This window comes from Oncorhynchus gorbuscha, linkage group LG13 (assembly GCF_021184085.1).
Source record: "Oncorhynchus gorbuscha isolate QuinsamMale2020 ecotype Even-year linkage group LG13, OgorEven_v1.0, whole genome shotgun sequence".
Classification (NCBI taxonomy): Eukaryota; Metazoa; Chordata; class Actinopteri; order Salmoniformes; family Salmonidae; genus Oncorhynchus; species Oncorhynchus gorbuscha.
This window is the reverse complement of record NC_060185.1, coordinates 33,063,980-33,170,692: the sequence shown is the minus strand read 5'-3', so window position 1 is coordinate 33,170,692 and position 106,713 is coordinate 33,063,980. Positions and strand designations below refer to the sequence as shown.

At 42.7% G+C, this 106,713-nt stretch overlaps 7 protein-coding genes, 1 long non-coding RNA gene and 1 pseudogene across 17 annotated transcripts in view; 2 read left to right on the top strand and 7 right to left on the bottom strand.

Moving 5' to 3' along the window:
- Window positions 1-30,883: 30,883 nt before the first annotated feature.
- On the bottom strand, window positions 30,884-34,443 carry LOC123992742 (dynein light chain 2, cytoplasmic). Of its 4 annotated transcripts, XM_046294213.1 has the most exons (4): window positions 33,424-34,116; window positions 33,246-33,333; window positions 32,405-32,538; window positions 30,884-32,234 (listed from the first exon to the last, which is right to left on the bottom strand). In XM_046294213.1, exons 3-4 carry the CDS (start codon window positions 32,534-32,536, stop codon window positions 32,097-32,099), a joined length of 270 nt encoding a protein of 89 aa, XP_046150169.1. In that variant the 5' UTR covers window positions 32,537-32,538; window positions 33,246-33,333; window positions 33,424-34,116; the 3' UTR covers window positions 30,884-32,096. The 4 variants fall into 4 exon arrangements, with proteins under 4 accessions (XP_046150169.1, XP_046150170.1, XP_046150168.1 ...); XM_046294214.1 differs by lacking the exons at window positions 33,246-33,333; window positions 33,424-34,116 and adding an exon at window positions 34,138-34,443; XM_046294212.1 differs by lacking the exon at window positions 33,424-34,116 and having other exon boundaries at window positions 33,246-33,408.
- Window positions 34,444-34,957: 514 nt separating this feature from the next.
- On the bottom strand, window positions 34,958-40,981 carry LOC123992741 (serine/arginine-rich splicing factor 1B-like). The gene is made up of 4 exons (XM_046294210.1): window positions 40,562-40,981; window positions 40,038-40,240; window positions 35,822-35,994; window positions 34,958-35,573 (listed from the first exon to the last, which is right to left on the bottom strand). Exons 1-4 carry the CDS (start codon window positions 40,750-40,752, stop codon window positions 35,370-35,372), a joined length of 771 nt encoding a protein of 256 aa, XP_046150166.1. The 5' UTR covers window positions 40,753-40,981; the 3' UTR covers window positions 34,958-35,369.
- On the top strand, window positions 40,596-50,224 carry LOC123992743. 3 transcript variants are annotated; one of them, XR_006831304.1, is made up of 5 exons: window positions 40,596-41,158; window positions 43,561-43,726; window positions 45,582-45,716; window positions 46,398-46,532; window positions 50,166-50,224. It is a non-coding gene; the product is annotated as an uncharacterized LOC123992743 (long non-coding RNA). The 3 variants fall into 3 exon arrangements; XR_006831303.1 differs by lacking the exon at window positions 50,166-50,224 and having other exon boundaries at window positions 40,600-41,158; window positions 46,403-46,691; XR_006831302.1 differs by lacking the exon at window positions 50,166-50,224 and having other exon boundaries at window positions 40,600-41,158; window positions 46,398-46,691.
- On the bottom strand, window positions 42,832-48,905 carry LOC123992740 (fructose-bisphosphate aldolase C-like). The gene is made up of 9 exons (XM_046294209.1): window positions 48,815-48,905; window positions 45,614-45,750; window positions 45,136-45,347; window positions 44,673-44,727; window positions 44,374-44,534; window positions 44,169-44,252; window positions 43,898-44,072; window positions 43,500-43,699; window positions 42,832-43,272 (listed from the first exon to the last, which is right to left on the bottom strand). The coding sequence occupies exons 2-9, from the start codon at window positions 45,723-45,725 to the stop codon at window positions 43,186-43,188; spliced, it is 1,086 nt and encodes a 361-aa protein (XP_046150165.1). The 5' UTR covers window positions 45,726-45,750; window positions 48,815-48,905; the 3' UTR covers window positions 42,832-43,185.
- Window positions 50,225-51,028: 804 nt separating the features above from the next.
- On the bottom strand, window positions 51,029-57,108 carry LOC123993921 (ribosomal protein S6 kinase-related protein-like). 4 transcript variants are annotated; one of them, XM_046296402.1, is made up of 10 exons: window positions 56,987-57,108; window positions 55,924-56,202; window positions 55,531-55,782; window positions 55,324-55,393; window positions 54,570-54,668; window positions 53,749-53,776; window positions 53,106-53,195; window positions 52,928-53,016; window positions 52,680-52,790; window positions 51,029-52,561 (listed from the first exon to the last, which is right to left on the bottom strand). In XM_046296402.1, exons 6-10 carry the CDS (start codon window positions 53,774-53,776, stop codon window positions 52,292-52,294), a joined length of 588 nt encoding a protein of 195 aa, XP_046152358.1. In that variant the 5' UTR covers window positions 54,570-54,668; window positions 55,324-55,393; window positions 55,531-55,782; window positions 55,924-56,202; window positions 56,987-57,108; the 3' UTR covers window positions 51,029-52,291. The 4 variants fall into 4 exon arrangements, 3 of the variants coding, with proteins under 3 accessions (XP_046152358.1, XP_046152357.1, XP_046152359.1); XM_046296401.1 differs by having other exon boundaries at window positions 55,714-55,782; XR_006831531.1 differs by having other exon boundaries at window positions 52,746-52,790; window positions 55,324-55,782.
- A 1,841-nt stretch (window positions 57,109-58,949) lies between these two features.
- On the bottom strand, window positions 58,950-79,711 carry LOC123992281 (annotated as a pseudogene).
- A 9,255-nt stretch (window positions 79,712-88,966) lies between these two features.
- On the bottom strand, window positions 88,967-95,508 carry LOC123992738 (glyoxalase domain-containing protein 4-like). 2 transcript variants are annotated; one of them, XM_046294205.1, is made up of 9 exons: window positions 95,335-95,506; window positions 95,123-95,172; window positions 94,847-94,967; window positions 94,633-94,777; window positions 92,566-92,699; window positions 92,235-92,321; window positions 90,004-90,117; window positions 89,835-89,921; window positions 88,967-89,743 (listed from the first exon to the last, which is right to left on the bottom strand). In XM_046294205.1, the coding sequence occupies exons 1-9, from the start codon at window positions 95,422-95,424 to the stop codon at window positions 89,678-89,680; spliced, it is 894 nt and encodes a 297-aa protein (XP_046150161.1). In that variant the 5' UTR covers window positions 95,425-95,506; the 3' UTR covers window positions 88,967-89,677. The 2 variants fall into 2 exon arrangements, with proteins under 2 accessions (XP_046150161.1, XP_046150163.1); XM_046294207.1 differs by lacking the exon at window positions 92,235-92,321 and having other exon boundaries at window positions 95,335-95,508.
- A 233-nt stretch (window positions 95,509-95,741) lies between these two features.
- On the top strand, window positions 95,742-99,153 carry mrm3a (mitochondrial rRNA methyltransferase 3a). Its single transcript, XM_046294203.1, has 4 exons — window positions 95,742-96,181; window positions 96,372-96,616; window positions 96,719-96,886; window positions 97,040-99,153. Exons 1-4 carry the CDS (start codon window positions 95,775-95,777, stop codon window positions 97,630-97,632), a joined length of 1,413 nt encoding a protein of 470 aa, XP_046150159.1. The 5' UTR covers window positions 95,742-95,774; the 3' UTR covers window positions 97,633-99,153.
- LOC123992737 (nucleoredoxin) overlaps window positions 98,909-106,713 on the bottom strand; it is an 85,301-nt gene continuing 77,496 nt past the window's right edge. The window contains exons 7-8 of the mRNA XM_046294204.1: window positions 106,116-106,240; window positions 98,909-99,737 (exon numbers count right to left, since the gene is read on the bottom strand). Coding sequence (XP_046150160.1) covers window positions 99,555-99,737; window positions 106,116-106,240 — 308 coding nt within the window. The 3' untranslated portion in view covers window positions 98,909-99,554. The remainder of the gene's footprint in view (window positions 99,738-106,115; window positions 106,241-106,713) is intronic.

Sequence of the window (106,713 nt, the reverse complement as noted above, 5' to 3'; positions counted from 1 at the left end):
CACACTCTGTGACACACGCATGCACGCACACAAGCATGTACACACACACATACAGACAGACACACGCACAAGAATGGTCCACCACCCATAGGACATCCAACCAACTTGACACAATTGTGGGAAGCATTGGGGTCAACGTGGGCAATCATCCCTATGGAACACTTTCGACACCTTGTCGAGTCCATCCCCTAACGAATTGAGGCTGTTCTGAGGGCAAAGGGGTGTGGGGGGGTATACTCAGTGTATAAGGAAATATAGTGCATTTCAGATGCAGCCACATATTCAACATTCCCTGGAACAGCCAACATTGGCCTATATGTGGTAGGATATAGGTTAGGTACGGTTATACACTGAGTATAAAAAAATATTAAGATTCAGTCTGTCATGGAAAGAGCAGGTGTTCTTAATGTTTTGTATACTCTGTATATGTGTTGATGGAGCTCTTGGACATCGACACGAAGAAGCATGTTTTTCTGGTGCAATAAAGACACTATCTTTATGACATTGTTAACCATTTGAATATGTCATGAACGTAAATGACAAAATGATGGGCCTACTGTATAAGCCTCATGCCTTATCTGGTCTGTCCAAGGCTATAGCATGCCCTTGTTCACCTTCAAGATATTCATAAAAGACAACTGATCCATCCTTATACATAATACAAACTCTAAACTTGTCAATATAAGGAAAATGTACCCATTTTACTTGTGAATTGCCACCAAACAACATGCTCTAGATGATTTATAAGATACTTTTGGTCATGTGGTGTATGTGGACACCTGCTTGTCGAACATCTCATTCCAAAATCATGGGCATTAATATGGAGTTGCTCCCCCCTTTGCTACAACAGCCTCCACTCTTCTGGGAAGGCTTTCCACTAGATGTTGGAACATTGCTGCAGTGCCTTGCTTCCATTCAGCCACAAGAGCATCAGTGAGGTTGGGCACTGATGATGGGCGATTAGGCCTGGTTCACAGTCAGCATTCCAATTCATCCCAAAAGGTGTTCGATGGGGTCGAGGTCAGGGCTCTGTGCAGGAAGATCAAGTTATTCCACACCAATCTCGACAAATCATTTCTGTACGGACCTCGCTTTGTGCTTGAGGGCATTGTCATGCTGAAACAGGAAAAGGCCTTCCCCAAACTGTTGCCACAAAGTTGGAAGCAAGAATCATTTAGAATGTAATTGTATGCTGTAGTGTTAAGATTTCCCTCAGAGCCTAGCCCGAACCATGAAAAACAGCCCCAAATCATTATTTCTCCTCCACCAAATCTTAGTCAGCACTATACATTCTGGCAGGTATTGTTCTCCTGGCATCCGCCAAATCCAGATTAGTCTGTCGGACTGCCAGATGGTGAAGCGTGATTCATCACACCAGAGAACGCGTTTCCACGGCTCCAGAGTCCAATGGCGGCAAGCTATACACCACTCCAGCCGACGCTTGGTCTGGTTCTTGGTGATCTTAGGCTTGTGTGCAGCTGCTTGGCCATTGAAACACATTTCATGAATGCTCTGACGAATGGTTATTGTGCTGAAGCTGCTTCCATAGGCAGTTTGAAATGCGGTAGTGAGGGTTGCAACCGAGGACAGAGGGAGTTTTACGTGCTGTGCGCTTCAGCACACGGCGGTCCTGTTCTGTGAGCTTGTGTGGACTACCATTTCGCGGCTGAGCCGTTGTTGCTCCTAGACATTTCCAATTCACAATAATAGCACTTACAGTTGACTGGGGCAGTTCTAGCAGGGCCAAATCTGACAAACTGACTTGTTGGAAAGGTGGCATCCTATGATGGTGTCATGATGAAAGACAGCTCTTCAGTAAGGCCATTCTACTGCTAATGTTTGCATATGGAGATTGCATGGCTGTCTGCTCGATTTCATACACCTGTCAGCAATGGGTGTGGCTGAACTAGCCAAATAAAGGGGTATCCACATAACTTGAAAATATACTTTTGAATATATTTATAAATATATATTTGTAATTTTACCTTTTTTAACCAGGCAAGTCAGTTAAGAACACATTCTTATTTTCAATGACGGCCTGAGAACAGTGGGTTAACTGCCTGTTCAGGGGCAGAACGACAGATTTGTACCTTGTCAGCTCGGGGGTTTGAACTTGCAACCTTCCGGTTACTAGTCCAACGCTCCAACCACTAGGCTACACTGCCGCCCCGTAATGTATGTCACTGATTCGCTAAAATAAACCATGTTTGAATGCTACTTAGGACTGTTCCTATATTGCATGTAATTGTTTTATTTGATTTCAAAACCATCAGTCTCGACAGCAAGACCTCTTAGAACTCTACAGCTCTTAAAGGAGATTTTTACTTTGGCCATAAACCGGGACAATATAAGCTGAAAACGTGGCAGTAGCAAGAATGACCTTTATGTTCCTTTGTGTTAAGTTTTTTTTTTCTGTCAGCAATTTTTTTGCCTGGTCTGACAGCCACAGTAGCAGGTTATCTATCCCTGTCTATAAGCTGTTTTTATTTAGTTTTTCTGCTCAATGTTAATGAATCACTAAATGTGTGAGGAATCAGCACATTTACTTTTACCTCAGACACCAATCAATGCTGGCGTGGTCCCACAAAAAGAGGACTAAATGGGAGCATTGTTGAACTCACTTACTGTACTGGTACCTCATCCTCGTCCATACATAGTAGACCACAATCACCTTTGGTGCTATGAGGACTTAAGAAGTATTTTATACATGAGAAAATGAATGCAAAAGATGTATCTCACATGTAGAAGAACCAATTACATTTGTATGTAAATATATGTGCACAAACACAATATCTAACCATAAAACAGCTGGCAGTGTACTGTTTCCTGCCTACCATCCAAATGATAACTCCAGATGGAATAAGGACAGGTCTGATAAATGTGTTCCAATCAGAAGATAAACAGAGGACCACATGGAGCAGGTAAACATAGGTCTACTGTACACTACACCAGCAGCCGTCCGCTATGTAATCCTCTAAAGCCTGCAGTACATCGAGAATCCTAAATTCAATACAAATCCATGACCCCTCTTATGGAAATAAAGGAAATTAGAAGCTACTGTTCTCTAAAAATGTAGGATACTATAGACCTACTATTTACAAAGCTCTAATGTTGATCACAAGTAACAAATACTTCAAGAGCCCCCTTGGGTCTACTTTGCTTGTTTAAGTTGGTTAAGAACTTGAACAAATACCTATCTGGCCCTTTGCCACCTAATGTGAAACCCAAGTTATCTATTGTAACACGAGTAAATGGAAAAGCTCAATCAACCATGTTGTCTGTCGTGTCCTTCTCCGACAGCTTGAAGCACCTCCAGTTACCTTCCACTCTGAGTGTTGTCACCGGACATGACTCTTTGTTAAGATAAGGCTCAGTCTTTCCTGTACCTTGTGCCAAATGCCAATGATCTTGCACAAGAGGAAATAAAAGTTATTTCTTGATTTCAAATAAGACACAATATAATTAAATATTGACTCAAGAAAGACTTGTTTGAATAATAGCAATACTGAAGTATTTCAACAGCGTCACATATGAAAACCTTTTTGTCATAACTTACAGTTGACTATGACAAACACCTGATTAGGTCAACGACAGTCTCTATCAATGGGAAAGTATCTTAAAGGTCTTGACCAGTGGTCTTTTGGGTTAGCCTGGTGAAAACAGTTTACGATATTCTCCATCATGTGTCATGTGCAGAATTATGCCAGGATAATGTGTACCCATCTGACACATTTCTGTTGGTAACTGATTCATTTTAATGGGTCTGTTTTTTTGTGTTATTGTTGGCATCACTATCTTACCGAGCGAAGCGTGTAGTGCCATGATGATCGCTGGGGGTCAAGGAGCATGTAGGCAGGATGGGGATGGGTGCCAATGGAAGTGCCCAGATCAGCCCCCTCCCATAACCGCCCCTAACCCCCCTCTGCTCAACCCACCTCCATGGACTCTGCCCGCTCTGTCTCAACGCTTTTCTGCTCATCCCTTAAATGAATTCATCCACACATCCCTGTCCCTCTAACATCACATTAACCCCGGCCACGGGAGGCATCCTGGCGGAAAGAAATGTCCCTATGTGGCTCAACAGTGCCACCTCAGTTTGACCTTACCAACTCTACCCTCAGCCCCCCCACCCCTGGCTATAGGCTTGTTTCATCTGCATTTCAACACAGGGACAACACATAACATACCTAACCACCTTTTCATCACTCCCTGCACTCTAACATCTTACAGGGGTTTTGGGATGGGGGGCTTTGTGTCACTGTGCACCATTTCAACCCCCTCTAGCGCAAGAAAAGACATTCACAAAACCTTGCTGTTGTCTAATGACAAAATATCTCTGTCCATGCAGAGAGATGGAGTCATTGAGCTGGGTCATGCTACACTGGCTGCTATCTGGAGGACAGAGAGGGTGTAATTGGGGTGCCATTAACGATGACCCAGGACTAGTCATGCAGTATTGGCTCGTAGATTGAGACATGGTGACTGCACAGTCCCACCAGCTGCGTCAGTACCCCCAACCTGTGTGACTCCCTGGCTCTTCCAACCCCCCCCTCTTCCAACCGAAAGGTTACTGGATCTAATCCCTGAGCTGCCACGGTAAAAATGTCATTCTACCCATGAACTGTTCCCAGGTAGGCCGTCATTGTAAATAAGAATTTGTTCTTAACTGACTTGCCCAGCATGACCTATTTAAATGTTTTTAACCATTTCCCTCAAGGTATACAGTGTTAGATTCTTCCAACGCTATTGGAAAATGTACTGTGTATTTGAGGATGTGTCCTATTCAGGAATCATTTACATAAATCTTCAATCTTGGAAACTTTAACCAAGAAAGAAAGGGCAGCCAAAAGGGCTGAGGGTGAACAGCACTGATGACCTGGCTGGCGGACTGGTTCAGTGCCTCTGCCTCCACTTCAGAGCAGTGCAGTGTAGGCCCTGCAGCCTGGGAGGCAGAGGCACTGATGACCTGGCTGGCGGACTGCTTCAGTGCCTCTGCCTCCACTTCAGAGCAGTGCAGTGTAGGCCCTGCAGCCTGGGAGGCAGAGGCACTGATGACCTGGCTGGCGGACTGCTTCAGTGCCTCTGCCTCCACTTCAGAGCAGTGCAGTGTAGGCCCTGCAGCCTGGGAGGCAGAGGCACTGATGACCTGGCTGGCGGACTGCTTCAGTGCCTCTGCCTCCACTTCAGAGCAGTGCAGTGTAGGCCCTGCAGCCTGGGAGGCAGAGGCACTGATGACCTGGCTGGCGGACTGCTTCAGTGCCTCTGCCTCCACTTCAGAGCAGTGCAGTGTAGGCCCTGCAGCCTGGGAGGCAGAGGACATCGAGCGGAGCCACACTTTTACAGTCTGTCCCACTCATAAAGAGTTGCATGGTTTTATGACCCCGTTGCTCAACATCACATGCCTCCACTACCTGGATGTGGCCCGAGATAAGGCTGAGGAGAGAATGAGCCATGTTCTGAGCTCTCTGGCTTCTCACAGTCCCACTACTCACAGTCCCACAACTCGATTAGATCAGAGAAAGGAGAGACAAAAAAAAAGATGCAGCAACAGCCAAGTATTGATTTTGCTACTGGCAACTACACCAAAAACAGCCCACTGAATGAGGCTTGAATGATCCTGGCTCATAACAACAGCAGTCTATTTCATACCATGGCCTACTTACATTTCTTTATCAGAGGACAGGTCAACCAATAGCTCACTGTACTGACCCATTGGCGTTCAGAAAATGTCACTTCAATGTAAGGGGGAAGGTAAAACCACTGAAATGCCCACGTTGCTTGCAGATTCTATAAATGATGTCTTTATGATAAGCTAATTGCCTTATCCTTGACAGCAGCTTGCACTGAGGGCAGTAAAAGGGGCAGGATTACAAGACGATGGCCCATAAAGAGTTTGGCTCAGATTGTAAGTGGGTGTGTGGGAGGGAGAGGGAGGGAGAGGGAGAAACGGTGACTGGCTTTAGGTCAATAACAACTATGTTTTCTTATGGATAATCTGTAACCGGAAGATACTTACTGTATCACTGTGAACAATTCATAATTTTCAATGTCACCACATTGATAATCATAATTTAAGGAAATGTAAAAATATCAGTTTCTGTCTCTGTTAGTCTCCCTCTCTCTCCCGCTCCCTCTTTCTTTCTCTGCTTTTCTTTCTGTCTCTCTCTCCCCCGCTCTGTGTGTGGCCAAGATAATAAAAGTGCACATATCTATCAAATTCAAGTGTTGCGGCCCCATGAAAGACAGCCTCTTCAACCTTTAACCTGCTTTCCACCTCGTCATGCAACCCCATGTTGGCTAATCCCATCAAGACAGAAATCAGATTGGAGCTTCTTTTGTCAAGTGTTTTAAAGTTGTTTGCTTTCTCCTTTATAGATTCATTTTATGATCACCTTTGTACTATAAAAACCATATCAGTGGGAGAACTGTTCCATAGTGATGCACAACATGTCAGTGTTGTTCCTAAATTCCTCTCACCCTTCACACCATTAGCATGACCAAAAAGTCCCCACAAAAATGCAAAACGTTTTGTTTTTTCATTAGTCTAAATGGGTTTATTAATGAGTTCATAACACATGAGTGATACTGGACCAGAGAGAAACTGCATAGCGTGACTGCCTCAGACTACTTCCTGCATTGCTTTGCAAAGAGCCTCATGGCTGTTGGCTGCCCAATCCATTCAGAGGAAGCCATTAGAACAAATGACTCTCGGGGGCAGCAAAGCAGACCGGGCATGACATTTAGAAACCTAATCACCTCCCAGTCTCCTATGCAAGGACAAACCACAGACTGTCTTCATACAAACACAATGAAGGCAAGGAGAGGTGAGGGACTTCTACTGATATCTCCATGCAAGGTCCTTGTTTTATCCACAAGGCTGCTGGACATACAGTGCCTTCGGAAGGTATTCAGACCCCTTGACTTTTCGCACATTTTGTTATAGCCTTATTCTTAAATTAATTAAATCGTTTTTTCCCCTCATCAATCTACACGCAACACCCTATAATGACAAAGCAAAAACAGGTTCTTAGAAATGTTTGATAAAACTGAAATATTACATTTACATAAGTATTCAGACGCTTTACTCAGTACTTTGTTGAAGCACCTTCGGCTGCGATTACAGCCTCGAGTCTTCTTGGGTATGACGCTACAAGCTTGACACACCTGTATTTGGGGAGTTTCTCCCAATCTTCTCTGCACATCCTCTCAAGCTCTCAAGTTGGACGGGGAGCGTTGCTGCACAGCTATTTTCAGGTCTCTCCAAAGATATTAGATCGGGTTCAAGTCCGGGCTCTGGCTGGGCCACTCAAGGACATCCAGAGACTTGTCCCGAAGCCGCTCCTGCGTTGTCTTGGCTGTGTGCTTAGGGACGTTGTCCTGTTTCAAAGGTGAACCTTCGCCCCAGTATGAGGTCCTGAGCGCTCTGGAGTAGGGTTTCATCAGGATCTTGACTAGTCTCCCAGTCCCTGCAGCTGAAAAGCATTCCACAGCATGATGCTGCCACCACCATGCTTCACCGTTGGGATGGTGCCAGGTTTCCTCCAGATGTGACACTTGGCATTCAGGTCAAAGAGTTCAATCTTGGTTTCATCAGACCTCCCTGAATAAGGCCCTTCTTCCCCGATTGCTCAGTTTGGCCAGATGACCAGCTCTAGGAAGTGTCTTGATGGTTCCAAACTTATTCCCTTTAAGAATGATGGTGGCCACTGTGTTCTTGGGGACCTTCAATGATGCAGAAATGTTTTTTACCCTTACCCAGATCTGTGCCTCGACACAATCCTATCTCGGAGCTCTACGGACAATTTCTTCGACCTTGGTTTGACATGCACTGTCAACTGTGGGACCTTATATAGACAGGTGTGTGCCTTTCCAAATCATGTCAAATCAATTGAATTTACCACATGTGGATTCCAATAACGTTGTAGAAATATCTCAAGGATGATTAATGGAAACAGGATGCACCTGAGCTCAATTTCGAGTTTAATAGCAAAGGGTCTGAATACTTACGTAAATAAGGTATTTCTGTTTTTTGCAAACGTTTCTATAAACCAGTTTTGGCTTAGTCATTACTGTGTGTGTTACATGTTAGAATAAGGCTCTAATGTAACAAAATGTGGAAAACGTCAAGGGGTCTGAATACTTTCCGAAGGCATTGTTGGTCTAGAATGAGAGATGAGACAATGAGAAGAGACTTGAGGGAAAAAAGCCAATATTCACTTTGAAACAGAAACCTTCCCGGTTCCCTTTACATACACTATCTGTTGCTTCCTGTCTCTTGACCACACACATCAATTCTGTTCTCCCTCACACTCTCTCTCGCTCTCTTTCTCTTTCCCCCTGGTGGTATCAGACACTGTTAATGATTATTACCTTGTTCTGTTTCAGAGCCACCAAGCCGCCCGCTGACACCTGAAGGTGGGGAAAGGGGTTATTCCCCTCCATCCCCTCCATCCCAGGGTAACCCAGTGAGCACGGAGAAGAATGTCACATGGCTGCATCACGTACATTGCTCGTAGAGGACATAGAGGACTTGTTACCGGTAGCTCAATACCTGATGTCACAACTATGAGTTCTGTTCTGGCTATGAACTGTGTAATTGTCCAATAGAATAAACATGATCCTTGTGTTTTCCCCGCAGACATGGAGGATGATCTCCAGAAAAGGGCTTCTATGACCGTGGCTGTGCTTCTGCACAACATCCAGCTCTTCATGGACAGCAACGAAGCAGGACCGTCCTCCCCTGGGGCTTTGTTCCTTCAAGGTCTCTACACTTCTGTCACAGATGACTTGGTGCCTAGACTGCAGTGACAGCGGAAGTTCTCGATCAGAATATGGAGTACAACCCGGCTACCACGCCCTCAGAGGGAAGGGCCTCCACCCATTCGTCTTCGATAACCCAGCACACTCTCCAGGGGACCATTTCTGTGGCGGTCATGGACCATGCCCTCTTCACATCTGGATCGGAGATCCAAAGTGAGCTTCGCTCCACAGAGGAGAAATTGGAGCTGGTCAGGGGGGTCATTGGAATTTTCATTGACCAGCCTGGTTGTTTCCGCCTGTCTGTGACCAGCATCTCTGCAGAATCGTTGGTTGACAAAGTCATAGTGGCCTGTAACATTGTCATGGTTATGCTTAAAAATTATTATACCGCGCAGAAAAAATATTGAGGAGGAAGAGGTAGGCATGGAGGCTACCCCCTGCTGGTATGGTGCCTGAACCACACCTTGGTGGAGGATGTGGCCAGTGAGCTGGAGGTCATGAGAGTTCATCCTCAGGTAACCCCAATCCGGTCCACCATTAGTGAGGCAGTGTTGTTGGGGGGGGGGGGCTTCAGTGAGTGTTCCAACCCTGTCTTTGCACCGATGCCTTTGGAGGTGCAGCAGGCCAGCAGCCCTGATGGACTCCCATCAGTCCTATTTCAGCCAGGTCTGATCTTGACAGTAACAACAGTGGTGGGTGTACCAGTTGCTCCTGGACACCAAGATAGGCCGGGTGCCAAGAGCAAGTCGGAGCCTGTTCTCAAAAACATGGCGGCCAACTGCAGACTATCCAAAGAGTTCTTCATAGACCTGATCTATATCATCATAGAACAATGAAGAATCTTGTGGAAAACAACTTGGGCCTGCTACACACCACGCCAGGAGAAGCACCCTGGTTGAATGACAACTTGATTTTGAAAGACGATTGGGCATCCACCTCACCCATTAATGAGTCACTGCACAGGGACAACACCTGGGGTGTATTCATTATGACGATTCTACGTTTTGCAACAGACAAAACGTTTTGCAACAGGCTGTTGGCTTCTTAAACAGAAGTTGTAGTTTGTCTTAATTGTATGTTTTCAATGCTTTTCCATTCTACAGTGTTCCTTCCAACTTCTTCCAGCTGCTTATTATTATTATTATTATTATATTTTTTAAGAGCGACACGACTGAAACACAACTTGATTTTATTAAGGACAAAACATAACTCAACAGCTTTTGGAGTAAACAGTTTCTATTGTTTTTCAACGGGCTAAACCTTTTGCAACAGATCAGCATAATGAAACCCCCCCTGGTCGTGTGGGGTGACACCTTGTGTGGTGTGGGGCGTTCTGGTGAGGACAGTTCCCTGGACATCCCTAAACCAGGACCACCAGGAGGCGTTAAGGGCCATCTGCCAGGTCCTGAGCACCAGAGTGGAAGACATCTTCCAGAAGACCTGCAACAACCCTGAAAATGCCAGGGACATTGTCCATAAAGGTAGGCTACATTTAAAAGCTGTTTCACATACTGGACTGTAATACCATGTTGTAACATTAGAGATGTAGGGTGTTTTTGAGTCATAATAAATTTGCTGTCTGGTCAAATACTCCATAGAGCTAAGCAGTAAACAAGTTTTAGCTTCAAAACAGTTAAGGATCCGCCCCTTTTTTTCCAATTGTCGCCTAAAATGACATACCAAAATCTAACTACTTGTAGCTCAGGACCTGAAGCAAGGATATGCATATTCTTGGGACCATTTTAAAGGAAGTTTGTGGAAATGTGAAAGGAGAATATAACACAGTAGATCTGGTAAAAGATAATACAAATACAAAACCAACTGTTGTTTTGTATTATTTTAAATGCAAGAGAAAGGCCATAACCTATTATTCCAGCCCAGCGGCAATTTAGATTTTGGCCACTAGATGGCAGCAGTGTATGTGCAAAGTTATAGATTGATCAAATGAACCATTGCATTTCTGTCCAATGTTGTATCAAGACTTCCCAAATGTGCCTAATTTGTTTATTAATAACTTTTCATGTTCAAAACTGTGCACTCTCCTCAAACAATAGCATGGTATTATTTCACTGTATTAGCCACTGTAAATTGGACAGTGTAGTTAGATTACCAATCATTTAAGCTTTCTGACAATATCAGATTTGTCTATGTCCTGGGACATTTTCTTGTTATTTACAACCTCATGCTAATTGCATGAGTCTACGTTAGCTCAACCGTCCCGTGGACGGGACACAGTTAAGTGTGACTATGTTTTCTTGGGATTGGATTCTGGGACTTGGGCCAATGAGGAGGGCCATGTAGGGAGTCCCGCTCAGGTGGTGGACCAACCCTCACATAAGCTGGAGAGGATCTTCGGCCACTCCATACTGGCTGGGCCCTCTACCTCAGCCAAGGCAGCATTTGTATCCCCTGTCCAAAAGGTGGAGGAGGTGAGAGTTGCTTCTTCATATGGCCAAGAGGCCAGGCAGGACCTGCTGGAGATGGCTTCCTCCATCCTGCAGGGAGAGATCCTGGCTGAGGAAGACATCCAGCCTTGCAGCGCCAACAGGGTGACTGTCATCAACTTAGAGACCCTCAGAGACATCATCTAAGGGGTCATGGGTAGGGCTGTTGCAGTGACTGTATTACCGCCATACTGGTGGTCACGACCATTTAGTCACAGGAATTAGGCCTCCCCAAGCTCTAAAGCTGCTGATGGTCAGCACTCTATTGTCCCTCCAATCACTCTGACCTCAATTGAAATGTAATCGAAAATCTAATCAAACAGTTCATGAGCTCATGTTGCGCAACATTTCTGTAGGCAATGCAAATGCCTGAAAAAACAGTGGTGGCCTCTATTAAAAAGAGGAGGATCCCGTCGTCTTTCTATAGGCTAGGCCTACTATATTTATTTCTCAACTTCCTAATATTAAGCACATTGCTTACCTTTACAACAGGAGTATAGCCTACCTGGCTGGCATGAAAATGAACCACAGGAAAAGTGTCCTCCATTCGCTATTTAAGGGCGAATTCCCCCTGCCCCTGTTTCATGACAGGTGCATGACAATGGTCCATTCTAAATCAAAACAAATTTCAGACATATTATTTAGAATATGTAAAGACAAGACTAATTCAAGAAGTCTGATGTGTGACAATATTAGCCTATCACTTGTGAATGATATATTGTCACTTGTGAATGATGCCCAGCGTAAGGCAAGAAACATTGCCTTTTTTGCGACTTGTTTGAATGATAGTCACACACCTCATGTAGCCTAGCCCGTAGGCCTATATGTTTTGATAAGGTTTGTATCACAACTAAAGTGGCCAAATAACTTCTTAAAATTAAGCACATTCATCTGCTTTACAAGGGGTGTAAGAGCCTAACTGGCACACATAAGCATCGCGTGAGTTTCAAGTTTAGGGAAGATAATTTTCACCGTAAAAATGCATAATCACATTTGTGGTCACTTTTGATAATGATGTTTTCCCGTTAATGGAACATTCTCGCTTATAGCCTACTGCCATGTGCGCATTACTGCACTTATAATGTGAAGAAGTAACCTAATAGTTTATCACATTTTAAGTTAAATGTTCTGATCTGCTGATTTTGTTGATGCTAGTGGTTGTATTAAGTTGGGATCTATCGCATCCCACAACTGTCCCAGAGTATGTTTGGAATATTTCTTTCTTTCACAGAATAGGTCAACTTTTGTACTATGGGGGGAGAGTAGATTGACATAGGCTAGTGCCTTTGCTGTTTGTTAGGCCTACTCATCTTGTTGGCTGATGAAAAGAAAATGTGGACAGTTCTTCCAAAATCTTCAACACGCAGCTCTGAATTGGATAAGGACACAAGCAGTTGTGTCCCCAAAGCGTCTGTCTTCACTTGTAGCCTGTGAGAAAGACCAGATCACGTGATGGAGAGCCATTTGAGTGAGAGGTTATTCAGAGCACGAGAAGGGAGCAGCGGGCCAGTGGCCGCAAAAGGCATGGATTTGTTTAGAGTGTATTACAGCCACACAAAGGGGATACCACCGGGAAGTTCGAGGCATTCTCAAGTGCTTGTCAAGTTGTGAATGAGAGACTGAAGAAGTGTGTACAGCCTGCGCAAAAAAACTAAGCAGAGCTCATGCCTTTCAAGCTACTTTTTTCAAATCATCATTAGAGTCGTGTTATGCAGCCTTACAATGAATTAAAAATTCAAACTTATAGCTCAACGTTAGTAGAACAACTAAAGTTACATTAATAACTCTAAATTAATATAGAAGTACCTAATTTGTTAACTTCTCAACACGAAATAGCCGCATGTGAGCACTCCCTCAAATCGTTTGGAGAAAATACCCTTTCTATTTTATTCAGATTTGTTCAATAGTATTCTTCATACAATAAAATAATGCCACATAATTCTAAGCAAATATTGTCTGCTAAATGAACTACTGTAGCCCACAGCCATTTGGCATAGCCAGATCAGGACCTAACATAAGGAGAGCTCAGAGTATTATTTTCTGTTCTTCTGAAATTGTCACGACTTCCACCGAAGGTGGCTCCTCTCCCTGTTCGGGCGGTGCTCGGCGGTCATCGTCGCCGGCCTACCAGCTGCCACCAATCCATTTTCCCTTTTCGGTTGTTTCTGTTTTGTTTACACCTGTGTCCTATTAGTTGACTTCGGTGGGTTTATTAACCTCTGCTGCCTGCTAGTCTTTGTGCTGGATTGGTTGCTGTGGTTACTTTGTTAGGGGTGCGTGTCTGCACCACGGGGTTTCTTTTCTCACAGCAGTTGTGCCGTTTGGTATTGAGTTTAGGAGTAGAGGTTTCTCCTCCGTGTGTAGCGCTATAGTCCCTGTGTGTGTGGCAACCTCGTTTAGGCGTGTTTCAGTCCCATGTTGTAGTTGAGTTGGGACTGCTCAGTGAACTATTTTGCCACTGGGATTTCCTTGCTCTCCTGCTCCTGATTCCTGCACCTCCCTCCGCTAGGAGGCACGTATCATAAATACACTACATTTTCTTCATATCATGATTCTTTAGACCTAAATAATGGATTTATTGTGACGGTGTAGGCTATATTACATGGATTTATTAGACTTTTCAAAAATATTCCAAAGGTTTGCATCAGTGGCTTGTAGGCTGTGGAAGCCAGGAAATTCTAAACGTGTTTGTTAATTAACGTTCAATTACCGTGAGACCGACAGTTATTTGATTGCAGTTATTTGCTTGATAATCACCAGCTGACGAAATGTTGTGACCGCCACAGCCCTAGTCATGTGTCACCTGACATTCACTCCCAGCTGGAAGGGTGAAGGTAATCACCCCTTTCCAGCTCCAATCGATGCTCTTCAACATACAGAATGTTCTGAAGGATATGGCTGGTTTTGCCGTTGTATTCAGCCAACAGGAAAGCATTCAGTTCAGGGGTGATGACGCAGTGGCCCCCATTGTGGAGGTTTCTGCTGGTAGACGATCCCTAGGGTCAAAGGAAAAGCATTCCCCAACGGTCGCGATATTGCCATTCACTGCGTATCTGAGACCATCGCATGCAACACATTTTGTGCGACTCGAGCCGTTTCCCCTATCCAGCTGTTCCATTATCAGTGTAGCCTACTGCTACAGGTAACTCCCAAAATAGAAGAATCCCCAACATAACGTGTCTTAATAGGGCGTTGGGCCACCACGAGTCAGATCAGCTTCAATTCGCCTTGGCATAGATTCTACAAGTGTCTCGAACTTCTTGTGTGCAAGCACCTGCTTTATACTTAGTATCTCTCATTTACTCAAGTGTTTCCTGTATTTTAACAGTAACCTGTAGAATGGAAGGAGAGGCATCACACGAGTCGCTAAAAAATGGAATATAACGTAGCATTAAATTCGGAATGACAATTTCATGTGTATAACGTGTAAAGACCTGCATCACTATACTGGGAGATTTTCTGTTTTTAAAATGATGTATCTGGGTGTTTTTGGAGGCTTTGTTCATGTTTTTTCAGAGCCCCCATAGTGCACAACGAGGATGAGGAAATGAATCATTGGTTCGGGGGGTTGTAAAAAAATAAATATATATCCTTTATGGACAATATAGAAAAGACAATGGGCCCGAAAAAAATGTTTACTTACAAAATTTCAGAGAGCTTTTAAAAGCTCATGGCGAAAAGTCTCACAGGGTGTTTTTTGGTAGTCTAACATATCTTGATGGTATAAAAGTATACACTTCACACACATAGTTATTCAAATAGAAGAATACACCAACTATATATCATGTCATATTGAAATATATTTAAGTTTGTTTACATCCCAATATTACATTTATATACAAATCGGTCTGTATAGGCTTTCACCATAACATGGCCCAGGCGTAAGTAAATAGAGCTAGAACGGCCCATAGGGACGAGCCCATATTCTGTTTCTGTAGCGTGAAGCAGCTTGATGTGCAAGTACATCTCCTGGACAGGACACTAGTCTGTCAAAGGGCCTTACCCCCCAAATCAATCTTCTTAATGCGTCGTTTATGTGTTTTTTTTTAAATCTCTAAAATGTTTATTTCTATATGAAAGCATTTTTATGGCCTGAAGGACATTTTTTGATATAGACAAATGTTTTTATGAGTGTTTGAGTTTAGGTCCATTACTGGCCTCTGTCTTCTTTGACATTTTTCACAGTAAAGAAACATTGTTTCTTTCAGAATTTCTCAAACTCTTTTTGTGCTTGGGAGCAGCAAGCATGGCTTTCTTCCTCTGGGGACCATTTGGGTTAAAAAAATAATTACCCATCACTTTTTTATTCAAAACACCAATTTTTGTATGTTTTCTTTATCTACTACCTTAACATATAATTGTGTTAAGATAGTATTACATTTAAGCTATTTGATTCAGGGGGTATAAGAAACAAATATGTGAAAATAATTTGATGAAACCTTTGAATTTGGCATTACTGCCATTACGTCAATCAAACCACTAAATAACACACAAAGATACTGTATGTCAGGTAGCCCTGGTTTGATACCCATCTAAAGTATTTATGGTTTGTAGAGACTGAAATGTGTCTGGTAATCATATGGAAATAAGTGTGTGTGTGTGTGTGTGAAAAGAAGATCTGCATAACTTTCAATTTTGTTACAGTCCCTTCTAACACGTCCTGCATAGCTTGTCAGGCCCAGAGGGAAACGGGAGACGTGCATGTTACTGAGAGTCCTGTCTTTCAGGGATGGTGTCACACTAGCTGATAGCTCCAAGCAACCGTTTCAAAGTTAGAGACACATTTGTTGGAATTAAACTAATCTGTTTGATGCAACCACATTAAAGAAAGGAACCGTGCTGTTTTGTAAAAGAGCTGTTGTTTATGTTGGTAAAGGTGGTGGATCCTGAGGCCATGAGGATTTGTCTGACTCTGCTGTGGAGCCGCTGCATGGACTCATCATCCACACGCAGGAAACACTGGGCAGTACGCTCCTTGGTCACCTAAGCATACACGGAAACACACTAACACACACACACACACACACAAACAGCAAGCATAGTGTTCTCACCGCATTTATTATACAGTTAAAGGGATAGTTTCCTAAAAAATGTAAATGAATTACTTCTGTTGTTATCAAGCACCCAGTGATTCACAACAAGTTAGTACAACGGACAACAGTGTAGCAGCATATCAGTTCCAGTCAGCCACAGTGACGAAGGTCTGACTGTTTCTGGTGACGGCTGCTATGATTATTTAGCACATCACTGTCTAACTGTATTGCCATGGAGACGCAGGACAGGGCCAACTGAAAAACAAAGTTTTAACCATGTGACATCCCTCTTCCTCCAGCCCTTCTCTCTCCATCCCTCTGTTTCCCCTCTCACCTCGTTCTGCAGGTTCCAGACTCTGTCCTTGTGGGTGAACTCCTCGTAGCTGGTGTGACACTTGGGCAGGATGCAGCATTTGAAACCACACATGTTGAAGAGCAGGTTATGGTTGTCTTTGTTGCAGACGGACATAAAGCTGTTCTACCACAGGACCATGCATGGTCACAGAGCGAAGCACGCGGTTCTTAACCTTTTACTGCAGCTAAATCAGGGTCACACGGAGTGTTTTTTGGTAGTCTTAAACAAATATACTTTGAAACAAAAGTATACACCTCACACACATGGTTATGGGCTATAAAAGAAGACGCCAGATATAGAGTTGAAATGTATTAAATGTTGAGTTTGCATCCCAATATTACGTTTTATATACTGTACATCACAGTAGACTGTAATATTTAAAAAATAAATGTTTGACATAGAAACACTGGATTTTATGCAAAAAAAGAAAAAAGCATTACCACAATATTAATTATGAAAAACATTCCATCCATGAGGCCACTAGGTCATTTGACTGCAGGAAAGGGCTACTAGAACACAGCACGACCCCGGACGGTTACAGAGATGGAGGGTCAACTATATTTCACAAGATATGAATATCGCTGTTCCTCCCATTCAAGCTGGTAGAAACATAGTTAAGTTGAAAATGCAGGGATTCTGCTGAGCTCAACTGACACAATGCTGACTTCTGAGGTGTAAACATAGCTGCAATAACCAGAATCCCAACATCGGTGAAGCAGGGAAAATTACAAATGTGCAGATGTCATGAGTATATCTCACATAAGTATTTAATTATTTTCTCAACTATTTCATGACTTTTCCATATGAACACCATCTTAATGATCAAGCAACAGGGGGAAGGGAACTCACAGGTTGACTTTGTTCTTTATCAGTCTCATCCTGGCATCTCTGGGCCAATGTTCTCATTGTTGGTGACAGGGTGCTCCGTTAGGTACCTCTGGATCAGGTCCCTGGCCTCATCAGCTGAGAACCTGGAAGAAGGAGAAAAGAGGAGGACACGTCAATCACTGAGCTTCTACAGATCAGTTTGGACAGAATACATGGTGTTTACGGATGATGCACCAAATCAGGTGACTGTGAGGTGATTGTACATCAGATCTCTCCCCCTCTAAATAGAGCCCTAATGATGCAAACACACTCTGTCAGGAACACTATAGACCAGTGATCTACACTGACAGCTTTTAACACACACACACACACACACACACACACACACACACACACACACACACACACACACACACACACACACACACACACACACACACACACACACACACACACACACACACACACACACACACACACACACACACACACTCACACACACACACACACACACACAGGTAATAACAAATGAATGAATGTACATGCAGCATTTTTACAGGCAGCATTTTAGACCCAGTCGCCTGCTGTACAGTAAACATCCTGTATTTCCCATTTCACACCCAGAAATTAGGGGCATTTCACACATACTATCACTCTGAATTCAGAACTCTATCCAGCATTTCACACATATCCCTGCTATTACACGCAGTCCTTGCACTCTCTCCATGACAAAAATGACTGTGATTATTACATTTATAGACCATTTTAGATGCAGTGCCATTTCCTCTGATCATTTGTTTGAGGTAGTGGTATTATTTCCATGAATCTATTTCTGCTTGGCTGCCGTATATATCACACACACAAACACCACACCTCGTATTTCTCGTTAATAACTTACTGATGGCAATACTGAGGTTAGTGACCCATAGCAACACCATTAATCACACAATACACCCAGTGTATGATTATAATAAATATTCTATAGAATATACCTCAGTCATGTGCACATCATTTTGGGGGTTGTGCAAAAAAAGGACAAATCTGATACAGGAAGGATACATTCTCCATATTGTGTCCTCCCAAATCAGCATGGTGAACAGAGCTGGAGCAGAGGGTTTTCATTGTAAAATATAAGCTAAGCATCATACAGCACCCATGAGTGACAACTGAAACAGATCAGTCTCACTCCCACTCTCCCGGTCCATGATAAAGACTCATCTTTTCCTGCAGAACCTATGATTTATTTTATTCTACCACCATCTAGTGGCTATTTAGTGTATGACGTTTCTAGAGTCGAGACATAATTATTTGATGTAATATAATATAAGTTTATATAATATAAGTTTATTCAAATATAATATAATATAAGTTTCAAAAGGATCATGATCAACATAAATGTGTGGCTAACTGGTTAAGACAGGGAACGAGCACAGGACAGTTCAGCCTGGATGGACATTTGGTCCTTCGCTTATGAATAATTTAAGCTATTAAGCTAGCTAGTTGAGTTGAGTAAACTGAGCAGTGGCGACCAGTCATTAAGGGCAGGTGGGGCAGAGCCTGTTTTGCAAGTTGTCTTGGCATTAATACGTGTCACATATCAGTTTGCAAACATTGTAAAAAATAAATACAAATCTGCATACAAACATGTTATCTTTTTTGCTTTCTTGAATAAGACAGCTCCAAAACGCAAGTGTTTCGGCCCAGCTCAGTGCTTTCTGTGATGTTGGGGCAGCCAGCGGAAAATACAGAGCGTAGGGGTTGGTTAATGTTCTCTAGTTGCGCCGTGATTGGCTCAGTGTTCTGTCACTCATGGGGACACTACGTCAACGCAAATCTATGGGGAAAGCTCAAAAATACAAGTCTCTTGGGTGCTGCCATTGAGTTACATTAGAAGTGCCCATCCAAGAAGGCTCAAGGTCATTGGCCACAGATAAACGTTATAGTTACCGTAGCTTTGATTGGACTGATCGCATCAACATCATACTTTCAAAACCTTAGCAACCTCGACAAGCAGAAACCATCATGAATCACGTTGACAATCTCTTGGCAAATCTTTTTCAATATTAAAATGAATTATTGATAAATGTATCAATGCTCATCAGCCATTGGCCATAAACATTACACAACAAGTTGGAAATCGCAAATTCAACAATGAGTGGTTTGGAAGAAATCAGTGGCTAACTGCAAGCATTACAAATAAATCACTATCCTGCTATTCAGATGAGCGGGTGTGTGGTTCAAGTCTTGGTTTAAGGGTCTCTTTTCCAAGCTTAAAATGATAAACATTCAACACCATGGGCCAGAAAAGGTTGAATAGATTGGCCATGCTCTCAATCCAGCATGACTTCTGCCATGTTCAAAACAACTGAAAAGTAGGAACTGAGGAAATCTCAGACTTCAGTGAGTTCAAGACAACTGGGAACTCTGAAAAAAATAGCTCAGACTGGGAAAATATGTTTTGAACGGTCATCAAACTTGGAACTCTTTCTAGAGTTCAGAGCTGAAGATCGCAGACATCATGATTCTACCTTGTTTTTTTCAGAGTTCCCAGTTGTGTTGAAAGCACCATAAATCCAGAGGTGAATGACAAAGTTTCATGACAAAATTAGCCAAGCCTTAGTCTTGCGACCTTCCTGTTCAAGTGAGCACAGCACAACCAGATGAGTCCAAAGATTTATTGTAAGCTGCTGCATAAATTATGTTTTATGCCAGGAAGATTTGTATACTGTAGCTAAGAAAGTAATACTACATGTATGTTGTGTAGTAAGCTGTTAGCAGCCCATGTGCCTCACCCTGATAATTTGGTCCATTTTGCCCTCATAATTTAGTCTACTATTCTGACTTGGTGGTGCACATGTAGCCTATAGTCTGTTTTAGAGAAATGTAATCATTGAATATTGTAATAGATTTCATTATCTGCCATATGCCACCTTTATTTATCCTACGGTTCTAACTTGGTATATAGGGAGAATACTGTAAGAACAACCCATGTTCTGAATTCTGTCGTTGTACATTTCAAAAGTGCTGAACAAATAGTTATATTGACTACATCTGTCCTAGCTTGTTCGTTAATGTCTTAATCGGAATGATGGATTTCCTCTTATCCGCTCGTCAACCCCTTATGCCATAGTTTGTACATCTCAAATGTAGAAACCCCATTTGTTGAAACAGGTCAGCCATATCAGCGATGTGTTTTTTAAAGGCAGTAAATGAGGCTGAATCAACTTTTTGCCACCAGACAAGGCTCCGCTGATAGCCAGGTGTAGCAGTGGTAACAATTCACTGCATTGTGTTGAAAAGAAAGCTCTGTTGTTGGGACAGCTTTATGTAGGCCCTAACAGTTTGTGGGTACCATTTGTCACCATTAAAGTGCAATCCGTGTATTGTTTAGTGTTGTGTTGTGTAGTGGCTTTGCCCCACCAAGATTTACATGCTAACATCGCCACTGCTCTTATCCATAATCTCATTGTGTACTGTACTATCCTACCTGCACAGCATATACCTTCCTAATATTGATGGATGTCCATTGGGTGGTGGACACTTGTTGATACACACGGGAGACTGTTAAGAATGAAAAACCCAGCAGCGTTAGAGTTCTAGACACAAACCAGTGTGCCTGGCACCGTACCCCGTTCAAAGTCTCTTTAATATTTTGTCTTGCCCATTCACCCTCTGAATGGCAAGCATACACATTACACAACCCATATCTCAAGGTTCTTGAGACCTTCTTTAACCTGTCTCCTCCCCTTCATCTACACTGATTGCAGTGGATTTAACAAGTGACATCAATAAGGGACAGTGGTGGGAAAAGTACTCAATTGTCATACTTGAATAAAAGTAAAGATAACTTAATAGAAAATGACTGAAGTGAAAGGCACCCAGTAAAATACTACTTGAGTATAAGTCTAAAAGTATTTGGTTTTAAATATACTTAAGTATCAAAAGTAAATGCAATTGCTAAAATGTACTTAAGTATCAAAAGTAAAAGTTTAAATAATTTCAAATTCCTTACCAAAGTTTTTTATTTATTTACGGATAGACAAGGGTACGCTCCAACTCGTACAGTGCCTTGCGAAAGTATTCGGCCCCCTTGAACTTTGCAACCTTTTGCCACATTTCAGGCTTCAAACATAAAGATATAAAACTGTATTTTTTTGTGAAGAATCAACAACAAGTGGGACACAATCATGAAGTGGAACGACATGTAATGTAAATATTTCAAACTTTTTTAACAAATCAAAAACTGAAAAATTGGGCGTGCAAAATTATTCAGCCCCTTTACTTTCAGTGCAGCAAACTCTCTCCAGAAGTTCAGTGAGGAGCTCTGAATGATCCAATGTTGACCTAAATGACTAATGATGATAAATACAATCCACCTGTGTGTAATCAAGTCTCCGTATAAATGCACCTGCACTGTGATAGTCTCAGAGGTCCGTTAAAAGCGCAGAGAGCATCATGAAGAACAAGGAACACCGAGATACTGTTGTGAAGATGTTTAAAGCCGGATTTGGATACAAAAAGATTTCCCAAGCTTTAAACATCCCAAGGAGCCCTGTGCAAGTGATAATATTGAAATGGAAGGAGTATCAGACCACTGCAAATCTACCAAGACCTGGCCGTCCCTCTAAACTTTCAGCTTATACAAGGAGAAGACTGATCAGAGATGCAGCCAAGAGGCCCATGATCACTCTGGATGAACTGCAGAGATCTACAGCTGAGGTGGGAGACTCTGTCCATAGGACAACAATCAGTCGTATATTGCACAAATCTGGCCTTTATGGAAGAGTGGCAAGAAGAAAGCCCTTTCTTAAAGATATCCATAAAAAGTGTTGTTTAAAGTTTGCCACAAGCCACCTGGGAGACACACCAAACATGTGGAAGAAGGTGCTCTGGTCAGATGAAACCAAAATTGAACTTTTTGGCAACAATGCAAAACGTTATGTTTGGCGTAAAAGCAACACAGCTCATCACCCTGAAAACACCATCCCCACTGTCAAACATGGTGGTGGCAGCATCATGGTTTGGGTTTTCTTTTCTTCAGCAGGGACAGGGAAGATGGTTAAAATTGATGGGAAGATGGATGGAGCCAAATACAGAACCATTCTGGAAGAAAACCTGATGGAGTCTGCAAAAGACCTGAGACTGGGACGGAGATTTGTCTTCCAACAAGACAGTGATCCAAAACATAAAGCAAAATCTACAATGGAATGGTTAAAAAATAAACATATCCAGGTGTTAGAATGGCCAAGTCAAAGTCCAGACCTGAATCCAATCGAGAATCTGTGGAAAGAACTGAAAACTGCTGTTCACAAATGCTCTCCATCCAACCTCACTGAGCTCGAGCTGTTTTGCAAGGAGGAATGGGAAAAAATGTCAGTCTCTCGATGTGCAAAACTGATAGAGACATACCCCAAGCGACTTACAGCTGTAATCGCAGCAAAAGGTGGCGCTACAAAGTATTAACTTAAGGGGGCTGAATAATTTTGCACGCCCAATTTTTCAGTTTTTGATTTGTTAAAAAAGTTTGAAATATCCAATAAATGTCGTTCCACTTCATGATTGTGTCCCACTTGTTGTTGATTCTTCACAAAAAAATACAGTTTTATATCTTTATGTTTGAAGCCTGAAATGTGGCAAAAGGTCGCAAAGTTCAAGGGGGCCAAATACTTTTGCAAGGCACTGTACATAATTTACAAATAAGGCAGGTGTTTAGTGAGTCCACCAGATCAGAGGCAGTAGGGATGACCAGAAATTGTCTCTAGATATGTGTGGGAATTAGACCATTTTCATGTCCTGCTAAGCATTCAAAATGCAACTAGTACTTTTGGGTGTCAGGGAAAATGTATGGAGTAAAAAGTACATACTTTTTTTAGGAATGAAGTAAAAGTAAAAGTAGTCAAAAATATTAATAGTAAAGTACAGACACCCTCCCAAAAAAATGTCATTAGTACTTGAAAGTATTTTTTACAAGTACTTTACACCACTGATAAGGGATCATAGCTTTCACCTGGATTCACATGGTCTGTCTATTTCATAGAAAGAGCAGGTATTCTTTTTTAACCCCCTTTTCTCTCCAATTTCGTGGTATCCAATTGTTAGTTACAGTCTTGTCTCATCTCTACAACTCCCGTACGGACTCGGGAGAGGCGAAGGTCAAGAGCCGTGCATCCTCCAAAACACAACCCAACCAAGCCGCACTGTTTCTTGACACAATGCCCACTTAACCCGGAAGCCAGCCTCACCAAACACCGTACACCTGGCGACCGTGTCAGCATGCACTGCGCCCGGCCCGCCATAGGCGTCACTAGTGCTCGATGGGACAAGGACATCCCTGCCGGACAAACCTTCCCCTAACCCGGACGGCCCTGGGCCAATTGTGCGGCTGGCTGGGACAGAGCCTGGACTCGAACCCAAAATCTCTACTGGCATAGCTAGACCACTGCGCTAGTTGGAGACCACAGAATAGGTCATTCTCAATGTTTTGTATACCCAGTGTACAAGCCTGCTGCCTGGTGAGAGATTAATAAAATGCTGATTCTTCCCAAATGTTCAACATCCTCATGTCACTGGAGCGCAAGATAGGAGGAAGAACATTAGCATCCTCTGAGATAGGCCAGTCCTGGAGGAACACATTTACAAACATCAAAGTCTTACTCTGTGTGTGCATCAGGTCTGTGTGTGCACATGCACGTGCCTATGAGGGAGAAACAGTGTGTTAAAAGAGATGCCATTTTTAATAAATTGTTGCCATGTACACTCAGTACACCCAACTTATTAGGTACACCCATCAAGTACTGGGTTGGATCTCCCTTTGCCTCATAACAGCCTGAAATCCTCGGAGCATGGAAACGTTGCTCAATTGGTATCAAAAGACCTAACGTGTGCCAGGAAAACATTCCCCACACCATTACATCACCGCCACCAGCATGTACCATTGACAGCAAGCAGGATGGGGCAATGGACTCATGCTCCTTATAACAAATCCTGACTCTGCCATCAGCATGACACAACAGGAAACGGGATTCGTCAGACCAGGTAATGTGTTTCCATTCCTCAATTGTCCAGTACTGGTGATCGCCACAAGAGGCTGCTGAGGGGAAGATGTCTGGTTGGAATGATTCGATAATGGTTGGAATGGAATGAATGGAAACCATGTGCTTGATGTGTTTGATACCATTCCATTTATTCCGTTCAAGCCATTACTATGAGCCTGTCCTTCCAAATGAAGGTGCCACTGGCCGCCTGTGACGATCGCCGTTTCTTCTTGTTTTTAGTTAATAGGAGTGGAACCCGGTGAGGTCGTTGGCTGCAATAGCCCATTCGTGACAAGGACCGACGAGTTGTGCGTTCTGCACACCACTGTTGAACTGTGCCGTTATATGCCTGTTTGTGGCCTGCCTGTTAGCTTGCGCAACTCTTGCCATTCTCATCCACAAGCTGTTTTCGCCTACAGGACTGCCGCTGACTGGATGTTTTTTGTTTGTCGCACCATTATCCGTAGAGTCTAGACACAATTATGCGTCAAAAGCCAAGGCCAGCCGTTTCTGAGATACCGGAACCGGCTCATCTGGCACCGACGATCATACAGCGCTCAGTCGCTTAGGTCACTTGATATGCACATTCTAATGTTCAATCGAACAATAACTGAGTGCTTCGATTAGTGATGGGTCGTTCGCGAATGAGTTGGCTCTAAGAGCCGTCTCTTGTAGGTGAACGTTGGGAGCACGCTCTCATATCAGAAGAGCCGAATCTATTTATAAAAACATATTTTAAAATTAAGATATGAATAATCAAAATATTTACATGAATATAATCAACTAATTCAAAGAACTTAACAATATATAAAATAATATAGGCCTAAATGCACAAGCGCACACACATTCGTTCTGACTGTCTTCTCAGACTAACAGCCTCACCTGTTGTTCCTGTCAATCAGACACGCAGTGTCAATTAATGAACCAAAGATGTGTGAGGGAGGGCCGAGCAAACACACTCACAGTCACACACTTAGCAGCCGAGGACAGAGAGGAAGGACAGCTGTGAAAACAACAGCTGGAAAATGAGTCGTAATCATATGCGAACTGTGCACCCAACTGTGAAGCTAGCTGTAGCGGAACTTCGAGAAACTAGCGGGCCTGCTAGTGATAGTGGTGGAGCCAGCACCTCCACATGTGGAGATGTATCCACTCAGTCAAGCAGGCCTACTCCGCGACCCACAGCAACTCAGTCTTCTATGGACCAGTTTATGCCAAAGTCTATGTCCGTAGCAAAACAAGGTCAAATTGATATTGCATTGGCTAAAATCATTGCCACCGATTTCCATCCATTTTCGATCGTGAGGACAGAGGTTTTAGAAATAATAGCAATTGTCTAAATCCAATGTACACAATTCCATGCAGGAAAACCCTTTCAAAATCACTTATTCCACACACAGGCTTCAGTGCAGGAAAGAGTCCAAAAAGCTACTGCAGTTTGCCTCACCACTGACTGCTGGACATCAGGGGTAACCACTTCTTACATGTCGGTTACATGTCACTTCATTGAAGATTTTTCGATGTCTAACTGTCTTCTGGACTACTTTGAGTTCAGCGACAGACACACCTTAGAGAACTTGGCAGGGGAACTGTTGAGAGTGGCCAGAGAATGGCAAGTAGATGGAAAAGTGGTCTGTTTTGTTAGCGACAATGCGGCTAACATAACCAAAACCATGAACATTTTAAAATGGCCCCATCATCCATGCCCACACAATCAACCTGATTGTAAGAGATGCTCTGAAGGTGATGAAGCCCACTGTGGACAAAGTGAAAGCAGCTGTGGAATACTTCCACAGGAGCACAGTAGGTGCTGAAAAACTAAAGTCTACGCAACGCCAGATGGGGATGCCTGAGCTGAGGCCTAAACAAGACTGCACTACAACTTGGAATTCAACATTTTATATGTTGAAGCGGTTTCTTGAGTCAAAGGATGCCATCATCTCTACCCTGGCCATTGTTAATGTACCTGTTCATGCTCTGACCCAAGAGGAATGGGAGCTGGTGGAGGAGGTGTGCAGAGTCCTGGAACCCTTTGAACAGGTCACTGTGGAGATCAGTGGAGAGAGGTACAGTAAGCACTTATTACTACATCATTATTTTAGCCAGTATTATATATGTATATGAGCAGTAGATGAGAATGTAGCATCAGTAGACAAAACAGCTGCACTTGACCTCAGGTTTAAGAAGTTAGCCTTCAGTGATGCCAGCACCAAGGCAACAGGAAGAAGAGGGATCAGATGGAGCATAAGCACCAGCAGTAGTGCCACAAACGTCTGCTGTTTGGATGCTGTTTGACGAGAGAGCAACTGGGGATGCAGCATGAAGGAATCTCTCAGCAGATGCCATAATGGAGGTCCGATCCTATTTGGAGGAGCTTCTCCTCTGAGCTGGTGGAAGAACAAGGCTTCTGTCTACCCACGGCTTACTAAAGTCATGACAAGGAGACTCTGCATCGTGGCCACATCCGTTCCCTCTGAGAGGTTCTTCTCGAAAATGGGACAAATAATTACTGAGAGAAGAAACCACATCAGCCCCTTGAAAGTGAGGCAAATCTCTCATAAAAGCAAAGTATGGTCAGCATTGCTGTGTGCTACTGGGTGTAACATGGCAATAAAGTAGAGAGAAAAACAGGGACCATTTTAATGTTTTAAGTGGGATGCTGCAGTTTTGCAGTTTCTATTATTATGCTGTTCAGATTGTAGTAGTTTTGAATTGTTACATTTATATGCACTTTGTTTATATACATTAAAAAAGTTATACTTTAAATGCACATGTGTAATAACATCCTTATTTTTGACATTTATTTCAATTTGTGGGATGCTGCAGTTCTGCAAATTGTTATTTATTTTTCTTTGATATGGTGCAATATTCTATTATACTGTTCAGATTGTGTTCGTTTTGAATGGTTAGACTTATATGCACTTTGTTTATATACATTAAAAAGAAAAGGTTTAATAGCATTAACAAACCAATGCATTTTTAAATACATTGAGGTTAAGGTAGAGTATGATTTCATTTAATAATTTAATTAGAATTGTTGTAACACCAATCATAGTCAAATTATCGCAAACTGTTTGACTTGAAAAAATACAAAACATATTATTTTTAAAGAGCGTTTGGGAGCCAAAATAGCAGGCTGTTTTTGGTGAGCTGAGGCGAACGAGCCGGTTCACTGAAAAGAGCCGGAATGCCCATCACTAGCCTCGATCTCTGTCTGCCTGCTTTACATAGCAAGACACGGCCATATGACTTACTGCCTGTAGGAGGAAACCATTTTCGTGAACACGGTGGTCTACCTAATAAACTGGCCATTGAGTGTATGACCAACGTATCACAACACTCAAGTCCGTCTGAGTATATGCATGGAAATGAACGATTATTACCCATTGGTGTGTGGGTGTGCATATAAGAAGACAAAAAGGAACACACAGTCACACACGTTGATGAGCCGGTGCACAGTCGCAGGGCATTGAGTTGGCAACGTACGAGCGGTGATCGGACATCGGAAGGAAGCATAGCGTCCAGTACAAGCAGCCTGGGACCAAGGGCATTAGCATGTATACAGTTTTTAACAGCCTTTTCACGTATATAATGTGTATGAGAACAATTTCACGTATATCTGACCCATATCATGTGGCATCAAATGAAATTGTATTTGTCACGCTTCATAAAGGGGTAGACCTACAGTGAAATGCTTACTTACGGGCCCTTCCCAATAATGTAGAGATACAAATAAATAAAAACATATTGAAAAATGTATAACATGAGTAACGTGTACTTGGCTATATATTGTAAATGGGGTACCAGTACCGAGTTGATGTGCAGGGGTACGAGGTAGCTGAGATCGATATCTAAATATAGGTAGAGGTGAAGTGACGAGGCAACAGGATAGAAATTGCATAGATATACAGTACCAGTCAAAAGTTTGTACACACCTATTGATTCAAGGGTTTTTCTTTATTTTTTAAAACTATTTTCTACATTGTAGAATAATAGTGAAGACATCAAAACTATGAAATAACCCATATGGAGTCATGTATTACCCAAAAAAGTGGTAAAGTGGTAAACAAATCTAAATATATTTTCTATTTTAAATTCTTCAAAGTAGCCATCCTTTGCCTTGATGGCAGCTTTGCACACTCTTGGCATTCTCTCAACCAGCTTCACCTGGAATGCTTTTCCAATAGTCTTGAAGGAGTTCCCACATATGCTGAGCACCCAAACCATCTCAATTGGGTTGAGGTTTGGTGATTGTGGAGGTCAGGTCATCTGATACAGCACTCCATCACTCTCCTTCTTGGTCAAATAGCCCTTAAACAGCCCAGAGGTGTGTTGGGTCATTGTCCTGTTGAAAAACAAATGATAGTCCCACTAAGCGCAAACCAGATGGGATGGCGTATCGATGCAGGATGCTGTGGTAGCCATGCTGGTTAAGTGTGCCCTGAATTACAAATAAATAACTGACACGGTGGGAACCACACATGCGGAGATAATCCGTTCACCTACTCTGCATCTTACAAAGACACGGCGGTTGGAACCAAAAATCTCAAATTTGGACTCATCAGACCAAAGGAAATATTTCCACCGGTCTAATGTCCATTGCTCGTGTTTCTGAGGCCCAAGCAAGTCTCTTCTTCTTATTGGTATCATTTAGTAGTGGTTTCTTTGTAGCAATTCAACCATAAAGGTCTGATTCACACAGTCTCCGAACTATTGACGTTGAGATGTGTCTGTTTCCTGAACTCTGTGAAACATTTATTTGGGCTGCAATTTCTGAGGCTGGTAAAGGTATCCTCTGAAGCAAATGTAACTCTGGGTCTTACTTTCCTGTGGTGGTCCTCATGAGAGCCAATTTCATCATAGCGCTTGATGGTTTTTGCAACTGCACTTCAAGAAACTTGGAATTTTCCTGATTGATTGACCGTCATGTCTTAAAGTAATGATGGACTTTTGTTTCCTTTTGCTTATTTGAACTGTTCTTGCCATAATATGGACTTGGTCTTTTGCCAAATAGGGATATATTCTGTATACCAGCCCTACCTTGTCACAACACAACTGATTAGCTCAAATGCATTAAGAAGGGAAAAAATCCATAAATGAACTTTTAGCAAGGCACACATGTTAATTGAAATGTATTCCAGGTGGCTACCTGATGAAGCTGGTTGAGAGAATGCCAAGAGTGTGCCACGCTTTCATCAAGGCAAAGGGTGGCTACTTTGAAGAATCTCAAATATAAAATATATTTTGATTTGTTGAACACTTTTTTGGTTACTACATGATTCCATATCTTATTTCATAGTTTTGATGTTACCCTATTATTCTACAATGAAGAAAAAAGTAATAAATTAAGAAAAACCCTTGAATGAGGGTCCAAACTTTTGACTGGTACTGCATATTGCATATGGCACTATGATTCGACTGAGCTTAACACGTGATGAATAACTGGCTCTATCGCCTGTCTGCTTTTCAGGACTGTTCCTTGAATATTTACAATTTATTTATTTGAATCAGCTGTGTAGTGCTGGGGCAAAAACATGCACCCAGGTGGGTGGGGGCCCCAGGACTGAGTTTGGGAAACCCTGATCTAAAGTACATGGCATTCCAGAACTGTACAACCACAGGCTATTGAGTCTGGTGCAAACCACTTCAATGTACTGTATCTCATCCATCATCTAGCTCTTTTGTCATTCAAGCCTTGGATAGATTAGCAGTGGAAGGACAGATCCTTACTGAATGCTTCCCTCACCTGGCTATCAGGTAACGGACCACACATTCAGAGGTGCAGTGAACAGGATGTGCCACTGGAGTGGAGAATGGTTACCACGCTAAGAATCAAAAGGCACATCATTTTTATAATAACCACATCATCTATAATTCTACTATAAAAACCGAGAACATTGATTCAGTCAGTGTGTTTCCCTGTGAAGGCTAGGGTAGTATTTGTGGTCTGTACCCACAAATCATTTATCAGTCACTTGTCCTTCACTTAGTCTTCTGTAGTCTTGCCTCCAATTGACCTCTATGCAGAACAAATGTCTTTGGAACTACGAAGGGTAACATACTGCTAATTGGTTGTGTCAATATTTCCCCTGATCAATATTACTGCTTAGTTGCTGAAATAAACTACACTACACTCAGGTTGTCGCGTAGTGTTTGCACTGGAGTACTGAAAAGATCCCAAGCAGCACATACTGTATATAACATGCTGCCTCCGAGGTTAATTAATTTGCCAGCCAACATCTGTCCGGATCTGTCCCTACATTGCTACACCTCCAAACAGGAACAACCTTACTGAAATCTTAATGGCCAATTGCCAAATAATATGTGGTGGGCTCCACCCAATGTAACTGTCGATGGTTTTGAAACAATAGCTACACATTTGACTGCATTGTCAAAGACATTAAGTAATCACAAAACTATTGAACGTGATCAGGATACAATGAAACGTTTAATCATTGGCTTGAATATACATTGACTATATTAAAGTTTCCAAGTTTACTGGACACCTTTAAAAGGGACACTTCAGCATTTTGGTAACGAGGCCCTTTAGCTACTTGCCATGAGTCAATTAAAACTTTGATCCGTTAGCGCGATGACTGGAAGTCTATGGTTATCTACTAGCAACTTCAAGTCATTACACCAACGCTAGTTGGCGTTAAGCTCACGAAACGACCAACTTCCTCCACACTGGACAGACAATGGTATCAAGTGAATCGGACTCTGGGGGAGTAGATCTAGGGCCTCATTGCTGAAATATCCCTTTAGTGAAGTGCAATTGAGTTCAGGTGCCCATGAACTGAGAACAATAAGAGGTACGTCTGTGCAAATCATACAATTTGCATTAAACTATAAACAGAACCAACCAAAATAGCAAATACAATTTTAAAAAATGTAACCACTAATGATTAATATTTTCTTACAATTTGAAAGTCTACAAAAGGACCTGAACGCCAACATTCAGTCCTTTGTTGCACAGCCAGAATAGGTTCAAGTGTGGATGGTGTCAACCCTCTGCAAATGGAACCTCCAAGCATCTAAACAAGTTGGCATAGGAACTCTACTAGCTTGGAATACAAATAGCAATAGAAAAATGTCAGTCCAGCTCATGAAATAAGATTGTGAGATAATGGGATCGATAACAGCAGTTGCAAATCTGGGACGACATGACCAAATACACTGCTCTAGGCTCACTTGTACCTCTGGCAATATACAGGTATTACAAACTGCTGTAGTAAGTCAACGTCTTGAGCAACTCAACACATTTAAAATGACAGGACAGAAGTCATCAAAAACAAAACAGCTCTGGGGGAAAGCAGATGCACAACTACAATCTCTAGCTTTCCTTTATTATACAATCAAAGGCCACTGTTAAAGCATTTACAAATTAATTTTAACAAAATGTAGCATTAACAAAAATCTCTTCCAGTTGCATTTTATGGAAACTAGTGAAAAGTAATATTTTTACTGTAACATATACACATTAAATATGGTACATCGTAGTCCATGCAGTTGCGCACAGCCAGTTGTGTATCATGGTATGTTTTAATTTTAATATTTGAAGTGTGTGGGAAGTTGTGACATCAGCCACCAGTGCATTACAGTCCATGTTGAGAAGAGAGGCACTCCAGGCCTCAAAGAGAACTCAGCCAGACTTGAAGAGGAGGATGGCCACCTGCCCTAAGTAGAAGTAGATGAAATGCTTTGTCTCATGAGTGACGTAGCTGCCGAAGTTCCTTCCAACAATGCAATGCCATGTAGGGTTGTACTTCTTGTCAAATTCCTATAGGGATTTAAAAAGCAGGGCTTTAGTAATCAATGACTGCATGAGGAAGATAATGACCTGTTGGCATGCACATCTTGCAGCCTGGTCATCGTATTTAAACAGCTTGCACCATGGAAGACTTAGAATACATAGGTCAAAGACCTGACAACACAGTATTCACATCTTACCTTCTTTATGTAGGCTGCAATGTCCTTTTCTATATTGTACTTCTCCATGGCCTGGGTAGCACAGTCCACTGCATCCTGCTGCATGTCCTCAGACATGTCAGCATTCTTGATTACTGCCTTCCTGTCAGTCATGCCTGCAAACAAGGACAACAAAAAGAAACGAGTCTAAACTAACGTAATTACAGATACAAAATGACAAGTTTAGTGAGGTGATAAAGCCGGAATTCACAGGTAACACGTGCAGCTATGATTGGTTTACCCAGTCTTCACCGTACCGTGCGGTTTACGATGAAAATCAAAGGATAGGCCAATCAAGTGCAGATATGATACAATGTTGCAATCAACGCGGTTCTATCAGTGTTTCCGATTGTACTGTAATGTACTGGGATAATAGCTGGTCTAGATTTCGACACCAGATTACGTTGAGTGACTACGACCCTGTGCTGGTTAGGTACAATACGAATAGGTTGCGGAAGAAACTCGATACAGGTAGAATTAAAAACCACATAGCGACATTACATTTATACAATTAGGAATCTGTCCCCTGAAATGCACAATTCTAGTCTAGTTCAAACATCCAGATACATGAACTATTAGTTTAATTTCTACATATCATTCCTTTAAATGATGGATGATTTAACGGGTCCAAGGGTGATCGGATTCGTGCCAATAGCCTGCAGGTGGTAGTGATTGCGCATTAGTTCATTATTTCGATTTAAATTCACAATAGAAAGTAGGCTACCTGGTACGAGAAACTTCACTTCAATCAGACAACCTGAATCACCACCATCCATGCAAGTCAAGTGTGAGTGCGTGCAGGCTACTAAACATTGTCGCTCACCTTATATAGGAGATGCTGATACTATCCCCTTCGTAATCAGGTAATTCCCCTTAGTGGATATCAAGCTTTGCTTACTTGATGGATCGTGCTGCGACAAATTATTTTACAAGATTTACTCAAAGCAAATATGTGGGGAAACTGCCCTCATAAAATACCTCCCCCGCCCTACACAACTTACCCTGCCATTGGCTGAGCTGCCACCTCTTCTTGTGTTTTGAGCATTTTCTAGCAGCTCTTCTCTGCCAGCATCTTATTTCATCCCACAATGCATCGTTAACAATACATGGTGAGGTAAGTAGAGAAGGCCTCCTGGCAAACTCAGCTGTTAACCGAGTATTTATTATGCTCGATGTGTTAGTTTATTGATATCAGCACCAATGAATGTATGAGAGATATAAACGGATCATTTCATAAAAATATAATCCATGTTTTTACTGGATTTTATTGTCTATGTGAGATGTATATAAATATCTGCTTGGAATTACATTTCCTCACTACCGCATACAATTCTTAACAGGCTGTAATCACTTATTTCAGAGTTTATATTCAGTTATTTCTTGATTAAGCCTAGTCCTGGACTAAAACATACAGTAAATTATGAATCTCCATTGAAATAGTTTAGTCCAGGACTAAAATGAATCTGTGTCCGGGAAACCGCGTAGATGGTTTACTGTGGTTTTCAATTAGGTCTACAAATAAGCATGTATCTTCTCTTATTACATCATAGGGCCATGAAGATCAGCTTTAACATTCACTCAAAATAAAAAAACAGGTATGTCTTTTCAGGATTTTATTGAAAATGCTAAACTGAAAGAGTAAAGTAAATTTAAGTAATAAAGAGACTTTACTAAATATAATCCCCAACCATCCCACATTTTAATGCCTTATTTACCAGACTCCTTGCATCCTTTGATCCAACTTCCTGGTCCTCAGTTTCCTTTTCTTACTCCAAAAACGTAAATAATCCTTATCCTTTGACTCTGCGCATATTTACCGCTCAAAAATTGAAATAAACTGGGCCATTCAAAAAGTTGCATCTAGGATTCCTTAATTAGTTCAATTGATTTGATTCCTGGAAAATGGATCCCGTTCCAAGCATCCATCCTTGCCTATCCCTTCCCTAAACGCTCCTCTGATCCGTCTCCAAGGATTGGGATCCACTGAGCCACTCCTCCAATCAAAACCTTGAAATACCAGAAAAAAATCAGAGGGAAACCATTAGAATCATGTCTGATTTGGGCCCAGCCCACTTCTTATATTGTGCACTCATGACATGTCACTAATGATCAATTAAAAAAAATAAAGATGTCTGAGCACCAAAAGCATCAAATTCAGTTTAGATTTTTTTTAAATTCTCAATGTTTGAGCTGAAACAAGCCCAGAGCCCCTGTCTAATTAAACCAGCATCTAAGAAAAAATATAAAAGGGTTCCTATGTAACATTAAAGTTGAAAAGGTACACCTAAGGACATTAGTCCAGGCACAAAACCAAATACATGCACTGTTTATCAGTGCTTAAAAAGGTTGCCAAACAATAAGTAAATAAGTATATATGATATTGTGCTACATTCAAGAGACAATCATGCATCTTGAAGCAACCATTTTATCGATAGATGCAAATAATCAATACTAAAGCATACCATTGCCTCGACCTGACTCCTCCTAAGATGTCCTATCCTGATCAAACAAATGAAATGTGCTCCACAACTTTTATTCCAAATCACTCTTTAATCCTTATCTTCAGATGTCTAAAGGAAGACACAAGGGTAAAACAGTTTAGCAATAAACTCCCACCATTCCATGAATAAGTATCTCAATTTTCCAACACTTACAAAAACATTGATCTCATTAAAAAGAACCGGGTTTCAAGTGTTGCAAAAATTGAGGACAGACAATAGGTAAATCAAAATGAATTGAAAGGGATCAAAACAAAAGGACTAAAGTAGGGAGGGTCAGGGGAGGGAGGAAAGGTGATACACCTTCATACCAAGACCTTCCACTAGGACATCAGGAGATGCAATGCAAAAATTCAAATCTATAGTTGACTTCTGGAACAACTCAAAAGGGGTAAAAACAAGTAGAGAGGGGAACTGTTTACAGGGGATCCACCAAAAGGCAACAGAGTTTAGGAACGGGAGCGAGAGCGGCTATGGCGTGGAGAGTAGCGAGGAGATCCTCTGCCACCACGGGTACCACCACCGCGAGAGTTGCTGCGGCTGCGACTGGCTGCGCTGCGGCTCCTGCTTCGACTGCGGCTCCTGGAACGTGATCTTCCATAGCTCGGGCTGCGTGGACCATCTACTTTCACGCGAACGTAAGCGGTCTCTCCCTGGTAGACACACAAAAAGAACTGGACGTTGAAACGAAAAGCATTTCCACCTCAAACGGTTCCTTCCATTGCATCAAAACAAGCCTTCAGTTCTTGAAAGGCTGCACAAGTAGTCACTGGATTGAAAGTGGGGAGAGGTTGAGGGGAAAGATTCAAGTGTTATTAGTCACTTTAGTTATCTTTAACAAAAATAGAATCATATCCTTACAATCAAATCCATGAACCACCAATCAAACCTGAAAGCATACCTCGTGTGATCGGAATTTGGTGTTATCCAGCTTTCGAATGGCGTAGGTCATGTCTTCTTTGCGCACAAACTCCACAACCCCAGTTCCATCTCTGAAAACATCAGCATAACATACATCCCCAGCCTCACGCATGTGATCCTTGAGGTCCTGCCAGCTGCCACTCTGGGGAAGCCCTTTGGAGAGAAGAGCATATAAATTAGATATGTTTTACTCAGAGATCACTTTCAACACTTTGCTCAATGGTACAAACTTGCTCAATAGATCTGTGGCATAGCAGTATAATTCAGAATCTGCACAGAGAATAACCAGGCTGGTTCTACCCCACCAGAAACAATTAACTAATGTAGAAGACATGGATATGAATTAACTATCAATATTTAGCGGACCAAAAGATCCACTTCCGTCCTGTGAAAAAGCTACTAGCAAATCAGCCTCTGCCGAGTACCCAAAAACCGGATGTTCCAGCGACAGTCCATCTTAACTCCTCCTCCACATTCACTGGATTGGTTGAACAGTGCAGAAAAGGTCTGCCCAACAGTTTATTTTCCGTCTCGCCAAGACCAGAGGTGCGTTTAGTTCACTTCGACATTTGATACATTCTTGAACTAAGTTACGTTTGCTGGGTATGGAGAGTATATAAAAAAAGGGCAGTGGCCATGTTCACAGCGTTCCCCAACCCCTCCCAGTTTTTCAACTGGTCATACTGAATGCAGCCCAATATGTAGGGGACCTAGTTTCAGGCGATTACTTTACACCTGCTATGTTAACACAGGGAGTCCATTTGTTAGTGAAATACAGAAAACCACCAGCACAGTGTTGTTGAAATATTAAAGACTGGTAAGTTACCGTTTGCACAGTAGGTCAGGTCAACGTGGTGGCATGCAGTGCAACAAGTGACGTACAGTGGGGCAAAAAAGTATTTAGTCAGCCACCAATTGTACAAGTTCTCCCACTTTAAGATGAGATGCCTGTAATTTTCATCATAGGTACACTTCAACAATGACAGACAAAATTAAGGGGAAAAAACCCAGAAAATCACATTGTAGAATTTTTTATGAATTTATTTGCAAATTATGGTGGAAAATAAGTATTTGGTCACCTACAAACAAGCAAGATTTCTGGCTCTCACAGACCTGTAACTTCTTTAAGAGGCTCCTCTGTCCTCCACTCGTTACCTGTATTAATGGCACCTGTTTGAACTTGTTATCAGTATAAAAGACACCTGTCCACAACCTCAAACAGTCACACTCCAAACTCCACTATGGCCAAGACCAAAGAGCGGTCAAAGGACACCAGAAACAAAATTGTAGACCTGCACCAGGCTGGGAAGACTGAATCTGCAATAGGTAAGCAGCTTGGCTTGAAGAAATCAACTGTGGGAGCAATTATTAGGAAATGGAAGACATACAAGACCCCTAATAATCTCCCTCGACCTGGGGATCCACGCAAGATCCCACCCCGTGGGATCAAAATGATCACAAGAACGGTGAGCAAAAATCCCAGTATCACACGGGGGGGGGGACCTAGTGAATGACCTGCAGAGAGTTGGGACCAAAGTAACAAAGCCGACCATCAGTAACACACTACGCCGCCAGGGACTCAAATCCTGCAGTGCCAGTCGTGTCCCCCTGCTTAAGCCAATACATGTCCAGGCCCGTCTGAAGTTTGCTAGAGAGCATTTGGATGATCCAGAAGAAGATTGAGAGAATGTCATATGGTCAGATGAAACCAAAATATAACTTTTTTGTAAACTCAACTCGTCGTGTTTGGAGGACAAAGAATGCTAAGTCGCATCCAAAGAACACCATACCTACTGTGAAGCATGGGGGTGGAAACATCATGCTTTGGGGCTGTTTTTCTGCAAAGGGACCAGGACGACTTATCCGTGTAAAGGAAATAATGAATGAGCCATGTATCGTGAGATTTTGAGTGAAAATCTCCTTCCATCAGCAAGGGCATTGAAGATGAAACGTGGCTGGGTCTTTCAGCATGACAATGATCCCAAACACACCGCCCGGGCAACAAAGGGGTGGCTTCATAAGAAGCATTTCAAGGTCCTGGAGAGGCCTAGCCAGTCTCCAGATCTCAACCCCATAGAAAGTCTTTGGAGGGAGTTGAAAGTCCGTGTTGCCCAGCAACAGCCCCAAAACATCACTACTCTAGAGGAGATCTGCATGGAGGAATGGGCCAAAATACCAGCAACAGTGTGTGAAAACATTGTCAAACATTTCTGTAAGTCTTCACCTCTGTCATTGCCAACAAAAGGTATATAACAAAGTATTGATAAACTTTTGTTATTGACCAAATACTTATTTTCCACCATAATTTGCAAATAAATTCATTAAAAATCCTACAATGTGATTTTCTGGATATGTTTCCTCATTTAGTCTGTCATAGTTGAAGTGTACCTATGATAAATTACAGGCCTCATCTTTTTAAGTGGGAGAACTTTCACAATTGGTGGCTGACTAAATACTTTTTTGCCCCACTGTATATCAACTAGAGGTTGACCGATTAATCGGCATGCCGATTAATTTGGACCGATTTCAAATGTGCATAACAATTGGTAACCGGCATTTTTGGATGCCGATTATATTGCAATCCACAAGGAGACTTCATGGGAGGCTGACCAACTGTTACGCGAGTGCAGCAAGGAATAAGTTTAATGCTAGCTAGCTACTTATCTTATAAAAAACATAATCACTAGTTAACTACACATGGTTGATGATATTACTAGTTTAAAACTAGCTTGTCCTGCGTTGCATACAATCAATGCGGTGCCTGTTATTAACCTCTTGAAGCTAGGGGCACTATTTTTATGTTTGGAAAAATAACGTTCCCAAAGTAAACAGCCTATTTCTCAGGACCAGATGCTAGAATAGGCATATAATTGACAGATTATGATAGAAAACGCTAATGTTTCCAAAACTGCCAAAATATCGTCTGTGAGTATAACAGAACTGATATTGCAGGCAGAAACCTGAGAAAAACACGGAGGATTGATTATAAAAAACATTTGACATGTTTGTGGACATTATAGATATAATTTGGAATTTGTGTCTGCGTTGTTGTGACTGCTCTTTCCGGTGGATTCCTGGGCATAATGCACCAAACTAACGGAGGTATTTGGACATAAAAAATATCTTTATGGAACAAAAGGAACATTTGTCTAACTGGGAGTCTCGTGAGTGAAAACATCCGAAGATCAAAGGTAAACGATTAATTTGATTGCTTTTCTGATTTGTGACCAAGTTGCCTGATGCTACACAAACGCTTGTATTGCTTTCGCTGTAAAGCATAATTTCAAAATCTGAGACAACGGGTGGATTAACAAAAGGCTAAACTGTGTTTTGCAATATTGCACTTGTGATTTCATGAATATTTTCTAGTAATATTATTTGACTGTGGTGCTATGCTGTGGGACAGCATTTTTTATGAAACCTGTGAAATTGGTATTCATATTCCTCACTCTACCAGAGTAAGATCGACGTGACATTGTATTGCAAACGAGTACGGGAAAGTACTGAGGGCGTTTCACGGTCATCAGACGTCCTTGGGCGGAAGTAAAGGTACGTCTTTCCTTCCCCTCCTATGTTCCAGAATGCCCTGACTAGAAGTAAATCTGGGACACTCAAATTAGTGTGTTACATTTGGTACTCAAAGATTGGTAGCCATTTAGCAGACGCTTTTATCCAAAGTTACAGTCATGTGTGCATACATTCTACGTATGGGTGGTCCCGGGGATTGAACCCACTTCCCTGGCGTTACAAGCGCCATGCTCTACCAACTGAGCTACAGGATGGGTTTAATGGGTTTAACATGCTATACTGTCATTTTCTTCTGTACACAATAATTAGCATATTAAGTAGCTAATTTGCATGAAGTCAAAAGTAAATTGTTACATACGCTGTGCACGAAGATTTGTTCATATGACAACCCTACTGTAAAACTATTAGTCTTAAGTTATTGTAATTATGTATTCCATACTGCCTCATTTGCATAATATCAGTTTATTTGTATCTACTCTGTTCTACATCAGCCCAGAAAATGTCATTAGAATATGACAACCCTATCTTGAGGTATTGGACAGAGCGTGTTGAAATCAAGTCTCCAGACAGATGATTCTGTGCCATCATTGACCAGGGGCGACCCTTTTCGATCACTTGAAAATGAGACCTCAGCAACGGTAAGTCTCCAACCTAGTTACACAACTCACCTGAGACAATGACCCTGTACTCGGAGCGTCTGGATGGCGGCCCGTATCTGCCTCTAGGGGCGCCACCAACCCCCCCACCACCACCACCACCACCACCAAAACCGCCTCTCCCCCCACCCCTGCCGCTCCGAGGGAATTCAACTCGCAGCCGATAACCGTCGTAGTCATAGCCGTCTCGTCCGTACACTGCATCGTCGGCATCCCTGAAAAAGTGATAGAAAATATTAGTTAAACAATCGTCCACACAGCACCCTGTGGCGTAACTCATTAGCCGGCTAAACTCATCAATTTACTTTAACTCGTGGCGTTTAGTTGGCTAGCCACAAACAAAAGACAACTCCACAATGTGCCACTGCAGAAAGAGACGAAACCAGCGGTCAAGCCAATTAACGTTACATTCTTAAAACGAAAATGGCTAGTTACTGTGCAAACTAAGTCGACGTTGCATGAGCATAGATATTCAAGTTACAGTATAGTAACGTTAGAGCAGTGAACGAGTTGCTAACAAGCTAGCTTTTAGCTACCTGGGATCTTCAAATTCGATAAAGGCAAAGGGAGGTCCTCCTCTCCGATTTTTCAAGTCGATGTCGCGAATCGCTCCGTATTTGTAAAACACGTCCTCGACATCTTTGGTGCGAATATCAGGGGGTAGATTTCCAACGTAAATACGACAATCGTTATTTCCTGCAGGGCCTCGCACGACGCCTCCCGACATAGTAGCTAACGTTAGCTCGTTTATTTTAGCGTTACGTTTAAATAAAAAGCGAGTTCTCAAAACGGTATTCAAGTAGATCACAACCGATTAGAAAACCATATGAGTATAGTGCATAAACACGAAATAAGGTATCAATCGCGCTTAAAGCTGTCTACTAGCTAGCTACACTTCTCCAGGTGCAGAACCGCGCTTCTTCGCGAGGGCATTCATGAATACCGGAAATGTGCCCAGTAGAGAACTCTCGAAATGCCTACCTCCGCCAAACAAAATAGTCCACAGGGTTCATCTGTAAAAGAGACCTGGGTGTCAGTATGCCTCCCTGATAGAATAAATGTTAAATCAATAAACACAGGATGTGGGGTATTGGTATAATTACGCGAATAATTTCAGCTAAGAAGGTTTTCAGGTGAGCAGATTGTTATTGTTTAGCCATTATCGCCTTGCAATTTTAAATCGTCATAATTTATCAATTGTCTTTATGAGTAGTGGCCAGCCACCTATTATTATAGGCTGGCCTACACCAATAATATTGCATTTACAAAGTATATACACACATACATTGTTTATGAATGAGGACCTTCTTGGACCTCAAGAAGAATGAGGACCTTCCTAATGTTTCACGCTTGGTCCCGACCCTTTCAACGAGTGTTTGTGAACTCAGTGCGGTGCACTTAATTTTCTGTGCAGTGTGAACACTCCAAAGGAACTCAGACCCATCAAAGGCCCCAAAAGCGAAACGAACTGAGCGTTCGCTTGAATTCCGCGATCGGGTTCCAATTTTAGGGGGGCAATGTGAACGCAAAGCTCAGGTTCGTTTGTCATTATTCCCGCACCACACACTAGGCTACTGCAACAGTTTCCCTTGCCCTAAACACTCACATTGGTGCCACAAGAGAGAAGATGTTGAATGTGTGGAGTTTTTAGTTCATATTATTTGTTTGCAATATTTTATCTACAGGCTAAGATAGCTTAATCAACTGTTTATTGATTGGGGGGGGTTGAATAGTGTGAGAAGACAATCTATTTGGTGAGAATCACAACGTTGGGTACATAATCCATTTTTTTCACCTTTATTTAACCAGGTAGGCTAGTTGAGAACACGTTCTCATTTACAACCGTGACCTGGCCAATATAAAGCAAAGCAGTGTGACACAGACAACACACATAGAGTAAACAATAAACAAGTCAATGACACAGTAGAAAAAAAAGAAAAGTCTATATACAGTATTCTAGCTCTTAAAGGCGCAGTAGCCTACATTGGGTGTACAATTTTCAATTACAGCATTATTTATTCTGCAGTTATTCGGTTGCTATTTATTCTGTTAGCAATTAAATGTACATGTTAATAGTTTATTCTGATTACAACTATTGTCTGATATTTTAATTAAATGCAATCTATTAGCTTCCAAAATGTAAGAAGGTATATCTAGCTGTCCGATAACACATTCTGATTGAATGGCTTGTCCTGCACTTTGTAAAAACCCAGAGTTCATGTTGGAAAAAGATTTTGGTTCCTTTCTAAACATAATGTGAATGCAAAGAGGACTCAGTCCACAAAATAGGTGAAGTGAACAGGCAAATAGTTTAGTCCTCATTCAGAGGCAAGGGCAGTGTGAATACAAAAATAAATGAGTTCTTTAGCTTTTTTTTGTTCACCCTAAAGAGGACTGAGATGCGTTCTTTTTAAAGAGGACTATGTGAAAACACCCTAATATATCATCGTCAACTACTCTTAAGCCAGTAGATGGTGCCATGGACCATGGTATGGGAAAGCAAATCAGATGACAAGCTACAAGTAGCCTACTAGTTTATGGGTGAGGATACATTAACTAAGAATTCTGTTAAAATCAAGAACCGTATAACATTATCAGAGTTTAACTACTGTAGAAAATAATGTACAAATCATGCAATGTGTAGGTAGGCCTACTCTTTGGTGCAGTTAAATATATATATATTTGTGAGTAGGCCTAGTCTTCATGGACAGACTATGGAGCATGAGCATCTGACCAAATTATGGGATATTTTAATTCTGGTTTAACCAAGATTAATTTGAGAAATAAAACCAGAATTACCAGATTGTTTCAACTCAACACAATTTATTGTCATTACTTTTGCACTACAGTATTTTATAATCAGTTGCATAGAGAACAATACTTAGCTAAGTCACAAAAACAACATTTTTCCAACAACACTATTTACTGTAAGTCCAGCTGTCCATTAGTTCACCCAAAACCACGTCTTTGGAACTTTCTGCCTCTAAGCAAGAACACACACACAATTTCTACAAAATAGTATCTTCACACAGCTATTTTGTTTAGACACACATATCCAGATTGTAGACAGCACATGCCTGCGATTGGCCATTGGTATAGCAGTGACAGTAGACGATGCTATTGGTTAGCCAAAGCTGTAATGTGAGGCATCACTGGCTCTTCAGTATGCATGATTGGCCACATAGATCTGGTCAGATTCACTGTCCCCGCCACCAGTGTACTTCCCCTGACAGGCCAAGCCATTCACCTGATAGTGAGAGAAAGGGGATGGGGGGGTATGAGGGGCAAACACACAAACACTGTTAGGGGTGAAACTCACTTCATGTCAGCTGAATACATAGATCACTTCCTCAGATGACCGTTCCACACGGAAAATGGTGAAATGCAAAAATATATATGTTCCTCAACAACACTAAGTGCTAAAAGATGAAAGCCAGGTTGATCATGAGGCTGTAAACAAAGTGATGTACATGCCTCTGCTCTCTTGATAAACTGCTCAGTGGCAGCACTCTCATTCTCTTTATGTCCACGCCAGGTTTTGAGTGCGGAGACCTGAAGGGCTCGGCCGTACGAGAAGGTGAGGGCCCAGGGCTTCACCAGGGAGCAGTTGTTGATGGCATTCAGGTGGACAGAGGCCTCCTCTTCACTCTGACCCCCGGAAAGGAACGTTACTCCTGCACAGAAAATAAATAGAAATCGCTGTGAGTGAACAGTTAATGGATTTCTATCAGCACCATAAGTGCTTTACAAACTGCCAATAAATGAATATGTTCATAATGCCAAATCACTGACATGGGTATTGCATGTACTCTCTTTCTGAGCTTCATTGAAAGTGAGAGGCAATATAACTGGTCAATGGCCTATGACCTTACCCGTGACAGCAGGAGGGACGGTGCGGCGCAAGGCTGTAACCGTTGCCATGGCGACCTCCTCTGCACTGTATTTGGTGGGGCAGCTGTGGCCAGGAGTGGCCATATTGGGCTTGAGCAGAGTGCCCTCCAGGTACACATGATGGTCAGACATGGCCTTGTACAATGCAGCTAGCACCTGCACAACACAGGGGAACACATGGAACATAATAAACTGGCAATGTTAGAAATACATTTACATACTAACAGGTTAAGAGTTGGGGTACGGTCCCACCTTCTCTGTGACATACTGACAACGCCTCAGATCATGATCTCCATCAGACAAAATCTCTGGTTCCACAATAGGCACAATCCCATGCTGGGTGAAAGAAAAATGACACAATCCGCATGATTAGAAGGCGTTGCTGATGTTACCTAAAATTATGATATTTCATCATTCCTGATATTGTGCCTTTAAACTGCATTTGTGGAGTCCTTACCTGCTGGCAAATGCTTGAATATCGAGCCAGGACATTTGCATTCTCTTCAATGGACAGTTTAGAGGGGGTGGTCTCACTGATCTTGAACACACAGCGCCACTTAGCAAAGTTTGCCCCATCCTTCTTATACTGAACACAGCGTTCTGAGAGCCCATCCAGTCCTATAGGATGAAAAAGAAATTAAGAAGGCTGGTAAGGATTGGGATTCACCAATGAGTGGCAGACTACATTTTGTAACTGTCAAATTCAGATAGTTATGATGATCAGATTGACTAGAACCCAAGGGGTCTTAGCCCTACCCTGAGTGGTAGATTCTCCATTGGTTCCTGCCAAGGGGACAACACCCTTGTCAACCTGAAGAAAAAGATAAAGCAGATCAAAAATAAGAATCCCTCCCCTTCACACTGATCTTCTCCATGTCTTAAAGCCAGCTTATTTTCATCCAGATGGTGTTGATATTAATAGCAGCCATTCTACCCATAGCACTGCACCATCTACCCCATCAGGGGTAGAACTCCTGATCCGAGTGGATCTGTGCTACCTTTTGGCCTCCGTAATGTTGAAACCTGTTCCCTTCCTGGAACTGTCTATTGGAGCATATCAAGTAGCCTTATGTTCTAAATTCTCATTCCTTCCCTCGATAATGTTATATACAGTAGAAGTAGGTTCGAGAGGTATTCTTGCCCAAGCTAAAGACCAGAGACGTAAAACATACTTCAGATATCACCATTGGCCCCTTCGACCGCTTTGCTCGTACAGTACCTTGATTCCCACAGTGATGCCCCTGTCCTTGATCATCTTGACAAAGGGCGTGCCATCATCAGCGTGCTGGTACAGCGTCTCATGGAAGAAGATGACTCCTCCGATGCAGCTGTTGATGCGGTCGTCAGCCCTGAAGAGGATCTGGCGGTACTGCCGGCGGTTCTCCTCAGTGTTCTCAACCCCTATCTGGTTAAGGCGCTTTGCCATGCTGCCTGTTTTCAGGAACATTAGAAACAAACATGTTCACACTCTGGCAAACCTACATTTATAAAAACGGAATAATCTATTGGATACCATCCTGTACCACTGCTTTGTAGAGGGTTCTGGCAAGCATCACTGGAAATGAACTTTGTCTGATTTCTTGAAAGTAGGTCCCACTGTTATTGTTAATACCATACATTAATGTAGATTGTTACGTAATCATTTTCATTCCAACTGTTTTCCAGTGCAGAGAGAACATACTGAGCTCCCTACTAACCAACAGACTCATCAGCAGCCAGGATGCCCTTCCCTGGAGTGACGATACGAAGGGCAATCTCCTGGAGCTCCTGCTTCTGACCACTGGAGAGGGCTGGGAATTGGTGCGTCATCCTGAGAGATGGTCGATCACACAACCTGCATAGGGATATCAGATTGCGCACATATTTTCTGGTTTATATTGATCAATATTCACTCAGGGAAATATTTAGCTAGAGAAATACATCAACAGTAAGGTCATATCTCTCCCGTCCTTTCAAATCCCAGGGATTTTGGCAAAGTGGCTGACCTTGTTGGCATATTGTCAACTGGGATTAGGAATGTGTGGACCTCTGTGCTGACTAAGCAGACCACCAAACAAGGGGCCATGCAACTCTTTATGTCCGGAAGAATTTACATTTTCTCTGTTGGGGTCTCATAAACAACCAAAAATAGCTATTTAATAAGAAAAAGTCAAGGACTACACAGGCTGTATCACAACCGACCGTGATTAGGAGTCCCATAGGGCGGTGCACAATTGGCCCAGCATCATCCGGGTTTGGCCGATATTGTAAACAAGAATTTGTTTTTAAACTGACTTGCCTAGTTAAATAAAAAATTGAAAATATAAGAATGACTTGATGCCAATGATGACAACCAAAGGAGAAATCTGTCCAGCATCTTTGTCCGAAATAGATACCAACACATTTCCCTCATCGATTATTGCTTACTTGTTCTCTTCAAGCATTATCATTCCCCCAAAATGTATTCCTCTCAACTCCCTCTCTCTTTCCCACACTCTAAAGTACAGCTAAGAGGCACAGTCAGAGCTGAAATATACAACTTTCTCAGCCAACAACTCAGTAATCCAGACAACCTTCGGCATCTGGTCACTGTTGAGGTGGGCGCTACTGACAAATATCCCAGGAGGTACAAGAAAGGTGAGGGAATTTTGTCAGTCTAAACCAGAGCTTTTTCAGATATATTACCCTGGTTCTGTGTAGCTGTAATAGCAATATCAAATTGGCAAGTGAAATAAAAAATGATGATGTAGTAATACATGTGGCGGCAGGGTAGCCTAGTGTTTAGAGCGTTGGACTTGTAACCGGAAGGTTGCAAGTTCAAACCCCCGAGCTGACAAGGTACAAATCTGTCGTTCTGCCCCTGAACAGGCAGTTAACCCACTGTTCCTAGGCTGTCATTGAAAATAAGAATTTGTTCTTAACTGACTTGCCTAGTTAAATAAAATACAGTTGAAGTCAGAAGTTTACATTCACTTGGAGTCAAGTGAAACTCATTTTTCAACCACTCCACAAGTTTCTTGTTAACAAACTGTAGTTTTGGCAAGTCAGTTAGGACATCTACTTTGTGCATGACACAAGTAATGTTTCCAACAATTGTTTACAGACAGATTATTTCACTTATAATTCACTGTATCACAATTCCAGTGGGTCAGAAGTTTACATACACTAAGTTGACTGTGCCTTTAAACAGCTTGGAAAATTCCAGAAAATGATGTCATGGCTTTAGAAGCTTCTGATAGGCTAATTGACATAATTTGAGTCAATTGGAGGTGTACCTGTGGATGTATTTCAAGGCCTACCTTCAAACTCAGTGCCTCCTTGCTTGACATAATGGGAAAATCCAAAGAAAACAGCCAAAAAATTGTAGACCTCCACAAGTCTGGTTCATCCTTGGGAGCAATTTCCAAACACCTGACGGTACCACGTTCATCTGTACAAACAATAGTACGCAAGTTTTAAACACCATGGGACCACACAGCCGTCATACCCCTCAGGAAGGAGACGCGTTCTGTCTCCTAGATATGAATGTACTTTGGTGCAAAAAGTGCAAATCAACCAGAACAACAGCAAAGGACCTTGTGAAGATGCTGGAGGAAATGGGTACAAAAGTATCTATATCCACAGTAAAACGAGTCCTATATCGACATAACCTGAGAGGCCGCTCAGCAAGGAAGAAACCAATTCTCCAACACCGCCATAAAAAGCCAGACTACGGTTTGCAACTGCATATGGGGACAAAGATCATACTTTTTGTAGCAATGTCCTCTGGTCTGATGAAACAAAAATATAACTGCTTGGCCATAATGACCATTGTTATGTTTGGAGGAAAAAGCCAAAGAACACCATCCAACTGTGAAGCATGGGGTGGCAGCATCATGTTGTGGGGGTGCTTTGCTGCAGGAGGGACTGGTGCACTTCACAAAATAGATGGCAGCATGAGGAAGGAAAATGATGTGACTATATTGAAGAAACGTCTTAAGACATCAGTCAGGAAGTTAAAGCTTGGTCGCAAATGGGTCTTCCAGGTGGACATTGGCCAATAGCATACTTCAAAAGTTGTGGAAAAATGGCTTAAGGACAATAAAGTCAAGGTATTGGAGTGGCCATCACAAAGCCCTGACCTCAATACTATAGAAAATTTGTGGGCAGAACTGAAAAAGCTCTTGTGAGCAAGAATGCCTACAAACCTGACTCCGTTACACCAGATTTGTCAGGAGGAATGGGCCAAAATTCACCAAACTTATTGTGGAAGGCTACACAAAATGTTTGATCCAAGTACAACAATTGAAAGGCAATGCTACCAAAAATTAATTGAGTGTATGTAAACTTCTGACCCACTGGGAATGTGAAATAAATAAAAGCTGAAATAAATCATTCTCTCTACTGTTATTCTGACATTTAGCATTCTTAAAATTAAGTAGTGATCCTAACTGACCTAAGACAGGACATGTTTACTCTGATTAAATGTCAGGAATTGTGAAAAACTGAGTTTAAATGTATTTGGATAAGGTGTATGTACATTTCCGAATTCAACTGTATCATTCACATAGAGGCTATATATTTCTACTGTATGAGTACTGTTTATTGAAAGCAGAAGGCCACTAATCACGCTTCCCACTTGCTGATGCAGCAGTGCTGACTGCAGGGATCTGTGGGGTAGTACAATGCACACATTTAAAAATGTTTACCTACCATGCATTGACCTATCATGTAACTCCAATCCACTCCTTTATATTGGTTTAGTTAATTAAAAACATCTTTAGTTTTCCAAATAAAACGTAAAAATCATTCATTTAATAGAATATCTGGGTCCCACTCATTACATATAGTTGAAAATGTCTAAATATCATATTATCTATCATGTTTACTAAAGCTTGCTGAAATGAAAAGTGAATGTCAAGAAAACTTGAGAACCTTACCTGATAGGATGCAAATTCAGAATTCACTTGTTCACTGGAGAAGTGATGGCCACTGTAATGTCTGACAGACTGCTGCTCCCTTGTATCCCACTCAATACCTCTAGGGCGGGGCTTAACGATGGGGTGGGGCTTATGGATGGATAATAAATAAATATGGACGAATGCATTCAACCAGAGGAGGCTGGTGGGAGGAGCTATAGGAGAACAGGTTCATTGTAATGGCTGGAATGGTATCAATGGAATGGACTCAAGCACATTGTCTCGATATGTTTGATGTGTTTGGTACCATTCCACTGATTCCATTACAGCCATTACAATGAGCTTGTCCTCCTACAGTTTCCTCCACCAGCCTCTGTATTCAACTAAAACTAATCCATCATTCCAAGTCATTACAATAATAACAATACACTTGTCTTGCAAGTTCAATCAATAATTAAGTGGATGAAACATTAAGCTAATTAATCATTCCAAACAACCGTTTTGTTTTTGTCTTAATTTTATATACATCGATGTTATATTTCATGAAGTCTGGCAACTTAAAACAGCACTATTGTGTACACCCAGGTTTATTACAGTATGTTGGCCCAATAACTTATTCTGAAGCTATAATAACCCTTCAGCGCAACCTCATTTAAGGGTTAAACCACAACCCCTTTGCTCACTAATTTCTGCTAATTAGTTAGAATCATAGACTTATGTAATTGGGTTGAACTATGCCATGGGCACATTTCTGAATCTCTTGGCAATTCCGACATCCCCTAAGACCCAGAGGGAAAGCTTAGTCTCAGAGCAATTCAAACACTCCTATGCATATCTGCATTATGCATTAGTAGGAAATCATGGGTATTAATAGGTTCAGAAATGGTGTTTCCAGTGTATATACAGTACATGACCGAATATAGAACTGGGACATAGATTAGAGGAAAATGGGGTCAGAATGTATTGTTTTTCTGTGAACAAGATATAACAATCAATGTTTGAGTACTTTACATAGGTTGATAGTCGAGATCAGGTTCATCACATGAAGATCAACAGTGATATGCTACGCTACATTGGCTTTATGATGGCATATTCAGTTGTTACATTTTCACTCAAAGTCGTTGGATAAAATATGTACATAATTCTACCAAGAATGACTTGTATTTGACAGTAAATACTTAATTCTCATCAAGTATTTGATCCTTTATTTGGGACGTTTATCTCCCTATGCCCCTGTTCTGTATAGAAGTGAGAAAATATGTTTTCCACTTTTCTAGGACATCTCACTTGTTCTTGTGATGTTTTGTCATTGATTATCATGTCTTGTCCCTGTGCTTCCCTTCTATTTGTTTCCCTCTGCTGGTCTTATTAGGTTCTTTCCCTCTCTCTCCCCCGCCCTCTCTCTCTCTCTATCGTTCCGTTCCTGCTCCCAGCTGTTCCTCATTCTCCTAACTAACTCATTTACTCTTTCACACCTGTCCCCTATTTTGCCCTCTGATTAGAGTCCCTATTTCTCCCTCTGTTTTCCGCTTCTGTCCTTGTCGGATCCTTGTTTGATGTTTGCTGTTCTGTGTCCTTGTTCCGCCCTGTCGTGTTTTTGCCTTCTTCAGATGCTGCGTGTGAGCAGGTGTCTATGTCAGCTACGGCCTGTGCCTTCCCGAAGCGACCTGCAGTCTGTGGTCGCGTCTCCAGTCGTTCCTCTCTACTGACGAGTGGATTTCAGTTTTCCTGTTTTGTATTTACCTAAGATAATATCCAGGATTATCGTTTTTGTTTAAGACTGGAATAAAGACTCTGTTTCTGTTAAAGTCGCTTTTGGGTCCTCATTCACCAGCATAACAGTTCTAGTTATTTTATGGGACTTCTCCATCCCTCTCTCTAAAATGAAGTCAGTGTGCTAGAGGTGTCCACCAATGTAAAGATGTGGGTCACTGGACTAATGCCACAGACATACTATACCAGACCTGTTTAAGACAAGGGCCTAAAGGGGAATTCAGTGTCAGACCGCAGAGAGAGAGAAGCACTTCCTATTCAGGAGACATTTTAGCAAGATGACTGGGTCTTGTGCTTAGATTATATTTAGCCATCTCCATTGGGGCAGTAGCTATTTTTTTCTGTTTGAACCTAATTAAAAATGCTTTATCTGTTCTTTAATTTTCTGTCCTTTTAAGGTTGCTCCCTTAAGAGTTTCTTGGTGTTTTACCAAATAGGTCACCATCACACTAAAGTCTGAGGAAAAAGTTGTCTTTATGTATCCAGTTGTAGTGCAATACAAATAATGTACTTTATGTGTTATTAACATAATATATGATATATGCCATTTAGCAGATGCGTTTATCCAAAAGGACTTGCAGTAGTGTATCATCCATACATTTTCATATGGGTGTCCAGGGCCCCACAGGACTCAAACCCATGACCGGGATGTTGCAACCTCCATGCTTTACCAACTGAACCATACAGATTTCAGGTGAAAAAACATTTGAGATTCCAAATGAATAATACGCTGTAAGATGTATACTTTTCTGTTGGTTTCAATAAACTGAAAGCCTCCTCTTGTATTGTACTGGCTCAAACGTGTGTATGTTCTCTGCTGTCATGACTGATGATCAGGTGTCTGAAGTGACTCAGGCTCTATATCTGGAACAGCTAAAATCACCTAACCTCAAAAAACCTGTGGAACTTATCAACTCTTTCTAACACTTCAAGTGGCTCCAAATAGAGGCTATGCATAAAGGTACCAATTTCCTTTGATATTTCTCCTAGTATATCATGACAGGAGACAACTCCATCATGAGTTTATAGGGGCTTTCATTTTTCAGATGTCACTGTGTTTGGGTAAAACACAACAACAGTTAGTGAAATCTAATGAGAAATTGCTATAGAGCAGGACTTTGTGAACAGTCAAAGACATTGTGATCACACACAACAGTCAATCAAATAATCAGATGGCCTAAGCAATCAAACCTACAGAATTACTTTGTAAATACTTTGTTAAAAAATATATATGTGAAAGGATATTCAGGAAAATATAGATCTTCTTATACAAATGTAATAACAAAGGTAAAATGTCAAACATGCAGGTGGTTGATCCACATGTGGAAAGTGCCATTTGGCAGAGCCTTGAGAGGCTTTGAGTTGCAGTACCCAATGGGAAATAGAAATGTTCTAAACCTTTTTTGGTAAGTGGTGGTTTTCAGTGCATTTAAGCTCATCTATAATTATCACCCCATTAAATGGATATGCAAAGAGGTATACAGAGGAAGAGAGGGAGCCAAATAGGCCATGTAAATAAAGAAAACATACAGGAGCTTTTTCACAACCACCTAATGAGGTGGTGCAAGCGGGACACTTAAGGCTGAGGAGTACGTTTCACACATCCCCATGGTACAAAATGTATATATCAAATACATGTCCATACTTGTTTCCACTACAGTCAGTATTGAGTCATAGTAGCACAGGCACATCTCATGCACTAAAATCCTGAGCTGTAGCCAGAGTCTAGCTCAGGTCAATGTTGGCCAAAGTAGGTGACATGTCAGTGGAGCTGGTAGGGGAGTGGAGTATGTCACAGTCGAAGTTCTGGAAGCAGTCCATAGACAGGCCTCGCATGGCTATGGCTGGACGATCAGGATGGTTCTTCAGTTCTAGAAATAGTTCAACGGGTCTCTTCTGTAGCAGTTGAGAGTCAAAGGAAATGCCACAAAAAAATGTATGCCTTTGGAAGAGCTCCAGGCTACGCCGGCGATGAGCTGGGTTCTTGCCCAGGAGCTAGAGTCACAAATAGGATAGAGAAAGAAATAAGAGCATTGAGAATTTGTTGATACTCTGTTTAAAAGGTAAATGTGTTTCCTAATCTGAGACAATCCAACTACACATGACCTCTGACCTCTGTGAGCAGAAGGGTCAGTGCAGGGTAGAAGGTCTTGGGCATGGAGTATGGGCAATCTCTGACCTTTCTCAGCATGTTGGAGTGGTCTGGTTCTGGAGGCACAGGGAACTATGTAGGTGACAAGGACAGAATTAGCATCAACAACATCTTTAGATTTAGATTTGCAAGACAGGACTGAGCTTAAAAAATAACTATTAAATCATTACATATTCAGTTAAGATGATGAACTGTGGTGTTTACTGCACCTTTCCAGTCACCAATGAGAACAACAGAACCCCGAGAGACCACCAATCAGCAGCATGTCTGTAGAGACTCCCACTCAGGACTTCAGGAGCTGTTCAGACAGAGGACCATCACAGTGAGATTATAATATGTGCTTAATGTGTAGTAATCATGAACTTTTCCTGATCCCATGCATCTCACCCATGTATTGGATTGTCCCACAAATTGTAAATGCTCTTGTGCCCCGCTCAAGATGGCGAGAGAATCCAAAATCAGTTAAACGCAGATGACCTGCATCAAATAGATACAGTAGTATTTTATGTACAGTACTTTACAAATCCAATTCTGGTTGTTCTACCTGTCTAATATGAAGTTTAAATTAGTTTCACTATGGAACTATATCTTCCATACAACAACAATCCTGAAGTGTCCACTTTATTATAAGGCCCTCTAGTGTTCTCTTATATTTTATTGTAGTAGAAAGTAAACTAAACCCCAAGTAAAATGTATGCATGTGTAAAAGACATCACACTGCTTGCTTAGCGGGGACCACTTGCTCCCGATTTGGCCCATACCTGGCACCAACTCAGGATCTCTGCCTCACAAACACATGTGACAGTCCTCTCTCAAGCGTCTCAGCCAATCGCGCCACCTCAAATGATAGCTAATGAGGTGGTGCAAGCGGGGACACTTAAGGCTGAGGAGTACGTTTCACACATCCCCATGTGCTACACATGCATGACTAAGTCGCTTTGGATAAAAGTGTCTGCTAAATGGCATATATTATATATATATATATATATATATATATATACATATATTATTTTATTTTAGTCAGCATTACCTTGGTCAGACAGAAGGACATTCTCCATCTAAAAAATCCAGAATAATCAGATGATTATAATCTTTTCTGTGAAGTTATAAATATATGTTATTTAGATTCAAGAATGCATAAATTATGTATAAAGTATAATGTTCATTATCAAAACAAATGTTTATACTTTCACATCCCTATGCATGATCCCGAAGTTGTGAAGGAAACCTACCAATCGGGGACACACATTATAATCCAAGTAAAGGTTAAACTTAAACAATGATTTTGCCAGGATTGTTCAGGTTTTGGTCACTAGATGTCCCCATTGTGCTTTTTGACCCTTTTGTTTTCCCCTCGTTCTAGTTATTAGTTGCACCTGTGCCTCATTTCCCTTGAATGTATTTAAACCCTTAGTGTTCCTCAGTTCTTTGCTCTGTGTTTGTATGTTAGCACCCAACTTTTGTTTCTCTAGTTGGATTTTTTTGAGGTACTCTGGTTTTGTTCTTGTTTATTTTTTATTATTCTTTTGAGGTTTGTTTTTTCCCTGCTCTTTTTACCACTGTGGATTTTCCTTGTGTCTTGGAGGATATACATTTTTTTTCTCTTGGAATTACTTTTGACGTTGTGGATTTATATTTTTGCCTGAAGATGTTTTCCTTTTTCTTTATTAAATCACCATCACTAGTACTGCTGTGTCTGCCTCATCTTCTGGGTTCTGCTGACTATTAGTTGCTCAGTTTATTAAGTGACTGTTTCTCACACAGGAGACCTGAGTTCGTAACCGGGTCCTGACAGATTTCATACACATTTTGCAGAACTATATTGTGCATATACACTTGAGGGACACTCACCCAAAGCACAGCCTAGCTCTGCAGCAAACACCTGAGCCTCATCCTCCCCAAACTAGCCCTTCAGTCGGTATACAGGTCTCCATTACTGCAGTATTCACACTGTGGGAAGACCGACACAGTCACACACAATTATCCATCTTAGTAACAAGGATATGTACAGTACACTGATCCAGGGCTGGGACTAGATGACCCCTGATAAAACACAAGCACTTGAAAAGGAAGGAGCAATGGAGGAGAGAAGCAACAGGAAAAAATGCCATTGTCAGAAGTCACACAGTGGCAAGTTTTTTTAAGGCTGGGGGAAGCGTGAGAGGGGAAAGGGGTTATGTTGGGTAAGGATATGTGTCAGTCAGAGACAAAAATTTACTCAAATATGCCTTTATCCACTAATAAGGGTGTTATTAATAAATCAAAGGAAGGAGAAACCAGTTCAGAGGCCACAGGATTGTATGCTACACCCTGAAATCTCAGCAGATGGCAGTATAATTATTCAGATGAGTCATGGGGCTCAAACTGAGGGAGACAACACTAAATAGCAGCAAGGCCAGTCAATGCCATAGTAGACGCTCCTGCTAGGGAGAGTGAGACAACCCACTGGTTGAATTAATGTTGTTTCCACGAAATTTCATTGAAACTACATTGATCTAATGCTCCCCAGTGGGAAGCTCCTACGTGAGACACAGGGAGGGTAAAGAGAGGAGAGGATAAAACAAAGGGGAAGGAGGGATCTAGTTAGATCACATTAGTCACTCACTAATGAAGAGGTGACGCTGGGTCTGCTAGCAATCCTGCAGATTGTGGAGGAATGGGTGGCTGAGCTGCCGCTGCAACACAACAGGCAACACACAACAGCAGCAACAAGTGTGGATGTCAGCAAAGACACTCAGTAGAACAATGTTATTTAGGTGGGATCTGAATGCAAGCAGGTATCTTGAATGATGGTAAAGGTTGTTTTTCTTACAGCAAAAGCTCCATGGGGCAATGCTTCTTGTTGCACAGAAGTTCTTAGGGATAATTGGCATAGTCATTATTAGAGCTCAGTGAGTCATTGTTTCCAGCATGTTATCCCTTAAACTAAGTCAGACCCTAAGCTAAAGCCTGCTCAGGATAGCAGCTTCACAGGTCATCCTGCAGTGTGACCTACCTGAATGATGACCTCCTCCTTTGACTGTTCCAGGACCCCATGCTTCAGTATCTCAGACTTGGATAAAACCTGTAGAGCAACACAATATAAGAACATTAAATACAGTGGAAATATAATAAACTAGATGTCAATTGATGAGTTCATTAGATCTGCTGAAAACATTGATAACATCTGTGGTCCAAGTGCTCAATGCAAATTAAGGAGGACTACCTGGAAATGGTCTTGCCCAGGGAATTTAGGGTGTGGGAACTCAGGCAGAAAGATAGAGATTAAGCCAGGGAGAGTCCACTCCATGACAGGCTTCTGAGGATTGTCTCCTGGGAGGAGGAGGGCCTCAGGGATTGGGGCTCCACTGCCGAGCACCATGCACTGTGTTGTCAGACCAGGTGGGCCAAGGTGGCGAATTCCGTCAGCAAAGGATATTCCCATATTGGAGACAAAGCCATGCCAGGCTTGATAGCGCCATCTCTCTTGGCTTGGTGCCTGTCTCTACATTGAGGACAGTGGCTTTCTAATTAGTGATGGCTCTAATTATACGTTTTGCTGTGTGCAGCAAGTAACTACAATAAAATGTCAAACATCTCGAGGTTACTTACTGGCATATGCCACACTAGAATCATGCAGGAGTAAATCAGCATTGGATAGAGGAGATACTGTATCATATAAAACCGAAAATGTGCCAACATGCCAAATAAACAAACGAATATTGAAGACATTAATTAATTATATTTTCATGTAGATGATCTGAATCCAGTCTGTTTGAATTGCTTTTAGTACATTCTACTCCAGGCAGAACAACAAGAGAAGTTCACAGCAGCCACAGTGAGCCACTCCCGCCGTCCCTTTTAATAGAACTCCCCAAAGACCAGTAGTTTTCTTGCATTAAAAACAGCTCAGTGCACTCATAACATACTGGCCAGTTCCATGTGCCTCTGAAATTTCATTGTAAGACTTACTTTCAATTGTATTTAAAAACACATTTTTCTGTTTACGTACATTTCAGTAATCTGTTTATTATATTATTCGAATACATATTCATACATTTATTAAAACTGTTCAAATATATAGGCGCTCATCACCTGTCGCTGCACACAGAGACGTACATGTATCCATATGTCAATATTGTTGCGAGCCTCCTATATAAATGTATCACTTATGTAGATCAGAACGTAGATTAATTAGTAGGCTAAAGCAATATACTGCGCAAACTGTCTAAAAATGTGATAAAATGTGATAACTTCATAGGTGTAGGCTACGTCTGAAGATATCTTACCTTTTACTTGAGTCGCTGCCCATCACATTATTTGGTAAACCTCGATCAACCCCACATGACTATTTTCTATTATCTTTTACACTGCAGTGTAAAACATCGAGTGCACGTTGCTGACCCGCCAAGACCGAGCGGCGCGCGGGGTTTGATCGTCATCTATAGCAACGAATGATAACCTCCCATTTGATATTATTCTGCAGAAGGCGAAGTTCCGCTCCAGTTGAGCCTGTCATATGAATGATCACTGGAAATAACAGCTAAAACCAAAACTCCACATTTCTGTTACACAATTACGAAATCAATTATAAGTTGACGGTGTAATGAACTTGAGAACATACATGACACATTCAGCTATAGGAGACATTAGAACATTTTATTGACAAACATAGTTACATGCATGGTGATAAGAAAAAGCGTTAAAGAAACAACTCACTTCATTGAGCTATAATAAATGTTTCTTGAAATATTTAGACAGAAATAATTGACATCTTGCACTTCAAGGAAGATGTAATTGAATAACAAACTAAGGTGTTGGTACAGCTGTAATTTAAAAGAATTAACATGGTTATAAAATCTCGGAAATACTTTGCTTAATTAAAAAGAGCTGTAGTGTTAAAATTACAAAACATTATGGAGACAAGCTACAACAACATTACTTTTGCAGAGTCTATCAAAGCTGTAAGTGCCATCAAATATAAAACAAGGACATATATTTGCTGCTTGGTTGTGATATATTGCACAGATATGCTGAGGAACTACAGTGTAAAACAGAAGTCTGCTGTGGCATACAGTGGGGCAAAAAGTATTTAGTCAGCCACCAATTGTGCAAGTTCTCCCACTTAAAAAGACAAGAGATGCCTGTAATTTTCATCATAGGTACACTTCAACTATGACAGACAAAATGGAAAAAAAATCCAGAAAATCACATTGTAGGATTTTTAATGAATTAATTTGCTAATTATGGTGGAAAATAAGTATTTGGTCAATAAAAAAAGTTTCTCAATACTTTGTTATATACCCTTTGTTGGCAATGACAGAGGTCAAACGTTTTCTGTAATCCTTCACCAGGTTTTCACACACTGTTGCTGGTATTTTTGCCCATTCCTCCATGCAGATCTCCTCTAGAGCAGTGATGTTTTGGGGCTGTTGCTGGGCAACACGGACTTTCAACTCCCTCCAAATATTTTCTATGGGGTTGAGATCTGGAGACTGACTAGGCCACTCCAGGACCTTGAAATGCTTCTTACGAAGCCACTCCTTCGTTGCCCGGACGGTGTGTTTGGGATCATTGTCATGCTGAAAGACCCAGCCACGTTTCATCTTCAATGCCCTTGCTGATGGTAGGCTTTGTTACTTTGGTCCCAGCTCTCTGCAGGTCATTCACTAGGTCCCCCCGTGTGGTTCTGGGATTTTTGCTCACCGTTCTTGTGATCATTTTGACCCCACGGGGTGAGGTCTTGCGTGGAGCCCCAGATCGAGGGAGATTATCAGTGGCTTTGTATGTCATCCATTTCCTAATAATTGCTCCCACAGTTGATTTCTTCAAACCAAGCTGCTTACCTATTGCAGATTCAGTCTTCCCAGCCTGGTGCAGGTCTACAATTTTGTTTCTGGCGTCCTTTGACAGCTCTTTGGTCTTGGCCATAGTGGAGTTTGGAGTGTGACTGTTTGAGGTTGTGGGCAGGTGTCTTTTCTACTGATAACAAGTTCAAACAGGTGCCATTAATACAGGTAACGAGTGGAGGACAGAGGAGCCTCTTAAAGAAGAAGTTACAGGTCTGTGAGAGCCAGAAATCTTGCTTGTTTGTAGGTGACCAAATGCTTATTTTCCACCATAATTTGCAAATAAATTCATGAATAATCCTACAATGTGATTTTCTGGATTTTTTTCCTAATTTTGTCTGTCATAGTTGAAGTGTACCTATGATGAAAATTACAGGCCTCTCTCATCTTTTTAAGTGGGAGAACTTGCACAATTGGTGGCTGACTAAATACGTTTTTTTTGCCACACTGTATATAGGACATATGAATGAAGTCAACTATACATAGTTCTATATTGTAACATAAAAATAGCTTTAGGCAGGGATTGGCATTTTGGCGGCTTGGAACATCATGATGGTAGAAGTGCCATTTTTGCCATCTAACTGCTACTGTAGGGCATGGATGTTTTGGTAATTGGAGGGGCCAGCGCCCTGTGCAGTACGGAGTAGGATTAAGTTTCCCCTACATGCTGACCCTGGGTCAGTTTTACATTTTCCCCAATAATGGGTCAAGGGGGAGGAGAGGTTGATCCTAGATCTGTTTCTAGGGGGGAACTTTGACCTGCAGCGGTTGGGTTAGTAATAAGCGGGACAGGGTTCAGTGCAGTACCTGTGCTACCAGGGCTTTCCTGATGTCCCTCTTCACAGCCATGGAAAAGTCCAGCCAGGTCCACGTGTTGTTGTGGTACTCCAGACAAGGCAGAAACCAGGTTCAGATCCTTCCAGTCAACACTGCTTTTCTCTCCCTATGGTGGACACAATACATAATGAAACTACATTGACTGAGAGTTAAAAAGTACAACCGTTGTTCATATAATTCTGATGAGAAAATTGGATTCAATACTCATGCCTTCATGACATGTCTGTGTGTGTTCATTGATCTCCTGTTTAATGATATTACATAATAATATACGAATATTACATTTGCATTATAATTTATTAAACATTTACTCAAATCAGCTATGAAAAAGGGTTGAAACCCCATGGTTGATAATACCAAGCATTATGCAATCTGGAAGGCAAGATAATGCTGTCATTGGACAATAACGATTATTTTGCAAATCCCTGAAGACATGAAATTGAAAATCTGAGATGGATTAGAAATTACATCCATGTCACAAACAAGCTAACAGTTTGAGATGGTTTACATATACAAAACAGACAAAACACACACTGCAGATGTTGAGGTATTTATTTTCAGTCTGAGAACAAAACATGTGACCTGATGCCATGACTCTGTATCTAATAATGGCTGAGTGAGATTAAACATCTCCCTTCGAGGGGAATGTTTATTTATAAACTCACTGACATGTATATGCAATCAATAACTGGCTGGAATCAAAGTATTGAGTACAGTTGTACTTTAGCTAGTTCCAAAATCCTGGAAAATCTGGGAATTGCATGATATCCTGGTTGGACGATCCCTGGAATCAGGAGGGAATGCGCAGGAAATCATCCAACTGGGATTTCTGCTCTTGACTTTAGCACATGGTGATACCTACCTTGTAGCTGACAGAGTTCAAACCCCTGAGCTGACAAGGTACAAATCTGTCGTTCTGCCTCTGAACAGGCAGTTAACCCACTGTTCCTAGGCCGTCATTGAAAATAAGAATTTGTTCTTAACTGACTTGCCTGGTTAAATAAAGGTTAAATTAAAATTACATTCATGGCTGCTCTCTCCATCTTGTCGATGTCATCAACAGGATGCTAGACAGGGAAATAAGACATACTTCAGTTTCAATACGGTATGAAAAACCTAAGGCCGTGTCTGAAATGGCACCCTAATCCTCATTATAGTGCACTTCTTTTGACCAGGGTCCATAGAGCTCTGGTGAAAAGTAGGGCACAATATAGGGTATAGGATGCCATATCTGAAGCAGCATAACTTTAGTGAGAAAGTTGGGAAGTACTTGTGAAACAACAAGCCAATTCCACCAGCAGATGTAGCTAGTTGGCAAAGTAGCAGGGACACAACTTTCACTGGGGTCATGTCCCTCCCACATTCTGAAATTGCATTAACAAGCGGACGCCTCCGAGTGGTCGGGTAGATTGTTTATCAGACTGGATAATTACTTACACACACACTTAGAAATGTCCTTGATTTTGAAAGAAAATGTAAACAAAAATTGTCCATTAAAATAAAACTGATCAGAAATACAGTGTAGACACTGTCAATGTTGTAAATGACTATTGTCGCTGGAAACGGCTGATTTTTAATGGAACATCTACATACGCATAGAGGACCATTATCAGCAATCATCACTCCTGTGTTTCAATGGCACATTGTGTTAGCTAATCCAAGTTGATCATTTTAACAGGCTAATTGACTATTACAAAACCCTTTTGCAATCATGTTAGCACAGCTGAAAACGGTTGTTCTGATTAAAGTAGCAATAAAACCGGCCTTCTTTAGGCTAGTTGAGTATCTGAAGCATCAGGATTTGTGGGTTCGATTACAGGCTCAAAATGGCCAGGAACAAATAACTTTTCTGAAACTCATCATTTAATTATTGATCTGAGAAATGAAGGCTATTCCATGCGAGAAATTGCCATGAAACTGAAGAGCTCATACAACGCTGTGTACTACTCCCTTCACAGTACAGCACAAACGGGCTCTAACCAGAAGAGAAAGAGTGGGAGGCCCCAGTGCACAACTGAGCAAGAGGACAAGTACATTTGAGTGTCTAGTTTGTGAAACAGATGCCTCACAAGTCCTCAACTGGCAGCTTCATTACATTTACATTACATTTACATTTAAGTCATTTAGCAGACGCTCTTATCCAGAGCGACTTACAAATTGGTGCATTCACCCCATGACATCCAGTGGAACAGTCACTTTACAATAGTGCATCTAAAACTTAAGGGGGGGGGAGAGGGATTACTTATCCTATCCTAGGTATTCCTTAAAGAGGTGGGGTTTCAGGTGTCTCCGGAAGGTGGTGGTTGACTCCGCTGTCCTGGCGTCGTGAGGGAGTTTGTTCCACCATTGGGGGGCCAGGGCAGCGAACAGTTTTGACTGGGCTGAGCGGGAGCTGTACTTCCTCAGTGGTAGGGAGGCGAGCAGGCCAGAGGTGGATGAACGCAGTGCCCTTGTTTGGGTGTAGGGCCTGATCAGAGCCTGGAGGTACTGAGGTGCCGTTCCCCTCACAGCTCCGTAGGCAAGCACCATGGTCTTGTAGCGGATGCGAGCTTCAACTGGAAGCCATTAAACGGTAGCCGCAAAACACCAGTCTCAACGTCAACAGTGAAGAGGTGAGTAGGGGATGCTGGCCTTCTAAGCAGAGATTCAAAGAAAAAGCCATCTCTCAGACTGGCCAATATATTTTTTTTTTTAAAGAACAGACACTGGACAGAGGAACTCTGCTTAGAAGGCCAGAATCCCGGAGTCGCCTCGTCACTGTTGACGTTGAGACTGGTGTTTTGCGGCTACCGTTTAATGAAGCTGCCAGTTGAGGACTTGGGGGGCATCTGTTTGTCAAACCACACACTCTAATGTACTTGTCCTCTTGCTCAGTTGTGCACTGGGGCCTCACTCTTTCTATTCTGTTTTTTTTATGTACTTTTCTTTCAAAATCAAGGACATTTCTAAGTGACCCCAAACTTTTGAACGTATGCACACATTAATTATGTCACCCCCACTTCTAAAACCAAAGTTGCGCCCCTGCAATGTAGTACAAAAGTATGAACATTTGGGGAATCATAAACACAAAGATGAATTGCTCATATCTCATTTAAAATAAAAGATACCTCAAGAGCCTTTCGGAAGGACCTCCTGACCCCTGAGGTGCCCCCCATGGTGTCCTCAGAGCTGCCTAGGCTTGGTGACAGGCATGCCTGAGATACAATTTACAATAGAAATAAAATAACTTAGAACAGATGTGTCAAACACGGACCATGACACATTTCTAACCAGCCCACGCAATGATTTGGGTTGTCAATTCATTTTGGCCCGCTTCCATACAGCCCTCAATGCGTTGCACTACAGGTCACTGCCAACGTGCCACATCTCCAACTGCAGTGCATTGCCACATACACCACTCTAACCAGATCCACACACGAGGCATAAACCAGGCAATGCACTGTATCATATCGTCACTACATATCGTCACTAATGGCACTGACCGAATCTTCTACCAGACCGAAAGTTTAAATGTGTTGTAGACTAAATGTCCATGCCAAGTTTCGGTTCCGAATGGTCATTCCTGTAGACTACGGAAACTGACATCTTGGTTGTCAAAAAGTTCAAATATAAAGGATTTACAAGCGGGTATACATTACTACTAAGAACAATAGGACACACAAGGGAGTATAAAATTACTCAACAGTTGAGTGATCTACTTTAAGAAATTACAGCACGACACGCGTGCATCCGTGAATTCAAAGCCAATTGCGCTGCTTTCGTGTGTTCGGTTTACAGCGTAGGGAAAGTGTACAGACACATGCATAGTGTGACCACATTTAAAATACCCAAATGCGAGACAACAGGATACTTTTGTGGGACAGTGTAGCCTACATTAATACAAAAAAATGACAGCATATGCATTTAGATTTTCTTGAATTACTGTTTCGTGAGTACCTTCTGCCTAGAGGCGCGTTGTTGAGTTGGTCGCACGATCATTTTTTTCCTACCATTTAGCTAACTATCCTAAAATGTAAAGAAGTGACGTAGTGTTGTTGGTATAATAGTAACATACTATGCGATTATATATCGGGATATATTGTATAAAAATACCTCTCTGTTTTTAGAATATTGGTTCAGAAATAATATCCTATTGGTGAGCCAACTGGTAAATGCAGAGGGTCTTTTACTCAGTTATAAAGAATTCTTATCACTTTACAAGGTCCCTGTAACACCTAAATATTTTGCAATTGTTTTAGATGCCATTCCCTCAGGTGTTGCTATGTTATTCAGGGACATGAGCCTACCTTCTATTGACCCTGTTGACTCATCAGTCGGAAAGATTTGTTTCTCTTTTGGTCCATTCAACAACAGAGCGATACGATCCTTGTTTCAGCAGGATGTTGTATCTATACCTTATGTCATGCCTTATTGGAATGGATTTATTGATAATATCCGTTGGAAAAAAGTTTGGATGTTGCCACAAACATACCTACTTGTGAACAAAATTAAGGAAGTTTCCTTTAAAATTATTCATAAATATTATCCTGCCAACCACTATATGAAGAAGTTTAAGGAAAACATCAACTCAAATTGCTCCTTTTGTAATGACCACCCAGAAACAGTTGTGCATCTTTTTTGGCATTGTATGCATGTAAGAAAACTGTGGCAAGACATCAGTAGGTTTATAATTGAACACATTTATGAAGATTTTACACTATTGTGGAGAGATGTACTGTTTGGATTCTTTACATACAATAGAAATAAGCGGAATCATTTTTATGTAATTAATTTCATTATTCTTTTGGCCAAATTTCATATACACAAATGTAAATTTACAAACAGAAAACCACATTTTCGTATCCTACAAAAAGAAATTGAACTGTATTTTAAGAGGGTTAAATGCTCTACTAACAAAAAAGCTGTTAGAATTGTAAGTATATGCATGTCCCTTAAGGTCCTTGTGTAATTGTAATGTGATATTGTACCCCCTAGCTCGATTGTCCATTGTTTGTAATCTATGTATGCTTGTGTTCCCTCATGTGCTTTATGTATTGATTTGTTGTTAATAATTATTATTTTTTTTATAAAAAAACAAACAAAAAACGATGCGATTATATTTGATTTGGTTATGTAGTATCCTAATGATTCATTATGTGATCTTTCAAGACATTGATTCTTCTTTGATCTGACTTTACTAAACGAGCACCATTGTGAGAAGTGGCAGAGCAACGCACCAAGTGTGGATGTGAGTTCAAGAAAAAGACAGCAGCAGCACCACCACGGCCTCTGAACGACTACCACTCTAGAGTCCACAACCTACACTCCTGTACTTTCCAAAATGGCACCCCATCCCCATTATTGTGCACTACTTTTGACCAGGGCCTATAGTGCACAATTTAGGGAACAGGGTGCCATGTGGGATGCACCCTCTCACACAGCCCTTAAGGTCACACTAGACCCAGGCTTTTAATAGACACCAGGGTTGACGCAGCAACTACCTATAGAATACCACACAAGAATTGGCAGACAATGAAAAGTAATATTGGTTGGGTGGAGACAGGTGTGGATTTCAGGCTGGTCAACATGTAGCGGATGGATGGAGACTTGAGGGCAAGTAAACGTATTATATAGTAAAGCATAACTGTTGCACATCAATAACTGGTAAGTAAGCCTTGTCCGAGTCAGAATGGCCCATAGGGCAGGCACCCAGCTTCTGTTGCTTGATGTACAAGTACACCCCCTGGACAGGATGCTAGCAGGTAGAGGCAATACATACCAGTAGTGACCATTCGGGACTTGTCTTCCTCATCAGCAACTTCCTCCTCCTCCACGTTCCTTCCTGGGATTGATGGTGAGAGGAACCACATTCACCTGGTGACACAAACACATTACAACAGAGAAACACGTTTAACTGTATGCTCCCAATGCTTTCATAATTAAAATGTTATGATCATGTTACGACATCTTCAATGTTATGACCACATACATACCTTGTGACATCTCTAATGTTAAGATCACATGCTTCCTCCTCACCTCAAAGTGCTCCTTGACTGAGATTCCACTGGGGGGCAGACCTTACTGAAGATGCGCAGGGCAAACTGACGGCCAGAATGACACGGGATCTGAGGATGCAACACCACCTAGGAGACAGGTTTCATGAAGTTAAGTCACAGAAGTTGCATCCCAGATGGCACCAAAAGTAGTGCACTATATAGGGAATATGGTGTCAAAATAATCACTTGAATAATGCCATGCTCCTAACCTCTGACTCATGAAGCAACCCCAAAATATGTTTCCTGTAATATAGGAAACCAAATCAAATTCAGATTATTTTGTAAAGATAATACAATGAATCTGAACATGTGTCCTCCTAAAAATCTGCAAAACAAACATGACTCATACAAAGATGCAAGGCATGGTACCATACAGCACTCAGATGACGGTGCAAATGCAACTAGGGGCACACAATAACACGAAGAACTGTGGATCTGGGCATTCTGGTGACCCAGTCCCATGATGGACATGCATTGCTGAATAACAAAGCCTGAGTCCCAAATGGCACCATATTCCATTAATAGAGCACTACTATTGGCCAGGACCCAGGTCAAAAGTAGTGCACTAGATAGGGAATAGGGTGCCATTTGGGAGACAACCATAATATTCTGAGTGGGATTTCCTTGATGCTGACTGGATGATGAACAGTATGGTGTCAACAACAGTGACATGAACTCCCAGTTACTGTACCAGCACCATACATAACCTCACGTGCTACACAGGGGAAAGTTAACAAGTAGAGTTAACAACACAAGCAAACACTGCATTAGAGTTATTTGTGAGCACTACATGTTGGGTGCAGCATGGCCTGGAATCATTGGATCAGTAACAGCAGGAGATTAAAACTTCTGACAAAATATTGAAAAAACTAAACAAAAAGGCTTGCCCTATCAGAGATCCCTTTTAGAGGACATATTTGTAAGCTTCACAGGTTCATAGCTCATGTTGTAAAAATGTATCCAAAACGATACACGGATTGAGCTGCAGACTGCCCTTACCAAAGAAAAGGTCAGATTAGCACTATTTCCTGACTTTGTATGCAGCGTTGGGGAGCAGGTTGTTCATGGTGAACAGGCTCAGTTACAGGAGATGTTCTGCTGTGTCATCTGACTTGTTCAGTTGTGGGAGGAGACAGTTTAATAGATGTTTAGCGTCAACATCAGGACCCGCATTCATAAAGCGTCTCAGAGTAGGAGTACTAATCTAGGATCAGGTACCCCCTGTCAATATCATCTAATTCATTACTATCTAGAAGGAAAAACTGATCCTAATTTCAGCACTACTAATCTGAGACTTTTGGTGAATATGGGCCCAGCTCTCTTGCCGAAGCACAGCATGAAAAGAGTTAGGGTCATCTCCTTGTAAGGACAGAGTAGTGTCCTCCGTGCCCCATGCCCACACACCTTGCTGTACATGAACCTCTGCAGCTCCAGCTCAGTAATGCCCAGCTGTCCATCCTCCTCAGTGAGACACCAGCGGGCCTGGGCAAAGCAGATCTCTGTCCTGCGAACCACACTCACGTCCTCCAGGGGCTTACGCAGCTCCAGCTTATTGGCCCACTGCAGCTGGAAGTCTTTAAAACATCTGGGAGCAGAGCGAGACATACCGAGAAGAACACAGGAGACGTGAGTGTGGTTGGCAGAACTTCCCATGGTTGGCTGAGTAGTTTCCTAGTCCTTGAAATGATGGTGTGTGTGTGTGTGGCGGTGTTGGGCTGACCTGATGAGGAAGTTGAGCTCCTCACTCTTCATCTGCATGTCAGTCTTCTTCTGGTTGAGCTGGTTCTGCAGCCTCACGTAAATCTCTGACAGCTCATCTCCTCTCAGCTCCTCAGGCTGGACCTGAGGGAGGTCATACACACACCACACAGGTCAAATACACACTCACCAAGTAGATATTTCAGAGTTTAGGGATTCATAACTCAGGGATGTGTTTATTCCCACTCTAGATTATAATTGAATAAAGTAAACTAGATCGAATACAACTGTATCGTCTCTCCCATCGGAATTACCTTCAACTTTCACCTCACAGGTAACAGTGCTGAAATCAGCCATTGCCTCCACACACAGGGCCTATGAGAAGAGTGTGTATGTCAGTCTGTCCAATGGCTCACCCTGATATTGGAGTAGATCTGTTTCTCTAGAAGTCTGATCTGGGCCACGTGCTGCCTGATAGCCTCCTGCAGGTATAGAATGCTGCTGCGCTGCTCCTCTGGGTTACTGGAGATCTCCAGCTGGAAACACACTTGCTGCTTCTTCTCACTGTGCTCCTGAGGACAGAGCCCACACACAACATGGTTAGAGGATAGGACAGGATGCATCCCAAATGGCACCTTATTTAAAGCCCTGGTCAAAAGTCATGCACTACATAGAGAATATCATGCCATTTGGGACGCAAAGGGACTTGTAAAGTTAAGAGATTCAGCTATCATACAGTAAGGGGTGAATCCAAAGTTCAACTGAAGTAAAAATTTCACTTAGTCTCCCATTGACCTCAATGCATGAGTGAAAATTTGACTTAAGTGGGAGTTAGGATTCACCCCTTACACAGTTGCAAATGCTATAGGACAAAACACTGCCTAGTCAGATGTTGACATCTCGTTACCTTGCGTTTGGGCTCAACGTGCAGCAGTAGGTTGTTGACAATGTCCAGGATCATACTGCACAGGCTTGGTGGAGATCTCCAGGTCATGGTGAATGAGGGTGAAGGTGTCCACAGCCCCGGATGGTATCTTTCCTCCCACTCTACTAAGTCAAAGGGCTCAAGCCTTTACACTCAATAACACAGCAAAAAACAGTCAGCATGTTCCAACACTGTATTTGAGGATGTAGGTTGCCTCAGAATGAAATAGAACACAGCAAGTCTTCCTTCTCGTTGCGCCGTAGCTCTGGGGGTTTGATCTGCGTGGCCAGCTCAGGGTCGATGTCGTGGCTGTAGCCGATGTGGTACATGCGACAGCTGCAACGAGAGATGATACGCTGGACCTGCTGGGTGTCATTCAACTGGGCCGGCTGGTTCCAGTCTGGATACACAGAACAGAGAGGAAGTGTTACATTTACCTTGACACAAGTTAAAAGGGTAATTCCACCACTTTTTAACCTTATCATCATAATCATGTGGAACTTTTAAACTACATAACATAAAATGTGCAGTTTATAAATATGTCTATACTTATGGTGCTGGAGATGGTGAATATAAATGTACATTTCTTTGGGAATTCCCCCTTTAATTTTAAGGAAAGATTCAGATCAAGTTGAGATGTTCAGCTTTGCAGGGCCATGGTTTAAACAGAGTGCATTCTATGAAGTAGAGTGGATGTGTGAGGAGCAGAAGTACCTGTGGTGGTGCTGACCATGCCTCCAACAGCCTGACCACTCTCCATCAGCTCCAGCATGGAGTCCAGGTGACGCTTCCTGTGCTCCTCAATGTTTTTCAGACGCACCACACACAACCAAGAAAAAGACACATGGTCAAAGCTATGACAGCACCCTGAATCTGAAAGACTAACTGCACAAATACGCTCTCTGTATTGAACATAATACAGAAATACTCTGTCATGTAACTTGGACTTGAGCCTGAATGTAAGCCATCATGAGCCATATGCAACACATATGCTCAATGCTACATTCAATGCTACAGATGATAATTTATGGTAGTTTCTGTTAAAGTGGCAATATAACTTTTTGGGCAACCTGACCAAATGTATATAGAAATGTGAGTCATATCTGTCACTCATTGAACCGTTAGATCTGTTCTACGTGCGCTATGCTTCCCCTTTGCTTCCCCTTTGTTAAGTTCTGTTTTTGCGTTTAACTTTTTTTTTTTTTTTACAGCTGAAAATTCAACATGTTTGGTTATGGAAAATATATTTCCCAGTGGTTTAGATGTTACAATGATTCTCAACACTATACTTGCTTTGTCGCAAACTGAAACGAGGCAAACTATTAGAATTTTCGAAACCAGGAGATGGCAGAGCGATTTCTGCATAGTGCATCTTTCAGAGCCGGTTAATAATGGTTTCACTGGCCCACCTCAAGCCACAGCTGCCAGTCCTCCTGCTCTGAGGGGTTGGGTTCCATGGTGACAAAGTACTGCATGCTGTCCAGCAGACAGGTCCAGGTGGTCTTCTGCTTGAGGGTGTCGCTGTACCAGGCCGGGTGGTGCTCACACTGCAGCACCTGGGCCTTGGCAGCAGACACCAGCAGTCAGCCAGCTGTCTCTGTGCCATGCAACATCATCTACAGACAGACAGCAGAGCAGGATTATAACCCTGGAGACTGGAGTGTCACATGCTAAATAAAATGCTAGATTGGCAGAACATTTTATATTAGAATGTTGCTAAAAAATAGAACAAGTTCTGTTTTCAGTATCGCTAAGGATCCGAAATGACTGAGATGCAGAACATTCTTTCCATATTTGTCTTTGTCTAATAAAGTCCTGTTAGCAAACAGAATTGTTAACTTCTGGGGCATTAAAAGTGTGATTGGTCCACTGCTCTTTACAATCTTAAACTGATTTGCCATGAACCTAAAGTCCCAGACTAGTGTCGTGGAAATTTCCTCTATTTACCAAATCATGGGAGCAAACCACACACACACGTCAGAGTTAGTTATAAAAGTCAATTTTTAATTATATGAGCTCTATCACAATCCTGACTCTCAGATAAATTCAGTGTCTCCCAGTGGATTCTCTGAGAGCCCCTTTACAATGCAACTGAGTTCCTTTAATAGCAAAGACACACATAGTCAGACAGCATAGACATAATTCATCTTTCAGCGTTGTCTCCTTTCCCAAACCCCAGAACCATAAACCAAATCCTCCATATCAACAGGCATATATCAAATTGTCATTTAGATACAACCCACTCTAAATACAAACTCCTGGACAAACTCACGGAGAGGAGTATGAGGCTATAGGTTAAGATAGAAACAACAATAAGAGGGAGCATAGAATGATTCCAGACACTGCAACCCTTCTTTCCCCACTAGAAAAGGTAGGGAGTAAAAGATATGTTTACACATGATGACACTTTGACCTCTCCCCTCTCTGTGGCCCATGCAACTTAGTCCTGACATAGAACAGATAACTGCCAATGGCCACCACTATAGTACAACAACATACATTCTTATGAGAAGTACCTTACACACATTTGATGAATATTAAACATCTTACAAATGTTACCAACAAATTCTGATCCTTCCATGACACTAGTTGTACCTGACAGTTGACCAGCTCAATGAACCAGTTGCGGATGTAGACGTCGTCTGTCTGGCAGGCAGCGATGCCACACAGCTGATCACTCACACCAGAGTCCTCCTTTGAAAATACCACAAACGTATCACTCTCTGCAATTAGCTTCTGCTGCATGGATGTCCCTGCAGAGAGAGGAGGAAGGAAGAGTGGAAGAAACATAGGTAGTAATTTATCACATTGAAAGACCATTCATATGGCCTAGCTAGTCTAACAGTAATGCTGCAGTAAATCTGGCATACATATCTAGTGACATATGTACCAAAGGCCGGTTTCGAACCTCTCTCTTTATTTGTCCACTGTCATCCTCTCACCATCTGTTCAATAAAATCTGAAAATCCCTTAAAAGAAAATCACATGAAAGACCATTCATTCACAAGGAATTAGGCTGCAATTCTGTTACTCCAGGGGAAACATCCTACCTTCGTACGGGCTCTTCTCATGGCGGCTGGTGCTGGGCATGGTTGGGGTGGAGGGGGCTGTGCTGTGGCCGCTAGAGTAGTTGGACAAAGAGCGCTTGAGCTTCTTGGCAGCTTGCAGTGTAGCGTCTATCCTCAGGCCCTTCAGAGCCTCTGTGGAGAAGTTCCTCTTGAGAACAGCTGCCTTCTTGTAGCCGTCGTACAGACCCCCGCTATGTTCCTGTTAGTGGTGGTCCAGGAGGCTCGCAGGTCAACCAGGCACAGCTTGTGGGTGTACGGGGCATTCACCTCATCTTTTGGGTTCACCTCCTGCCACAATGAGAAACACCATTTATACACTTCACATTTTTACAAGAGATCTTTAAGGAATACCTAGGATAGGATAAGTATTCCCTCTCACCCCCCCCCTTTAAGATTTAGATGCACTATTGTAAAGTGACTGTTCCACTGGATGTCATAAGGTGAATGCACCAATTTGTAAGTCGCTCTGGATAAGAGCGTCTGCTAAATGACTTAAATGTAAATGTAAATCTATCTAGCTATGGCTTTTGATTGGAGAACTACAAATGAAGGGTTGAGACACAGAACAAATATAATTCATTTAAAGCTACTGTGTTTGTGTCCCAACTGGCACCCCAATGTCCCTGGTCAAAAGTAGTGAACGACATAGGGAATAGGGTGCAAATGGAGACGCAGTCTGTGCCATCAAATTTGGGGTGTCTACCATCCCCTCCCCATTGTCTTACCTTCTCCATGCAGTTGCTCTGGCAACTGAAGGAGGACAGGCCGAGCAAGTGAGTCTTCTTCACCTGGGCGTTGATCTGGTGGTCGGCCGTCTCGTCCCAGGCGGAGGCCATGAGGTGCACCGTCTTCAGGGACAGCTCTGAAACCATCTGGGTCACGTTCCACTCTGAGATCAGCCTCATCACCGTGCCCGCTGAGAGGACAAACAGACGACGTGCACAGACACACTCACGAGTTAGACCAACAGGTAGGCTGGCTGTTCAACAACTCAGTCTCAAATAATACCCAATTCCAAATATAGTGCACTACTTTAGAGTAGGGCACTAATGTATATGGGAAGATGTAATAAAACATTGGGCCTAAAAACATTGTGTGAGTGTATAAATAGAGTGTGTCATTACTATTTTTTTTTTTTTTTTTATTTCACCTTTATTTAACCAGGTTGTCAAGTTGAGAACAAGTTCTCATTTACAATTGCGACCTGGCCAAGATAAAGCAAAGCAGTTCGACAGATAGAGCGACACAGAGTTACACATGGAGTAAAACAAACATACAGTCAATAATACAGTATAAACAAGTCTATATACAATGTGAGCAAATTAGGTGAGAAGGGAGGTAAAGGCAAAAAGGCCATTTTGGCAAAGTAAATACAATATAGCAAGTAAAACACTGGAATGGTAGTTTTGCAATGAAAGAATGTGCAAAGTAGAAATAAAAATAATGGGGTGCAAAGGAGCAAAATTAATAAATTAATTAAATACAGTTGGGAAAGAGGTAGTTGTTTGGGCTAAATTATAGGTGGGCTATGTACAGGTGCAGTAATCTGTAAGATGCTCTGACAGTTGGTGCTTAAAGCTAGTGAGGGAGATAAGTGTTTCCAGTTTCAGAGATTTTTGTAGTTTGTTCCAGTCATTGGCAGCAGAGAACTGGAAGGAGAGGCGGCCAAAGAAAGAATTGGTTTTGGTGGTGACTAGAGAGATATACCTGCTGGAGCGTTTGCTACAGGTGGAAGATGCTATGGTGACCAGCGAGCTGAGATAAGGGGGGACTTTACCTAGCAGGGTCTTATAGATGACATGGAGCCAGTGGGTTTGGCGACGAGTATGAAGCGAGGGCCAGCCAACGAGAGCGTACAGGTCGCAATGGTGGGTAGTATATGGGGCTTTGGTGACAAAACGGATTGCACTGTGATAGACTGCATCCAATTTGTTGAGTAGGGTATTGGAGGCTATTTTGTAAATGACATCGCCAAAGTCGAGGATTGGTAGGATGGTCAGTTTTACAAGGGTATGTTTGGCAGCATGAGTGAAGGATGCTTTGTTGCGAAATAGGAATCCAATTCTAGATTTAACTTTGGATTGGAGATGTTTGATATGGGTCTGGAAGGAGAGTTTACAGTCTAACCAGACACCTAAGTATTTGTAGTTGTCCACGTATTCTAAGTCAGAGCCGTCCAGAGTAGTGATGTTGGACAGGCGGGTAGGTGCAGGTAGCGATCGGTTGAAGAGCATGCATTTAGTTTTACTTGTATTTAAGAGCAATTGGAGGCCACGGAAGGAGAGTTGTATGGCATTGAAGCTTGCCTGCAGGGTTGTTAACACAGTGTCCAAAGAACGGCCGGAAGCATACAGAATATATACAGAACTATGCCTGTGTTGTGCCAGCTCTTTCTACCCTGTGGGATGAGTCTCTGAGCCCCTCTGGTGAAGACGTGGCCTTTGCTGCACCTGGATGCCCCTCTACTGAGTGAAGAAGGCCCAGTAATGTACCTGGGGAGGTCATTGGGGTCATTGTCTTAGGGTCATTGTCCTGAGTGCTCTGGAGCAGGTCTTCAAGGATCTCTTCAAGGATCTCCCTGTACTTTGGACCCTCTAATTTTCCCTCAATCCTAACTACTCTCAGTCCCTTGCTGAAAAAACATCCCCACAGCATGATGCTGCCACCCCCATGCTTCATCGTAGGGATGGTGCCAGGTTTCCTCCAGACGTGACGCTTGACATTCAGGCCAAAGAGTTCAATCTTGGTTTCATTAGACCAGATAATCTTGTTTCTCTTGGTCAGTCCTTTAGGTGCCTTTTGGTGGACGGTCATGTGCCTTTTACTGAGGAGTGGCTTCCATCTGCCCACTCTACCACTCAGGCCTGATTGGTGGAGTGTTGCAGAGATGGTTGTCCATCTGGAAGGTTCTCTCATCTCCACAGAGGAACACTGGAGCTCTGTCAGAGTGACCATTGGGTTTTTGGTCACCGCCCCGACCAAGGCCCTTCGCTCAGTTTGGCCAGGCGGCCAGCTCTAGGAAGAGTCTTGGGGGTTCCAAACTTCTTCCATTTAAGAATGATGAAGGCCACTGTGTTCTTGGGGAACTTCAGTGCTGCAGAAATGTTTTGTTACCCTTCCCCAAATCTGTGCCTCAAGACAATCTTGTCTCGGAGCACTACGGACAATTCCTTCGACCTCATGGTTTGTTTTTTGCTCTGACATGCACTGTCAACTGTGGGACCTTATATAGGACAGGTGTGTGGCTTTCCAAACCACGATCAATCAGGTGGACTCCAATCAAAGTGAGGGGGTCTGAATACTTTCATCATGCACTGTATGTGATCGTCCGGTGTGTGTCTATTGCCAACTGTTGAAAATACAAGTGTTGATCTCAAAAAACGAGGATCGCGTTTCATTGAAACACTTGACTCACATTTGAAATCGCAGTAGAACTTGAGTGGTGGCATGTTCCTGTGGATGGTTACATCTCCCCATGGCTGGCCTAGTGGCAGCATCTGCCTGTGGCGAGCCCGTCCTGCTCGGTCTCGATCAGACGGCCTGACAGCTCCCAGTCCCGGATCTCAAACAGGTAACGAGGATAGTCACGGATTCTCACTGGCGCAGGGGGAAAAATAATTTAGTATAAAGATAATATTATCAATATTAATATAAATAATTAAGGTATGGAGCAATGGTCAAATGTATTGCACTATAAAAAGGTAATTGTGTTCCATTTGGGACACAATCCCATCACTCACCCAAGAAGGCGGTGAGGTTGAACTTGATTGCCCGGCACCACGAGGGGGAGCCCGTCTCTGGGGAAGGGGCTGACTCCATCGATGTCCCACAGCTGCTCGCGGACGCGCTCCGGCCCGTGGAGGGACTGGTCGGCCAGGGCCACCAGCTCCAGGTCAGAAGAGACTTCCTCATGGGCGTGTTGGAGTAGAGGCGACGGGAGCGCTGGATGTAGATCTCTATGCGCAGGCAGCAGTTCTCTGTGCTGCTTCGGTAGGTCAGTCACTTTCTTGTCCAGCAGCTGGAGCCTCTTGGAGCTCTGCTTTCTCTCGTCCTTCATCAACTCGTAGTTGTCCCTCAGCTTGATCTCAAACACGTCATCCAGGAAGACGAAGGAGAACTGTCTGATCTTGAAGACCAGATCTGGGGGCAGACGCTGGAAGCCTGGGGTCTGGCTGGGGATGATGTGCAGGGATTTGAGCAACTTCTGAATGCTGATGAACTTGTCAAAGGAGTTGGAGAAGTTGTACTGGTAGGGGAACTCCACAGCCAGGCAGAGGCAGGTTGTGTCAGGTGGAGAGGAAGGGAAAGAGGTGGCGTTGGTCCGTGGCCTGATTAGGGTGCGTCTGGACCTCCAAGCCCTTGAAAGAGAAAATGTTGTTGCCGTCGAAGTTGAGAAACATGTGGGGCGAGCGGACGTTCATGGAGCCGAAGTGAGTGGAGGGGGACAGGGCATCTGTGTGCAGCAGAAGGTAGTTGTGCTCCGTTACCTAGGCTGTGAAGCGGGTTCTGCCCAGGTCCTTGACCCTGCTGTGGGCTGTAGAAGTCTTAGTAGATCCAGTCTCTGGTGGATCTGCTAAACTCTCCCTTTCCTCTGTCAGGCCTAGAGAGTCACACAGAGTATCCCAGCAACCCTGGCTCTCTGTCACGTGGTGATACATAAACATGTGGTCTGATGGCGTCCACTGCAGTGCCAGCTCCTCTTGACACTGGACCTGCACAAGGGAAGAGAACGATGCATGCGAACTTATCTGAATAACACTGTCAATCAAGAAGAAGGAATAGGACTGATAAGCTTGATGGACTGATGGTAGGATGAGTAACTGTAAGCTACCTCCACGTTCCCGGTAGTGACGTGGTAGCAGACGGCCAGGATGGAGACGCTGAGGATAGGGTTGGGGGTTTGGGTTGAGCGACAGCAGGGCTCAATGGTCTCTGTGAGACCCTTCACCACAGGCACGCACACACCCTGGACAGACACCGTGGAGCTTTCTGCCGAGTCTTGGGCCTTCACTGTGTCCACCCACAAAGACACAGCTGCTAGTACAACACAGGAGCCAATTACCATACTCAGTGTAGGCCTAGTCAGAGATGGATATTAAAAGGTGCATCCAAAATGCACCTTATTTCTTATATCCCTCAAACTCAACTCTGGACTGGAAGCCGGTGCCACTGCATTTTTTCCATTGTTCCCCTCTAAATCAGAGTGATTTAGAACTTGGACACCAGGTGCAGAAAACCTGCAGGCTCTGGACCTCGTACGGTAAGAGTTGAGTACCCCTGCCCTATATAGTGCACTAATTTTGACCAGGGGCCATAGGGTTGTGGTCAAAAGTAGTGAACTATAGATAAGTAGGAATTCCTGTAGCCTGATTTTGGTGTTCTTCATCACATCATTGGAACCCAGCTTGGGGAGTAGTAGTGAGTGAGTAACACTAAATAGTTATTGCCTACCTTGTATGCCTGCAGTGTAAGGGAGTCGAGGATGAGGGCTTCCCCCCACACGTGTTTGCCAGGGACATAGAGAGGTGGCAGTGAACATTCTGGAAATTGAGGCTCTCTGTGTTTGTGCTGATGTCCAGGAACTGCTGCATCTCTACATTATACATGACATATTCAGATCTACTGAAGATCACAGGTCACATTACTACACTTTGGTATGCAACTCTAACTACTCACTATGTGTAGGTGTGTGATGATTCTGTGATGTAAAAGGATATTGCATTTGATTACCAGCTGCAGCTGTACATAGTCTATCTGCAAATAGCCCACCCATTTTTACATACCTCATCCCCATACTGTTTTTATTTATTTACTTTTCTGCTCTTTTACACACCAATATCTCTACCTGTACATGACCATCTGATCATTTATCACTCCAGTGTTAATCTGCAAAATTGTAATTATTCGCCTACGTCATGCCTTTTGCACACAATGTATAGAGACTCCCCCCTTTTTTTCCTACTGTGTTATTGACTTGTTAATTGTTTACTTCATGTGTAACTCTGTGTTGTCTGCTCACACTGCTATGCTTTATCTTGGCCAGGTCGCAGTTGCAAATTAGAACTTGTTCTCAACTAGCCTACCTGGTTAAATAAATGTGAAATAAAAAAATAAAAAAAATAGAGGAATAAAGTCATTGCAGTTCATGTGTTACAGAATGGTAAAAAGCTGATTGTGCCTTACAAAAACACTTCTGATGACTTATCTAATCTATCAGGGCTGGGGCAGCCCACGCTTGGATTGCGTCCTACCTGACAGGTCGCTCCTACCAGGTGGCGTGGCGAGAATCTGTCTCCTCACCACGCGCTCTCACCACTGGTGTCCCCCAGGGCTCTGTTCTAGGCCCTCTCCTATTCTCGCTATACACCAAGTCACTTGGCTCTGTCATAACCTCACATGGTCTCTCCTATCATTGCTATGCAGACGACACACAATTAATCTTCTCCTTTCCCCCTTCTGATGACCAGGTGGCGAATCGCATCTCTGCATGTCTGGCAGAGATATCAGTGTGGATGACGGATCACCACCTCAAGCTGAACCTCGGCAAGACGGAGCTGCTCTTCCTCCCGGGGAAGGACTGCTCGTTCCATGATCTCGCCATCACGGTTGACAACTCCATTGTGTCCTCCTCCCAGAGCGCTAAGAACCTTGGCGTGATCCTGGACAACACCCTGCCGTTCTCAACTAACATCAAGGCGGTGGCCCGTTCCTGTAGGTTCATGCTCTACAACATCCGCAGAGTACGACCCTGCCTCACATAGGAAGCGGCGCAGGTCCTAATCCAGGCACTTGTCATCTCCCGTCTGGATTACTGCAACTCGCTGTTGGCTGGGCTCCCTGCCTTTGCCATTAAACCCCTACAACTCATCCAGAACGCCGCAGCCCGTCTGGTGTTCAACCTTCCCAAGTTCTCTCACGTCACCCCGCTCCTCCGCTCTCTCCACTGGCTTCCAGTTGAAGCTCGCATCCGCTACAAGACCATGGTGCTTGCCTACGGAGCTGTGAGGGGAACGGCACCTCAGTACCTCCAGGCTCTGATCAGGCCCTACACCCAAACAAGGGCACTGCGTTCATCCACCTCTGGCCTGCTCGCCTCCCTACCACTGAGGAAGTACAGTTCCCGCTCAGCCCAGTCAAAACTGTTCGCTGCTCTGGCCCCCCAATGGTGGAACAAACTCCCTCACGACGCCAGGACAGCGGAGTCAATCACCACCTTCCGGAGACACCTGAAACCCCACCTCTTTAAGGAATACCTAGGATAGGATAAGTAATCCTTCTCACCCCCCCTTTAAGATTTAGATGCACTATTGTAAAGTGACTGTTCTACTGGATGTCATAAGGTGAATGCACCAATTTGTAAGTCGCTCTGGATAAGAGCGTCTGCTAAATGACTTAAATGTAAATGTAATGTAAATGGTATGTTTGGAATGGGTTGATTCAACAGCTCCAGCACCATGGCTTCCTGAAACCACTGCAATGTTGAAAGCAGAATGAACTGAAGAAAAACACCCACTGCTGTTCATTAGCATTCCTGTCATTCCTCTCCAGGCAAGACTAAACTTTGTGTTCCCACAACATATTCTTGACCTTTAATGCAATGGGAGTATATTTTGACCATGCCTTGTGTGAGTGTGTGTTGTGCTGTACCTGTGCTGACTGAGATGAAGCCCAGGGCGAAGGGAGGAGTGTCTCCCAGACACATTGACATTGGACACCGAGGAGCTGATCATCACTGGGGTGTCCAGGTGGGGGAAGTTCCTGTAGGACGGGAGGGTATGCAAATACTCCACTGGACTACACACCACAATACACCACCAGACACAACAGAAACATGAGGATGCAGACAGGAGAGGATTAGAGTGTTAATCAATATAAAAAAGAAACCATGTTATAGGGCCAAGTTAGTAATGTATGTTTTTGGATATTGTCTTTACATCCGTTTCAAGCAATCAACTGGCGTGCTTGACATTCTCCAGTCTGGTTTGTCAGTTGAAAATGCTAATACCTCTTTCTATGAGCTGTTTTCCTATGAATAAGCTGTTCCCATGGAAACAGGTCTAGCCAATGGGAGAACTCCTGGTGACGGTAGTGGATGATGCAGGTGTTGACTGTGACTGGCCCTGAAATGTCCACTGATGTCACCTGGGGACATGAGTGGGAGATAAGCAGGAGACTTCAGAACAAACGTATTTCTTACGAGAGATCAAATGTCAAAGATATTTGCAAAAAGCTATGTTGATGCAATGCAACTATGAAAACTAGTAACCATATCAATCAAATTCACACCACTCACTTGCAAGACAGTCCTGAGGGTGTTAAGGCAAAGGATTCTCTGTCTGCTCTGGGAGAGGAGAAGCCCATCTGATGATACACAAACAAGGAATGGATATTTTCCCCACCCTTCCAGACCCTCTCATCCCCTCCTCTATGGCTACATCCAAAATGGCAACCTATTCCCTTTATAGTGCACTATGTAGGGAATAGATTGCCATTTGTGACACACTTCTTTCTGGTGCCAAGTTCTCCACTCACCCTCCAGAAGTAGCTCCAGGCTGCTCTGAGGGAAGCTCATCTCAGGGGTGAAGCTCCTGAGTCTACAGATGCTCGTCCTCACGTCCGATGATTCAGATATAGTCAAAGGATGAAGAAAATGGAATAACAGAAACACAGACCAACACAGAAAATATAATTCATATTAACTCCATGTCCTATGACTCACCTTTTCTGGCTGGGTTATACAAGTATTCTCAAACTCCACGCTGACCTTCTGGGGCACCAGCTGATGAAACTGCTCCATTGCTTCAGTCTGGAAAAACTCGTCCTTTCCACATTCTAAAAGAAAATGACAGACAGAAGTGGTTGTGAATAATGCATCTCCGAATGGTTCTCAAAATGACCTCACAGCAACCATACAATAACACCATGTCTGCATGTCAAAAGGCACATTTCTCCCTAAAGTAGTGCACTATATAGGGAATAAGGTGCCCTTGGGACGCAACCCATTGCCCTTTCTCACCATCTGCAGAGAGAGTGTTCTCCAGAGGAGGAGGTGGAAGCAGTAGCTGGCTGAGGAACAAGCCCTCGTGCAGCTCAGCCAGCAGTGTTCTCACACACAGGGCCGGTCGGCCTGGACCCAGCTCTGGTAGGCTGACATCCCCAGACAGCACCAGGCTCAGCGACATCTCTGGCAGACGTGTATCCTGCTGAGCAGTGAGTTTAGACAATGCAGTGAAATGCATTCTGTTAAGTAACACTTCTTTAAAGAGAGACACTCAAAAGACTGCTATGTTTACATGGGAAAAAACTCCACTTGCCAATTGACTGATTTTAAGCACTTTGCTGCTTAGCTGCCCCACAGAAAAGTTTGAGAAATTGATATGAAAAATCATGAACATTTAAACAGTCAGGATAACAAGATAAGACCGATCTGTTTAGATGACTTTAGAGTGTGTGGAGGTTTAATACCTTTTGCCCTGATGGTTGAGCAGTAGGTCAATACTTGAGGTGGTCATGTACCATAGACTCTGACAGGGCTAGGTTTAACACCATCATGTTGATGGAGTCAATATGGAAGGACAGCAGCTGATGTCCTTCCATGCCCCTGAACAGGCAGTTAACCCACTGCTCCTAGGCCGCCATTGAAAATAAGAATTTGTTCTTAACTGACTTGCCTAGTTAAATAAAGGTGAATAAAAGTAATAAGTGAAAGGGCCCGTGAATCATTCAACAGTACAAGGTTGTGAACTGTGTGTTTGTTTCTCAGGAGGTGCCTGGCGTTGTGTGTGGGCGAGACTAGAGTGAGAGTGGACCTGCAACAGCCTCTGAGACCTTGGGTGCCTAAGAGCTGTGATGGAGGAGAGTCAGGGAAGGTTCCTCTTAGCCCCGCAACCCTGCGGTTTATCTCCCAGGTAGGGACCAACACAGAACTGTTTATATAAGAATGCTACTCACAAAATAAGTGTGTTCTCAGTTCACTCAGCTGCTGTCTGGGCTAGGTTTAACACCATCATGTTGATGGAGTCAATATGGAAGGACAGCAGCTGATGTCTTTATTTACCTTTATTTAAACTAGGCAAGTCAGTTAAGAACAAATTATTATCTTCAATGACGGCCTAGGAACAGTGGGTTTACTGTCTGTTCAGGGGCAGAACGACAGACTTGTACCTTGTCAGCACGGGGATTTGAACTTGCAACCTTTCGGTTACTAGTCCAACGCTCTAACCACTAGGCTACCCTGCCGCCCCAAAGCGTAAGAAGGCTGATAGATATGCAATTATGTTATGAGATATGAGGTCATAAGATTGTTTTTAAGACATGTTTATACACTCACGGCAAGTTCTGGTTTAAAAGTTTGCTTGAAATCCATATCCTGTCTATTTCCTGAAATAAACACGGAGAAATGCACCTGTTCCTTCCTACCCCTCGTTTGCAGCTGCTGTTGCTGACTCAACGGCTAGGAGGTATGACTTCTGTCGTGAATAGTGGACGATCCACACTCACCGGAGTGAAAAGCGGTTGATGGCCTCGTCCACTGATCGTCGCCGCTGTGGAAGTGGGTGATTGCTATGGTCCCATGGTTTCTCTCGACTCACCCGGCTCCAGGATAGATTTGGACTCTTCAAACATACACAAGTCGCTATATGCGATCCCTGACTCTACTTCTGGTACCCAACCTGTTTTAATTAGTTCCCTGCATCCAGTGCAGGCGAGAGGGATTGTTAATTGCGCTACCGAACTGCTCCTAATCAAAACGGCCTAAACCCAGCCATCAGTGTCAATCACTCTCGAGTCATCTGGGACCCACGAGCTAAGCCCAAGGGACTACTAGGGGGGCACTTGAACATGCATAGTGTCATTCCAAAAAGTGACCAAATTCAACATCTACTCACAGACTCCAACCTTGACTTCCTCTGCCTGTCAGAGACATGGCTCCATAAACACATAAACACTCTCCATATGCTGCTTTGATTGTGCCTGGCTATAATGTTTTCAGGAGAGACAGGATTGAAGGAAGAGGAGGGGGTGTGATGATTTACATTAAAGAACATATCCGATGTAAACAAATTGAGTGGTCATGTGATAATGAACTAGAATGTATTGGCCTGAACGTTACACTGTCTCCCCAAGTGTATTTTACCCTTATTGGAATGTATAGGCCACCTTCCACCAAAATTGTGTTTTTTTGATCCGTTTAATAACATGCTTAGGGAATGTGACTTTGGGAACAAGGTAATCTTAATGGGAGATTTTAACATTAATTATGAAGATAAGTTTTGTAGAAAACCCTCAAACGGATCACTAATACCTTTGACCTTACACAGCTAGTTAAAGGGCCAACCAGGGTGACTTGTTGCTCTAAAACACAGATTGATTTGGTGTTCAGTAATAAACCAGAGAGAGTGACTAAATCATTCAATATGGTTACTGGGCTATCTGATCATAATCTGACACTTATAGCCAGAAAGCTGTCTAAGAGCAGGTTTAACCTCTCTACTGTTAGAAAGCCGGATCAACTAAGAATACCTAAGAGTGAATTGAGCTATTTTGAAAAAGTAAATTAAGGGAATTAACTGGAATGATCACTTGTCCTATACAGACGTGGAAGCTGATTGTCAGGTTTTTCTATCCACAATCCAGACTACAATAAATGGTTTCCTTAAGAAAATCAAATCCAAACCTGGCCAAAAGAGCACTCTTCCTTGGCTAAATGGAGAAATCTGGAAATTGATGAAAGAATGAGATTATGCTCTAAAAATAGCCCTAAGATCCAAATTAGAGCATGACAGACATAGGTTTACCATGTCGAGAAATAAGGTGATGAAAGAAATCAGACAGGCCAAGGCAAACTTTTTTATTAACATAATTGGTGAAGCAAAGGGAAATTCTAAACTGATCTGGGAGAATCTAAAAAAGTTAACAGGAAAAGACCATAGTAACACTGCAAAAAGACTAGAAATCATGGTGAATAACAATCTAACACAGGATGCAGTCGAAATAGCAATAGCCTTCAATTCCTACTTTATTGACCCTGTCAGGGTACTGACACAGAACCCATCCACTGGTTTCTTGGGCTCAGTGCTAGTAAATGATGCTCAACCTGTCTTCATCATAAGGGAGGTTTCTGAGTCAAAGGTGAACAAGGTGATTAGCTCACTAAAGAACTCTAAAGCCAAAGATGTGTTTGGGCCCGACTCTACCTTTCTTAAAAACTACAAAGAGTCACTCATTGGCCCCATTACTAAGGTCACCAACACATCTATTGGTCTCGGGGTGTTTCCAAGGGTATGGAAGTCAGCCATAATAACGGCCATCTTTAAATCAGGCGACCCTGCTGATGTGAGTAACTACAGGCCCATTAGTATACTACCTGTGGTGTCAAAGGTTGTTGAAAAGTGTGTAGCAGAACAACTGATTGCCCACCTCACAACAGCCCCTTCACATTACGCTCCATGCAGTTTGGCTTCAGAGCGAAACACTCCACAGAAACGGCCAACTGCTTTCTTTTGGAAAATGTGAAGTCCAAGATGGACAAAGGGGGCGTTGTTGGGGCTGTGTTTCTGGACCTAAGGAAGGCTTTTGATACTGTTAACCATGAAATTCTCATCACAAAATTGTCCAAGTTCAACTTTTCCCTTGATGCCTTGAGATGGATGAAATCATACCATGAAGGCAGAACTCAGTGTGTCAGAGTGAGCAATGAGCTGTCGCCCACTCTTAGCTATGATGTGGGCGTGCCCCAAGGGTCAATACTGGGGCTCCTCCTGTTCAGCCTGTACACTAATGATCTGCCTTCTGTCTGTACTGGGTCTGAAGTTCAAATGTATGCAGATGATACAGTGATATATGTGCATGAAAGAGCAAACAACAAACTGCACAAGAACTCATTACTGGGCGGCAGGGTAGCCTAGTGGTTAGAGAGTTGGACTAGTTACCGAAAGGTTGCAAATTCAAATTCCCAAGCTGACAAGGTACACATCTGTCAATCTGCCCCTGAACAGGCAGTTAACCCACTGTTCCTAGGCTGTCATTGAAAATAAAAATTTGTTCTTAACTGACTTGCCTAGTTAAATAAAGGTAAAATAAAAAAATGAAAAACATTTACTGTAATGGTCCAGGTTACAAAGTGGCTCAGTGACTCATGTTTGCATCTCAATGTGAAAAAAACTGTTTGCGTGTTCTTCACAAAGAGGGCAACAGATGCTACTGAGCCATATGTCTATGTGTCAGGGGTGAAGCTCCAGGTGGTATCTGATTTTAAGTACCTTGGCATCATACTTGATTCCAACCTCTCTTTTAAAAAGCATGTGAAAAAGGTAATTCAAATAACCAAATTCAACCTAGTTAAATTCCGATTCATACGAAATTGTTTGACTACAGAGGTAGCAAAACTGTACTTCAAATGTATGATACCCCCCCCCCACTTAACATACTGCTTGACTAGTTGGGCCCAAGCTTGCTGTACAACAGTAAGACCTATTCAGTCTGTCTATAAACAGGCTCTCAAAGTGCTTGATAGGAAGCCCAATAGCCATCATCATTGTTACATCCTCAGAAAGCATGAGCTCCTGAGTTGGGAAAATCTTGTGCAATACACAGACGCATGTCTTGTATTCAAGATCCTAAATGGCCTGGCTCCCCCTCCACTCAGTGTTTTTGTTAAACAGAAACCCCAAACATATGGCAGCAGATCCACAAGGTCTGCCATGAGAGGTGACTGTATAGTTCCCTTAAGGAAAAGCACCTTCAGTAAATCTGTTTTCTCTGTAAGAGCTCCCCATGTCTGGAATACACTGTCATCAGACACACATAACTGCACCACATATCACACTTTCACAAAATGCTAGAAGACATGGCTATAGGTCAATCAGATTTGTGAACATGGTCCCTAGCGGTGTGTTGCCGCTTTCCATGTTGTCTGTTGTCTGCAGCTTGTGAGGTGTGGAAACACTTAGTTGCTTTTATGAATATTGTCTTGCTGCTTTTTGTTCTATGTTGCTATGTCTGTATGCTACGTCTTGCTTGTCCCATGTTCCTCTGTCTGTATGCTATGTCTTGCTTGTCCTATGTTGCTATTGTCTGTATTGTAATTGTTTTTAATAACCTTTCCAGGGACTGCAGTTGAAAATTAAAAAACCGGCATTTTTACTGAAACGTTGATTAATGTGCACTGTCCCTGTAAATAAAAATAAACTCAACAAGAGTTCAAAGTTCATACCATTCGCAACCAAAGCTCACGCTGATGTTGGCTTTGTTCTGTAGTTATTATCTGAACCATTCTGACATCGGACTGTAGTCCTCACATCCTCGGAACAGGAGGTTATATTGTCGTCAAGGCTTTATATCAGGGGTGTCAAACATACGGCCCGCGGGCCGGAACTGGCCCCCAAGGAGGTTCGATCAGGCCCGCAGGATAATTTGAAAGTGGAAAAAATGCATAAAAGACATGGAATTAATATTTTTAATTTGCTGCAATTCATGGATTATCCGCTAAGGGGCGCACTCTTTCCATCAGAGTAGAAGACAAGCCGCATCACTGAGACAGACTGAAAACAGCAGACGGTATCAATGCGCCATCTGCTGCTTGTTACGACGTTGTTAATACCTTGGTCTCTACCTCTCCGCTACACCATCATTAGCCAAAATGTCGTTATCCAAACAGAGAAAAGTAGATAAGGAGTGTAGAATTTTCAAAGAAAAATGGACCACGTCCTATTTATTTACAGAGATGCACGGAAAACCTTTGTGCTTGGTGTGTTTGCAACAAGTTTCGGTATTGAAGGAATATAATATTCGACGCCACTACGAGACTCATCACAGCGAAAAATATGACGGCTTGCAAGGACAACTGAGAAGAGATAAGATTAACGAATTGCTGGCGGGTCTGAGGAAACAGCAGTCAACTTTCTTCCAGAGCCGAGAAGTCAGTGAAGCAGCGGTAAAAGCCAGCTACCTAATTGCTAGCGAAATAGCATTAGCATCGAAGCCATATTCCGACGGTGACTTTGTTAAACGATGCATGATGAAGGCGGCTGAACTTGTATTTCCCGAGAAGCGACAAGCTTTTGCCAATATTAGCCTGACGAGGAATACTATAGCAGAGAGGATTTCGGAACTATCGGCAGATTTAGACAGTCAATTGAAACAGAGAGTCAAGTCATTTATTGCATTTTCCGTGGCAATTGACGAGAGCACTGACATCACAGACGTGGCCCAACTGGCCATATTTATTCGAGGAGTTGATGAGACATTGACTGTTACTGAAGAGTTTCTTGAGTTGGTGCCAATGATGGACACCACAACAGCCGAGGACATTTTCGGCTCTGTCGTTGCTGCATTGGACAGAGTTGGAGTGGACTGGTCCCGCGCTGTCAGCCTGGCTACAGACGGCGCGCCATCCATGGTCGGAAAGAAAGCAGGTGCCGCGACAAAGTTCAAAGACAAAGTACAAGCCCTTAATGGAGGAGATCGTTTCTGGACATTTCACTGTATTTTGCACCAGGAGGCATTGTGTTGCAAGTCGCTGAAAATGGACCACGTCATGGAGGTGGTTGTTCGCACTGTAAATTTCATCCGGTCCAGAGGTCTGAACCATCGTCAGTTTGACAAACTTCTCAGCGACAGCAACATTACCCACAGCCTGCCATACCACACTGAAGTGAGATGGTTAAGCCGAGGCGCTGTGCTGAGGCATTTCTTTGATCTACGAGAGGAAATCGGACAGTTCATGGAGAAAAAGGAAAACCGGTGTTGGAATTACAATCTCAGGAATGGCTACGGGACCTTGCATTCTTGGTTGATATTACTGAACACTTGAACAATCTGAACAAAATGTTGCAAGGCCGCAAAAAAGTTGTCACACAGTTTTCTGACAACATACATGCATTTAAGTTGAAGCTGACTTTGTGGGAGATGCAACTGGCAAATGGCAACCCTGCTCATTTCCCCTGTCTGAGAGATGTGTGTGTGACCAGACCTGATGCGGACATGAAACGGTACAAAGACAAAATTGCAGGACTACTGCGGGAGTTTGAGAAACGTTTTCAGGTATTTGGTGAACTTGAGACAGAATTTTCAGTTTTTCGCTCACCTTTCACAGTTAAAGCTTCTGATCTGCTGGTCGAAATTCAGCTAGAGATAATTGATTTGCAGTGTGATGCAGATTTGAAGGGCAAATTTGCCTCTGTAGGTCTGGACAGATGTTATCAGTATCTACTACCAGGTTACCCCAAATTAACAGCCCTGGCTGCTAAAATTTTGTGCATGTTTGGGACAACCTACCTTTGTGAACAAATTTTCTCAGTGATGAATATCAATAAAACAAAAATGCGTTCAAGGCTCACAAACAAGCACTTAAATGACATTCTGGAAGTGACAGCTAGTCAGGACATGACACCTGGTGTTGATGCACTTGTACAGGCCAAAAGATGCCAAGTTTCAGGTACAAATACAAGTCCAGACTAGACTAACACCTTTAAAATGCTGCCTTAGATACTGTTTGCATTGAAAGAATACAGCTCTGTGAAGATGAATCCTTACTGTGGTCATTTAAAAAATGTGCACTTTAATGTTAGTCAGCAGCTTCAAAACAAAAGTTGTGTGATGGAATTCTACTGTTCATACAACTCCATAAATTTTCAGTATGTATTGTATGTGTATGTATGTTTCATGTATGAAGTTTACAGATTTACAGGACAGGCGAACACTTTCTTCATTACACATTTAAAATCACTCTCCTTAGTTTGTAAGGTGTACGCAGGGATTACATTTAGATTTTATATGCGTATGTGTAAGTGGTTTAAAAATTCCTTTCTTTAAAAGTCTCATTTAATCTTAAAGTGCATTACTATATTTTTCAGTACCAATTAAAGTTTTGTGCCTTTGTACAATCAGTGGGATCAGTTGCAATGCATATTTGTGAATGATAAAAGTAAATTGCACATTTGTCTAAGGAAATATGAGGTGTTTCATGAAATGTTTTGTAAAAGGATAGTTCCTTAAATTTCAATATTTTCCTAATGTTCTTGTGCTTCTTTACACCAAAACAAAGGAAAGACATGTTATTTTGGTTATTTATAGCAGAGTATGGTATAATTTGAATGGTCCGGCCCACTTGACATCTCCCTAGGCCGTATGTGGCCCACGATGCGAAATGAGTTTGACACCCCTGCTTTATATAGTGGAGCGAGAAGGGTGTGTCTGAAAAGTTTTATAACCCATGACTATTCACAGGGGCGGGCCAATGATTGAGCAGAGCCCTAACCTTGTCTTGTCTGTAAAATCTGATAAGTTACACTTTGCTAGCTCTAGGGCCTGACTGTGGTAAGCTAACGTTCGCTAACTGGCTTCAGTACCTGTCACAAAAAAGTTTGAAGGAAACGATAACGTTAGCTAGCTGGCTAAGAAAGATGGAACGCTAGCAATGGTTCACCGCTTCGAGTAGCGAGTTAGCTAACTATACTCACATCATTAACAGTAGTCAGTTATTAGCTAACTAACGTTAGTTGGCTAGGTAAATAGCCTCGTAACATTAGCTAGCTACCGTGTCAATTGAAACCAATGTTGGCAAATTTGGTAATTAGGGGGCTAGCTAACAAGTATTATCCCCTTTTCACCTTGTCGAACATCTGAATGTGTCAAATGTTCTCATCCCGCCCGGAGGGTTCTTATCTTCATTACATTTTCAGTGGCAAAGCAGCATCAGCATCATCTTCTAGGTGTGTTGTCTACACTGTAAACAGAGACGCAATGAGAAAAAAAAGTCAATGGTCGACTAATTTGTAACCCGGAATGCCTCACACTCAACCCACCTTTCACCTAGCCATATTGCACTTAAGCCTTTTCAATCAGTGAACAATTATTTACTATGTTTCTCCCTTTATTATGCAGCATAACCACTCAAGAACAGCAGTTTAAAAATGAACTAGACACTTTCTTATTCAGTGTCATTCATCTCATGTCAAAGAAAGGGGATCACTAGAAAATGGTAGTTGGAGTGAGTTGTTAGCAAAGGTGAGGCAGTTCTCCCATCTTCAAGAAAATGTTAATGCCATCCCCTTTTTATATTGCTCAGTTTGATTTTCCCATTTGATAGTTCAATGAACATGACATGACACAGCTTCTACACCACAAGAGATATGCATATACCCCCTCTTTTCATTGGTTTTTCAACCAAGGGCCGCCCACCAATGTCTGCACATTTCACAAAACTTTACCTACAATTTGGCAGTGTGAGGACTTCACATGGATATTACTCTTCACCATAAATGCACTGTTCTCATGAAGTCACAAGTATTAGTGTTTTACTCATGTCATTGAGCTGAAGAGGTACAATTCTTTTCAATGCATACACAAACAAGGTTAATATAAGTGGTTTATGATCATCAAGCGTCTGCCACAGTATGACTCAGATACAGATACACTTTCAGTCTCATTCTAAGCATCTCAAAATAATACTTCTGGTTGAGTAAAATCTACTGACATTGTGCCGCTGGAAGGGTAATGCCATATATGGGGCAAAAGGTTGGAAATGTCCAGAAGACCCATGATGGCTAAGCTATGTTCTTCGCACTTATGCTGAAGCCTTCTGCTTGTTGTGCTTGGCAAACCAGTCATCGCTTTTATCTTCAGCCATAGCCTGAAAATAAATTAGGGTAAAAGATTAAGAGCATGTACTCTGCGATAATGAAAAGTATTGTTTAATTTGTATAATATTTCTAAATACCAACCTTATCCAGCAACGCATTTCCACTGGGGTCCATCTGGGAGAGTTGTCTGAATGCCTCATCTCCCACAAAGCAGATCTCATGGGCATCCTAGAAGACAGATGACCACAGTTATGTGAGAATTTATAATGAATCAAGTCTACCCATGTTAATAATTTTGTAAGGCACTCACTGGATCAGCCAAAATGACCACTTCTACTGTTGCCTTCCCAGGGGTGTCCAGGCTAACCAAGGGAGTAAGGATTTTCTGGTTCTCTTTTGTCATCAGGGCTTCAAGATCTGCCAACTAAAAATAATAAAACAAATAGTTGAATATTGCTTTCTGTGTGCATGTATGTAAAGAATCAGTGGGGCAAATAATTTAAGAATTTAAAGCATTGTATAGACCACTTTGTTTTGCTAACTTTGCCGCACAAGGGCGATGTGCGAAAGTTGGTGGCAGAACAAGGGGGAGTTTTTATAGAACACCAGAAAAAAAATTGCCTCTATTTACAGTGACTTACGAAAGTATTCACCCCCGTTGGCATTTTTCCTACTTTGTTGCATTACAACCTGGTATTAAAATGGATTTTTGGGGTTTTGTATCATTTGATTTACACAACATGCCTACCACTTTGAAGATGCAAAATATTTGTGAAACAAACAAGAAATAAAAGACAAAAAAAAATCTGAAAACTTGAGCGTGCATAACTATTCACCCCCCCTCCAAAGTCAGTACTTTGTAAAGCCGCCTTTTGCAGCAATTACAGCTGCAAGTCTCTAGGGGTGTCTATAAGCTTGGCACATCTAGCCACTAGGGTTTTTGCCCATTCTGCAAGGCAAAACTGCTCCAGCTCCTTCAAGTTGGATGGGTTCCGCTGGCGTACAGCAATCTTTAAATCATACCACAGATTCTCAATTGGATTGAGGTCTGGGCTTTGACTAGCCATTTCAAAACATTTAAATGTTTCCCCTTAAACCACTCAAGTGTTGCTTTAGCAGTATGCTTAGGGTCATTGTCCTGCTGGAAGGTGAACCTCTGTCCCAGTGTCAAATCTCTGGAAGACTGAAACAGTTTTCCCTCAAGAATCTCCTTGTACATAGCACCACCCATCATTCCTTCAATTCGGACCAGTTTCCCGGTCCCTGCCGATGGTGTTCTCGGGGTGATGAGAGTTGTTGGATTTGCGCTAGACATAGCGTTGTCCTTGATGGCCAAAAAGCTCAATTTTAGTCTCATCTAACCAGAATACCTTCTTCCATATATTTGGGGAGTCTCCCACATGCCCTTTTGGCAAACACCAAACGTGTTTGCTTATTTTTTAAATTTAAGCAATGGCTTTTTTTCTGGCCACTTCCGTAAAGCGGTCCTATGGACAGATAATCCAATCTCCGTTGTGGAGCTTTACAGCTCCTTCAGGGTTATCTTTAGTCTTTGTCGCCTCTCTGATTAATGCCCTCCTTGCCTGGTCCATGAGATTTGGTGGGCAGCCCTCTCTTGGCAGGTTTGTTGTGCCATATTCTTTTCATTTTTTAAATAATGGATTTAATGATGCTCCATGGGATGTTCAAAGTTTTGGATATTTTTTTATGACCCAACTCCAGAACTTTGTCCCTGAACTGTTTGTACTTCTCCAGAACTTTGTCTCTGACCTGTTTGGAGAACTCCTTGGTCTCCCTGGTGCCGCTTGCTTGGTGGTGCCGCAGTCTCTGGGGCCTTTCAGAACAGGTGTATATATACTGAGAACATGTGACAGATCATGTGACACTTAAATAAAGTCCACCTGTGTGCAATCTAATTAATTATGTGACTTCTGAAGGTAATTAGTTGCACCAGATCTTATTTAGGGGCTTCATAGCAAAGGGGGTGATGCACGCACCACTTTTCAATTTTGAAACTTCACCAATTTGGACTATTTTGTGTATGTCCATTACATGAAATCCAAATAAAAATAATTTAAAATTACAGGTTGTATTGCAACAAAATAGGAAACACTCCAAGGGGGATGGATACTTTACAAGGCACTGTACGTTGCTTACGAGTGCAATTCACACTTTTCGATTATAATTGGATTTTAGTTTGTGTCATCATCACAAAATAAACTGCAATATACTTAAACACAAACTTCAACCAGTAAAATGGCTCTTTGGCTAGCTTTTGCTACAGCCTGTATCAATGAGCGTTAGTATTGTAGCTAACAACTGCTGCATCCAAAATAGTTATTTTGCCAAGATCACAACCAAATATAATCGTAGTGACTGTTCAAGCAAGAATCAAAACATAATTGTATGCGTATGAGAACCCAAAAAAGGCTTTGTTGAATGGGCACAGATGGCGATGGCTTTCTTACTGCGGCCAAGAGTCGGGCACATCTGCGCGTGACGTCAGTGTGTCATGTACTGGAAAAGGATCTATTACTTCACCTGCTCACGTGGACAAGAGAACGCTATCCGCCCGAAGGCTGTCCCATGATCTACTGTCCCACTAATGTTGTGAAGCTCTAGTTTACACTGCAAATATAGAGAAAAACACACCTAGCATTAGCACCATCTTATCAATTCATGCAAAAACCCAGTCGCATTCTAAGTGTAGAACACAGGAGGCTGCTGAGGGGAGGAAGGCTCATAATGTCCGTAACGGAGCAAATGGAATGGCATCAACCACATGGAAACCTTTTGTTTGATGTATTTGATACCATTAAACCTCATCCATTACCACGAGTTCGTCCCCCCCAATTAAGGTACCACCACGGACCTGAGTGTCTGCGAATCCCATCAGCACAGTCTTCTCCTCATGTCTCTCTATCACCTTCATCCCCAAAAGGGAGGACCAGTAGTGTGTTGATTTCTGCAGGTCAGACACTGCCAGACACACCTTCTGTACAGGATCTTTAACCAAGTGAAAAACAGATAAACATTCACAATATACAGGTACATGCCAAATTAAAGGAAACGAGGGACACAAAGTATTCTGAAAGCAGGTGCTTGCAAACAGGTGGGGTTCCTGAGTTAATTAAGCAATTAACATCCCATCATGCTTAGGGTCACGTATAAAAACTGCTCAGTTGCCCATTATTTTGGCTACCATGGCTAGCAGAAGAGATCTGTCTTTACTGAAGACTCATCTCTTCAGTGGGTCATATGATTGAGTGTAGTCTGGCCCAGGAGTGTGAAGGTGAACGGAAACGCTCTGTTGCAACGAACCGCCCTTGCTGTCTCTGCCTGGCCGGTTCCCCTCTCTCCACTGAGATTCTCTGCCTCTAACCCTATTACAGGACCTGAGTCACTGGCTTACTGGTGCTCTTTCATGCCGTCCCTAGGAGGGGTGCGTCACTTGAGTGGGTTGAGTCACTGATGTGATCTTCCTTGGTGCTTCCTTGATGCTCCCCCCTTGGGTTGTGCCGTGGCGAAGATCTTTGTGGGCTATACTCTGCCTTGTCTCGGGATGGTAAGTTGGTGGCTGAAGACATCCCTCTAGTAGTGTTGGGGCTGTGCTTTGGCTAAGTGGGTGGGGTTATATCCTTCCTGTTTGGCCCTGTCCGGAGGTATCATCGGATGGGGACACAGTGTCTCCTGGCCCCTTCTGTCTCAGCCTCCAGTATTTATGCTGCAGTAGTTTATGTGTCGGGGGCTAGGGTCAGTTTGTTATATCTGGAGTACTTCTCCTGTCTTATCCAGTGTCCTGTGTGAATTTAACTATGCTCTCTCTAATTCTCTCTTTCTCCCTCTGAGGACCTGAGCCCTAGGACCATGCCTCAGGACTACCTGGCATGATGACTCCTTGCTGTCCCCAGTCCACCTGGCCGTGCTGCTGCTCCAGTTTAAACTTTTCTGCCTGCCTATGGAACCCTGAACGTGCTACCTGTCCCAGACCTGCTGTTTTCAACTCTCTAGAGACAGCAGGAGCGGTAGAGATACTCTTAATGATCGGCTATGAAAAGCCAACTGACATTTACTCCTGAGGTGCTGACTTGCTGCACCCTCGACAACTACTGTGATTATTATTATTTGACCATGCTGGTCATTTATGAACATTGTGGCAATGTTCTGTTATCTCCACCTGGCACAGCCAGATGAGGACTGGCCACCCCTCATAGCCTGGTTCCTCTAGGTTTCTTCCTAGGTTTTGGCCTTTCTAGGGAGTTTTTCCTAGCCACCGTGCTTCTACACCTGCATTGCTTGCTGTTTGGGGTTTTAGGCTGGGTTTCTGTCCAGCACTTTGAGATATCAGCTGATGTAAGAAGGGCTATATAAATACATTTGATCTGTGACTTTGAAAGAGGGCTATCAAAGGAGCATAGGGGTTTTAAAGGGGTGGGTGGGTGTGTGTGTCAGTCACCAGATCAACCCTATTGAACACTTATGGGATATTCTGGAGTGGTGCCTGAGAGAGCATTTTCCACCACCATCAACAAAACACCAAATTATGGAATTTCTTGTAGAAGAATGAAGGTCACATCCCTCCAATAAGTTCCAGACACTTGTAGAATCTATGCCAAGGTGCATTGAAGCTATTCTGTCAGGTTGTGGGGACTCAACACCCTATTAAAACACTATGTTAGTGTTTACTTTATTTTGTCAGTTACCTGAATATAAGGAGTATTCATATCTAGACTGGTTCCAGAGCTGTTTGTGCTCTTGCCTACTCCATGCAAGCCAACCATGGCATGGCAAGGATTGGCATGATGGCACAAACAGACTGGTACCCAGGTTAATTAATCTCCTCCTGGACTTTAAAATAAACATGGTCTACTATGGTCTACTGCTCTACTTTACAGTATACTACAGCAATGATCTTCTGTGCAAAGCAATGTTGACCCACCATTAGGAGGCTGTTCTTTGTCCACCAGGTAGATGCGATAACCTCCTGGAGCCTCAGCCAGATAGAGGGCCTTTCCAACCTCAGTGAGGGGCCAACCAAGCCGCTTAGCATTACTGACAGCCTGGCTAGACTGCAGAGTTAGACCCTGAAATGTAGTTAGGATTGGGTTAAAAATAATATACATATGGTTGTTCATGAACAACCATTCACTTACCAGGAAGTCATTGCCAAGGCGATATTCTCCCACTCCATAATTGTAGGTCAGCTCAGCCGCAAAGTGATCATCTTCTGGACCAAAGCCGACCATTGTCTTGCTCCATTTTCCATCATAAGGGCTTAACTCACACAAGCAAGTAGGGCATCATTTGAGAGAAGGAGTGACCGTATTGTTACACAAGTAATTCAAACAATCCATTTTCACAAGAGGTGTTTACAGACCAAAGTCCGTTTCAAGGAGAGGTTTGAACAGTAAAGTTGACAGCCTGCCTACCCATTGCAAGTGGCCTTGCATCCTTCTTCAAACTCTTCGTGACGCAAAATCTGAAATCAAATCAGTGATTTTGACAAAACAGTGATCTTGTCTCCAATGACGTGTTTACAGAACAATGAACAACATTGAAGAACAATCATAACAAAATAATGCAACAGTGGTACACTCTGTGCAATGTTTGAGGATGTTCTACGAAAGAGCTGAACAGGTACCTTCATGCCGAGCACATCTCGGTAAAAGGTGGCCGTTTTGCTTCTGTCACCCACTTTGAAAACAAAATGCAAGGCTCGACTCAAAGCCATGTTCACCCGGTGAGTTTGCTATGTACTATACGATTATATATCACGCTCAGTTTGTCTACGTCGATTGAGGAGCCTTGCAATCGATTGCTCTGGTATCGATTCTACGGAAGACAACATTTTACGTACACTTAAAATTATTTTCAACTCAATCGCAGATCTAAAATCTATCTCAAGCTAACGAGGAGTATTTAAATTAAAAGTTAAGCATCTAATATTGTTTTACAAAGCAGTATTACCAACATAAAATATGTTTTACTTGGATTACCCCCCCCCCCTTTATAATGGTATAAACCAACCAATCGTCATACTGTCGAACGTTATCACGCTCTCTTCTTGCTGTTGTAGCAAAGATGGCGGCGTTCGTGAGAGGCATGTTTTGGAATATTCTTGTAGCTGAACGAAGTAATATTCTGAAAAAAAGTAACGACTGTATCGTAGATTCAAAGAGATACGTGCGAGCATTGAAAAGGAGGCCTGTGAAGGTGTTGTATCCTGATAGTGAGACGACCTCTCCAACATCGAAACAGAGGTCAGATCAAATAGTCAACAAGCAGTCTCAAAAAGTTGCGTCCAAAATGAGGGAGTCCACTGTCAACGCCATTTTAAAAAACGAGACCACTAATAAACGTGTTAGCAGCATGTCATGGAGTGCCAGAAATGGCAATGCATCCACAACGTCGGAACATACAACCAATCTGAAGGACCAACTAGGTGGCCTCAAATTCGAAAGGGCCTTACCTGGTGACAAAAGATTGGCGTAAGTCTCAGTGCATGTTGGCTATCGACCCTATGTTATATGTTGAGTGAATATATCCTATTTAATTATAGTGACCAGTAGATTTCTAGTAACTACGGGACTGTTATGTATGTTTGCATGTAGGCTTAGTTTGTTATCTGATGTTCAGCCCAGATATCATGACCTCTTTTCCCCTCTCTCCATCTCCCAGGAGGGTAGTGAGTGTGGCTTGCTCCAGGACGTTTCGGGAGCACCAGGGTAAGATCCTGTTGGAGGGGAGACGCCTGATCTGCGATGCACTGGCTGCTGGAGCCAACCCTCAGATGGTGTTCTTCAGTTCTGTGGACAGACTGTGTGATCTTCCCTTGGACAAACTGAAGAGGGCCACTCTGGTCAAAGTCAAGTTTGAGGACATCAAGATCTGGTCTGACCTTGTAGCTCCACAAGGAGTGATAGGTATGATGGGCTGCATGTTTTCATTTTCAGAATGCTTTTGAAGTTCTACATATATATTGTTGAGAATAAGTACTGTATATTGACAACGCCTACCCCTTGTAGCCATATTTTCTCGGCCAGACCCATCCCGGCTGACATTCCCTCAGGACCAGCGTGGTCAGTCTGTGCCGCTGTCGCTGATCTGCGACAACGTGCGGGACCCTGGGAACCTGGGCACCATCCTGCGCTGTGCTGTTGCTGCAGGCTGCCACAATGTCCTGCTCACCAAGGGTATGTCATGATGACAAGCTGGGAATGGGCATAATCTAAGTCAATGATGCCATTTCGAGTGGAGCTGATAGGGAGGAATTGCTGTGTATAAACCTGTGCACTACTCTGAATGTGTCTTTCACTAAGTATCTTGTGTATGTCTATTTTTCACAGGTTGTGTGGACGCTTGGGAACCTAAGGTGCTGCGAGCAGCGATGGGTGCCCATTTCCGCCTTCCCATCTTCCCCAGCTTGGACTGGGACGACATTCAAAACCAGCTGCCAAAGTTGGTGACTGTCCACGTGGCAGATAACTGCAGTGGCTCTGAGAGAGAAGTAGCTGAGGAAGCAAACCAGTCCAACAAACCTTCAAAGATGGGGGAATATGGATGGGTGAGTAGCAGGCCTAATTGTAAAGACATGCGCTATAAGGAATATGAATCAGATTTCGACTATAAGGAATATGAATCAGATTTAGACTCCGAACTGTCACTTCCAAGAGTGAAGACCAAGTTGTACCATGAGGGCTGGGCTCAGGGGAACACTGGTCTTGTGATAGGTGGAGAGACTCATGGACTGAGTCTAGAGGCTGTCCAATTAGCTGAGAAAACTGCCGGTCAAAGACTGTTTATCCCTGTGGTCCCTGGAGTGGACAGTCTCAACTCAGCCATGGCAGCCAGCATTCTCCTATTTGAAGGCAGAAGGCAACTGTTGAACATAATGGAGACGTCTGGGAGGAAAGCTAAGTCTAAGGTGCAATTTCCATGATCCGTCCATTGGAATCCATTTGGAGTGTAATGGACATGTTATTCCTGGTGTTGGTCACTTTTTCCATGCATACATTCTTGGCTGCACCTCATCATGTCAGACTGAATCATATGGATGGATTTAATTTCCATATTCAACTCTCAGCTATTAAGTGAAGTAAAATGAGTGACACGTTTCACATTGTGGAAATTCTGTGTTCTTTCCTGTCTGCATATTTCCTCTATTGTCTTCCAACATTCCTGCCAGTGTGGCTTTAGAAGCTTCACTTAGTCTCCACTTTTTATTTATTTATTTTTATTTCACTAGGCAAGTCAGTTAAGAACAAGTTCTTATTTTCAATGACTGCCTAGGAATAGTGGGTTAACTGCCTGTTCAGGGGCAGAATGACAGATTTGTCAGCTCGGGGATTTGAACTTGCAACCTTCCGGTTACTAGTCCAACGCTCTAACCAGTGGGCTACCCTGCCGCTCCACATGCAGTTGGCCTCTAGATTTCCTGTCAGTTGACTGTAAACTGCTGCCATGCAATATGTCCAGTATAGAGATTAAGCAGTCATGTGCTAAATGTGTCTGTTTAGCAAGGGAAATAATCTGTCCATCTAACAGGCCCGAAATAAATTAGCATAGTAACCACAAGGTGGCACCTGAAGCAACTTCTGGGACCATTTACTGTATGTTATGAAGTTGTATGGTTAAAAAAAACAGTACTGCATGTGAAAGGTGTGAAATACTTAGTTTTCTTATACTGTAAACATATGGGTTGTGTACAAATGCCTGACAAAGAACACACTTGATTTAGTTTTTTAAAATTAGAAATATAAATGGAAACTACATTTCTGGAGTCATTGTATATAAATAATGCACACATGTAGAAGTGATACCGAGCTAATACTGTCTAAAATACATTTGCTCCCAATTGAATAAAACTGGCCTCATGGATAGAGGAAGTTGACAACATAAGACAATTGTGCTTAACAGTGAATTTTAATGGCTGTGAAGTCATGACTAGAGACAACCAGGGAGTGACAAATGTGAATTCATACTTCAACACTTAGTTGCTAAGGTGGATTTTAATGCCATTTTTGTGCCTTCAGAAATATCTGGCCTTTTCAATAGATGGGATCTTCACAGAAAATCCTCTTAAATGTCATGGTGGTTGAGATGGAAACTTAACAATTGGGTAGAGCTGACTATCACTCACTTCATTGTAGAACAAGACAAGTCAATAGTATTTGAAATCCCATGACACACAAAACCAGACGCAATACAAAACAAAATGACCTTTTAAACCAGGGAAATCTTAACATTTATGCAGCACCTTTAAAACAGAAGAACAATAAGACAGTTACATTAAACTGAATTTCAGGACATTTTCTGCACTGCATGTTTGTAAATTACAACTATAGAACTTAGAAAATTTGTTGCAATCATTTTATTCTTTCTCAGCACATTTTGGAAAACAAAAGCAATGTGGGTTCAGCAAAGGTAATAAAGAGACATTGTGACATGTCAAGTCCATTGGGTCAACATTGTGTGGTTTCTTCTAGTTTCAAGAAATGCTAATAATGAAACTGTTTTTTAAAAGCTATTGGAAGCAAAAAAAGCAACAGAATGTCCATATTACTGTAGGGGCTGTAGTCAATGCAAGGCACCAGGAGAAGGAGAAGACTCCATGCGAGAAAGACATGTCTAAAAAAAGGTCATATCTGTAAAAAGTGATAACTTCCTCTGACAGAAAGGGGGGAGAGGAGGCTGGTGGTGGTAACTGGGAGGTCAGGGTTTGGAGGTTATGGGTTTCGGTCCCGTAGGTTTCTAGGTGTCCCCCAAATGGCACCCTGTCCCCTATATAGTGCATTGCTTTTCAAAAGTAGTGCACTATATAGGGAGTAGGATGCCATTTGGGATACAGGCTAGGTGTGCTCTCTAAATGGGCTCTGGTTTGAGCTTCTCAGCCAGGAAGTCTTGGACAAAGGTCTCCACCACGGCCGGTGTGATCTCCTCCACGTCCTTAACGTACTTGGCCCGGGCAGACATGTCCAGGATGGTGAGCAGGGGTGCTGCCTCTGGGAGGTTGGTGTAGTCACGCAGGGAGTCACTCATGTCGTCCTGGGAACACAGACTGGTCAGTCATGATCATATGACAATCTTGCCTACCAGCTGACTCTCTGTCAAACCTGTCTATATGCGGTAGCAATTATGCCTGGGAAATAAGTTGTATGACAATCACACGTGAAGTAGACTAGCCTACATATCAACAACAGTTTATCCTGTGTGTCATGCAAAAGCAATTGCTAGATAACTACTAACATCCTTATGACTGAATATAAAAACAATTGCTTCAATCAGTTATGACTTGATATTGGTAATAAAACTGGGACAGCACACAAGATGAACTATGCCACTTAATATTACTCATTCACAACTCAAGGTGATAGTCTCAATGTCTGCTTGGTTTTGAAGACTGGGGACCTCTCCCCTCTCTCTCTCTCCTCCTGCAGGCAGTGTGCCCAGCTAGCCAGGGTTCCATCATGCACCCCACTCTTGGGGGGGGGGGGGGGGGGTTCCAACATCATCCCTTCAAAGCCTCACTCAAGGACTACAAGGCTGGGAAGCTTCAGACACACATCACAGCGTGTTTGAATAATGTATGCGTGGGAGGGAGGGAGAAAGAAAGAGGGAGTGTTGTATTCCTTCATGCCTGGTGAGGAATAGTATAAAAGGGCGTGTGGTGGAGTTTTGACGACAACTATGTCACTACCTGAATGTCTTTTTACAAGCCCTCAAACACAGATCCCAGGCTTGATCTCACCATTTAACAAATGGGAATTACAGATGGGGCCTAGAATCATAAGACAGCAGGAATAACTCACTATAACACCACAGCAGACAGGCAGCAGCTCCCCAGCCCACTCACTTGGAGGGGCAATCAATTATTCAGAGAGAAAATAACAGGCACTTTTTGGCAATACTTGCAATAGCATGTCATTTCAGTTCGTAAATCAACAAAGCTGCATTAGTTCCAGTCAGTCAAGACTTTTGTTGATTTATGAGAGGTTGCACATTTCAGCTCTGTCATTTAGCAGATGCTCTTATCCAGAGCGACTTACAGAAGAAATTAGTGTTAAGTGCCTTCCTCAAGGGCACCGACAGGCACCAATGCTCTTAACCGCTAGGCTACATGCCGCCAGACTAGTATCTAACGTCGACTGAGATGGTCTCTTGCTTCCTCATGACAGGATGAGCTGACTTCCCCTCAACTAAGCCCTCTGGGTGAGAGAGGCTTGGAAGAGATCGAAGATAGAACAAATTCATATGGAAAAGATTATTTAAAAAATACAGATGTTACAGGAAACGACCACAGGGTGGCACTGTCACAAGATTGGCACTCATTAAATCACAGCTTTTCAAATGTTTTCTGTTTTTGGACTAACGTTCCTGTCATCTGGCAAAATGGCAGTAAAACGATTCAAACTAAAAATGGATTAAACTGCACTATCAGCTCTCAGACCTCTCAAAGAGCAGCTTGGTCGATTAGCTACTTAAAATGGACAAGTATGTATGCCAACAAAGTTTGACCTCAACTTGTTGTAAACATGCTAGCAGAACAGTTGAGTTATCCTGTGGCATGTAAAATCTGAAGAGCTCAATTCTTCTGAATCTCTAAAATCTGATCTAGGAACAGAACATTGAGTCTTAAACCTATTAAAGTTCATAAAAATATCAAATGAAAGTAATTGCTACACTTATGAGGATGATTCATGTAGCCACAAGCTACATTCTCAAGCTTTAAAAATCTGTGACTCCACACATCCTCCTTAAAGGCTTCTCTTGCAAGCTCAGATTGAAGATACATCCTCGGGCATCGCCTTAGAAAGGAACCACAGAAAGAGAAACCATAGAGGAGTCAGTCAGCGTGGCCTCCCAGCCTCTTAGATATGAAGATATGTAATCTCCCTGGCTGTCTTCTTCTCTGTGGGAAGTCTTGCATCTTCCTTTGTGTGGCTGCAAACCCTGTGTAAACTGTTCTTCATCAGAAGCAACCAGTCCAGCCGTGAAAGGAGGGAGACCGAGAGAGAGGCCAGCCCCCGCCCTCTCCAGCCCAGTTCTGAACACAAAGAGTCGCTCTGCTATGTCTGAACTGACTGCCGTGATAAGGCTTGTGTGTGTGTTTACCGTATGGAACCTACTGCTGCACAATGTCAGGTAGAAGTTGACCGATTTATGATTTTTCAACGCCGATACAGATTATTGGAGGACCAAAAAAAGCTGATACCGATTAAAAATCGGCCAATTTTTATTTATGTATTTGTAATAATGACAATTACAACAATACTTAATATAATACATCAAAATAAATTTAGCCTCAAGTAAATAATGAAACATGTTCAATTTGGTTTAGATAATGCAAAAACAAAGTGTTGGAGAAGAAAGTAAAACTGCAATATGTGCCATGTAAGAAAGCTAACGTTTAAGTTCCTTGCTCAGAACATATGAAAGCTGGTGGTTCCTTTTAGCACAAGTCTTCAATATTCCCAGGTATTAGGTTGTAGATATTATAGGACTACTTCTCTCTATACGATTTGTATTTCATATACCTTTGACTATTGGATGTTCTTATAGGCACTTTATTGCCAGTAACAGTATAGCTTCTGTCCCTCTCCTCGCTCCTACCTGGGCTCGAACCAGGAACACATCGACAACAGCCACCCTCGAAGCAGCGTTACCCATCGCTTCACAAGAGCTGCGGCCCTTGTAGAGCAAGGGGAACAACTACTTCAAGTCTCAGAGTGAGTGACGTTTGAAACACTATTAGCGTGCACCCCGCTAACTAGCTAGCCATTTCACATCGGTTACACCAGCCTAATCTCGGGAGTTGATAGGCTTGAAGTCAAACAGCCCAATGCTTGAAGCATTGTGAAGAGCTGCTGGCAAAACGCACGAAAGTGCTGTTTGAATGAATGCTTACGAGCCTGCTTGTGCCTACCATCGCTCAGTCAGACTGCTCTATCAAATCATAGACTTAATTATAACATAATAACACAGAAATACGAGCCGTAGGTCATTAATATGGTCGAATCCGGAAACTATCATCTCAAACAAAACGTTTATTCTTTCAGCGAAATACGGAACCGTTCTGTATTTTATCTAACGGGTGGCATCCATCAGTCTAAATATTCCTGTTACATTGTACAACCTTCAATGGTATGTCATAATTACATATAATTCGGGCAAATTAGTTCTCAACGAGCCATGAGGCCCAAACTGTTGCATATACCCCGACTCTGCGTGCAATGAACACAAGAGAAGTGACACAATTTCACCTGGTTAATATTGCCTGCTAACCTGGATTTATTTTGGCTAAATATTCAGGTTTAAAAATCTATACTTCTGTGTATTGATTTTAAGAAACTCATTGATGTTTGTTTATGGTTAAGTACAGTCGTGCAACGATTGTGCTTTTTTCCGCAAATGCGCTTTTGTTAAATCATCCCCCGTTTGGTGAAGTTGGCTGCCTTTGTTAGGAAGAAATAGTCTTCACACAGTTCGCAACGAGCCAGGCGGCCCAAACTGCTCCTTATTCCCTGACTGCAAGAGAAGTGACACATTATCCCTAGTTAAAATAAATTAATGTTAGCAGGCAATATTAACTAAATATGCAGGTTTAAAAATATATACTTGTGTATTGATTTTAAGAAAGGCATTGATGTTAATGGTTAGGTACACGTTAGCGCAACGTCAGTCCTTTTTCGAGAATGCGCACCGATTATGTGCAACACAGGAAATGCTAGATAAACTAGTAATATCAACCACGTGTAGTTAACTAGTGATTTATGATTGATTGATTGTTTTTCATAAGATAAGTTTAATGCTAGCTAGCAACTTACCTTGGCTTCTTACTGCATTCGCGTAACAGGCAGGCTCCTTGTGGAGTGCAATGTAAGGCAGGTGGTTAGAGAGTTGGACTAGTTAACCGTAAGGTTGCAAGATTGAATCCCTGAGCTGACAAGGTAAAAATCTGTTGTTCTGCCCCTGAACAAGGCAGTTAACCAACCGTTCCTAGGCAGTCATTGAAAATAAGAATGTATTCTTAACTGACTTGCCTGGTTAAAAAGGTGTCCAAATTTTACTTTTTTAAATGCAATTTTTAAATTGGACCTTTATTTACATTACATTACATTTAAGTCATTTAGCAGACGCTCTTATCCAGAGCGACTTACAAATTGGAGAGAGATGTACTCAGGGAACCAGGGAACCAGCCTAGCTTAGGCCACATCACACACAGCTGTCAATCACCTCTAGTGAGTCAGTCTGAGAATGTTCCGTTGACAGACTAAGGTCATTAATAAATGAGTGGAGAGGTAGTTGTGACGGACTAGGCAAGTCAGTCAAGAACAAAATCTTATTTACAATGACAGCCTACCAAAAGGCAAAATACCGACTGCAGGGATGGGGGCTGTGCCCTGGCCTCAACCCCATCGAACACCTTTGGGATTAATTGTGAGTGCCTACTGCGAGCCAGGCCTAATCGACCAACATCAGTGCCCAACCTCACTAATGCTCGTGGCTGAATTGAAGCAAGTCCCCGCAGCAATGTTCCAACATCTAGTGGAAAGCTTTCCTCGAAGAGTGGAGGCTGTTATAGCAGCAAAGTGGGGACCAACTCCATATTAATGCCCAAGATTTTGGAATGAGATTTTTGACGAGCAGTTGTCCACATACTTTTGGTCATGTAGTGTACTGATAGAAACATTTATAAATTACAGTAGACATCTTTATTGCAATCACACATCAATCAATCCCCATTCATTTTCTGTGAGAATAGGGTGTCTTCCAATTGTCCTACTGTAGGTTGCCAGTCAGTTTCTCTCAGCCCCTGTGTGACATAGCGTGGTAATGAGATCCCCTCATTTTCTGCAGGCCAGGCTCTCCCTGTGGGTCTGCCAGCATAGTGCTGTCTCACTGATATGCTTCCCCAGCAGCTGGCAGACAGGGCCTGGTCTAGCCACATGCAGGCAGGCCTCAACCAGGCCAGGGCCCTGTAGGCTGCATGGGGGTTCATGTATAACAGAGAGCCCAATGGGTCCATGGCAGGGAGTGATATCTAACAGGGTATACACAGGCTGCATCCAAAATGGTACCCTATTCCCCATAGAGCTCTGGTAAAAAGTAATGCACTATATAGGGAGTTGGGTGCCATTTGGGACTATCCCAGTCTGGAACAGATCCAGTGCTGGTGAAGATCCAGCTACATGTAACCCAGACGATGAGTAGAAAACTGTACCTGCCTGCTATAGACTACCAGGGGTGCCAGATTGAACATGCACCTAGAAAGCATTCATTAGAATGGGTCGAGTCCGGATGAACAGAAATACCATTTAATATGCAATAAATCCCCAAAACAAGGGAACGGTAAAGAAGAGAGGGTGTTAGTATCTTGTCTGAGCGCCTGTCTGTGACATGTGAGCGTGTCAGTCCTTCGGTCTGTCTGTGGCCGTGGCATTTCAAGGCTGTCATGAGAGCCGTGTGGCCTCAGGCAGCCAGGCAGATGGTCAGACAGGACAGAGAGGGAGCACCTGTGCAGTCCCCCATGGCTGAAACCTAGACCATCTGACATGGGACAGCATCCTGACCTCCCCGAGCTCTGAGCCCTGTGAGCAGGGGAGAGGAGGAGAAGGGGAGCTAGCTAATCTGGTAATTATGGCTGCCCCTGCTGCTAACTCCACAAGTTCCAGAAAGGATGAGAAGGAAAAACAAGAGATAACAAGAGTTAAGATAATTCCATGATCCCTCCTGCACTGAGGGCTGGCGGAAGGATCGAGGGGGAGATAGAGGATTCGGGAGGGAGAGGTGCACAGCTGTTCTGCGGATAGAGGGAGAACAGCTATCATCAGACAGACGGCCAGCTGAATTCTGGGCCATGGGCCGTGTGGTGTGTCTCACATAAAAGTGAAAGAGGGTTTCATCCCTCAAACTGCCCCTCTGATATTATACTGTAGCTTATTTTTTTATATATTTTTAATTGAACCTTTATTTAACTAGGCAAGTCAATTGAGAACAAATTCTTATGTACAATGACGGCCTAGAAACAGTGGGTTAACTGCCTTGTTCAGGGGCAGAACGACAGATTTTTACCATGTCAGCTCGGGGATTCAATTAGGCAACCTTTCGGTTACTGGCCCAACCCTCTAACCACTAGGCTACCTGCCACCCCAACACACTCACACATTTGTGTGTCGGTTGGTGTTCTCTACTAGAGGATTATGACATGTGATAACTAAAGCAGATGGAACATCATACCAGAGCATAGCAACAAGCAATCACACACAGAGACAGATGCCCACAGTAGAGATGTACAGTACACAAGACAAGAATGCAAAACAACTAAAACACCAAAGTGAAGACAGATTTCATCAGGTGTGAATATTCTCATCTAGGTCAGCTGGAGGTGTGTGTGTGCGCGTGTGCATGTGTCCACTATCTAACCTCTCCAGCCACGAAGAAGAGCAGTGGTGTCTCCTCCTCCTTGGCTTTGTACTTAGCCATGATCTTCTCTGCAATTGGCTGGATCAGCTCCTTCGCCGGCTCCAGCTCTCCCTCCTCCTCCGCATCTGAACAAGAGAGAAACACAGGTGTCAAATGTATGAAAAGAGGATAAAGAGTAAAGGTTGAGAGAGCTAATGTGTGTGAGAGAGAGAGAGACAGAGGAGAGCGAAAACTGGGTGTGAATGCATGAAGGCCAGAGAGAGGGGACAGGATGAAGAGAGAAAGGCCAGAGAGAGGGGACAGGATGAAGAGAGAAAGGCCAGAGAGAGGACAGGATGAAGAGAGAAAGACCAGAGAGAGGACAGGATGAAGAGAGAAAGACCAGAGAGAGGACAGGATGAAGAGAGAAAGACCAGAGAGAGGACAGGATGAAGAGAGAAAGGCCAGCGAGAGGACAGGATGAAGAGAGAAAGGCCAGCGAGAGGACAGGATGAAGAGAGAAAGGCCAGCGAGAGGACAGGATGAAGAGAGAAAGACCAGAGAGAGGACAGGATGAAGAGAGAAAGGCCAGAGAGAGGATGAAGAGAGAAAGGCTAAC

Excerpts from the sequence above, each read along its gene's own strand:
- LOC123992742 (XM_046294211.1), bottom strand. The coding sequence starts at position 33,198 with ATGGATGGTGGTGATTCAGGTTGTCTGATTGAAGTGAAGTTTCTCGTA. Across the intron at positions 32,539-33,146 it reads AGTGAAGTTTCTCGTACCAG|GCATGACTGACAGGAAGGCA; the intron begins GTAGCCTACTTT and ends CCTTGTTTGCAG. Across the intron at positions 32,235-32,404 it reads TTGCAGCCTACATAAAGAAG|GAATTTGACAAGAAGTACAA; the intron begins GTAAGATGTGAA and ends AAATCCCTATAG.
- LOC123992741 (XM_046294210.1), bottom strand. The coding sequence starts at position 40,752 with ATGTCGGGAGGCGTCGTGCGAGGCCCTGCAGGAAATAACGATTGTCGT. Across the intron at positions 35,995-40,037 it reads GTACAGGGTCATTGTCTCAG|GGCTTCCCCAGAGTGGCAGC; the intron begins GTGAGTTGTGTA and ends TTCTCTCCAAAG. Across the intron at positions 35,574-35,821 it reads CCAAATTCCGATCACACGAG|GGAGAGACCGCTTACGTTCG; the intron begins GTATGCTTTCAG and ends TGTGTCTACCAG.
- LOC123992740 (XM_046294209.1), bottom strand. The coding sequence starts at position 45,725 with ATGACGCACCAATTCCCAGCCCTCTCCAGTGGTCAGAAGCAGGAGCTC. Across the intron at positions 45,348-45,613 it reads GGCTGCTGATGAGTCTGTTG|GCAGCATGGCAAAGCGCCTT; the intron begins GTTAGTAGGGAG and ends TCCTGAAAACAG. Across the intron at positions 43,273-43,499 it reads AGTTTATCAAGAGAGCAGAG|GTGAATGGCTTGGCCTGTCA; the intron begins GCATGTACATCA and ends TCTCACTATCAG.
- LOC123993921 (XM_046296402.1), bottom strand. The coding sequence starts at position 53,776 with ATGGAGAATGTCCTTCTGTCTGACCAAG. Across the intron at positions 53,017-53,105 it reads TGGGACAATCCAATACATGG|CTCCTGAAGTCCTGAGTGGG; the intron begins GTGAGATGCATG and ends CTGTCTGAACAG. Across the intron at positions 52,562-52,679 it reads TGACCCTTCTGCTCACAGAG|CTCCTGGGCAAGAACCCAGC; the intron begins GTCAGAGGTCAT and ends TTGTGACTCTAG.
- LOC123992738 (XM_046294205.1), bottom strand. The coding sequence starts at position 95,424 with ATGGCTTTGAGTCGAGCCTTGCATTTTGTTTTCAAAGTGGGTGACAGA. Across the intron at positions 95,173-95,334 it reads GAGATGTGCTCGGCATGAAG|ATTTTGCGTCACGAAGAGTT; the intron begins GTACCTGTTCAG and ends ATTTGATTTCAG. Across the intron at positions 89,922-90,003 it reads TGGTCATTTTGGCTGATCCA|GATGCCCATGAGATCTGCTT; the intron begins GTGAGTGCCTTA and ends TCTGTCTTCTAG.
- mrm3a (XM_046294203.1), top strand. The coding sequence starts at position 95,775 with ATGGCGGCGTTCGTGAGAGGCATGTTTTGGAATATTCTTGTAGCTGAA. Across the intron at positions 96,182-96,371 it reads CCTGGTGACAAAAGATTGGC|GAGGGTAGTGAGTGTGGCTT; the intron begins GTAAGTCTCAGT and ends TCCATCTCCCAG. Across the intron at positions 96,617-96,718 it reads AGCTCCACAAGGAGTGATAG|CCATATTTTCTCGGCCAGAC; the intron begins GTATGATGGGCT and ends TACCCCTTGTAG.